Here is a 144,179-nt window from a genome sequence, read left to right as displayed (position 1 = left end):
GAAACAGCCTGTAGAAGCGCCTTGAGACATAGATGGGTGTGCAGAGTGGGGACTCGCTCGCTCGCTCTTCAGTTTACAGACAGACTATGCTACAGAATCTGCATTCCGAGGAGAGAATCTCGCTAGAATGCCCACTGGCTTCCCCACTGCATTCCCCCCAATGAAAATACAGGGTCTTTCAGAACGAATACACGGGTTTTAAGGCTTTGTAGCATTTATTACGTTCACCTTACAAATATAAATAATACATCAAATGCAAGATGTAATGGTCGCCTAGTCGTAGATATTGCTAATTGCTTTAATCGCACTATTTCACTCCCATTTACGGAGCTTGTTAGCACTTGATGTTAGGTTGGCACCATTAAAATGCATTGTATTGTGGTAATCGCTGCTACTTGCTGGATCGCTGCTGTGTCTCGATGCTGATGCTGGCTCTAAATTTGGTTGTCTAGGGTTAAAAACATGAGGTCCCGTGTTTTTTATGTGCTTTTGATGATAAAGAACGAGCGAAACCAACAAATATGTAAACTTCAAATATTTATTACTCTGGTGGCCATCTTAATTCCACTGTCCACCAAAGACCATGACACAACACAAAGTAGTACTTCTTTTACATGTTCTTTGCATTGTTTATCCACCTCAAACAATAACACCCAAACACACTTTACCAAAGTGACATTCCGACTGCGCCCCTGACCCTTTTTGCTGCTTGTATTTATAACGTTGTCAAAGAACTACTAAAAAGAGATATAGTTTATAAGTCACATGTACATCTGTTATCATAATTTGTGCAGAAAGGTTATTAATTTGCATCGAGTGACATAATTTAACATGTTATTAAAATGACAGACAGATTTGTTGACTTGACAGAATAATTCTTTGTTACAAAAAGGCCGTGTTTTAGAAGTTTGTCAATTGACTTCTCTAATTTGCATAAATAAGTAAATAACGTGAATTATTAAGAATTACATTGGTTTTCGTCTAAAATAGGATTGATTACATGAATACTGAGTGAAAACGCTCCTAGTGAACAAATAGGTTTCACTGGGTGATTTTTATTTAAGGAGATCCAAAATACCTAAGTTGGCCACTATTTTTCGTACTTCATATTAATTATTTAAGATGAACTTAGTGTTTTTACATGATGACATTTGCTGTATCAGTGATCAAGTGATATTAACTTTTGTGTGGTTCAGTTATTCAGTATAATTTAATGGGTTGACTGTTTATGGAGACATGTTATGCAATCATTGTTAACATACACAATAACTTTTTATAATCATAAATACTCGTTAAACTGGTTGCATTTGGAGGGTATCGCATACTTCGGTAAAGTAAACTCATTAATATGTTCCGTTACAAAGAGCAACACAAATAGTTTTGTCTGTATACTTGTACGCAAAGGGAAGAGGCGTGAACGACTAACCCTTTCAGACCCGATACGCACAATTGTGTTGGTGCGGTTTATTTGCGTTGCAGCATCATATTATTCCGCTATGCAGTTGAGTCCCAAGTCACACGAGTGTGCAGGAATCGCTGTTTCGTATACAACTCGATTTATATCTATATCTCGTTACAGACGCGAGATATCGTGTCTTAATCTTTCGTAATTTTCAAGATGGCGAGTCGGAAGCATGTCTGTTGAGGTAAATGTTTATTGTGCTTTATTTATTGCGTTTTGACATTTGGAAAAAATTGTTTGTGATGTGTTGGCAAATATGCCAACACCTTGTAGATAGAGGAGGCTGAAATGCACGCTATCTAACGCAGACGGGCGTGAAGTCTGGAACAGTATACGTTATGAATGCACTAAAGAAAAGTATGTAGCTTAGGTTATACTTAACTTTATTCCATCATTGTGGTACATCGCTCTTGGTTATACAAGTGAGACTCTCTCCAGATATTGTTAATGGCGCCTTGCTAGGTCGTAGTCATGGACTTAGCTGAAGGCTATTCTAACTGTCTCTCGGCAAATGAGAGAAAGGCTTCGTCAGTGTAGTCCAAAGACCTTGTAAAAAATAACTAGACTCACTGATGGCGCTGCAGTCGCGAGATAATTTGCACCTTCGGCTGGACGCCATTATAGTGGTTGTAGTCTGATGTGTTGTGTAGTATTGTTGTTTATGAAGACCCTGATTCAACGTTGTATATTTGTTGGGGCGTACATACAGTATTTGTTACTCGTAATTCTACTGTCTGTACGTTCCAATGAAAAGAAGCACAATGGTGAAGAGTTGTGCAGCGATTAATTGTACAAATAAATTCGAGAAAGGAACGAATATTACATTTCACAGGTATGTGGATATTTTAAGTTGTTTTGTATGTCGGTGCACTGGCTTAATAAATGTTTTTATAACACGGTATTAGCATAATGTCTGTGCATCTATTTGCAGGTTTCCTTTCTCAAAACCACAGCTGTTACAAAAATGGTTACACGCTGTCAGGAGGCAAGATTTCCGACCGACAGAATACCATTTTATATGTTATCATCATTTTGAAGAAAGTTGGCTGATCTGTAGTGTTTTCATGTTCTAGATTAGGTTGAAACTTGATAATTTGGTCGTGAGTTGCCAAAGCACTATGCGGTATATAACGCACTTCTCGTCATAAAATCTAAAGCAAGGTAGAGTCAGAAAATATCTATTAATATAGTGGGCAAATCTTCGAGTAATTTGATTCATTTTGCGTACATCTATCGTAAATGAACTACGAAAAATGCTAGGGGTCCAGTCCATAACTTTTAACTGCGGCAGATTCCATGTAGTACGTAAGATAAATTCATGAACAGGGACTAGTTGCTGTTTGTTCATAAATTAAAAAGTATATTGTAGTAACGTATTTAAATGAGGCATTATGTTTGTGACCTAACTCTAGGGAAGGCATTTTATAACCAAAAGCGATGTATAAACATTCGAACTCCGCGCGTCAGTTTACCACTCTAATGGCCGCCGCCGCCCAGTTATTCAATTTCTCCGCTCTTCACAGTCGACCACTCGTGCGGTTGTGGGGGCCTGGTGTAGTCGCTAGCAAAGTCGTCGTACAACTGGGGCGAGTGCTAGTACGTCTCTCTAGACCTGCCATGTGGTGGCGCTAGGTCTGCAATTACTGACAGTGGCGACGCGCGGGTCCGACATGTACTAATGGACCGCGGCCGATTTAAAGCTACCACCTAGCAAGTGTGGTGTCTGGCGGTGACACCACAGTTTGAGATTCCGAAAGGTGTACAGAAGTAAATAAAAATATGTCCGCCACAATTATTTGAATACTTTCATAGCTACAATGACTGTAACATCCACACGCACAATTGTGTGTGTTGGGACTATTTTACCGGCATATGGTCGTTTTCGGTCGATTCTAGCCATATTAGATGGCTCTGAAGTGGAAGTCTTCAGTAGTAATGACGAATTGATAGATACAGCTTGGACTCTTCCAACAATCAAACCTAGACTTGGAGAAACCTCTGAATCTTCTGACGAGGAGGAAAATTGTAACAATGCTTCTGCAACAATACCAGTTGCTCCAGAAGTTCAGGACAGTTTTCCCAGTCAACACAGTAGAAAGAATTCTAAAGAAACAGTGGAAACACATCGTCGTTTGTCCACTCAGCTTGCGTCAATTCCTGGTTACAATACAAAGTTGAATGCGAAGCCAATAAAGTACAAAAGAAAAACACTTTAGATCTTCTTGCATTCCGACAAGTGATTGGGGAAGCGCTAATTTCTTCTTCTTCAGGACAAGAACATGAAAGTGAATCCGATGAAGAGCCACCAAATAAAATGTACAAACGAGCAAACACACCATGTGATGAGAAGCGGCTAGACGGATATCATCACTGGACAACTGTTGATGATTTGCCTTCAGCTCGTCGCTGCAGGTAAAAAAATTGCAAGAAGTGGACGAGAACAAGATGTCTGAAGTATAATATTTATTTGTGTTTCTCAAAAGACAGTAATTGCTTTCGTGAATATCACTGCAAGAAATGACATAAATATGTAAGATAATCCCGACCCACGCAATCGTGTGGGTTCAAAATTTGTATCAAAATTAAAAAATAAAATTTTCTAAGCAACTGGTCCACGATTCTAATTTTTTTAGTTACAAAAATGCATTTATTTCAAAATTTTTATTTCAAGTTTGGGTGGGGGTCTGAAAGGGCTAAGAGTGACTGAAGAATGTACTGAACAAGTGAGAGACTTTCACGTGTATCACCAAGAAATCAGTTTGGGTGGCTGGTCGTGATTTAGCATTTCCAGTGATGTCTGTGTGGAGACCCTTAAGGAGACGCTTACAAGTATGTCATCATCTGCAGTTGTTACAAGCTGTAAAAAGCCTACAGCATATGGTTTATGTGTCAACTTTGCATGACGATGCAGATATTCTGGATCGTGTCGTCTTCGGTGATCACTTGACATTTCACATAACTGAACATTTGTCAGAAAAACTGTTTCAGTTGCTTTTTCATTTGATGTATTATTTATAACTCTAAGTTGAATGTAATAAATGCTATAAAGCCTTAGAGCCCATACATTCCTTTTTTAGACGCCCTGTACTTCGAATAAATCCCACACCGTAACGCACTACGACAAAACCCACACTTCTTACTCATAGTAAAATTTTAGAATTACTGAAAGAAACTAAATGTCTACATTACCTAAGTCCAATTACACCAGTAGAACTATTTATAGAACTAACAATACTGGTCTCAAAATTCTCTCTCTACTAAGAAAGCAACAACTTTTATTAATACTACCAAACAACAACTACTACCAAGACCAACAAAACTTCACGCAATTTGTTAACTACGACGCGTGTTTTTTAAGTAAGTACCGTTTTGCCCATGGAGGTAAGAATAGAGGGAGACGCCGTGACGTCACAGCTGTGAAGCCGAGGGTAGCCATCTCAATCCGACCTAAACATTGTTGCTGTAAGCTTGTGTGCATAGGCTTGTCGCTCGCTTTTGGAAGGATTTTGCGCTATTATGGTGACTTGTGTGGTGTTCGGATGTACGAATCGTTCTGATTGTGATGCGAAATCGAAGGGAATAACATTTCGTGTGTAAGTTGTCTCGTTAAGTGTGATTTTACAACTTCATTGTGAATGAACGTGCGCTACATCGGTACTTGTACTATAGCGTGTTTTTCTCCTGTATGATTTTAGATTTCCTGAAAATGAAAGTCGGAAAGCTCTGTGGGAGAATGCCGTGAGGAGGAAGAATTGGTGGGCGTCTAAATGGAGCACTATATGTTCTCAGCATTTCCGAGAAGAGGACGTAGACCGAACTTCCCTTTCAACAGTAACGCTCCGAGAAAATGCTGTACCATCAGTTTTCCCTACACACCCAAAACATTTGCAAAAGGTATGTTAATTCAAAGAATTAAATTCTTAGTTTTCAAGTTCACGTTTCAGTATAATACGTATGTATCGTCGATAATCGAAGTGTTGAGTAACTCACTTTGTCTTCATCATGTACCAAATTAAAAGCTAACACTACATTAACTGGCGTAAAGTATAGGCCTAAACAGGACACTGTCTAGATTTGCCATTCTATGTACCGTATTTCAGTAAATATTGGTGGTAATGAACAGTATTTCCCAGTAGTGTAATGTAACTGAAAAGTCCCTGTACGTATTACAAACAAGATGTATTTATGGGGCTTTGGAGGGAGGGTACAGCTAACTTAGTTTTCAGTTTCTATTATTTATTTTGTGATACACGTTTATTACTGAATTAATAAATTTGTATCGTTTACATTGAAGGCTAGCTATTCGTAATATTACATTAAAAACTATTTTTAATCAGAAGAAACGCGGAATTTCGCCTTTACGAGATTTTATTTTAAACAAAAACTTTGAAACAACCAATCTGATGACGTTACATGCGTATATGGTGCAATTAGCGACTGTAATACACGCAGCGCTATAGCACACTGGCAATGTTTTGGTCAGAGTGTCATGGCAGCGAGCCACGCCCCCATGGCTTCAAAACGTAGTACGGCTGGGATAAGTAGCGCCATCTCCCCTTATTCTTACCTCCATGGTTTTGCCACACCACGCCGCAGAGCTGCGTTCTGCGCATGCGCACTGCATACCTACATCTGTTGTCTACGCACTGACGCCATTGCAGTCTGATTCTTCCTTGTTTACGTTGTGTACTGAGATGCCTCCGATAATCGTGAGTCCCGCCGACTGTGAAGTACGGGCAGTTATAAGATTTCTTAGTGGTAAAGGCCTAAAAGCGATCTGTGCAGTTTACGGGGAAAACATTATAAGCGACGGAATGGTAAGAAAGTAGGTGAGAGCATTTAAAGATGGCCGTACAAATGTGCACGATGAACAACGGAGTGGGCGTCCATCGATCGTTAATGAAAATTTGGTGCAGGAAGCGGACAATAAGGCGAGAGAAAAGAGGCGCTTTACTATTTCCTCCTTGCAGGATGACTTTCCTTATGTTTCTCATAGTGTTTTGTTCGGCATTGTGACCGAGCACTTGAATTACCGAAAATTGTGCGCACGTTGGGTGCTGAAAATGTTGACGGATGTGCACAAGACCAAACGTTTAGAGAGCGCACTGACTGTCCTTGAGCGGTACCAGAACGACGGTGATGATTTCTTAAGCCGAATTGTTACGGGCGATGAAACGTGGGTGGCCTACACAAGAATAAGAGCAGCAGTCCGTGGAAGTTGAGCAAGGGCATCGTTTTGCTGCGAGACAATGCCCGTCCGCATGTGGCGAATCGGACCAAAGATCTCATCAAATGTTTTCGATGGGAAACTCTAGATCATCCTCCGTACAGCCCCGATCTTGCGCCCAGTGACTACCATCTGTTCCTGCACTCGAAGAAACACCTGGGCGGTCAGCGTCTTCGAGACGATGACGAAGTCCAAACAGTGGTGATGCAGTGGTTAACAAGTCAGGCGGCAGACTTCTATGAGGAGGGTATTCAAAAACTGGTACAACGTTATGAGAAGTGCATCAATATTGACGGAAATTATGTAGAAAAGTAGATTAAGGTACAGGCTTTCATGTAAAAATAAAATTATTGAGATATCTTAGCAAGTCTTTATTTAATATCAAAACGGTTCTTACTTAAAAAAAAAAAAACGCGCCTCGTAAAACCAAAAATTCAAGCGGCATTGGAGCCCTCAATGAAGTTAAAACAGTGAATGAAAATGTTACTGAAGTATTTCACTAGAAACAATAAGAAACGTCAGCTGAAAACTACCACACGAAATTTACTAAATTACTTCAATGCACAGAAAACTCTAAAAAAAAAACACAGTGAGCGAACGTTTCCAAAAGTTTATTAAACCGTTATTTCGCGACAAACAGCACGAGACACCGTTGAAAACTACTAAATTTAACAACTGTATAACAGTGCACAAACAACTTTGTCAGAACTTTAGAACCGCTACAGCTGCAACTCCACGCCGCGAAATGTAAAAACACACTACTAATGTGTACTCGCACTACTTAGCAGCGTTACGAATGTATATAACAGCAAATCACAACGACATATAAATGTGTCAGCCTATATAAAGTTGATATGGCTTAAAGCCGAAATTGCAATAGTGGAAATAAAACGTTTAACAGTCACTAGCGTAAACACGATGTCCTTCAAAAAATTTCACATGACTGTGAATCCCAGTTATGAAAAGTTAACACTGCTAATACTTGGATGAACGACTGAAAACTACTAAATTTAATATTCGAATACAGTGCACAAACAATTTTGACAGTACTTAGCTTTATAACCGCTACAGCGACAGCAGTTTTAGTAGATGTAAGTGTCTGTTTAGCTGCGTTATAGGCGGTTTTAGTGACATTCCATTCAGAAAATGATCGAGAAAAGACATGAACACTGAAAGACGGTAATACCTTACTACAGACTGTATAACATTCTTATGGGTTATTTTTACTCATCGTAGCTGGCAATCTGTCAGAGCAGAAGTCCTAGATTGTCGGTCACTGTACACAAAAAAATAACTATAAAGTTAATTTTTAAACAATTAATCCTGTTTTTTGTTTCCACTGAACATTTATTATAATCTCAAATTAATTAAAAGCATCTTGACAAATCTGAAAGAAGTTGTAACGTACTTACAGTAATGAAATAAAGCAACAAGCTACATGTTTTCTGTCCGACATCACACAAAGTACTGACCTACATTGCCTGTATGGCTGTAACTATTTATATTTTCTTAACGATCCCGAGCAATCATCGGTATTGTTTAGAAACATATTTTGATTAATTAGCAATTAAAATTCTCGTCCTAAAACAAATGATACATTTCAGTGGTTACCTTGACTCTTATACAGGGTGTTACAAAAAGGTATGGCCAAACTTTAAGGGAACATTCCTCACACACAAATAAAGAAAAGATGTTATGTGGACATGTGTCCGGAAACGCTTAATTTCCATGTTAGAGCTCATTTTAGTTTCGTCAGTATGTACTGTACCTCCTCTATTCACCGCCTGTTGGCCCAATTGAAGGAAGGTGATGTTGACTTCGGTGCTTGTGTTGACGTGCGACTCATTGCCCTACAGTACTAGCATCGAGCACATCAGTACGTAGCATCAACAGGTTAGTGTTCATCACGAACGTGTTTTTGCAGTCAGTGCAATGTTTACAAATGCGGAGTTGGCAGATGCCCATTTGATGTATGGATTAGCACGGGGCAATAGCCGTGGCGAGGTACGTTTGTATCGAGACAGATTTCCAGAATGAAGGTGTCCCAACAGGAAGACGTTCGAAGCAATTGATCGGCGTCTTAGGGAGCACGGAACATTCCAGCCTATGACTCGTGACTGGGGAAGACCTAGAACGACGAGGACACCTGCAATGGACGAGGAAATTCTTCGCGCAGTTGACGATAACCCTAATGTCAGCGACAGAGAAGTTGCTGCTGTACAAGGTAACGTTGACCATGTCACTGTATGGAGAGTGCTACTGGAGAACCAGTCGTTTCCGTACCGTGTACAGCGTGTGCAGGCACTATCAGCAGCTGATTGGCTTCCACGGGTACACTTCTGCGAATGGTTCATCCAACAATGTGTCAATCCGCATTTCAGTGCAAACGTTCTCTTTACGGATGAGGCTTCATTCCAACGTGATCAAATTGTAAATTTTCACAATCAACATGTGTGGGCTGACGAGAATCCGCACGCAATTGTGCAGTCACGTCACCTACACAGATTTTCTGTGAACGTTTGGGCAGGCATTGTTGGTGATGTCTCGATTGGGCCCCACGTTCTTCCACCTACGCTCAATGGAGCACGTTATCATGATTTCATACCGGATACTCTACCTGTGCTGCTAGAACACGTGCCTTTACAAGTACGACACAACATGTGGTTCGTGCACGATGGAGCTCCTGCACACTTCAGTCGAAGTGTTCGTACGCCTCTCAACGACAGATTCGGTGACCGATAAATTGGTAGAGGCGGATCAATTCCGTGGCCTCCACACTCTCCTGACCTCAACCCTCTTGACTTTCATTTATGGGGACATTTGAAAGGTCTCGTCTACGAAACCCCGGTACCAAATGTAGAGACTCTTCGTGCTCGTATTGTGGACGGCTGTGATACAATACGCCATTCTCCAGGGCTGCATCAGCGCATCAGGGATTCCTCGCTAATGGAGGACATTTTGAACATTTCCTGTAACAAAGTGTTTGAAGTCATGCTGGTACGTTCTGTTGCTGTGTGTTTCCATTCCATGATTAATGTGATTTGAAGAGAAGTAATAAAATGAGCTCTAACATGGAAAGTAAGCGTTTCTGGACACATGTCCACATAACATATTTTCTTTCTTTGTGTGTCAGGAATGTGTCCTGAAAGTTTGGCCGTACCTTTTTGTAACACCCTGTATATGGTGGACCATTTTAATCCGTAATGGAAAATAACTTGACATGGAGATGAGATACATGAAAATGTTTTAGATAAAAGTTGCAAAGAGGTTCACAGATTGCTACTACTGGAAGACATCCAGCATGCAGTAATGCCCATGTGCGCTACGGCTGTCATGGTGTCTGTGGTTAGTACCACAGGTGCCATGGAAGCTGATTTGAATGTCCACCATAGCGTAATACTGTACCCATCATTACATATCCTTGGTGTGGTGCCTGTTTTCAAGGTGAATTAGAGGTTCAAGTAATTTTTTTAAAGGTGGGAACCCTAATATTTGATTCAAGATTTGAAAACAGCGGCAAATTTCATATATAAAATGATACTTTATTCAAGGTCTTGGTTAGCTCAATGAAAGTCTTTAGTTCTAGAAGGCATTAACTTAGAATAGAGGATGGATACAGCAAAATATAATGTTAGATGTAAATTGGAAGGGCCATACTGAGGAATGAGAGGCGAGGTGACTCATTCAACAAATGTAAATCAATGATTTAGGTTTCATTTATCTTTGTTCTGTCTTGCAAATGCCACAAAAACATTTATATGCTGTGATGTATTTATTTTTGCTAATAAACACATTAATTTAAACTTAAAGTTCAAAACTCTGTCTGTTCTTTTCAAATCCGACGCCACAAATAGTGCTTTCCATGAAACAAAACCTGAACCTTCGAATCACCTTCGATAATTATCTTTAAAATCATGGTTATTGGTAGTGATACGTGACACCCCATACGGCCCTTCCAAACTGAAGCTAAATTGTATTTTGCTCTACCCCTCCTATATTCCAAGTTCCATTTGTTCCATTTTAGAACTAAAAACATATTTGCTTATTTGTCCTTGACAGAACTTTGCCATGACCTTGAATAATCTACCATTTATATGTAAATTTAGTCTCTCTTTTCAAATCTTGACTCAAATATTAGGGTTCCCACTCTAAAAAATCACATTAACCTCCATATCAAAATAACGTTCAAGGCTACCAACAGCTTTTATCTTAAACCTTTCCATGTATCTCATCTCCATTCCGATTTATTCCCCATTATCAATTAAAATCGTCCATTCTGTATAAATAAGGTAGACGCGCCTGTGTGTGTGTGTGTGTGTGTGTGTTTTGTCGCGGGCGGTTCGTCCGTGGCGCCGCTTTGTACAGTGAAGGGCAAGGTTGTTAGGAAATTGAAGGAGGTGGCGAGAAATCCGCTCAACACCTTGCCCCTTCCCTCTGTCGGTGTCTGTCCGTACTACGTGGGGTCGATAGCTTGCCAATGCCGGGAGCTACTGCGCTCTCGTGTCATTCCCGTACACTACGTGGAACCGGCCGACTATGGGATCTACGACATTATACCTCCTGCAGCTTCTGTATCCCTGGCTCCTCACGACAAAACGAGACGTAACAAACAGGCAAGCCCGGGGAGAAGCGCATTTTACGTGACCCCGTTTAAAATCCTGTAACCAATAAGCAAACTACCATATACCTTAATTATTTATAAAACACGTTTCCAGTCCGACAAGGCGATCTCGTTGATTTCGTGGAGATACGCAAATAACTAATATCAAGATTGAAAGCAGGCTAGTAGTTCCAATGCAGCTAGACTAATTTAACGTGGAAACAACAAGTAGGTAACACTGATAGGATGATTGCGATGGGCAGGGAAGAAAATAAATAGGCGTAAACTTTTCTGTAAGATCAGTAGTGTTTACAATAACAGTAAACAAACGCATAAACTCCCGATTTGTTCGAATTGGAAAGTTTGGAAACACAACGATTACCGGTTTTCACTTTTAGTATCGAGATAAGTCAGTGGACTTCGAAAGCGAGAACTGTGTTCGAAGGCTAACAATTAAACAAAATAAACATGTGACTGAAGCATCAGGGATACGTTTGTTACTGCTTTCATTTCTGTCCATTTTCCTGCGAAAATTGTAATTGTGAAGTGAAATTAACATGTAGTGTGCAGTCTACAAACGCACCGTTGCTTGGTTTCGCCGACAGATGGCAGGTCGACACGCTAACTTTGAGAGCATGGCCGTCCTTTACTTCTTTCATCTGTATTCTGCATTCTTTACAGCTGACTGCAGTCGTGACATGTGTAACCGCAATGCTAGTAAATGTTGATCGTTAAAAATGGGCTGTTGTTGTGATCCTCAGTCCTGAGACTGGTTTGATGCAGCTCTCCATGCTACTCTGTCCCGTGCAAGCCTCTTCATCTTCTGAATCTACTTAGTGTATTCATCTCTTGCTTTTTAGCCTCCACGCTTCCCTCCCATACTGAATTGGTGATCCCTTGACGACTCATAAAGTGTCCTACTAACCGATCCCTTCTTCTAGTCAAGTTGTGCTACGAATTCCTCTTCTCCCCAATTCTATTCAATACCTCCTCATTAGTTATGTGATCTACCGATCTAATCTTCAGCATTCTTCTGTAGCTCCACATTTTGAAAGATTCTATTCTCTTCTTATCTACACTGTTTATCGTGCATGTTTCACTTCTATACATGGCTACACCCCATAAAGATACTTTCAGAAAAGACTTCCTGACGCTTAAATCTATACTCGATGTTAACAAATTTCTCTTTTTCAGAAATGCTTTCCTTGCCATTGCCATTCTACATTTTATATCTTCTCTACTTCGACTATCATCAGTTATTTTGCTCCCCAAATTTTTTGCTCCCCAAATACAAAACTCCTTTACTACTTTAAGTGTCTCATTTCCTAATCTAATTCCATCGGCATCACCCGACTTAATTCAACCACATTCCATTATCCTCGTTTTGCTTTTGTTGATGTTCATCTTATACCCTCCTTTCAAGACACTGTCCATTCCATTCAACAGTTCTTCCAAGTCCTTTGCTGTCTCTGACAGAATTACAATGTCATCAGCGAACCTCAAAGTTTTTATTTCTTCTCCATGGATTTTAATTCCTACTCCAAATTTTTCTTTTGTTTCCTTTACTGCTTGCTCAACATACAGGTTGAATAACATCGGGGAGAGGCTAGAACCCTGTCTCATTCCATTCTCAACCACTGCTTCCCTTTGGCTGGTTTCTGTACAAATTGTGAACAGCCTTTCGCTTCCTATATTTTACCCCTGCCACCTTTAGAATTTGAAAGAGAGTATTCCAGTCAACATTGTCAAAAGCTTTCTCTAAGCCTATAAATGTTATAAACGTAGGTTGGCCTTTCCTTAATCTATCTTCTAAGATATGTCATAGGATCAGTATTACCTCAAGTGTTCCAACATTTCTACGGAACCCAAACTGATGTTCCCCTAGGAGCATCGTTTCCAGAGAGGATACGGGCAGTTTTGAAGAGTGTGGCGTGAGGGGCAGTACAGGACAGGACACGGGGAGTGCTGGACGTGACGGTGCGATGGATGCACAGTCGCGGGAAAGACTTGGAGTGGAGCAGTTTGCACCTGATAGCGAGAGATAGAAATACTTCAGAGTGCCGACTTGGTGTACTTGTGACATTTCCGTGGCTTCTGCAGTGAAGATGTAGTACGCATTTGGAAGTGAATATCTCGTGAGCAATGTTGTTGTTCATAACTAATTACGTGAAGTAGGAATCTATTGTTTCCCTGTTATTCAACTTATATTTAATTTGTAATTGCTGGACCATCGACACCAATAAGTGTTTTGCAGAAATATACCACATCCTCGAAAGTACTTCTACTATCGTACTCGTCATTTAGTTGTTAAGACAGTACCTGCACATTTTATTTAATTGCAATCTTTCATTTATAAATTTCTACGTTACATTCGCAATTGCCGAGTGATAGGAACCTTCGACCATTCGATTCATGTGTATATTCATGTTGTATACTGTAGACTCAGCAGTATTTGGCTTGTAATGCGGCAACTACGTAACCTAGCCCCTAGACAACGAAACCAGCCAAAACTTTTACTATTTCAACTCTGAGTCTGAGGGTACGTGGTTGAGGGCCATTCGTCACAGTTTTCTCTTTTGAAAGCTCACAGCTGGGAACTGTCACTAAACATTTTCTCTCATTTGAAGACTTGGAAACACCTAGTGTATTAAAACTAGGTGGTAATAGCTGTTTTCAAAGTAGCAGCTTTAAATAGTTTGTAACGGAACATATTAAAGGCTTTACTTTACTGAAGTATGCGATACCCTCCAAATTCAACCAGTTTAACGAGTATTTACGATTATAGAAAAGTTATTGTGTATGTTAACAATGATTGCATAACATGTCTCCATAAACAGTCAATCCATTAAATTATACTGAATAACTGACCCACACAAAAGTTAATATCACTTGATCACTGATACAGCAAATGTAATCATGTAAAAACACTAAGTTCATCTTAAATAATTAATATGAAGTACGAAAAATAGTGGCCAACTTAGGTATTTTGGATCTTCTTAAATAAAAATCACCCAGTGAAACCTATTTGTTCACTAGGAGCGTTTTCACTCAGTATTCACGTAATCAATCCTATTTTAGGCGAAAACCAATGAAATGCTTAATAATTCATGTTATTTACTTATTTATGCAAATTAGAGAAGTCAATTGACAAACTTCTAAAAAACGCCCTTTTTGTAACAAAGAATTATTCTGTCAAGTCAACAAATCTCTGTCATTTTAATAACATGTTAAATTATGTCACTCGATGCAAATTAATAACTTTTCTGCACAAATTATGATAACAGATGTACATGTGACTTGTAAACTATATCTCTTTTTAGTAGTTCTTTGACAATGTTATAAATACAAGCAGCAAGAAGGGTCGGGGGCGCAGTCGGAATGTCACTTTGGTAAAGTGTGTTTGTGTGTTATTGTTTGAAGTGGATAAACAATGCAAAGAACATGTAAAAGAAGTACTACTTTGTGTTGTGTCATGGTCTTTGGTGGACAGTGGAATTAAGATGGCCATCAGAGTAATAAATATTTGAAGTTTACATATTTGTTGGTTTCGCTCGTTCTTTATCATCAAAAGCACATAAAAAAAACACGGGACCTCATGTTTGTAACCCTAGACAACCAGATTTAGAGCCAGCATCAGTATCGAGACACAGCAGCGATCCAGCAAGCAGCAGCGATTACCACAATGCATTTTAATGGCACCAACCAAACATCCAGTGCTAACAAAGTCCATAAATGGGAGTGAAATAGTGCGATTACAGCATTTAGTAATATCTACGACTAGGCGACCATTAAAAGTTTATATTATGAAAAGGATAAATTGCTATTCACCATACGGCGAAGATGCCAAGTCACAGACAAGGACAACAAAAAGACTGCTAAACAAGCAGCTTTTGGCCAGGAGACATTCTTCTGAATTAGGCAAAACACACACACACATTCACGCAAATGTAACTCACACATGCGTGACTACTATTTCTGGCTGCTGAGGCCAGACAGTTAGCAACTGCACACAATGGGAGAAGCAATCTGGATTGTGGGATAAAGAAGAGTCGGGAGGGAAGGGGCGGAGGGGGGGGGGGGGGGGGGGGGGATAGCATACCAGGGTAGCAGGGTAGGTGTGGGGGACTGGAAATTGCTGCTCGTGGGAGAAAACAGGCGACGTGGAGAGAGGGTGGGGCAGCTAGGTGCTGTTGAGAGGTCAGACAGAGGGCGAGGACACCAAAAATGAAGTAAAGACAATGTGGAATAAAGGGCGTATAGTGCTGGAGTGAGAACAGGAAAGGGGATAGTTGGTTGAAGAACAATGACTTTTTGCTGTTCCTGTCTGCAGCTCAGCATCTCCACTGTATGGTGAGTAGCAATCTATACCTTTCATAATATTGTCAATATTCCATCCTGGATTTTCCATTGTTGGTATACAGATTAAGTTCATATATTTCATCCCATCTTATGTTAATGTATACTTTAATTTGTTGCACATCCCCGAAGGTTCTCCTTACCGATGGGATCTACGGAATGCAATGAATGAATGGTGGTGGTGGTGGTGGTGGTGGTGGTGGTGATGGTCACATGGCACTAATGACCAGGAGACCCAGTATGGTGTTGGTCGGGTACCTGGGGGCACGTTTTTCTATTTGACATCACTGCAGTGACTTACGTGCTGATGAAGACGACATGAAGTGATTAGGGCAACCCAACCAAAGAAAACCTCAGACCTGGCTAGGAATCCAACCTGGGATCCTGTAAACTAGAGGCAGTGGCGATAACCACTAGATCGTGGGCTGTGGACACTGAATGGAGGAATTTATTAATCACGTCACGTTTGCACAGTGAGTTACGTGTATAACAGGCTTTAAATTACTGACGTGTTACCCTTCTACCTGTGGGCGATGAGAACTTGTGCATTCGGTTCTTTCCATACAAATACACAGGCCACACTGTTACCACACCCGACGTAATTTCTGTTCTGTCTGCACATCAAAAGTCGCCATTTTCCCATCAAATACTTTTCTGTTGTTCTGGACCATTATGAGCTGCTACTTTCCCATCCAAAATATTGGGAGTCACCTCTTACACCTTCTCCAGTCTCTCTCGTGTACCTAGACATTTACCTTCTCACACCAGCAATGTCATAACCGTATTTCCAAGCTTGTGTACGGAACCTTGCTTCAAGATATAAATTTGTTCTGCTTTTACAATGCTGAAGATGATTTCTGCATATCCCACATAATTTATACTTAATGTTAATTCTAAATTAAATTTTTAGTTTTCTTGTCACATTCCTTTAATTCTATCCTCACAAGAATTCTTTCGCTTTCGCTAACACCCGTATCCCGCACTGTGTGCAGGGTCAGCAGGGCTAAGTATGGATTCGGCATGGTTAATTGTAATGGGTGGCCGGATGCCCTTCTTGCCGCCACCCCACACCTTCCGGGACGGAAATAGCGACCCCAGCTGTCTGCGTCGAGTGTAAATCGTGAAATAGTGTGAATGTGTTTCAAATGTCTGCGAGTCATGTAACTAAGGAGAGACATAGGGACCAGCCCGGTATTCACCTGGGAGGATGTGGAAAGCCGCCTAAAAACCACATCCAGGTTGGCCAGCACACCGGCCGTCATCGTTAAATCCTCACAACAATTCTAATCCATACATATTATAAGAATGTATGTATGTGTTCCAGATGTCGTCCTAAACCACTGGACTGATTTCAACCAAACTTAGTACACATATCCCTTACTGTCAAGCAACAGTTGCTGTGGGGAGAGGGGGGGCCGGGGGCTGTAAGAACCCCATAGTTATCATAGTTCAGGAGATATGACATCATAAACAACGGTCAGTTGTGCCTGTTGCGCACTCAGAAATCTCTCTCACTGTGTTGACATGCAGGCAGGATTGCTAGCGATCTTCACGTATTTCCCTTCAACTCTGTAGGCATGCTCTTCTGTGGCAGTGCAGCTAAGGCCAAAGAAAGTACACTACTGGCCATTAAAATTGCTACACCAAGAAGAAGTGCAGATGATAAACGGGTATTCATTGGACAAATATACTATACTAGAACTGACATGTGATTACATTCTCACACAATTTGAGTGCATAGATCCTGAGAAATCAGTACCCAGAACAACAACTCTGGCTGTAATAACGGCCTTGATACACCTGGGTATTGAGTCAAACGGAGCTCGGATGGCGTGTACAGGTACAGCTGCCCATGCAGTTTCAACACCATACCACAGTTCATCAAGAGTAGCGACTGGCATATTGTGACGAGCCAGTTGCTCGACCACCATTGAGCAGACGTTTTCAATTGGTGAGAGATCAGGAGAATGTGCTGGCCAGGGCAGCAGTTGAACATTTTCTGTTTCCAGAAAGGCCCATACAGGACCTGGAACATGCAGTCGTGCATTATCCTGCCGAAATGTAGGGTTTCGCAGGGATCGAATGAAGGGTAGAGCCACGGGTCGTAACACATCTGAAATGTAGCGTCCATTGTTCAAAGTACCGACAATGCGAACAAGAGGTGACCGAGATGTTACCAATGGCACCCCATACCATCACGCCGGGTGATACGCCAATATGACGATGACGAGTACACATTTCCAATGTGCATTCACCGCGATGTCGCCCAACACAGATGCGACCATTGTGATGCTGTAAACAGAACTTGGATTCATCCGAAAAAATTACGTTTTGCCATTCGTGCAGGCAGGTTCGCCGCTGAATACACCATCGCAGGTGCTCCTGTCTGTGATGCAGCGTCAAGGGTGACCGCAGCCACGGTCTCTGAGCTGCTGGAAACATCGTCAAACTGTTCGTGCAGATGGTTGTTGTCTTGCAAACGTCCCCATCTGTTGACTCAGGGATCGAAACATGGCTCCACAATCCGTTACAGCCGTGCAGGTAAGATCCCTGTCATCTCGACTGCTAGTGATAGGAGGCCGTTGGGATCCAGCACGGCGTTCCGTATTACCCTCCTGAACCCACCGATTCCATATTCTGCTAACAGCCCTTGGATCTCGACCAATGCGAGCAGCAATGTCGCGATACAATAAAGCGCAATCGCGATAGGCTACAATGCGACCTTTATCAAAGTCGGAAATGTGTTGGTACGCATTTCTCCTCCTTACACGAGGCAACACAACAACGTTTCACCAGACAATGCCGGTCAACTGATGTCTGTGTATGAGAAATCTGTTGGAAACTTCCCTCATGTCAGCACGTTGTAGGTGTCGCCACCGGCGCCAACCTTGTGTGAATGCTCTAAAAAGCTAATCATTTGCATATCACAGCATCTTCCTCCTGTCAGTTATATTTCGCATCTGTAGCACGTCATCTTCGTGGTGTAGTAATTTTAATGGCTAGTAGTATGTTTATTCCTCAGAAGGATTTAGCATGCACTAGGTGCATGCAGCTGTTGCAAGAAGAGGTAAGGAGGCGCACGCCATGGTGCAAAGTTTTGCACACCTCTGAATTGTGTGCACAGGGGGCACAGGGGTCTTCCTGTACAAGACGGGGGCTGACGTGCCTCCAGTTCCGTGCGGGGCAAGCACAGCTGCACTCCGACTAGCCGTCAGGCGACCAAGTGCACGTGGACCTTTACACCCACATGCCCATACATCTGTCCCCAATGGTACTTGGAGTAATGACAAGTTCAAATTTAGGATGAAGTGTGAAATTCAGAATCACAATAATAGCTTCAAACATGGACTGTGCATCGCTGTCTAGCAGTTAAGTTTCACATTCTTGTAAAATATTCATCTTGTGGTTGAAGTTCGTTGTCATCGGTATTTATCCAAACACTAACTGACAAACCCAGCGTTTCCCAGGTATTCATTTTGTCAAGTTTCTATTAAAAACAAAAACAAATACTGAACAGGGTGTGTGTGTGTGTGTGTGTGTGTGTGTGTGTGTGTGTGTGTGTGTGTGTGTGCTGCATATTTTCGTATTATGAAGGTATAAATTTGAATTCCACCACACAACACATGTCACTTTCCGAAGCATTGAAATTGAGATTGCAATGCACTTTTGTAAGCATCATAGCTCATTCATGTGATCTCGCCAGCTGATAACAGCAATAGGACACGTGATGCAGTCAGCCAATAGCAAGATTATTCTTAAGTAACACGAACACACAAATAAAATAAGTTAATGGCTTAAATTAATATACATAGCATTCACATATAATATTGGTCTCTAAGATTAATATGTTGGAAGAGAAGCTAAGCTTCCCCATATAATGATGATCTTTTTTGCGCATGTTACACTTTAAGATACATCACACAAATGTGCCAGTAAAATTTTTAAAAACGACGCAAATGTCTGATCTTCTGGGCTTGAAATTCTTCTAAATGTTCATCCTCAAAGAGTTGATTTTTAAATGAGAGTCAAACGCTTTGTGATTTAAGAAATTCATCGTACATTCTCGCACATAGTTCATCTTGTGTAAAAGTAAATCTGCTTTGAATGTAATGCTTTTCAAACCACCATTCGCAATATTTTCCTGTTAGAAATAGGTTCGTTTCAGCAGTTGCAAGAAAGTGTCACCGTGCTTGCGCAGCTACTATGACGCAGGAAGCCCATATGTTCGTACGTGTAAAACATTAAAAAATTTTACACTATGTCATAAAAGAAACAAGACATCACAGGATACTTTAAAGAGCGTTGGGATTTCCCGAACCTTACTAAAATGCATAATTCAGGTTAAAATGCACATCTGTATGTAAATTCTCTTGGAGTACCAGTACCCATGTTTGGTTCTTTATTATAGCATAATGCCATACGTGCACTTGAAATGCAGCGAACAGCTGGAACTAGCCAATAGTGTGAAATTAAACACTTCATTTCAAATAAATTGACTGCCTCAGTAGAAAGGATTAATAAAAGCCAAATCTCTTTAGCAAACCAGCAAATAACTTCATTGTTCTGTAAGGCGATTAATGCTTGACTGTCAGAAAGGTGGAAATAAAATCTGAAACTATTAACATATTTTAGCCTGCCGTAATTATGCGAACGTATTTTAATTCATTTGATAGCTCCCGGCCACAAAAATCCGTTTTGTTATCATTTAACGTGAGAGCAATAAACGAAGAGGAAACAACAAAATCACAGAACTCAAACACAGGTCACGTGGAGACTACCCACCTCCCCACAACAACTCTGAGTGCTCTGTGCATCAGCCCCGGATCTACGGTATTTCCGAACCCGGGCAATGTTAAGTAGTGGCGGCCAGCCACACTTCTGTAACCAAAAGCGGGAGAAGGTACTGCTCATATGCAACTCAACTGTGCATGCACAAGAGCCCGCCCGCAATTGCTCAAACGAATCTGATTTAAACAGTTGTCATGTCACGCTCATCGGAGGCAATTTCTTGTTATAAAGCATTGCATAGTGTTCCTAAAGCCTTTCACACACTTTACTGTTGGCAGACACTTGTATGAGCACTGTTTTTTTGTTGTATACGGCGCATTTCCTTTGCAACTTAAGTTTTATTTTCGTTTTTTTCCCTCTCGTTCATGTTTTGTTGCTGCAGTATTATTCTGCAGTAGCGGGACACAATAATATCTTTTGTTAGAGTTTGGTTCTTACCAGTCAAAATCACAAAAATTTAACTAAAACAATGAAAAATTCCTGGAATTCTAAACAATTCCCAGGTTTTTCCCGGTTTTCTCCCGGATGAAAACGTTCCCGGGTTTTTCCCGGATCTCCCTGGTTGTATACATCCTGTACTACCCCCAGGGTTTTATATTACTGCAATTATTTATGCTACAGTCTGCTATTGACAATGATATCTTGCATTAACCTAGCAAACAACAGTTAAAGGATAACTAACAGCTTTCAGAAACAATGTGAGACCACATTACTTGTGATGGGCATTGCAAATTAGGAGGTAGGGGAGAGGGGGTATTTATATGTAACTCTCGTAACAAAATCCATGCCATGATGTTTGGACGCTTGCATTCAGAACTGTGGTGGTTCAGTGCCATACTACCACATATGTTTTGTGGTCGTGTAGTGCAATAAATGATGGTCCTCCAAAGTTGAAAGCGTTATTATTTTGTATGTGTGGTACCATCTACCGGTGTGCCAAAAATTATCGCAATCTGTCTTGTTCTTATTGGTGTAGCTCTTTTTATGATGATCAGTGTACACACTAAAATCTTTGTTGGAAATACTAGGTGGAAACAGCAGCCGAGTAATTTAAGGGGAGCAATGACTTTTTTCTTTGTAAATGTTTTTCTCCAAATGTACATGGACACACAGTGACATAAAAATGCTTTCCCCAACTATCAGTGTGAGTAAATTAGCACTAGTGATACGCCAAAGTGATTATTTCTGCATGTTAAGATATAGCTAGGCTTGTTCCACAGCCGTGAATGCTTTCCTTCTTGAGTGGAGTTCTGGAAAGTGGTGTGTGAATGAACGGGGGATCAGTATTTTCTAAGCTACAGCGACAGGGTTTCAGTTCTGGCTGTACAAAATCATTTAAGTGATTATTTCAACAATATAAAAATCACTTAAAAGCTCTGCCTGTCTGTCCAATATAAGAAAGCTTTCTTTCATTCAGCAATTCACTGTACCGTGGTTACTCCCTTACCACCAGAAAAGCTGCAGAAAGAAATTAATGTAATTAAGACAATAGCATTTAATAACGGCTATGAACCCTCACTAGTGGAAAACATCCTTAAAGAAAAAACTAAAGAAAGAGTCACCACTTTAGGTACTGATCAAACTAATCATAATGATAAAAAGTACATCTCAATACCCTTTTTAGGTAACATATCGAATAGGATTCAGCGTCTGTTAACTAAAAAATACGGCTGCAAGGTTGCTTTCTCCACACATAATAATTTACAAAAAAATTAATTAATAATCTAAAAGCTTCAAATGAACCTTTACGTAGCTCAGGGGTACATAAAATTTCCTGTAATACATGTCCAGCATTTTATATTGGACAGACAGGCAGAGCTTTCAACGTAAGATACAAAGAACATCTTTTAGGCAAAAAAGGCACTAATGTGCACAATTCAACATTTGCAGAACATCTTTTCATAACAGGGCATAACCCTAAAGAATTAAACAAAATGACAATTCTGTATAGAGAATAGAAAGGGAGAAAACTTGATGTCTTGGAAGAACTTGAAATTTTCAAGCACACACCAAATAAAGATGACATGTTGAACGAACAAGTACAGTTGAAAAATAGAAATTTCTTTAACGCTTTTAAACCAGTGATCTCAGTTTTATGATACTTATAATCAAGGTTCTCTCCTCCTTTTCAGAAACATCATTTTACCTCTGTTAAGTTACGCTCATTACCAGATGACCTCTGTGCCCTAGTTATGCAAGCTTTCCTTTCAAATTTTGTGTCATATAATGAACCAATGTTCTTCATTATGTATGTAATTCCAGTCGTATTTAACTCTGGTTCTACCTGTGCTACTTAAAACGTAGCGAATTTTGCACTATTTTGTCCCGTTTGAAGCTCATTTATAAATCTTACTCCATAATTTGTAAAATTAATTTTTGTTAAAAGCTATATTGGCTATACGTATGATTTACTTCAGAAAATGTGTAATACACAAAATTGTTTTGCTCACGTTACTAGTGGCCCGCTTGTGACGCGCCCTACATTACGTTTACTTGGCAGCGTGACTAGTTGACACACAGTCAGTCTCCTCACACCACGTCGGTGTTACTTATGTTTTATATTTTAATGTATGACTTGAGCAACTCAGCTCTTAAATCACTGTACATCTTTGACGATATGTTCTTCATGTAAGTACTATTTGTTTTACACTTGTTTACATTAACGTAACTTTTATTAGATAAAAATTTAATCTGACATATTCATTTTAGGTAATTACCTTACCTTCTGATGAAGTCACCCTTAGAGGTGACAAAACCTGGTCAAGGTATATAGAAAACCTGTGCAACCGGTTGGCTGATTTTTACATATTTTTCAAATTTGTGTATATGGTTGCTGCAAACCTCAGCCATGTTTAAAGTTGTATAAAAATCACTGAAACTTTCCTTTCCACCATAGAAAATCTTTAAGTCATTGTTACTTCATTGTTTCATCTTGGCTTTTATAGAAAGCAAGGAGCACAATTGGTTTATATGCTGCCTACTCCACAAGACTAGTGTATGAGGGAGTCAAGCATCCTTTGGATCCCTTCCCAGCACTCCCTAAGTGAAGTGTCAAGTTCCACTGTGCGTGTGGAACATACGAGTAAGAGCTTAAGAGTTGTAGCTCTGCTGTCCTGCAGCTGAATACTAGTATCAATATGATTCTAAGAAAATTGTTGAGTGCAATAAAAACAATGGACAGAGGACAGGCAATGCGCACATGTACATAAATATGCGTGTGCTTCTTTGTGTGTATGTGCGCATGTGTGTATTTTGAATCACAAGCATTTTCAGTTACGACTGTTTGCACTGTGAAGCTCATATACAATACCATTTGACAGGATCACACTTTCTTGTACAAGTGCATTGCAGCCTAATATAGTCATTTCACACATTTCCTAAGCTTAAACACACTTTTTGTATTATAAATTGGGTTTCCACACTTTATTTACACCGTGTCTTACACTCTACAGGTTGCTTCATCACTTTCAAACCATATCTATTTAGTAACTTCCTTTTTTTTTTTTTCATTCATTTGTGGAAACAAGTATACTTCCTTTTTTTTTTTTTTTTTTTCATTCATTTGTGGAAACAAGTATACTATATCTTGAAACAAAGTGATATGGATGCAATATGTCTGACATCAACACAAGTGACGCATTGTTGTGGTTGTAATGTATGCAAAGAAAGTGAACTTAAGTAAACAAAATACTAGTGTCTCCCCCCCCCCCCCCCCCCCTCCATGGTCAACTTTCAATTTTGCCTCTCACTTGTTGCTTTGCATTGGATTTATTACAATGCAGTTGTGTTGGACTACATTACAGTTGCAGAGAAGGTGGCAGAGATTACACAAAAGTTGTAATGGAAGAAAGGTTAAAGGAGGGTAACTTCGAGGCCATCAGGGACTGAACACCGGTTTGGATCAGAAAAGGGTAGGTGAAGGTACAGGCAGTGAATTCAGAGAAGAAGGAATCCCAGCATTAGCCTGAAGTATCAACATACAAGACCTGACAACTATTTTGAGACAGTCCAGGTCGACTTTTATCTATTTTTGGTGACTCAGTTCAGTTGAACAATCTTCAGGCCAAAACGTCCGTGGTGAGGTGGCATCACTGATGAAGTTGTGGCTTCCCTAAGTGCCAGTCAACTGTGCAGAGTAAACAACTTGTTAGGGTGCAGTTGTAGCTATTCCCAGGGTATGATGGTTTTGAACTGTTCTCAGGTATTTAACTATATGCCATCACCTGGATAGTATATGTTACTTTGACAAGCTGACTTGTAGCCATCCTCATTCAATAATGATTACTATTGTCATTACTGCCCGAGGATGATATGCCGGCTCATTAAAATATTACACCAAATGAATGATCACATGCAACTAAATAACAGAGAAAAATTCAAGCAGTCCCGCAAGTAAACAAGCCCGTGAACAAACATTTAGTTCAATTTACAAAGCTGACAAGTACTTAGTACATGGTGCGGCACGTAAAACCGGCCTGTAGTACGCAACAGTAGTATTCCACTGTGTCTGTGCACGTCATCAATCGTGCAAAATGAAAAATGTTGTCCATAGAGTTGTGCACAAACTAAACATTTCCTCTGACATACCGACACTACACGAAAGTTTGCTGTTGTGTACGGCAGCTGCAGCCAGCGAAACTTGTTGAAACCAGTTGAGAAAAAAGCCTTGTTGTGTGAACCTGGGTAAGTGCGAGTGTGTGATAATGCCATATTCGTTATCCAAGTGTGTCGTCATTGTTGAAGCATGCATTCATACTGGATCTTTCGTGAAAACAAAGAATTTGTTTCAGGAGACATTTCCAGGGCATTTTGTGCCAGCAAAAAGATACACGAATTGATTGAAAAATGGTGGCATACAGGAGCGGTTCAAAATGCACCCAGGAACCGACCACCACCTGTCCCCACACCTTAATTAAAGAGGCAAGTACAACAGATAATGACAAGAAGTCCTCGTAAATCAACCAGGAGATCGAGTCAACGCATTCAGGCGAGTGAGAGAAGTCACAGATGTGTTTTAAGGGGACTGCAGTTAAAACCGTGTTGTGCAAGAACTGAAGGTGCCTGTCCTGCAGAAGAGAGTGCATTTCTGTTCATGGCTGTTGAGATATGTTGCCAGTGGTGTCTTGGACCTACTAAGGCTCATCACAAGTGATGAGGCACGGTCCCACCTGTCTGGCCACATAAATTCCCAAAACAACTGGTATTGGCTGACAAAAAATCCACACTCGATCTACTAGGTACCGTGGCATGATGAGAAGATTGGTGTTTGGTGTGCCATTTCCACCATGTGTGTTAGGGGGCCCATATTCTTTGTGCTGACAGTGAACTGTGATGTGTATGTGGAAATTCTGAGAGAGTGTTTTTCAAACTTGACAACTGGGAGTGTCAGTTACGTTACTTTCAGCAGGGGGGTGCAATGTGCCACACGTCAGCTGCATCATTGTGCACGAGATGTTTACACCAAAGAAGACAACCGGCAAAGGCTTGTGGGCTCCTCTGACACTAGACTTGTCCATTTGTGACTTTTCCTTGTGAGTACTGATAAAAGGAAGAGTATACAAAAGAAATCTGCACACAACTGAAGGATGCAAGACCAGGATCCTGCATATCACCAATAGCATCACAGCACACAAACTGACAAGGGTACATACGAACCCCTCAAGCACGCTCACGTGTGTCCAGAAGTGGGCGGAGGACACTTTCGGCACATACTGTGAACGTGAGTAATCGTATTCACTACATTACATTTTATTTTACGTTCATGTGTTGACTTTACAGGCCAATTCATGTGCCGCAAGGTGTATTAGATGCTACTACATCACTTTGGTCTGGAGACTGTTTAACTGAAGACAGCCAGCAAGAATAAATAAAAAACAAAATTCATTTCTAAGTAATCAGTTGCTGCAGTTCCACAGGTGCCTCAACTAAGCTCATCAATCGCATACGAGACAAAGCAGTACGTCCAGGTGTGGACTAGAATGCTCGCTCTTTCCGAGTGGGAGGAGTCGGTGGAAAATACGAGGATCGGAGGTGGTGTACAAACAGGAAAATCGATTAAAACAAATACAAGTGTTGCAGCACTTTTATGAATCGCACGAACACGGCACGCTACAGGAATTGCAATATAACAGCAGAAGGATCAGTTCTGAGAAACTACAGAAAATGCCCGCGCAGCAGCGGGACGGCAGGTACATCTGCGTGCCGATACACGTACTCGGACCACATACGTACACATATATCCACGTGGCAAGTGAAAAAAATTAATAACAATAACAACAGATACACAAGTGTCTTAACTCCGAATCGGAACGGGACGTCTTTCCTCAATACACTACAGCGTCGAGGCGATACGTCGGGAACGTGCCTCACAGACTACGTGCTCCATTCTGCATCCCACGGAGCCGGGCAGTGGCGTCCACGTACGTGACACTACAGCTGCCGTGCAGCGCTCCGGACGAGATCGCGCCCGTTCCTCGCTACGTCGGCGGCCGAGGGGCGTCTGCGAAGGTGGCGCCGACCTCCGGCGCGGCGGGTCGCGGCCGGTCGCCCAGGAGGATGCGCTCCACCTCCTGCGGGGTCAGCAGGCCGCGCAGGGGATCCTCTGCGGCAGGCGGTGCGGAGCCGGGGGCCGGGGGCGCCTGCACCGCCGGCCGGTACGAGCCCTTCTCCAGGTACATCAGCGACTTGTGCTCGCGCCGCTCTTGCTCGCTCTGCCACTGCACCTGTGGTAACACAACCATTTGAAAGTTGTATATTATGCACATTTTGTTTCAGTAATTAAGTACGGTGTAATTTTCTGGGGGACTGAGAAAACTGATCTACTCAAAGCTTCTGGACTACAGAAAAAGGGTCATCTGAGCCACAGTGGGAGCTAAAAAGAAACAACACAGCAAGTCTTTACTTGAAAAGCTCAATTCAATGTCCATTCCGAGTGTGTATACGAGGTGAACAGAGAGGTAAGCCCACCTTTCAAGAAAACATGTTATGTGGACATGAGTCTAGAAACACTATCTCCACATTAAACCTGTTTCTACGAGGGTCACTCCAAAAGAAATGCACACTTCTTTTTTAAAGTCCATCTTTTATTCTACGTGTTTGAAAGTTTTACATTGTGTAGATACATCCTTTACGAACAATATTTTCATTTCTCCACATAATTTCCATCCCAACTGCCATACGCCATCTTGGGACCAGCGCCTGTATACCCGCACGGTAAAATTCTGGACCGACCTGTCGGAGCCACTGTTTGGCAGCGTGCACAAGGGAGTCATCATCTTCAAACCTTGTTCCACGAAGAGAGTCTTTCAGTTTCCCAAAGAGATGATAGTCACATGGAGCCAGGTCAGGACTGTAAGGCGGGTGTTTCAGTGTTGTCCATCCGAGTTCTGCGATTGCTTCCACGGTTTTTTGACTGACATGTGGCCATGCAACAGCAAAACATCCTGCTTTTGCCGATGTGGTCGAACATGACTCAGTTGAGCTAGAACTTTCTTCAGTGTCGTCACATATGCATCAGAATTTTTGGTGGTTCTTCTTGGCATGATGTCCACAGGCAAGAGTCCTTCAGAATAGAAAAACACAGTAGCCATAACTTTTCCAGCAGAAGGTGTGGTTTCGAATTTTTTTTTCTTGGGTGAATTTGCACAATGCCATTCCATTGATTGCCTCTTTGTCTCTGGTGAAAAATGATGGAGCCATGTGTCCATCACCTGTCACAATTCTTCCAAGAAATTCATCTCCACCATTCTTGTACTGTTCCAAAAGTTCGCTGCATACAGTTTTTCTTGTTTCTTTGTGAGTCACTGTCAACATCCTGGGAACCCATCTGGCACAAACCTTTTTTAACGTCAACACTTTCAGTATTCTGCAAACACTTCCTTCCCCTATCCCAACGTAGCGTGACATTCGTTCACTGTGATGCGTCTGTCAGCAGTCACCAATGCGTTAATTCTCTGCACACTGTCTGGAGTGTGTGCAGTACGAGGCCTGCCGCTGCAAGGACAATCCTCAATATTGCCGTGCCCGCTTTCGTCACGTAACCTGCTCGCCCACCGACTAACTGTACTGCGATCGACAGCAGCATCTCCGTACACCTTTTTCAACCTATCGTGGATGTTTCCCACTGTCTCGTTTTCACTGCACAGGAATTCTATGACAGCACGTTGCTTCTGACAAACGTCAAGTATAGCAGTCATCTTGAAGACACGCTGTGAAGGCGCCACTCACGAGAACAGGTTGAACTAAGTTTGGAAACAAGCGGGAAGGATGTGTCTACACACTGTAAAACTTTCACACATGCAGAATGAAAACTGTATTTTTACAAAAATATTGTGCATTTCTTTTGGAGTGACCCTCATATAACTCTTCAACACACAGTGCGAAACACGCATGAAAAAAACTTCACAGCACAGTACCTCACACCTTCCTAAATGAAACGTTCAAAAATCCCTCCATTTGCGAGGAAGCGAGCATCAAACCTGACATGCTGATGTATGCCTGAAGAACTGTGCATTGTTTCACAGCCTTCCACAACAGGGCCACGAAGACAGTCTTACACCAGTATTCTGAACACCTGAGTGTGCAAATTCTGCCACACATAAAAGTCTAGTGGGTTGAGGCATGGAAAGTGTAGAACCAGTTTGTCTCTACCTATCCATCTGTCACAGTATTAGTTGTTTAGAGGCCTTCTAACACTAACATTGGAATGATGAGGAACACCACTGTACATGAAGTACAGGTTTTGTCTCTGGTTCTTGGGAGTGGTGAAAGGATTGGTGGATGTGAGAGGAAATGGCATACAAGATCTTTTTCCAGACTAGGACTGGGGGATAGTGTCTGTCTGTGAAGGCCTTGGTGAGATCCTCAGCATATTGGGCAAAGGAGCCCTTGCCACTACAGATACATGGCCAAACTATATGGAAGTAGCTTTTTGGTGTGGAAGGGATGACATGTTGAAATGCAGTTAATGTTGGTGGTTGGCGGGTTTAATGTGAAGAGAGGTGTGGATGGAGCCATCAGGGGTGAGGAGATCAACATCCAGGAAGGTGGCATGCTGAGTTGACGAGGACCAGGTGAAGAGGATAGGAGAGAAGGTGTTGAGGTTGTGAAGAACTGGACACATGGTGTCTTGGCCCTGAGTCCAGATCATTAAGATACTATCAATGAACCTGAATCATATTAGGGTTCTGACAGTTTGGGAGGCTAGAAAGGTCTACTCTAGATGGCCCATAAATAGGTTGGCACAGGAGGGTGGTTATGCCACAGATTTGTTCGTACACCTGCCCTTCAAAGGAGAAAAATTTTTGGGTTAGGTTACAGTCAGTAAGGTGTATGAGAAATGAGGTAGTGGGCTTGGAGTCTGAAGGAAACTGGGAGAGGTAGTTTTCAACAGCAGTTGATGAGGAATGTTGGTGTATAGGGAGGTGGCTTCAACAGTGATGAGTAGGGATCCAGGAGGTAAAAGGGTGCAGCTTGTGGGGAGTTGTTGAAGGAAGTGTTTGGCACCTTTGAAGCGGGCGGTTAGATTTCCAGCGATCAGCTGGAAGGTATTGGTCAATTAGGGCCAAAATTCTTTCAGTGGGGGCACAATACAGCGGGGTGTTCAAAATTGTTGGGTTCGTGAATTTTGGAGAAATGGATTCAGGGGAGAGGTTGTAAAAGGTCCTAAGGCTTTAAACATGGATTTGGAGGTTATGTTGAACTCTGGGATGAGCTCAGTCATGCAGAGTGTATAAGTGGAGGAGTCAGATAATTGGCAGAGACCTTCATCCAAGTAGTCACTGAGATTCATAACAACAATGACGGAACCTTTGTCTGCAGGTGGGACGATTACGTCAGGATTTGTTTTGTGGTTGTGTATGGCTGCCCTATGACGGAACCTTTGTCTGCAGGTGGGACGATTACGTCAGGATTTGTTTTGTGGTTGTGTATGGCTGCCCTTTCTTCTGCTGCAGGGTTCATGTTTTGAGGGAGGGACTAGGGAAGGGTGGTGAGTCTAAGATGGAGGTAAGGAATTCCTGGAAGATGACCAGTGGGTAGTTAGGTGGAGGGGGATCACGGTAGGATGGTGGTACGAAATGGTAGAGTGAGTATTCAATGTTGGTATTAGGTTGGCTTTAGTTGGAGGATTGGTGGCAAGTAAGCATTTCCCCTGTAAGGATCAGGAGGACACTAGGTCACTGACTAGTCCAGCATGGGGAGTAGGGCTAACGGTAAGGCCTTTGGATGGAACTGAAACTTCAGTGGGCTAAGGGTTTTGGTGGAAAGGTTAACAACAGTATTACAGGAATTTCTAGGCTCTGGACTTGATGGATTTTGTTGGTAGGGCTGTTGGGGGTTGTGGCAAGTTAATAAGGTCAGCTAGGTAGGGTCTGTGTGCTATGGGGGGGTTGACGAGAAGAAACACTGTAGGTAGGGTAGGGGTTGGGCAGTGGCGCCCCAAGGCGGCAGTAGAATGTCAGCAGGTTGGATTCGTATGGAGGTGCTGTCTGGTATGCTCCTCCAGGTGCTGCAGTGCAACGGATTCAATTTCAGGGATGTGATGTATGTGGCAGGGACTGCACAGAAATATTATCTTGCAGAGGGATCAGAGGTGGTTCTATGGCTTGGAGATACGTTTTTGCAATAAGGTTTCTGAGGGCCAGAGACTGGTGGAATCTGAAAAGGGGAAAGTTATTGTGAAAGGAAGGGTGGGATCCAGAGATAGGAATCTTTTTTTGGGAGGGGGGGGGGAAGGTGATCCACAGTTCAGGTAACATTTAAGAAACAGAATGTGGGGCTGTTTTAGCCAAGGAAAGGTATACTTTTCTATACTGGTGCAGAAAGATGGAGCATGGGTCCATAGAGGTAGGAATGGCGTACGCGAAACGGGACCAATGTGGAAATGGGCAAATGAAGATGTTAGATGATTGTGAGGGGAACTCACACACACGTGACTTCTATCTCTGGCTTCTCGGGCCAGACAAACTAAAAAGTGTCAAACGAGAGCAATAATATGTAGTGGAGGAGAGATGGGGGAGGGGAGAAAAAGCAGGGTAGAGGTGTGGAAGAGAAAACATGCTGCCTGGTGGAACATGCGGGGACTAGTCGTGGCAGGGGAGGCTACGTGGCGCACAGTCAGGCTTACAACCCACCCTCACAACGTCACTTCTGGCAGTACCTCACCTCCTACCTTCGTCAACAGACGGAACGGCTGCAGATGCAGAAAGCATTTTCAGTGTATGCACAGATTTTCAGAAATCCAAATCCATGATCTTTTCACAACTTTTTTGTGGAAGCTTAAAGCATAAGCTTGCGTTGCCTGCACTGCACACTTAAAGTACATGGAAGCTGAGCAAGTTTGTTCCCCCACCCAACAACACTCAACCTCTTCCTGCAGGAAACACACTGCATTCTCCCCGCTCCCTCCATTCTACAGATGGCAAGTTATGATGCAGAAAAAATTTTTGGGCTGTGAAAAACGAATTTCACTCTGATTGGCGTTGTTGTTGTTGTTGTTGTTGTTGTTGTTGTTGTGGTCTTCAGTCCTGAGACTGGTTTGATGCAGCTCTCCATGCTACTCTATCCTGTGCAAGCTCCTTCATCTCCCAGTACCTACTGCAGCCTACATCCTTCTGCATCTGCTTTGTGTATTCATCTCTTGGTGTCCCTCTATGATTTTTACACTCCACGCTGCCCTCCAATACTAAATTGGTGATCCCTTGATGCCTCAGAACATGTTCTACCAACCAATCCCTTCTTCTAGTCAAGTTGTGTCACAAATTTCTCTTCTCCTCAGTTCTATTCAGTACCTCCTCATTATTTACATGATCTACCCATCTAATATTCTGCATTCTTCTGTAGCACCACATTTTGAAAGCTTCTATTCTCTTCTTGTCTAAACTATTTATCGTCCACATTTCACTTCCATACATAGCTACACTCCATACAAATACTTTCAGAAAAAGACTTCCTGGCACTTAAATCTACACTCGATGTTAACAAATTTCTCTTCTTCAGAAACGCTTTCCTTGCCATTGCCAGCCTACATTTTATATCCTCTCTACTTCGAACATCATCAGTTATTCTGCTCCCCAAATAGCAAAACTCCTTTACTACTTTAAGTGTCTCACTTCCTAATCTAATTCCCTTAGCATCACCCGAGTTAACTCAACTACATTCCATTATCCTCGTTTTGCTATTGTTGATGTTCATCTTATATCCTCCTTTCAAGACACTGTCCATTCCGGTCAACTGCTCTTCCAAGTCCTGTGCTGTCTCTGACAGAATTACAATGTCGTCGGCAAACCTCAAAGTTTTTATTTCTTCTCCATGGATTTTAATACCTACTCCGAATTTTTCTTTTGTTTCCTTCACTGCTTGCTCACTGATTGACCTTAACACCTTTAAAACAAGATTAAAATTAAAATAGTTTTATATTAATTATTAAAAACCTTTGGTATACGTATTAAAGAGATTTAAACAGAAGTGGGCACGATTAGACACACAGCTGTTCTAGCTGATACTCCTCCAGCAACCCATGAGCGAGTGGCACAGTCATGGGCAGAGCTACAATTTATACGTCACCTCCACTGGGTGTATACACCGTATATAGCTCAATGAAGCTATGCCTCCAAATTTTTCCATTCGCACCCGGCCCTCGAGGTTGCAAGTCATAGTAGCAGACGCTTTGCTAACATGGCTTGCACAGACGGACACACAAGTCCCCCTACAGATAAGAATAACTTGTAAGAATTCTGGTGAATATTGTATGTCTAATTTTATCAAATGGACTGCTGGGTATCACATTTTTTGGGGTAGCGCTAACTTGCTACTCCGTTCTAGAACCACACCTGACACACAAAAACTGATTCTGGCATTGTGTTAGTAGTAGTAGTAGTAGTAGTAGTATTAGAAGAAGAAGAAGAAGAAGAAGAAGAAGAGGCTGGATTAGCAAATGGTTTAAAATGAGAGAGGTATATACATATGAAAACCTCTTAAAGGAAATGTCGCACACAGAACCTGACGATTACATCAACTTACTCTGAATTGGCAGTGAAACTTTTGATAAATTTTTTCGATTTACTTCATTCTCACATAGAAAAATCAGCAAGTACTTGAAAGTTTATTTGCCTCTCCTCTGTGCCCAAATGACAGTTCATCAAAATGCCACAAAGAGGGAATATAAAGCCTACATCATCTGTGGAAGAACTGAGAACTTCAATTTTTTTTTATTTTATAGCATTCCTGCTTCCATGTTGTGTGTAGAATATTTATTTGCTATTTCCTGTGTGATATATGGATGGGAAATATGTGACATTTTTACCATTTTGATAACTGCCAGTGCTAGTTTGCTTTTATTCTGGATCATAGTTTTCACAATTGTTGAAACCCACAATAAAATGAGACAGATTGTAACAAAACTCTTCTACACTAAACATATGTGGCAAAACTGACACAAGCAATGTCATTCATGTTGTAAAATTTTCCATCAATCAAAATTTCTGTCACACATGCTCTGTGTTTGACAACCATGTCAAATACACTGACAGAAAAAGAAATCTCAACACCAAGAAGCAGTTGTGTGACAAACAAAAGATGGTAGACATTTTTCTACATCTGAAAAATGATACCACCAGTTGCATAAGAGTAGCAACATTGTGGGCCACACTAATTACAGCCACATACAATGTGCAATACATTTCTGGGCCACAACTGTTTAAACAGTCTTATTATGGCCACAAAATGGACCAAAGCAAGCTATAGTGCAAGTGAGTGTGGCTCCCCCACATTTACATGCCACAAACAAAAATGTTAGTAGGTAAAAGAGATATACGGCTTCACGGTTGTACTCTTATATAAGTAGTCAAACTACGTTTGAAACTTATGAACTGATGCCAGATACATACTTCTCCAGGATCTTGAAACACTATTTTGAATATATCATAAAATTAATTGGCCAACAACTGGTAAGACCAATATCAATATAAACCACTGTATACCAGTTGCAACCAGATTGGGGATCACCTTTTTTTTTTGGTTACTGGTGATCCACACGGAAGTTTGACGGATCTCTTTTAAGTTCACTTCTCACCAATATTCCTCTTGATACAAATTTCTTCCAGCTTGGTCCTACAGGTATTTTATCTTTTCAAGTGTTGCTTTGTTTTCCGAAGCTTGAAGTCAAAGACTTCTCACATTTATCTTAGTTGGTATGGTACTAGCTAATACACAAATCCTTTCAGTATTGAGAACACAATCCACTGGTGAAAGATGACTTCACAGTTCTTATTGGACTGGCATTGTGTCTACTGAACATTCTTCTCTCGCTAGGAACCGAATTGGCTCTTTAGAGGGTGGGCGACACCAAACAAGTGTGCATTAGTGACCTCAGCTCTGAAGTGACGTGTCATGTCCGACTGTGACGCCTGCTCATCAGTGTTGTTATTGGACTAATGTGTACTTCACATTTTTGGTTAGAATGCTTTCTAATCAGCACATGCTGGACATGCACCTGATGTGTGGACTTAAAAACAGCAATGCTTCTGCAGCTGGACATTTGTATACTGAACAATATCCTAGATATTTACAGAAAAATAAAGACCTTTCAAAAGAATACATATACATCTTATGGAGACAGGCCCTTTTGAGAGGAGATTCTTTCATCGTGGAAGATCAAATAGTGACAGAACACTTGCTTTACGAGACTGAGTACTTCATGATATTGAAGACAATAACTGCTGTATTACGGGAGAAATAGTAGAAAATGAGAATATGAGTCACTGAAACAGATTGTAAATCCATGAAAGCTTGGTCACTGGGGACGTGTACGGTGCCACACATTCTGTCTACCATACTACTCACTGACAAAGCACACTTTACCAGGAATGGAGTGCAGCACAGAATTTTCACAACACTTGTGTATGGACAAACTCAATAGCTGACAGTTGATAGTTGGAGGGCTGACACATTATCTGCGAATCCAGTAATGCTGGCAACTGATGGGTTATGCGTGGGAAACATATCAACCTGTACCGCATCAAAACAGCCTGAAGATGACGCAATGAAGTGTCGAAACTGGTAGTGACAAAATAAAATAAAATCATAAGGACAGCCGTAGGTTCTTTTATTTTTTGTCATGATTGGCAAAAGATTCCGGAATAGTCCCCCATTCAGATCTCTGGGAGGGGACTGACATGGCGGCGGTGACCATGAGAAAAAGATTGAATAATCAACAAAAGGATAATGTTCTACGAATCAGGATGCGGAATTTCAGAAGCTTGAACATAGTAGGGAGACTAGAAAATCTGAAAATGGAAATGCAAAGGCTCAATCTAGATATAGTAGTGGTCAATGAAGTGAAATGGAAAGAAGAAAAGGATTTCTGGTCAAATGAGTATAGGGTAATACCAACAGCAGCAGAAAACAGTAAAATGGGAGTAGGATTCATTACGAATAGGACGGTAATGCAGAGAGTGTGTTACTGTGAGCTGTTTACTGATAGTGTTGTTCTTATCAGAATCGACAGCAAACCAACACCGACAATGATAATTCAGCTATATATGCAGATGTCGCAAGTTGAAGATGGAGAGAGAGAGAGAGAGAGAGAGAGAGAGAGAGAGAGAGAGAGAGAGAGAAAGTACATGAGGATATTGAAAGGGTAATACAGTATGTAAAGGGAGATGAAAATCTAACAGTCGTTGGAGACTGGAATGGAGTTGTAGGAGAAAGAGTAGAAGAAAAGGTTACAGGAGAATATGGGTTTGGAACATGGAATGAGAGAGGACAAAAACTAATTGACTTGTGTAACAAGTTTCAGCTAGTAATAGCGAATTCTCTGTTTAAGAATCACAAGAGGAGGAGGTATACTTGGAAAAGGCCGCATGATACGGGAAGATTTCAGTTAGATTACATTGTCGTCAGATAGGGATTCCGAAATCAGATACTGGATTGTAAGGCATACCCAGGAGCAAATATAAACTCAGATCACAATATGGTGGACATGAAGAGTAGGCTGAATTTTAAGACATTAGTCAGGAAGAATCAATACGCAAAGAAGTGGGATACAGAAGTACCAAAGAATGACAAGATTCGCTTGGAGTTCTCTAAGGCTATAGATATAGCAATAAGGGATAGCTCAGTAGGCAGTACAGTTAAAGAGCAATGGACATCTCTAAAAAGGGCCATCACAGAATCTGGAAAGAAAAACATAGGTACAAATAAGATAACTGTGAAGAAACCACGGGTAAAAGAAGAAATACTTCATTTGATCAATAAAAGGAAGAAGTACAAAAATGTTCTGGGAAACTCAGGAATACAAAAATACAAGTCGCTGAATGAAATAAAAAGGAAATGCAGGGAAGGTAAGATGAAATGGCTGCATAAAAAATGTGAAGAAATCGAAAAAGAAATGATTGTCGGAAGGGCAGACTCAGCATACAGGAAAGTCAAAATCTTCAGTGACATTAAAAGCAAGTGTGGTAACATTAAGAGTGCAACGGGAATTCCAATGCTAAATGGAGAAGAGAGAGCGGAAAGGTGGAAAGAATACACTGAAAGTCTATGAGGGGGAAGATTTGCATGATGTGATAGAAGAAGAAACAGGAGTCGATTTAGAAGAGATAGGGGACCCAGTATTACAATCAGAATTTAAAAGAGCTTTGAAGGATTTTAGGTCGAATAAGGCAGAAGGGATAGATAACATTCCAACATCATTGGGGGAAGTGGCAAGAAACTGACTATTCACATTGGTGTGCAGAATGTATGAGTCTGGCGACATACCATCTGACTTTCGGAAAAATATCATCCACACAATTCTGAAGACTGCAAGAGCTGACAAGTGTGAGAATTATCACACAATCAGCTTAACAGTCCATGCATCCAAGCTGCTGGTAAGAATAATTACAGAAGAATCGAAAAGAAAATTGAAGATGTGCTAGATGACAATCAGTTTGGGTTTAGAAAAGGTAAAGGCGTGAGAGAGAGGCAATTCTGATTTTGTGGTTGATAATGAAAGCAAGACTAAAGAAAAATCAAGACACGTTCATAGGATTTGTCGACCTGGAAAAAGCCTTCGACAATGTAAAATGGTGCAAGGTGTTCAAAATTCTGAGAAAAATAGGGGTAAGCTATTGGGAGAGATGGGTAATATACAATATATACAATATGTACAATAGCCAAGAGGGAAAATAAGAGTGGATGACCAAGAACAAAGTGCTCAGATCAAACAGGGATGTAGTCTTTCCACCCTACTGTTCAATCCATATATCGAAGACGCAATGATGGAAATAAAAGAAAGGTTCAGGAGTGGAATTAAAATTCAAGGTGAAAGGATATTAATGACACGATTCGCCGATGACATAGCTATCCTGCGTGAAAGTGAAGGAGAATTACATGATCTGCTGAAAGGAATGAGCCATGTTATGAATACAGAATATAGACTGACAGTAAATCAAAGAAAGACGAAAGTAATGAGATGCAACAGAAGTGAGAACAGTGAGAAACTTAACATCAGGATTGATGGTCACGAGTAGATGAAGTTAAGGAATTCTGCTATCTCGGCAGTAAAATAACCAGTGATGGATGTAGCAAGGACGACATGAAAAGCAGACTAGTAATGGCAAAAACTACATTCCTGGCTAAGAGAAGTCTACTAGTATCAAACATAGGCTTTAATTTGAGGAAGAAATTTCTAAGAACATACATCTGCAGTACAGCATGGTATGGTAGTGAAACATGGAAACAGGAGAGAATGGAAGCATTTGAGATGCGGCGCTACAGACGGTGTTGAAAATTAGGTGGACTGATAAGGTAAGGAGTAAGGAAGTTCTGTGCAGAATGTGAGAGGAAACAAATATGTGAAAAGCACTGACAAGGTGAAGGGATAGTATGATAGGACATCTGTTAGGACATCAGGGAATGACTTCCATGGTATTAGAGGGAATGGTAGAGGGCAAAAACTGTAGAGGAAGGCAGAGATTGGAATACCCCTAGCGGGATGTGGAAAACCACCTAAAAACCACATCCAGGCTGGCCGGCATAGCGGCCCTCGTCGTTAATCCGCCGGGCGGATTCGATCCGTGGCCGGCACACCTACCCGATTCCAGGAAGCAGCACGTTAGCACTCTCGGCTACCGTGGCGGGTGGTTGCAAATATGTAAACGTGAAGAATAAATTTACTTTTCAGCACGCCTTCATACGCGAAACAGAAGCTGTAGTTGAGAAGGGAGAGAGATGGAGTTGTAGCCTCTCTGAAGTGTTATTCAACCTGTACATTGAGCAGACAGTAAAAGAAATTAAGGACAAAATAAAAAAGAATTAACTGATTGATTGAGGGGGATAGGGACTAAACAGCGAGATCATCAGTCCTGTGGCTCCAAAGTTACACACTGAAGAGAGAGGGTCCATTAAAAGTGGGGAGAGAGGAGTCAAACTATAAAACGAGGAAGTTAAAACACAAATAGTAGAAGGTATAAAACGGTAGTCCAAATCTAAAAACAGGGAGCACAGAGAGATAAAAGGGTGGTCTTTGCAAGTGGGAGGGGTCATGGGTCCCAGACTGAGAAAGCATGAAGACAGACCCCAACCACAGCCAACCAGCCAGCTCCTGATACAGGAGCAAAGCAAAACCTTATCTCTGAAAATAAAAACCACTTTCACAGAGGAAACTGAGGACCGATTCGACAATGTGTGAATCATCCGCCAATATTAAATTTAAGGAATCTGGAAAACTATACTTAGTACAAAGGGTCAAAAGAAGGGGACATTCCAACAATATATGGAATACTGTCAGTCTGGCTCCACAACCACATCTCAGGATGATTCGTTACGCAAGAGGGAACAGTGAGTGAGTCTGGTATGACCAACACACAGACAGCATAAGATAGTGGACTCCTTCCATCAGGAGTGGAAGGGAGAGTGCGAAACTGCAGTGGACTCCTTGATTGTGTGACATTTATTACTTTTGGGCAAAGAGAGATTTCACGTAGATTCGCATATCCGTAGCTGAAATCGAGAAAAAGGAATGGGGGGGGGTTAAGTATCTGCTTTTCTAGCCAAATGGTCAGCCAGTTCATTTCCTGGGATGCCCACAAGATTTGGGACCCAGAGAAAGACAACTGAGCAGATGGCACTGCTAATGGCAGTCACGGATAGCAGAGACTAAAGGGTGACAAGAGTAGCATCGGTCGATAGCCTGCTCAAATGAAAACACTGTGGAGGAAGGCCTGGGAAACAAAATGGAGGGCTCTGTGAATGTCTAGGAGCTCCAATGTGAACACACTACATGATCCCAGCAATAAATGGTGTTTGAAACCAGTGGGAGACGTGAAAGCATATCCCACCTTATCTATCATCTTAGAACCATCAGTGTAGAAGATGATGGCACCCTGGAACTCTGCAAGTATGGCACGTACAAGACGCCAGAAAACCATAGCGGCGACAGATTTGAGGACCCTGGAATAGGTCACTTCTAATCCATGGTCTAGGCATCCAAGGGGGTAGGGGAAGGAGAAAATACACGGGGCGCATTCCAGTGAGTGGAGATGGAGATCCTGACGGGGGGAAATGAGACGCATTCCAACTGGAAATCTCACCCTTGGGCAGTTATCATGAGGGAGACATCCCTCATTTGCAAACATAACATTGCATAAGAAACCAAGAGTTGACTTCATTGTATTTGTGGAGGGGGAATCTCCACTTCTGCAAGAAAACTGCCTACGAGACAAGTGTGAAAGGCACCAATAGCCAGACATTCTACACAACAGTGAACAGGGTCAAATATTTGCAGAGTGGAAGGAGCCATTGAGCCATAAACCTGACAATCATAATCTAGTCTGGACAAAATCACAGCACGGTAAAGATGGAGAAGAGTGGTATGGTCTACACCCCAAAAAGTGTGGGCCAGGAGGTCGAGAGCATTAAGCTTCCGCACGCACATAGTCTTTAGGTGTCAAATGTGCGGCAGCCGTGTCAGCTCGTTATAAAAAATAAGGTCCAAGAAACGTGACCATGCTACAACATCGAGGAGCTGGACGCCTAAATACAGTTCTGGATCGGGATGCACTGCGAGTCGATGACAAAAATGCATAGCACGCATTTTGGAGGGAGAAAACTGGAAGTCTTAAGATATGGCCCATGCAGAGGCCTGTCAGATGGCGCCTCGGAGCCTGCGCTCAGCAGGTGGTACCGAGTGGGAGCTGCGCTAGATGCAAAATTGTCGACGTACAGCACTGTGCTGACTGTAGTGGACTGACCCGACAGCCAATCCACTAGGACGGGTAGCCGAAAGGCACGCATTTAGCTCACGCAGACTGGCGTGAGGTCTGGAACAATTAAAGGAATTGAGTCTAATAAATAAAGTACGTAGTTGATGTAATACTTAACTTTAATCCATAATTGGTGTACATCGGTCTGATGGTTCATGCTTCATTAGATACATAGCAAAGGATAAATGGCGCCTTGCTAGGTCGTAGCAAATGACATAGCTGAAGGCTATGCTATCGTCTCAGCAAATGAGAGCATATTTGTCAGTGTAGCATCGCTAGCAAAGTCGTCTGTACAACTGGGGCGAGTGCTAGGACGTCTCTCTAGACCTGCCGTGTGGCGGCGCTCGGTCTGCAATCACTGACAGTGGCGACACGTGGGTCCGACATATACTAATGGACCGCGGCCGATTTAAAGGCTACCACCTAGCAAGTGTGGTGTCTGGCGGTGACACCACACTGACCACAGGCCAGACAGAAATTATAAGTCCATTGATGGGTACGAGGAAGAGTGACACACCTAACAGAACCCTTTGGGATACTGTTCTCCTGAATCTGAGGGGCCCAGAGTGAAGTGCCAGCTCGAACCTAGAAGAGCCGGTGAGATAAAAACTCACGGATAAAAATTGAGAAGGGGCCACGGAAGCCCCAGTCACGGAGTGATGGCACCAAGCAGTGTCGTATGCCTATCTACGTCAAAAAAGGACAGGTATACACTCACACACACACACACACACACACACATATCCATCCGCATATACACAGACACAAGCAGACATTTGCTTGTGTCTGTGTATATGCGGATGGATATGTGTGTGTGTGTGTGTGTGTGTGTGTGTGTGTGTGTGTGTGTGTGTGTGTATACCTGTCCTCCTTTGACGTAGATAGGCATACGACGCTGCTTGGTGCTGGCAATTAGTGAAAGCCTGTCAGGGTGCTATTCGAGTAAATGGTCAGTCGGAGACCATCCTTCGTGGAAGCCACACTGATACAAGGAGAAATGGCCCCGAGATTCGAGTACCCAACATAACCTGAACCTACCATCCTCTCAAGCAGTTTACAAAGTACATTCATCAGGCTAATCATTCGTCCGGCTAATTGGGCGGTAGCTGTTGAGACACACATCGGGTTCTTCCCGGGCTTAAGGATGGGGATAACTATACTGTCTCACTATTGCGATGGGAAAGCATCTGTGACCCAAATGTGGTTGAAGACCCTGAGGAAATGTTGCACCTGGGTAACGTCAAAATGTTGGATCATCTTGTTGTGGATGGAATCAGGGCCCGGGGCCGTGTCACGCGAAGAGGTGAGAGCCTGCAAGAATTCCCATTCAGTGAAGGGTTCATTGCAGGTTTCAGGGCGGTGTGGGTCAGAATAGAGGGGGTCTGTGCAACTCGGTGTTGCTGCCGGAGAAAGGTAGCGGGATAGGAAGAGGACGCTGATGCCGTCGCAAAGTGTGTCGCGAGGTGTTCTCCGAGGACCGATGGATCAGTGTCCAGAGGACTTTGGAGGTTCAGACCCTGGACAGTTGACCATCACAGGCAACCCAGATGGCTACAGAGCTCAGACCAAACTAGCAGTTATGTGGCATACACCCCCAGAGAGGAAACGCACCACTTCCCGCATTCCTTTTTACTCTGCTTAATAAGGTAACAGGCGTTAGCACAGAGACACTTGAAAGTGAGGAGGTTGGTCTGTGAAGGGTGTTTGTTGTTTAAACTGATGCTGTGCCTGTCAGCAGCCCTGGACAGCAACTGCTACATCCACCACGGTACCGGTCGACGGCAAGAGATACCTGTGGGTTGGGAGCCAGCAGCATGAAGAATAGTGACAAAGACACCTTGCACGACTGCATCAATGTAATTTGAGAGGGAGGTGTCAAAGAGCACAGCAGATAATATATATATATATATATATATATATGAATATAATAGAGGGAAACATTCCACGTGGGAAAAATATATTTAAAAAGAAAGATGATGAGACTTACCCAACAAAAGCGCTGGCAGGTCGATAGACACACAAATAAACACAAACATACACACAAAAATCTAGCTTTCGCAACCAACGGTTGCCTCGTCAGGAAAGAGGGAAGGAGAAGGAAAGACAAAAGGATTGGGTTTTAAGGGAGAGGGTAAGGAGTCATTCCAATCCCGGGAGCGGAAAGACTTACCTTAGGGGGAAAAAGGGACAGGTTTACACTCGCACACACACACATATCCATCCACACATACACAGACACAAGCAGACATTTGTAAAGGCAAAGAGTTTTTGCCTTTACAAATGTCTGCTTGTGTCTGTGTATGTGTGGATGGATATGTGTGTGTGTGCGACCCTCTCCCTTAAAACCCAATCCTTTTGTCTTTCCTTCTCCTTCCCTCTTTCCTGACGAGGCAACCGTTGGTTGCGAAAGCTAGAGTTTTGTGTGTATGTTTGTGTTTATTTGTGTGTCTATCGACCTGCCAGCGCTTTTGTTGGGTAAGTCTCATCATCTTTCTTTTTATATATATATATATATATATATATATATAAAAAAAGAAAGATGATGAGACTTACCAAACAAAAGCGCTGGCAGGTCGATAGACACACAAACATACACACAAAATTCTAGCTTTCGCAACCAACGGTTGCCTCGTCAGGAAAGAGGGAAGGAGAAGGAAAGACAAAAGGATATGGGTTTTAAGGGAGAGGGTAAGGAGTCATTCCAATCCCGGGAGCGGAAAGACTTACCTTAGGGGGAAAAAAGGACAGGTATACACTCGCGCACACACACACATATCCATCCACACATACACAGACACAAGCAGACATTTGTAAAGGCCAAATGTCTGCTTGTGTCTGTGTATGTGTGGATGGATATGTGTGTGTGTGCGAGTGTATACCTGTCCTTTTTTCCCCCTAAGGTAAGTCTTTCTGCTCCCGGGATTGGAATGACTCCTTACCCTCTCCCTTAAAACCCATATCCTTTTGTCTTTCCTTCTCCTTCCCTCTTTCCTGACGAAGCAACCGTTTGTTGCGAAAGCTTGAATTTTGTGTGTACGTTTGTGTTTGTTTGTGTGTGTATCGACCTGCCAGCGCTTTTGTTTGATAAGTCTCATCATCTTTCTTTTTAGATGTATTTTTTCCACGTGGAATGTTTCCCTCTATTATATATAAAAAAGGCCAATTGGCTCTGCGAAATGCCCAACGTGGGCGCCTGTCTGCCTGGTGGCAGCAGGGAAAGACAGAATCACCGCAAAGTGGTCACTGTCACAAAGATCATCATGAGATGACCAACATAGGGAAGCTGCAAGAGCAGGGGAGGAGATTGTGAGATCGATAGCAGTAAAGGTGCCACGAGCAGTACTGAAGTTGGTAGGGGAACTGCCATCGAGGGGACACAAATTGAAGTCTGTAGTAAGCTGATTAATTGTAAGACCCCTACCTTTTGAAGTGGCACTTCCCCACAGTGGGTGGTGGGCACTGAAGTCTCCAAGGAGGAGAAATGGGGTGTGGGAGTTGCTGTATTAAAGTAGACAGTTCAACATAAGGAAGAGGCCTACATATGGAAGGAGGCAGACATTGCAAATACTAACTGCCGGCGTCATTTGCACTCTAACCACTATTGCTACCAGGTTTGTACAAAGTCACTAATGACAATGGAGCAAACCGAAGTGCAGACCACCAGATGCTACCCTGAGGCCAGCACGATTCCAACAGAACGCCCAATAACTACGAAATGTTGGAGAGTGGTCATCACGGGAGTGCGTTTCTGGAAAAGCAAGACGGAACACAAAATACGAGGGATCAGGGCATTGCATTTCCGGTACGTAATAACAGTATCTGTTGCAATTCCACTGGATGATTGTGTGGTGAGAGGAGGTAATGTTAGGCGGTCAGTGGTCATCACAGACAAGGATGGGGTGACATACATAAATAAGGTGTCAGACTCAGGTTGCAGGGTGGAGGGGGCAGCTCTGGGGGCACCAGGGCAGGGGGACTTTTGTCGAGACTTGTGTTTCTTCTCCTTCTCTTTCACAGGTGGAGGAGGGCAGGGTGCAGAAGGAGTACAAGTGTCTGCAAGATCCGGAACGAAAAGAGAGAGGGCGACTTGGGGCGCAAAGGTGGTGCATCTCATGGCCATGTTGTGGTGGTAGGCTTCCGGCCTGAGAGATACCGGGGAGAGGGGTCCTGGGGAGGGGGATGGAGGGGGAGGGAAGGGAGCCCCATCACCAGCAGGTGCCGAAGACGGTGGGCACTTCAGCCAGGGAGGGGAAGTGACTCCCGCAGAAGAGGCCACGGGATCTGCAGGGAGGGGTAGTGGGGGAGGGGGGGGAACTGAGGTAAGAAAGAAGTAAGAGATGGAAAGGATGTAACAGGGGCAAAAGTTAAAGAAAGTGACACTGGATGGAGTGTCTCATTTTTGGTGAGCCTCAGCATAAGACAGGTGATCGAGTGATTTGTACTCTCGGATCTTCTTTTCTCTCTCATAAGCTGGGCAATCTGGCATGGGAGGGGAGTGGCTGTCATGTCATTTGACACGTACAGGTGGTGGAACACACGGGCTTCCCTCACGGAGCGGGTGTTCACAGTCACAACACAGATTGTCTGACGCACAGTGGGGAGACATATGCCCAAAATGCAAGCACCAAAAGCACCCTTATGGGTGTAAGGACGTACGGCTTCATGTCACACCTGTAGCACATAACCTTGACATTCTCCATGAGGGTACCCTCTCAAAAGCCAAAATGAAGGCTCCTGTATCGGAGCAGTTGTCTTTGTGACCCTTCTGCACACCTCAAACAAAATGGACGCCACGTGGCTCTAGATTGGCCCAGAGTTCCTCATCAGTTTGCAGGATGAGGTCCCTATGAAACATCACTTCCTGGACCATATTCAGAGTCTGGTGAGGGACAATAGACACTGGGACATTGCCGAGACGATCACAAGAACGAAGAGCTGCATATTGGGCAGCAGAAAAAGCTTTGATCAACAGGGAGCCTGACCGCATCTTACAGGGAGACTCCACATCACCAAACTTGTCCTTGATGTTCTCCACAAAAACAATGGGTTTGTGGCAGTGAACGTGTCCCCACCCGTCCTAGTACATACGAGGTAGCGGGGAAAGTGTTTCATCCTAAGACTGGCCCTCCTCCCACAGTGTAGCCAGGGAAGGAAATGCTGCTGCATCATACGAAGCAGCATTCAATGATCCTTCTCTACTCGAAGAGGTGGCCGTTTCAGAACGGCCAAATTTTTGCAGCTCGATATGCTTATGTGCCACGCGCCAGTCCTGATATCGCCCATTCCGATCACGGGCTCTCTCCTCGGGTGCCACCCAGCCACAGCAAGGGCCACCTGGCACGGTGGCCATTGCTGGGAGTTCTGATGCTCCAGGAAGACGAGCAACCATTCCTTGGCATATATGGGGAGGACATCGAAAAAGTGCAAAGAAGGGCAGCTCGTTTCGTGTTATCGCGCAATAGGGATGAGAGTGTCACTGATACGATATGCGAGTTGGGGTGACAGTCACTGAAACAAAGGCAGTTTTCTTTGGGCGAGATCTATTTACGAAATTTCAATCACCAACTTTCTCTTCCGAAGGCGTAAATATTTTGTTGACACCCACCTACTTACGGAGAAATGATCATCATAATAAAATAAGAGAAATCAGAGCTCGAACGGAAAGATTTAGGTGTTCCTTTTTCCCCACACACCATTCGAGAGTGGAATGGTAGAGACTGTAATGGATCTGGGAGACGTTATTTTTTTTACCGTATTTGTTGATACCGAATTTAAATGTTTTCTTATATTTTTTGTCAGGATTTATTATAATTTGTCTTATTATATGTTAATTCACTTCTGTTTTTGAGAGTAAAAGCATATTGATTACTATTAGAAAATGTATCGAAGAACAGCAAAGAGACTGATTACAACTGGAAGATTGTGTGTGGTGTAAAACATCTTTGACGTTGGAGTCATCTTTGACTATAGTATGTCGGCAGCTAACTCTTGGTGTGTGTTGACCATGGTGTTGTCGGAAGAACAATTTGAAGTATGTTTCTATTATTTTTTGTATTAACTAAAAGGAAGAAATTACATTTGAAGAAACTGTATTTGAAACACCAAAATGAAACACGTTGAACCACGTCAATTCTGCAACCAACAAAGATGCATTGTGGAATCATTTTCAGACAACTGAAGCCAAGACTATATCGCCGTATAAACGTCTAATGGAAAAGGTACTGTCACGAAATATGGCAAATTTAAGTAAATAAGAAAAAAAATAGTGACCATATTTTCAATTTGTGACTTTGCCGCATTTCAACTGGGGGCTCAGCAGCCGGGATATCGTGTTCACGAGATTTTCAACAGTGCTACGAGGAAGAAAATTTTTGTGTGTTAATACCAGTTTCTTCAGAATGTGTGTTACAGTGTTTGTGTTCATCGGGAAGTAAAAGTTTTGGAGAAGAAATGTTTCGGCGAAAAATATAATTTTCGACAGAAGAAAATATTTCAAGAATTTTGGTCAACAATCACATGGATGGAAAACGTGGTTTTGCAACAGTAGAAGAGTGTTCCAGATAAGTCACGAAACCATCGTATTTTGTTAAAACAATATTTTTATCTTGTTCTGTATTGTTGTGTATAAATTTTTGTTCTTCACAATGACTTATGATATTTTCGAGAGTATTGTACCTAAAGTAGAAAGTAGTAATTTAATAGACTTCGAAAATCAGGACATGTCAAATGAAACAGAAAGAACCGATAAATTTGATTTAAAAAGTTTTCTTGTAAATTTTACGAAAGAAATTAAACAAACACTTGACGACAATAAGACTTACTGGGATGAAAAAATTGATAACATTTTGTTGCAAGTGCAAGCAGCCAATACCCAAGTGGGTGATCTTTCGAACAGAGTTGACAATGCTGAGGAAAAAATTGGATCTGTGGAAGCAAAAGTAAATGTAATTGATGCTAAATTGAGCGGTGAAATTAATACTGTAAAAAATGAGTTACTGGCAGATAGGGAAATAAATTTAATTGATTTTAATGACATTAAAGGGGAAATTAAAAATTTGGATGAGAATACAAAAGTTTTAGTAAAAAATGTAGAACAAAAAACTGACAATCGTTTGGTTACTTTAGAAGAAAAAGTAGAATGCAATGATTTAGAAAACAAAAAATCTGTCAAAGAACTTAGCGAAAAAATTGAAAGTTTTAACATTGAATTTCAAAGCAAAAATTACAATTTCAACACATGTAATCTTGTATCTAATATTCCAGTGAAGCACTTTTCGGTAGATGGACCCTTACATCCCGTTGATTTTATGCAGTATTGTAAAGATTGTTTTTTACCTCACTCACCAGATGAAATAAAAATTAAATTTGTGAAAAAATTCTTGGAAGGGGAAGCTTTGACTTGGGCAAACCAGATTGTAACTATGGGGATGACATTTTCAGAATTTGAATCAAAATTTCTGGAAAATTTTTGGGATGATCTTAAACAAACTAGAATCAAAAGTGAATTTTTGAATGGGCGAAACTATAGAGAATCAGATGGGAGCATGAAACAATTTTGCAAAAGTGAACTTCAAAAACTTATTCATTTAACAAAACCTTTGGATGACTTGATCAAAATTGATACCTTAAAGAGAAGATTGCCATCAGCAATGCAGTTGAATTTAGTTCAATGTCCTGATAGTAATGTAGAGCAGTTTCTCAATTATATTGAAAAGTTGGATAGGGTAACAACAACAACACACAGTGGGTTTACTCAGAAAGGTAACGGTCAAAATTGGGGAAATGATAACTTTCAAAAAAAGGAACAAAACAATTATCATGGCGTCAGTCAAAATTTAGGGGGCTATAACAATTTTGAAAAGAAGGACCATAATTTTTATCCAAAACAGGAACAACATTTTTGCAGAAATAATAGTCAAAATTCAGGGAGATATAACAATTTTGAAAAGAAGGACCATAATTTTTATCCAAAACAAGAACATGATTTTCGCGGTAATAATCAACAAAGTAGAGAACACTTTAGGGATCAAAATCACAGAAATTTTGATAGAGATCAGTACGATAGAAACTACCGACAATCAGGTAATGTTTGGCATAGGAATGGGAACAGAAATGTTGATCAGAGACGTTGGCAGAATCACAATCAGCAGTTCAAACAGGAACAAGTTGTAATTCAGGAAACAAAAAACGAGTAGACGCCCCCTTGAAGGTCCGCAAGGTTGAGGCAGAAGGTGAGCATGATGAAAGGACCAATGGATGTGACTATCATAAACCCAAACATGACAGTTGCAAACCTAAGCAATCACATGAGGTCATTAGTTGTTACTTATTGAAAAAATTTCAAGAGGAAAATAATATTGATAAAAATAAAATTTTCAGTACACAAGAACATACAGTAGATAAAAGTAATTGTGATCCATTTAATTTAACAGAGTTTTACACTTGGGCAGAAAAGAACAACACTTTGTCAGATGATGTAATTTGTAGTAGTTCAGAGATGTGTGTGAATGAAAGAGAGAATGCATGCTGTGAGAATGAAAATATTGGTGAAAGGGATCTGGTACCTTTAGAAAGGGGAAATAATATTTTGGGGGATAATTTGAATGTGTATGACTTGAATATGTATAATGATAATGATGTTGTTGATAAAGTTGATAATGATGGTAATGGTATTGATGATGATGTTGTGGAAAGGTATTTCATTAGTTTAAATAGGGAGTTGGGTATACACATGGTTGAAAATGGATTAAATAGTGAGAATATTATAGAAATTCCCAGGGATGTTACCAGGATGAATAAAGCTCACAAGATGGATGTATGTGAAAGTGTGAATTTTGATGTTGTTGGTAAAGAATCTGACTACACAAATAACGGTGCCACATGTATAACTTGTAGCCTAAGTGAAACTTTTACAGATACTAATGACACACACACATTTCTTATGAATATATGGCTGAACAGTGAAACTATTTCTTTTGACAAGAATTTTAGAAAGATGCTTATTAATGTATGTGAAACTGTATGTCCTGAGTGGTGGAAAAAGATGAGATATTTTATTTTTGAAAAGCTGAAGGATAAGTACTTCAATAGCAAACAATGTGATTTGGATGAAAATTCTTGGCTATTTGAGATAATAGAGAGTACTAATGATAATTTTGTGTCTTGTGCAAATTTTATAACTGTGACAAATAATACATGTAATGATATACCATATGATTCTGATAAGTATAGGTTTGGGGAAATTGAAAGTGATTTGTTACATGAGGATACAGGTTCTGAGAAAAGTGATCAATTTTGCAGTCCTTATATAAAAGTTCAAATTGGGTCATGGATTGGTAAATGTTTAATTGATACAGGAAGTGAGATCTCAGGAATATCTGAAAGGTTAAGCAAGAAATTGAAAGTGGGGAAGGATTATGTTGAAATGCCAGTTGTTGGGGTAAAGATAAAAGGTGCTACTGGGAAGAGCAGTAAATTGGTAAAAAGCCAGGCTTTAGTGACATTTTTAATTGAAGGCAAGTTGTTCACACATGGATGTTTTGTAATTCAGGAATTTAATGAGGATTTTCTTTTGGGTATGAATTGGATAGTAAAAGTAAATACAGCATTTGATTGGGTTGGAAGAAAACTTTTGATAGAAACTAGTGAAAGGGAATACATTCAGACAAATTTTGTGAACACACTTGATGATCAGAGTAATGGAAATTTTGACAGTATCAATTTACTAAAAGAAAATAGATTGGAGAATATTGAAACTCATAGATTTGATACTGATGAAGTTGAATTTGGGAATTTAGTAAATTTGAAAATTTCAGTAACACAAAATTTATCTGGGGAGCAAAAACAACAGTTAGAAAATCTGCTGTGGGAATACAGTGATGTTTTCAGTGACATACCTGGTAGGGTAAAGGGTTATCAGTGTGAGCTTCAGGTAAAATCTCATGAACCATTTTTCATAAAACCATACAGTATTGCAATATCAAAAAGACCTGCTGTTGTGAAAGTGCATCTAAAACAAAAGTCCTCCACTGGAATATGCTTGTTAAAATAAAACTATCTGTAAAACCACGTATGTATATTTGCATGTATAAAGTAATAATTTGAAGTCACATGTTAATTGAAACTGATGAAAAAACACTGTTGTAACAAAAAAAAAATGAGAGAAAGATTTATTTTTACTTTTTTTACAAAAAAAAAAGTCTCCATAGTGAGCATTTCTGAATTTTTCTAATTTTTGGAAGCCAAGTCTTCCCTGTGGGTGAAGGCATGCATGTGAGGACATGCATGCAAAGGTATAAGTTTCAAAACCAATTTTAGATAAAGCCTCATGATATATGAGCAGTTTATTGTTGTTTATACTGATGTTGTGGGGAGCAAAAGTACTCTTCACAAGAATGTGATTTGTAGTAATATTGTAGTAGAGAGGCAAGTGTACATAAATGATGGCAAAAAAAAAAAAAAAAAAAAAAAAAAAAAAAAAAAAAAAAAAAAAAAAAAAAAAAAATAGATAGTACTGATGTATCTTTAGCTGTACTAAAAGAAGAAAATCATATAAAAAAAAAAATAAATACAAAAAAAACATGAGAAAAAAAATTAAAAAGAAAATCATAAGCAAAAAAAAATATACAAAAACAAAAAAACCATGACTAATAAAAAAAATAAAAAAAATAAAAAAAAATCAGAAGTTAAAAAAAAATATATATATATATATATATAAAAGGCAAATATAGAGAAAAACACATTACACTATATATGTCCAGTATCGTTTTTACTGTACAATATGTAAGAATAATGAAACTAACATTAATATTTATAAAAAAAAAAAATTTTTAATCTTATTCTGGGAAATGAGTTTTGCCTTTCTATTATTTTCAATCTGTATGCTGTATGTTAGAATATTTCTCATGTATGTTTTATACCATGTATATTTGTCATGTCAAATAATTTCTTTACTTGAATTTTTGTGTATGAGATTGATGGGGAAGTATCATTGCAACAACAGCCAGTAACAAGTCCACAGATTCAAAGAGTCTAAATTTGGTAGAGGTTGTCAGACTGCATCATTAATGTACTAATTGTGTAATACAGATCCATTACTGAGTGTGGTCGGGATTTTGTTGTATATGTCCATAACAACAAAAGCCCTGGGGAGCAGTTGTAATGGATCTGGGAGACGTTATTTTTTTTACCGTATTTGTTGATACCGAATTTAAATGTTTTCTTATATTTTTTGTCAGGATTTATTATAATTTGTCTTATTATATGTTAATTCACTTCTGTTTTTGAGAGTAAAAGCATATTGATTACTATTAGAAAATGTATCGAAGAACAGCAAAGAGACTGATTACAACTGGAAGATTGTGTGTGGTGTAAAACATCTTTGACGTTGGAGTCATCTTTGACTATAGTATGTCGGCAGCTAACTCTTGGTGTGTGTTGACCATGGTGTTGTCGGAAGAACAATTTGAAGTATGTTTCTATTATTTTTTGTATTAACTAAAAGGAAGAAATTACATTTGAAGAAACTGTATTTGAAACACCAAAATGAAACACGTTGAACCACGTCAATTCTGCAACCAACAAAGATGCATTGTGGAATCATTTTCAGACAACTGAAGCCAAGACTATATCGCCGTATAAACGTCTAATGGAAAAGGTACTGTCACGAAATATGGCAAATTTAAGTAAATAAGAAAAAAAATAGTGACCATATTTTCAATTTGTGACTTTGCCGCATTTCAAGACGTAATATAAAAACGGTTCGATGAACCCTCTGCCAGGAATTAAGTGTGAATTGCAGAGTAACAATGTAGATGTAGATGTAGAAACAGCTCGGGTATCAGTAGTGTGATCACTGTATTGTCAGGGGGCTCAGCCAGATGGGTACATAACAGCCCCACCACACAGACTGGCTACACATGCTGGTGACCTAGCAGGGTGGAAGGGGGCTACAGTGGGATAGAGAGAGAGGGAAAGGAAGGAGGGAGAGGAATCCACACCTTAGACACTAGCAAGAGAGTTCTTTCCCAAATGGCTCACACTAAAAACAGGAAATTTTGAAGTAGAGGTCAACTCTCAAGCAAAGACCTAAATGTCAAAAAGGGTGAAAGTGAACAGGCAGAAGGAACAAAATTGCAAGCAATACAGGGAACCAGTTGGATAGCCAGGTTCATGTAAATCAGAACACCAGGAGAGGGAAAGGAGGGGGGAACGGGGAACGAGCGAGAACTGGGAGGGAAGGGCAGGGTAAAGGAAATGGAGCAAGGGAAGAAAGAACAGACTGCTATAGCTCGGGGCTCCGAACTCACAGAAAGAACCGTGAGCCCCCTTGGGGGAATAAAGTATTAAAGTTCATGGAGAAAAAATAGAAACTGAGATATGGAGATGACATTGTAATTTTCTCAGAGACAGCAGTTCAGTTTTGCTGAATAGATAGTGTGTTGAAAAGAGGTTACAGGACGAGCATCAACTAGAGTAAGTCAACGGTAATGGAATGTAGTCAAATTAAATCAGGCAATGCTGAGAAAATTAGACACGGAAATGAGACACAAAAATAGTAGATGAGGTTTAACATTTGGACAATATAATAACTGATGATGGCAGAACTAGAGAGGATATAAAATGCAGACAGACAACTGCGAGCAAAGCATTTCTGAAAAAGAGGAATTTGTTAACATCTAACATCAAGATACGTGTTAAGAAGTCTGTTCTGGGTGTATTTGTCTGGACTGCAGCCTTGTAGAGAAATGAAACATAGGCAATATACAGTTCACACAAGAAGAGAGTAGAAACTTTCGAAATGTGACGCTGCGGAAGAATGGTGAACATTCGATCGGTAGATCGAATAACTAATAGGGAGGTTGTGAAACGATGGAGAACAAAATGTACAGCCCAACTTGATTAAAAGAAGGGGTCATATCATAGGACACATTGTAGGGTATCAAGGAATCGCCAGTTTGGTAAAAATGTGTGGGTACGAGATTGTAAAGGGACAGCAAGACCAGACTACAATAAGTAGGTTGAAGTGGGTGTTGGCTGCATCAGTTATGCAGAGGTGAAGAGATCTGCATAGGACATACTAGTGGGGAGAGCTGCTTCAAACCAATATTTGGACTGAAGACCACAACAGTAACATTCTTCTTTTTAAGTGGCCTATTTACACCACAGTACACAAAACGCAAGGTGAGCCTGGTACAGGAACAGGAACGGGAGACAGCGAGACGCGGGAGCCACGCGTTCCGCAGCCACTCACCTTCTGGCGGTGCTGGTGCACGGCGTCGATGACACGGGCGACCACCATGTCGCGCGTCAGGACGCCGTCTTCCGAGGCGTACGCCGCCGCCTGCCACGCCACGCCCAGCTTGGCGATCTCGCGGCCAGACATGCCCTCCGTGACGCGCGCGATCTCCGAGCACAGCTTGCCGTAGTCGAACTGCGCCACCTTCAGCCGCCTGTGGGGAAAAAGACAGTTCACAGTCTTTAATGCTCGTGACACTTGTTCTGAAGCTCTCAATTTTCACCGAGGTTCCAGCTACAGACAATGGAGTACTGTGTGAAAAAAATCTGCAGAAATTTCCACTCTGATCTTGATAAGATTTTGAACTCGTGAAAAGACTGAATACTCCTTTTAAGTGAACAGAAATGTAAAATTACACTCTTCACAAAATTACGTGTGTAATATCGTGTAATTACAATAAGTCACAACTGGAATTGCTCAATTCGTAAAATACTTGCATGTACGGATTTTGTAGGGATACGAGATGGCTCCATCACATAGGATCAGCTGTAGGTAAGGCAGGTAGCAGACTTCATTCTGTCGGTAGTGTAATAAATCGAGCAGTGTCAGAATTTCTCCCCCAATTGAAATCTAGAATGTCACCTGGTTATTTTGTCAGTGTTTCTATTTATAAAGTATTTAATTTATGATTTTGGACGTTCTAGTCCTATTCCAGTCCTAAGCCTAAACTTCGCCACATACATATTTTTCCGTTTATACACTATGTGATCGAGAGTATCTGGACACCTGGCTGAAAATGAATTACTAGTTTGTGGTACCCTCCATCCATAATTCTGGAATTCAATACAGTGTTGGCCCATCCTTGGCCTTGATGACAGCTTCAGGTGCTTTCAATCAGGTGCTGGAAGGTTTCTTGGGGAATGGCAGCCCATTCTTCACGGATTGCTGCACTGAGGAGAGGTATCGATGTCAGTCGGTGAGGCCCGGCACGAAGTCGGCGTTCCAAAACATCCGAAAGGTGCTCTGTAGGATTCAGGTCAGGACTCTGTGTAGGCCAGTCCATTACAGGGAAGTTATTGTCGTGCAACCACTCCAACACAGACTGTATATCATGAACAGGTGCTCGATCATGTTGAAAGATGCAATCACCATCCCCGAATTCCTCTTCAACAGTGGGAAGCAAGAAGGTGCTTAAAACGTCATTGTAGGCCTGTGCTGTGATAGTGCCATGCAAAACAACAAGTGGTGCAAGCCCCTCCATGAAAAACACAACCGCACCGTAATACTACCGGCTCCAAATTTTATTGCTGGCACTACACACACTGGCAGATGACGTTCACCGGGCATTCGCCATACCCACACCCTGCCATCGGATCGCAACATTGTGTACTGTGATTCATCACTCCACAACGTTTTTTCACCGTTCACTCATGCAATGTTTACGCTCCTTACACCAAGCGGTGTGTCATTTGGCATTTACCAGCATGATGTGTGGCTTATGAGCAGCCGCTCGACCATGAAATCAAAGTTTTCTCACCTCTCGCCTAACTGGGATAGTACTTGCAGTGGATCCTGATGCAGTTTGGAATTCCTGTGCGATGGTCTGGACAGATGTCTGCCTATTACACATTACGACCCTCTTCAACTGTCAGCGGCCTCTGTCAGTCAACAGACGAGGTCGGCCTGTATGCTTTTGTGCTGTACGTGTCCCTTCACATTTCCACTTCACTAAACATTGGAAACAGTGGACCTAGGAATGTTTAGGACTGTGGAAATCTCGAGTACATGACAAGTGACATTGAGTCACCTGACCACGATCAAAGTCCGTGAATTCTGCGGAGAGCACCATTCTGCTCTCTCGCGATGTCTAATGACTACTGAGGTCGCTTATATAGAGTACTTAGCAGTAGGTGGCAGCACAATGCACCTAATATGAAAAACTTTCGTTTTTTCGAGGTGTCCAGGTACTTTTGATCACATAGTGTGTACTGATAATTACTTATGCTACAATATTACACCACCAAAATTTGTTTTCCCTTGAATAAGAGTAAAATCAGGTAAAATAAAATATTATCACATATTCTTATTTTGCAAAGTTGTTTTGATGTTGTTCAAGTAACTCATTACTGTTATATTTTATCGATTTAACAATCGACATCAGACCAAATATGTAATGAAACATAAAGTTACTAACTTTAGAAATATTCACCTTATTTGGAAATCCTCGTCAATGTTTGTCATTATCACAGTTACATAAAATATTTACATTTGTGAATTATAGCCATTAATTTGAAACTACATTAATAACTGAAAGCAGAACTTACATAGGTAGTAATTTGGCCTATAGTACTTTCTGGAAACTTCCAGAACAGTTCAGAAATCATAAATACTATCCATCTTGGCACAAAATTCACCACATTCAGCCTGAGACTAGTTCTGCTTCTGAGAGAATGAACACATTGTGAATGCTTTTGATTTATGTGGTTAGGAAGACAACGGATCACTTCTTATCTTTCATGTGTATTCAGAGTAATTTTCTTTCTGATTTTGAGCAGTGTTCGTGACTGTGGAATAATGAATTCTGCAAATAAGTAGTAATGCTTTAGGCTTGTCATTTATGAATCCCAGGACCTACTGAAATACATTTATACTCAGCAGTTATGGAGACCCCTGGATAATGAATATGCAAGTTGAGTAAATAATTAAAAATATTTGTGAAGATTCCTCTCTTGAACTATTATTACCCATCCCTCAGATGCAATAACATTAGTTTTTAATAATTTCACTATAAATAATAAAGTGAGACTCTTTACAATAGGAAGATGCTGTCAGTGTCCAACAGAGATAGCTTACAAAACTCCCTTGTGACCCACCATAGAATGTTGCTCAAGTGTATGGGAGTCTTACTAAACAAAACTAACAGCTGATATCAAACGTGTACAAAAAATTGTCACAGGTTTGCCTCAATCGTGGGAACACATCACAGTGATGCCAGTAAAAGTGACTGACAGACACTGAAGATAGAAACTGAAAGGATAGAAACTAGAAAGGATTCAGTATCCTACCTTCAAAGTATGAGTATTGAGTAAGGAATCCAGAACAGCTGTGTACATACCTCACAATCTGTGTACCTCACAGATTGGTAGGCCAAATTAGAGGTGCTCCTAATGAGGTCTTGATAAAGTTGTTTTATACTTTTACTTAGGTTCGTTGGTGTGAATGGTATACCTTGTGGTGTGGCTGTTATGATCCACTTTCTATCACACACTTCAGATATTGGTTACGTCACAGTTGTCATATAATCGGAGTTGCTTACCTAAAGTAAAGCTAAAATCAATGTGATCTGGACTGATACTTTCTATCTGCACCACATTAAAACTTGGTCTAGAAAAAATACATGCTGATTTTTGGAGTTCCCTCACTTATCTATGAAGTCTGATGCGCTAACAGGCAAAGTCTTCATACGCTAGTTAACAAAAGTAATAGTAAGCAATAACTATAAGCAAAGCTAAATAAAGGGTAAAGCCAAACTCCACCAACAAACTTTCAGAGGTTGCTCAGGGATACCTTCTGAGTATTTTGGTAGGAGGGACCCACAGTCTATGGCGGCTCCTTACATAGCTGTTGAATTTCGCTTGCTTTTTTGCCCCAGTTAGCTTTGTATCTGCATCACACTGAAAATATTGCACAACAGCCCAAATGTCAACAGTATGTGCAGTGTGTACTGTTTCCACTCACTCACAATATCTGCTGTTGACAACAATAATGCCCTCTTTACCTCGCTGCCTGCACATCTGCAATCAGTACTGCTCGGTCCTGTCTAGGGTTTTGTTTTCCAGCAGTGTTAGTCATGCGTTAACAGTGATACGAAGGAGGACTACGAACAGGTTTACTGATAAATAGTTTACCAATACGATCCTCATGTGCGGGTTCACTGAATGCAGTAAAAGTGCTACACGACGAAGTTATTCTGAGTTGTTCCTGCACAGACGGCAACCAAACCACTGCCTATGAGAAACGGGATCCCTCTGTGAAGTATGTCTCTTTTTAAAAGAAAATTAAAAAGACATCTGATCAATATTCGCACTTACAGTGTTAAAGAATATCTTGAAATAAAAAATTAAATAGTGTGTCAGTATACATTGTAAAGGGAAATTGCAACAAATGTAAAAGAGTGTATAGAATCACTTCAAGCACGCCAGACAAATGCACGAGCTCTGAATGCAAGCCTGTGATGAAGCAAACTGGGATATTTTTACTTCCCCTTTTGTTTTGCCATCTGCCTCCTTAAATTCGTTTTTTCATATTTAACTAATTACCATTAACATATGTGAGTATAATCTGCATTTCCATAAAAGAGAAAGGTTGGCCCACAGTTTTAAAGAATATAAGACTAGATCTAATTTTGTGCTTAGTTGTATGTAATTTATTTTCTAATTTATTTAGACTATTCCTAGTTAGTATCTTTCAGTATAGGGCAAGATCAGTAATTGTTTCTTAACTTAAATGCTATTGTTGATGTATAAACAAATATAAATTCTGTACTAATTATAAACATTTGGAGAAACAACTAATTATTTTCTTAAAGGATCTATTTGGCTCTATTGGATAATATGTTAGCAAAGCCAGCCCATCATTAATTCCAAAGTAATTACCAGTTTTGTCAAAAGTATTGTTTGTGTAACTATATTTGTTAATTTCATCATTTAAACAAATAATTCGGCTTATCCCTCATAGTAGAAGAAGAAACTGTTAACAACAACCAATTTTTCGGTGTTTTCAGTTAATTTAATGAGTTAAGTTTTAATTGTAATTTCTGTAAATTTAACTTTGAACAATGTGTAGTTTCAGTACCTATTACTGTGAGAATATATAAGGGCCCGATTTTTGGTCCCAAGACAGTCAGTCCATGGCCGAGTTTCAGATGAGAAAGCTGTGTTGGTTAGATCAACAACAACAATGCTTCAACTTAACTGTGAAATAAGTGTTACACAATTAGGCCGTGTGCAAAAACAATGACAGTGTCTGCTCCATACGTACCTTTCTATTCTTCAAGAACTGTGAACTTTGTGGTTATGTTTTTACTGCTCGTCGATGTTCAATAGTAAACTATTGTACAGGATGTGGAGGTTTGCCTGCAAACTATTAATGAGGCTTATGGAAAGTTAAAACAATAGCGCACTGGCCACATATAACTGTGTATTATTGGGGGGTTGTGAACAGTGAAAGTAAACTACTGTGAAACGCAACTGTGCATCTGTCGGCTACATTATTTAAAGAAGTTAGTGTTGTACTTCCACAACCCATTTTCCAGCCAGCATCACAATGCAGTGCATCGACACCGAGGACAACAAACGAAGAAATAAAGAAGGCAAACCGTCACAAGCTGATCAACTGTTCTGAAAGTCTTACACGAACAATCGCTGACAGAAGGTGCAATCACTGCAACCGGCAGATTTCCCTTGTCGAGTGGTGCTTGCAAATTGCTTCCTACAGCACTGTACAGAAAGACCCCAATTCTACTGCTTTCATGTTGTTTACAGATGAGGCCTCATTTATTAGAAAGAGCATATTCTGAAGTAGGAATAGCCTCATATGGAATAACGAAAATCCAAAAGCACTGACTGGTGTGTCAATCCTATTGACAGGCATCTGCTGTGAATGTATGGGCTGGTAGTATCAACGGTTTTGTGACTGGACCTTACATGTTTCCTGCACAATGAACAGAGTTGTGCGCAAAACATTGCTTCAAAACACCTTGCCACATTTCCTAGGAGATGTGTCACTAAGGCTTTGTCAGCTTATGTGGTTTCAATATGACAGGGCAGTTGGCAGACTTCGCTTTCAAGGTTAGGAACCACACTGAAGTACAGGATGGACAAAAGTGGATTGTTCGCTTCTGTTCTCTTCTGTGGCCAACTCTGTCACCAGACACGACACCAATGGACTACTACTTCCGGTGGCATGTGGAGCACCTAGTTTACGAGACTCCGCTCAATAATCGCACGGACCCGGTCACTACAATTATCGCAACCATGGAAGTAATACAACAAACTCCTTTCTCGAGTGTGTGAGACAGTGGACAGTCGGCCACTGTACACTCTTGTGCAATCATAGTGCTCAAAATTTTGAAACGTATTCATAAGGGAACAGTTCTGCATTTGTTACGTGCAGTACTGTAGACTGACAGAAAGTATTGTGATAAAAGTGTACGTGTTTTGTCTGAGTATTACTGTGTGTCGTAAATTTTGTTTACTGGGTATTATCGGCTTCGTCACTCTTGCGAAGATATTTTCACAGGCACAGGTTGATTGCTGTAACACACTGAATAAATCATAATTACATTATTTCCCTGTAATGAGTTGCCAGAGAGCAAGGGTCTCTTATGCCAAAATACTCAGATGGTAAAATTTTGTCAGTGAAATTCTGATTCACTCTGTAGAGGGCCCAATGAATTCCCCCCCCCCCCTCCCCCACCGTCACCTTTGATCTATGTTTTCCTTCATCCTCACTACATATGGTTTCTCTCACCCTGGGAGGGAATGTGAGACAGCAACAAATGAGTTCCCTGCTTATGCATGTCACTAGACTCGTTCCGAGTGCCAAATCGTGTATAAAATGTTTCAAACATTCATTAATAGACGAGTTAAAAGTGACATGCGTCCAAGCTTTTGTTCTGCAAGATTTACACATGACTGTGGAGTCAGTTAAGCTATGAACCCGTTCCATGTAATTCCAACATGTACAACTGACTTCTTTTATGTTAAAGATGTTACCGAAACATTGTTGTCGATGCAAGCATATCAGGTCTCTAAATGCAGTAACATCAAAGTGTTTCATTCTCATCCATCTTATATAGCTATTAAAAATTCTTTGTCTAAAAGAGATGAAAGAAAAAATATCGATGTATTCATCATAGCTCATGTATGCCATGCTGTACATCTGAAAGACCAGCCAATGTTTATCAGTTGCAGAACAGAAGGACTTGTTGATGATGCCATTTCTTTCTCAAGAGCACAGGGAGTTCTATGGTAAACTATGTAACATCTTATCCCAAACAGAAGTGGAAATCAGTACTGATCTTTTCTTGACATTAATTTTGTTATTGTCTCGTAAAAAAAAAAAAAAAGGAAGATATGACAAATGGTTTTTGTTGACTGTATTTCCACTAGTTACAACATTACTGCTGCATTTCTGTAATTGTATTACCACAAATAAAATACAGTACCTCCATATTAAAAGCACTGGAAACAGAAAATTCTTATTGCCACTTGAATAACTCAGTTCCTTGGTAAAGTATCAACAAATTCTTAATAAAGTATTTATTTTCAAATCTGGCTCGATAAGCCGTATTATTCCACAGTATCAGAATACCCTCTCACTTTCTTTTGCATAACACAGTACTTGAATCAGTCAATAACACCCAAAATCACTGCATATTTACTTCACACAAATGTCATCACACAGGTAAAACGGGGGGCAACTGTCTGATCACGATATTTCCCCGAGATCTCCAGGACTTTCTAGGTTGAAATTCGAAATTTCTGTGCACGAATTGTTGTATCTGGCAGTAAGCTTTGCTTTACTTGTTTTTCTGGTCAAAAATGAAGTTTTTTGAGTTTCCATATTAGATATTACTGATTATTCATAGTTCAGCTAGGATTTACAGTTTTATCTTCAATTCTTTTTCATAAGATCTTACTGCCCCTAGCAACTCCTTTGTTACTGTTTTCCATTACCGCACTATGGCCTCGTACACTAACCTCAAGTACATTATGAGAAATTCTCTCAGAAAGCTACTTTGAACCATTGTCACTGGGGTGCCCCAATAGACTTCAATGACAAGATCACATCACTTTTAAAACTGGATGTACTTTGCACTGAAACTAGTAAGAATGAACCAAAGCCAGAATACTCAGTTCTGATCTACAAAACATGTTGTTTAAATATGTTTCCAAATTTATATATTTCTTATATTTGAAAAAAGCCTTTACTTCTGTGTGAAATGACAAATTAACAGTTACATGACAAATCCCCTCCCCCCATTCTGTCGTGCTGATAATCGCAACCTGGACCTGGACCCCAATCCCCCACTGCAATAACAGACATTTCCCAGGATAACAAAAAAGAGCACCTGAGGTAGCAACAAAGGCTACAACAGTTCAAATCAGTACCTGAAATTTCCTTATGAGACACCACAAATGACAATTTCTCGCATAGACTCTTAATATGATTTGTAACAAAATGACTCTGAACATTTCTTTCAATTGATGAACAGATCAATCTTCGAGTTTATCAGAATTCTCTGAAGCTTCCTCAACTCAGTACACTCAATTTCTCAGAGAACTCCCAACTTTGCACATTTTCCAGACACGTCACCACCGTGTAAAAGACTAACACATCCCAGCTCAACCACAACGAGAGATGTGGCACGCATACACACACGATCCCCCCTGCCCCCCCCCCCCCCCCGCTCTAAACACACACACACACACACACACACACACACACACACACACACACACAGAGAGAGAGAGAGAGAGAGAGAGATTCATTTAGTGCGATGCTCACCTCTTGCCCTCAGCGGCCGGCTGCAGGACGAACTTGTCGAAGTAGAGCCGGACGAGTCGCTCGCGCTCCTCGGGTCCCGGTAGCGAGAACTCCACCATCTCGTCCAGCCGATCATTCACCGCCCAGTCGAACTGCTCAGGCGTGTTGGAAGCTAGCACCAGCATGAACCTAACAGGGATACGTGTATGGTCACACACAACAAAACAAAACAGTAGTGATGCTGATACACAGTATTTCCTGCCAAACAAGACTTTAGACCTGGCCAAAGTGGGAACTAACTCACAAGGACACCACCTGGCAAATGGAATTTTGTAATTTTTTTTATATTTATGGTATGAGAAGTTTACAACTCAAATCTATTATCTCATAAAACAGTTCAACACAACTTTCAAACCACGGCTGCACCCAACAGCTGGGAGAGCACTGCATTGACTTTGCACTGTTCCTCTAAATGATGCCCTAAGGTAGAGGAATGATACAGTGGCCGTAGGAACTGACCAGTCATTCTGGCTTGTAATTTTAGAGTTTTCCCAACAGAACATTCCTTTCAATACAATAGACTAGGGCATGATAGTTACAGGCTACAGTGTGACTTACATTAGCTGACGCCTGGTATTTAAAGACGGAAATTTAGACACTGTCTCTTCACAGCAATTTAAAATTGCTTTAACATCCTTGTCTTCTACAAAAAGTATAGATAAAAAATCTGACAGTGCTGTACAGACTGGATCTCTGTAGTGTATGTAGCACGTCAAAAACCAGTTATCAACTATAATGATCAGCAGAACTATGGTAATTTTTTTTTTTTAATAGGTGAAACTTTCCCTGCTTGGGAAACTATTTCAGACTTATCACACCGTATCCGAAAACCTTCTGAACTCAATGAAATAGTTTCCATGTCTTTGATTATAAAACTATTTTGCACAGTAATAAATCTTTCTAAAATTGTGTATCACACTTTGTTTGATATACGATTCAGAAGATGGCCTTTTTTTACCAATATTTAACTAGGTTCTACCGAACAATGTTGAACATTAGGTGGATCAGTAAGATAAAGAATGGGAGAGTATTTGCAGAATCAGCAAGTAAAGTGCAATATGCAGAACACAAACAAGAACAAGGGACCTAAGACAATACAGAATAGCTCACACGGTGTGCTGTGCTAAGCGGCACGGCCATTCTTGTGGCAGCAGCACGTGGCGTTAGTGCTGCCAAAGTGAGGCTACTATGGGACAAGGGAATGCCGCGAGTACCACTGTCATGTGTTTTGAAGAGTGTACAGACGGTGATAGGGTCAGTTTCTGGAGAGACACAAATGACACTGGGCTGTGAGGAACCGAGGCAAACAGGTCTCACGGAGTTGCTGTGGAGCAATACCGGACAAAGGGTCAGCACAGATAGTGCTGTCATGTGGATCAAAAACTGATCGAGTGGGTGCTGTTTCCTCTCATTATTTGTACCACACTGCAGTGGAGGCTAAGGACAGCTTCAGCAGATCACAAGGAGCACAACTGGAGTTCTTTTGAAATAAATGTTGGTATCCTGATGACATCAGGCTCAAGACACGGTACAGAGTTATGTACAATTACATAACGGTGTATTAAGCACTGCAAACTGTAAATCACTCGGTACTGAAATTAGTAAGTGATCTGTAATGGCTCATTTCTGGATTGCACTTATGGTGTGCGACAGTGGACATTATGTCAGAAAGCGAGACTGTTAAGTCAGTGTATGCTACATGTGCGATTGTACTGATTAAATTATAATTTAAATTGTTTCCACTGCAACAGTGGTTCTGTTCTGTAATCGGTGACTACAAATTATGCTACGACTTCATTGACTTATCGTGTGTTTAACTGAATTACTGATCATTTAGATATTAAGAGGGGTAGTGTTGTCGGTAGTTGACGCTTTCATGACAGGGTGCAATACCTAGCAACAGAGCGAGGAGCAGTCAGTGGCAATTTTTTTTCTATCATACATACGTTGGGTATTTTCTGTTACAAGGTTTTGCTAGGAATCCCACTCATGATAGAAATATATTGAATCTAATGGCAACAACTAGACTTGAGCTCTTTCAAGATGTCCACATCGATACTGGTATCAGTGACTGTGATGTGATGTGATTGTTGCAACAATGGTTACCAAAGCACAAAGAACAACTAAAACAAACAGGAAGATACATACATTCAATAAACTAGATAAAAAAAAAAAACAGTAATGTCATGTCTCAATGAGAAACTCAAAACTTTCAGCACAGGACAGGAGCATGTAGAGAAACTCCAGCTCAAGTTTAAAAGAATGGTTGATCATGCACTGGATATATTTGTATCCAGTAGGGCAGTTCATAATAGGGGGGGAACCTCCATGGTATAAAGTCACTGTAAAGAAACTTCTAAAGAAACAGTTATTACAGCATAATAGGTGTAGAACAAAGCCTAGGGTAACCGATAGAAAGACGCTGAATGAAACACGTTTGGCTGTCAAGAGAGCGTGGCGTGATGCCTTCAATGACTACCATAGCAGAATATTGTGAAATGACATTTCACAAAATCCAAAGAAATTCTGGTCATATGTAAAGGCTGTTATGGCACCAAAATTAGTGTTCAGTCCCTAATGAATGAGACAGGAACTGAAATTGAGGGTAGGAAATCAAAATCTGAAATGCTTAACTCTATTTTCAAATGCTCCTTTGCAAAGGAAAATCTGGGACAATTGCCCCAGTTTAATCCTCGTACCACTGAAAAGATGAACGAAGTAAGTGTTAGTGTCTGTGGTGTCGAGAAACAGCTGGAATCAAAGTTGAACAAAGCTCCAGGCCCCGATGGAATCCCTGTCACATTCTATACTGAATTTGCGGCTGACAGCCCCTCTTCTAACTATAATCTATCGTAGATCCATCAAACAAAAAACCCGAACCGAGTCCTTGAAAAAAGGCACAGGTCACACTCATCTAGGGTAGTTGAAGTGATCCACATAACTACCATCCAATATACTTGGTATCAATTTGTTGTAGAATCTTAGAACATATTCTAAGCCCAAACATAATGAGGTACCTTGAACAGAATGACCTCTTCAATGTCAACCAGCACGGATTTCAAAAACATAGATCATGTGAAACCCAACACGCACTTTTCTCACATGACATACTGAAAGCTTTGGATCAAGGCAACCACGTAGATGCAGTATTTCTTGATTTCCGAAAAGCATTTGACTCAGTACCGCACCTAAGCTTATTGTCAAAAGTACTATCCAATGGGGTATCAAGTGAAATTTGTGACTGGACTGAGGACTTTTTGGTGGGGAGGACACAGCATGTTACCTCCGATGGAGAGTCATCGTCAGATGTAGAAGTAACTTCAGGAGTGTCCCAGGCGTGTGTGTTAGGACCCTTGCTGTTCATGTTGTAGACAATGTAAACAGTAAATTCAGACTTTTTGCAGGTGACGCAATTTATCTATAATGAAGTACTATCTGAGAGAAGCTGCATAAATATTCAGTCAGATCTTGGTAAGATTTCAACATGCTGCAGAGATTGGCAACTTGCTCTGAATGTTCAGAAATGTAAAATTTTACACTTCACAAGATTAAAAAATGTACTATAATATCAATGAGTCACTGTTGGAATTGGTCACCTCATACAAATAGCCGGGTGTAACACTTTGTACGGATATGAAATGGAGTGACCAAATAGGTTCAGCCGTGGGTAAAGCACGTAGTAGACTTTGGTTTATTGGTAGAATACTGGTGAATTGCAATCAGTCTACAAAAGAGATCGCTTACAAATCACTCGTGCGGCCCATTCTAGAATACTGCTCAAGTGTGTGGCACCTGTACCACATAGGACAAAAGGGGGAAATTTAACATATACAGAGAAGGGCTGCATGAATGGTCACAGGTTTGGTTAATCCATGGGAGAGTGTCACAGGAATACTGAAGAAACAGAAATGGGAGACTCTTGAAGGCAGACATAAACTATCCCGAGAAAGTCTATAAACAAAGTTTCAAGAACCAGCTTTAAATGATTGCTCTAGAGATACGAGAGTGGTCCCGTAAGTACCCAGCCCGATCGAGAGATGGCAGTCATTGTTGAAAAATATCTCTAGAAAGTATACAATCTATGAAGCATATGTTTCATGTTTCAAGATGTCACATTGTTTAGTATTTGTTTGGCAGCCACCAATAGTGAATGTTGTCAGTGAAATTGTGAAAATGGAGAAAATTGGTCATCGTTATGTGATACAATATTTTTTTTTTTTCTCTGAAAGGCCTCAGTGCAACAAATATTAAAGCTGAGCTAGATTCTACTTTGGGAAAGTCTGCTCCTTCGTTGACAACAGTAAAATATTAAGCAGCCGAGTTTAAACGAGGCCGTACGGGCTTCCAAGATGAGCATCGTAGTGGTCGACCAAATGAGGTGACGACACCAGAAACGGTGACCAAAATCGATAAAGCGCTAGAGGACGATCGTCAACTGAAAGTGCGTGAGCTAGCAGACATAGTAGGCATTTCAAGAAGTGTGGTATATTGTATATTATCTGAAAATTTGGACATGAGAAAAGTGTGTGCTAGGTTTGTGCCACGTCTGCCCACACTTGAGCAAAACCAGTGTCGTGAAGATGTTTCCCTCGAGCAAAAGCAGTGTCACGAAGATGTTTCAATTGCAGGTTTAGTGAACTTTCGAGCAACAAAGTTGATTTTTTGCATCATTTCATAATCGTGGATGAAACGTGGGTCCACCACTTCACACTCGAGACAAAAAAAACAATCGAAACAATGTACACAAACTGAAGAACTGACTCCAAAGACCATTTCATCTGCAGGGAAGGTCATGGCGTCGATTTTTTGGGATCCACATGGGATTTTCATTAACTACCTCGAAAAAGGAAAAACTATCAGTGGCAAACTTATTGCACCATTTGGGTGAAGAAATCAAGCAAAAACAGCCGCATTTGGCCAAGAAGGAAGTGTTGTTTCTTCAGGACAATGCACTAGCTCCAAAGTCCAGTATTGCAATGGCCAAAATTAATGAATTAAAATACAAATTGCTACCCCATGCACCCTTATCACCAGATTTAGCCCCCTCAGATTATTTTCTGTTGTCAAACTTGAAAAAATGGCTTGGTGGTCGAAGATTTTCAACAAATGAAGACGCAATGTCGGTAGTTAATGTCTATCTTGAGGAGTTAGACAGTTCTCATTATAAAAAGGGTATCAAACTTATTGAACATCACTGTACAGAGCTGAAAGATTACATTGAAAAATAAATACATTTTTTTCCAAAATTTTTGGGTGTTCTTTGTTGAGTCGGGTACTTATGGGACCACCCTCAAATACACTACTGGCCATTAAAATTGCTACACCACGAAGATGACGTGCTACAGACGCGAAATTTAACCAACAAGAAGAAGACGCTGTGATATGCAAATGATTAGCTTTTCAGAGCATTCACACAAGGTTGGCGCCGGTGGTGACACCTACAACGTGCTGACATGAGGAAAGTTTCCAACCGATTTCTCATACACAAACAGCAGCTGACCGGCACTGCCTGGTGAAATGTTGTTGTGATGCCTTATACGAGGAGAAATGCGTACCATCACGTTTCCGACTTTGATAAAGGTCGGATTGTAGCCTATCGCGATTGCAGTTTATCGTATCGCGACATTGCTGCTCGCGTCGGTCAAGATCCAATGACTGTTAGCAGAATAAGGAATCGGTGGGTTCAGGAGGGTAATACGGAATGCCGTGCTGGATCCCAACAGCCTCGTATCACTAGCAGTTGAGATGACAGGCATCTTATCCACACAGCTGTAACGGATCGTGCAGCCACATCTCGATCCCTGAGTCAACAGATGGGGCGTTTGCAAGACAACAACCATCTGCATGAACAGTTCGACGACGTTTGCAGCAGCACGGACTATCAGCTCTGAGACAGTGGCTGCGGTTACCCTTGACGCTGCATCACAGACAGGAGCGCCTGCGATAGTTTACTCGACAACGACCTGAGAGCATGAATGGCAAAACGTCATTTTTTTGGATGAATCCAGGTTCTGTTTACAGCATCATGATGGTCACAACCGTGTCTGGCGACATCGCGATGATCACACATTGGACGCGTGTATTCGTCATTGCCATACTGACGTATCACCCGGCATGACGGTATGGGGTGCCATCGGTTACACGTCTCGGTCACCTCTTGGTCACATTGACGGGACTTTGAACAGTGAATGTTACATTTCAGATGTGTTACGACCCGTAGCTCTACCCTTCATTCGATCCCTGCGAAACCCTACATTTCAGCAGGATAATGCACGACCGCATGTTGCAGGTCCTGTACGGGCCTTTCTGGATACAGAAAATGTTCGACTGCTGACCTGGCCAGCACATTCTCCAGATCTCTCACACATTGAAAACGTCTGGTCAATGTTGGCCGAGCAATGCAACTGGCTCGTCACAATACGCCAGTCATTACTCTTGATGAACTGTAGTATCGTGTTGAAGCTGCATGGGCAGCTGTACCTGTACACGCCATCCGAGTTCTGTTTGACTCAATGCCCAGGCGTATCAAGAAAGTTATTACGGCCAGAGGTGGTTGTTCTGGGTACTGATTTCTCAGGATCTATGCACCCAAATTGCGTGAAAATGTAATGACATGTCAGTTCTAGTATAATATATTTGTCCAATGAATACCTGTTTATCATCTGCATGGCCAGTAGCGTATTACAACACACTTTGTATAGCTCACAGAAGGATCATGAGGATAACATTAGAATAATTACTGCGTGGACAGAGACATTCAAACAATCATTCTCCCCTGCTCCATACATGAATGGAACAGCAAGAAACCCTAATAACTGGTACAATGGGAAGTACCCTATGCCATGCACCTCACTGTGGTTTGCAGAGTATGGATGTAGATGCTAGAGTCACTACTACTGAGGCCTGAGCACCATATGCTGTTCCTTGTTATGTTGCAATTGGTTGCCCACAGTAGGGACAATTCATTAGTTCTATTTTGTATGTTGATGCTTTGCATGTTAAATAAATTGTTATTACTATAGAGCCCTGATCTGCTTAATATAAATTCCACAACCACACAATCCCCAGGTGAAACTCCACTCCACATAAATCCCATGCACCAGTTGCACTTGAGGATGCCGTATTAGGTAAAAATTGTAGGCAGAGAGAGACTGGAATACGTTATACAAATAACTGAGGATGCAGGGTGCAAATGCTACTCTGTGATGGAGAGGTTAGCAGAAGAGAGGAATTTGTTTTGGCACACATCTTCTGACTAGAAGACTGATGACTAAATAAAAAAGTAACAACCTACGGAAGTTGTGAGACCATTCTGGAACCTATATGACGCGTAGTACCTCTACCGTATCCTCACTACACACTTATTTGACTACTTTCATCAGATTCTGTACAGCACGTGAAACAAACCATCAACCAATCCACTACCAGAATGACACTCCGAGAAATATCAGGCACAGTGCTTTGCGCGGCGAAAGTGGTGACACGTCAGAGCTGACGACGCCAGCTGTCTACAGCTGACATTACAATACTACTGATGGTAGCAGTACAGTCAGCTCACTGTCAAATGACAACTACAAGGGTCAATCCAGAAGTATGGTTCCCTTAATTTTTATAAACAAACAACATTATTTATTCACATAGAAATTTAAGTTTTCAGAAAAAAACTTAGCTCTAGCTCTATGTTTCCATATAATTGTCATCTTTTTCTACACATTTTTGTAGACGGTGCTCCAATTTCTGTATGCCCATGCTGTAGAACTCTGCCACCAACCCATTACGGAAGTGTTTCACCTCTTCTCTGACTTCGTCACTCCGGAAGTGTAGCCATCCAAGTGTTCCTTTAACTTGGAGTACAAGTGATAACCACTAGGCACGAGGTCTGGACTGTATGGTGCATTGGGCAAGATAGTCCAACCGTAGTTTGTTCCCGGGTTCGGCGGTAGATGTGAGGTCGGGCGTTATCGTGAAGGAGTCGTCCTCTCCTGCAGTTCTGGATAGCTTGCCCAAATTTTTGTAGTGTTTCACAATAACTGTCCAAGTTTACTGTTGTCCAATGATCCACAAAATTGATCACCAGTATCCCGTTACAATCCGAAAACACAATGGCCGTGACTTTGACAGCAGAAGGAGTTTGAATTCCTTTGCGACTGGTGACCCCGGATGACACCACTGTTTGGATTTTTCTTTTGTTTCTGGAGTGAAATGAAACACCCACATTTTGTCACCCGTAACAATGGAGTCCAACAATCCCTCCTTATCTTCGTGACACTTCTGAAGAAACTGGCAAACATAGTAAAGGTTTTTCACCTTGTGTTCTGCTGTCAGCATACGCAGTAACCATCCAGTGCAACACTTGTGATGCCCCAATTTTTCTGTCAAAGCTCTTTCAACTGCATCACAAGAAGTCCCAGGAATCTGAGCAACAAGTTCACCGACGGTGATCGTCCCATTTTGAAGCACTTCTCGGTGTACCATCTCAATAACCGAAGGTCTTCCATCTGTTCTTCATTGTGGGCCTCCTCCTGGGTAGCATTAAACTCCCTTCACCATTTTTGGGCATGTCGAACAGACACACAATTGTCACCACACACTCGTGTAAACTGACGATAAAAAGCCACGTGTGGAGTCCCTTTCGTGAGCAAAATCCATATTACGGAACGAATCTCACGCTTGGTGCAATAAACATGGAGTCCCTTTCGTGAGCAAAATCCATATTACGGAACGAATCTCACGCTTGGTGCAATAAACAATGGGCACCTCCACCTCCACTACGGACAGCTGCTGAGCCAATACTGAGCGCCACAGCAAAGCGCGGCCAGGCAGAATTGAGAGTGGGGAAACATCCGTGCATAGCGGTGTTGACAGACTTTACCTGTCACCTTCCCACGTGGCTGGAGCTGTTTGGGAACTGTAGCGGGACTTTGAATTTTGCCGTGCTACACTCGTTCACTCAGATATAAATTATACCGTCGCAGCTGTATGAGCACTAGACGGCAGAGAAAATATATAATAAAATGAAGGTACAAAAATTGTAACTTTTTTTGTTTTCTTCCCGATCTTGGCTCTTGAGAGCGGAAGCTTAACTTAACTTATTCGCTAGTCTTAGTATGATTCAGACGTAAAAACTTATTCGCTAGCCTTGGTCTGATTAAAATGAAAGAAACTTATTGATGTGCAGACATATAGTATTGTGGAAGCTTATATGAAATTTGGAGGATAGAAGCAGCAACATAAAATACATTGCATTCAATATCAAGATGGTTTTAATTTGTAGACATTATTAATTCCTGGACGATGAAATTTACTGCAAGATTTCGGAGCAGCTACGACTTTTCATGCAGAAATGAAGTAGGAGATTTTTGGAGAACAAGACCTGGACGCCGCACGAGAGAAGACATGTTAACATGGTAAAGAATGAACTCGGATCTACGCCATTTCCCCTTGTTAATCACATTTTGTTATTCTCTGTTCTCTTTCAAATAATTTTTGCAGTGGAAATTGGTTTGACTTTTGCTCAGAAACGCCATAAGGACCACCCCAACAATAGTTTTTCCGAATCACGAAATCTGACAGCTTTTCTGTAATACGAAGTCCAATTTGCATTTCATTCTTTCCCTTTTTCACGGACATTAACGATTTTAAAACCCCTTTTTATTCATTATGTCTTCCCACATTTTCAACCTTTTCTTTTCTTCTCTTTTTTTTTTTCTTTTTCTATTACCCACTACAGAACCTTACTTCTGGATCAACCCTCGCATAAATACAGGACTGCAATAACACGAAAAATACGTTACTCGACAATTTTCCTCAGGTTGTGAAGCACAGTGCCAAGCAGTTACTGAAGGAACGTTTGCTGAGCGGCAGGTCTGCCTGCGGTCTAAGCTGCGAGTCTCACTTGTTGGACTGCTCGCCCGTGCGGTAGAGGAAGGCGTTGAGCGTGGCGCGCAGGTCCTCGCTGATGGTCTCCGACGAGCGCTTGCGCAGGAACGCGTCCGCCTCGTCCACAAACAGCAGCAGGCCCCGGCGTGTAGAGCGCTGCGACCAGTCGAAAACCTTGTGCACCGCCGTCACACCCTCGCGGCCCATCGGCGCCACGTCACCACCCGTCATTATGGCGTAGTCCATGCCCGAGTGGGCCGCCAACCTCTGCCGGACAAAAGTGGTTCCACCTTCAGATTGTGGCACACTCAGTGAAGTTGTGAAACGGTCTCATCCTATATGCTTTAATGGTAAAAATAGGGCCCAATTCACTGTACAAGTCTTCACAGGATTTATGAGACGTTGGAGCAGAAACAAAAGAGTTGAAATAGAAGCTAAGTCTGCCAAGTGCCTCCCCCCCCCTCCCCCCCCCCCTGTGTGTGTGTGTGTGTGTGTGTGTGTGTGTGTGTGTGTGTGTGTGTGTGTGAACTGTCTCACTGAAAGGTTTTACGAAGACTGCCAGGGATGTTCCAAAACCTTATCAAAAACTGCCCAACATTAAAAGTATGGTAAGTTATGATGTCACAGCTATTAAAACTTTCAAGGCCACCGATACTCTCAACACCTCCAGAGTGAGCAATAGCCATGGTAAGCCATCCAGTACCATGACTAAATTTATCATCCTTTATAAGCGAAAAATTCAGAATACCATGTGCAAAAACAAAAGGACCATCAAGGACAGCATGAAAAGCAATGCCTTTCGCCTTTCTCCTTGGCCCCAGTACTGATTTCAGTATTATCAATGGCCTTTTAAACAGTAGCACTGTGCAAATATAGATAGTAGCAGTGGTCTTGAAAGTTTTAATAAATGTGACATCGCAACTTGCTGTACTTCTAGTGTTTAGTGACATTTTTAATAAGGGCATTGGTACACCTTATTTTTACTGTATGATGTCCTTTGTACTCAGGAGTTGTGGACAACATAAACTGCATCAAGATGAAGCTATTTATGTATGGTGTAAAAGATCTGGTGTTTGTAAAACTTGTCAGCAATTTGACTGTATATTATTATGAATAAAGAACACCGATTCTCCCCACCACCACAAAAAAAGCTACACATTGATCTAGCCAAAAGCTGAATAACAATTCTTGGCATTGAAGCTCCCAGAGGCAGTCTGGGATGCTCTCCGTGTCAGGCATCGCTCAGGATCTCAAAGTCGCCGCCCATAACATGCGCAACACTGGGCCATATACTAGTGTAGTTTGTGTACTCGTGGTCTTCGAAATTTTAATTGAACCAGTTTTTGTCATTTTCATGGCTGCAAACGAAGTTTTTTAAATTCAGAACTCAACAAGCTACAATTAACAGTTTTTGCAATAATTCTGTATGGTCTACAAGACTACATGAATGACAAAAATGTTACCCGTATTTAGATTGCATCAACAAGTCTCTTACGTGCATCCTCATTAGCTAATCTGTTATTCACATCACAAGATGTTAAAATTTTGTAAACCATTTTAATCTAGTTTGGTACACCAAACTTCCAATAGCAGGCCTGTCCCTTGTGATTTGTAAAAAAAAAAATGATTCAGGTCACCAGAACATTTCTTGCCATCAACAAACCGTTCAGCTCATCCTAGAGTTCCGAAAGTCTTTCATAATTCTCCTCAGATTTCCACAACTCTTCTATAAATTTCATTTCCCCAATTTTTGGGTACAATAATATTTAAAATAAACTGGATAATATATTGGGACATTAGTATCTGTTTCAAAAATTGCTCCAGACAATTTTTTTTCTTTTTTGTTGAAACGTGAAAGTATTCAGTCTGGACATTCTCCAATCAAACGTTGCTCCCCGTATGACCACTTCTTTCCCTCACTAAAGAAATGTCATGTGTCAAGGGCCTCCCGTTGGGTAGATTGGTCACCTGGTGCAAGTCTTTTTAGGTGACGCCACTTCGGCGACTTGCGTGTCAATGGGGATGAGATGATGGTGAAGACAATACAACACCCAGTCCCTGATTGGAGAAAATCTCTGACCCAGCCGGGAATCGATCCTGGGCCACTTTGCATGGCATTCTACTGCACTGACCACTCAGCTATCGAGGCGGACCGCTAGCTAATAATCGTATTTTTGTTGCAAACAAATCACAACTACTATCATCAGACAATGCAAGGCATATCTTTTCACTTCGCACGAATACAATACAATATTGCACTCAGCTAGCAACGTGAACATGCAAGCGGCGATGTGCATTGAGGCTGCAGCATAAATGTACCCCTATGGAATTAGTCAGTTTGTTTACCAAGTTAAATATATTTTTAATGACATCACTGAGAGCCTAATAAAAAACACACAGGCATCACATTAAGTATTTTATTCGCAGACCTTGTGACTCTCGTCCTGTAAAATAAGCAAAACAGCTCGAACATCAATAACCACAAAACACAGCTGTGTAAGCATCATCCAATATTCTGACCGAGATAGTATACAGGGTGAACCAGAACTCCAACAACAAACTTTCAGAGGTTGTTGAGGGATATCCTCAACACGAAAACGATAATGTGAAATTAATGAGTGTTTCATAAATAATGCAGAATTGGCATATTTAAAAATTTGTAATTTTTCTGTATAAAAATGTTACAAATCTGAGCATAATAGTTACTACTATTCGGTGTGGGGTGGCAGTGGGGTGAGTGGACTGCTGTAGCCTGTTGTGGGGTTGTGAACCACTGAGGGCTATGGCAGGGACAAAGCCTCTCCGTTGTTTCTAGGTACCTATTTCAGTTCATACATACAATACATACATACTGCCAAGTTCTGTCTAGTGTTTTGTTTTCCAGCCAAGTTTACTGATGAAGAGTTGGCTGATATGCACTTCATGTATGGGTTCACTGAATTCGATGGAAGAGCAGCAAAATGACACAATGTTCAGTTGTCACCACAGCGACACCAACCATGTCATCCGTACAGCCATCCATGAAAAAGCCAGTGCTATTTTGTTTTGTTTTGTTTTGTGCACAGTGAAGATTTCATATTACAGGCTTCTTCACTTCTGTGAAGATATTTTCTCAGATACAAAGGTGACTAAGGTAACAAACTGAATTTATCACAATTACATTGTTACTCTAACAAGCTGTCAGAGACCGTGAGTCCCTTACGCCAAAATACTCGGAAGGTACTCCTTAACAACCTCTGAAAATGTATCAGTGGAGTTCAGGCTCACCGTATATTGAGCAATGGAATTTCAGAATGAATTTTCATTCTGATGATTCAAAACTTCCTAGCAGATTAAAACTGGACAAAGCTCTTATTAACTTAGAGCAGTAACGACGTGAGGGTGGGTCGTGAGTCGTGCCCGGGTAGTTCACTCACTGTGAGCGCTGCCTGTGAAATGCAGAGGTCCCTGGTTTGAACCCCAGTCCAGCTCAGAGTTTTGATCTGCAGGAAGCTTCAAATCAACATACATGTACCACTGTAGTGTGAACATTCCATACAAGATTTAAATGTCAACCACCCCAGTTTCATTGCCACCTCGGATCGTTAACTCTTTCAAACAGTATTCTACTACCCAACAAAGGAGAAAGCTGCCACCACTCACCTTTGCGAACATCGTCTTGCCGGTTCCCGGAGGACCGTGCATCAAGATGTTGCGGTACATACCCTGGTTACGCCGCGTGTTCTTTGTCGCGATGGCGATGTCCCTGTAACAAGGATTGAAAATCAGAGAGGTGTAAACTGTTACTAAGGATGTAGCTGTAGCCGTACTAATATTTATGAAAGTTCCCGATAAAGGTTACTTATTGTAATATGCACCACACATGACTGAATATACACTAGACTCTCGCTAATTCAGCCATTCCTGGCACATACGGGTGATGGATTAGCCCAAGTGTCGAATTATTGAGTGCCTGAAATTTATTTTATTCATTTATTTTGTTTTTCATTTATTTTGAAAATGTAGAGGATATAGTGTACTGTATTTTATTAAACCCAAGGATATGCGATGGTGGCATGCTGTATCATGCAACCACTTTAAAAGCATTACATCGGTACTGCACGAGTCTGGTTGTTGCATAATGTACTCCAGGTAGACCTTGGCAGCTTCAGCATCAGCAGTGTGAGAAATCTTCATGCTCTCTCCTCATGTGTCCTCTCCTTCATCACTTTCATCATTACTTTCTCGCATGCTTTTGATTATTTCTTCATCTGGTAAACATTTGTTTGCATCACAGTTTTCCTCATTCAGCCACTTAGTAACATCTTCATCATCAATTTCTTCTCCTCCTGGAAGGTTGTGGAACATGTCAGTGTACAAAGTAATCGATAATTCCGAATTGACTAGCTCATCGATGTCACTCACTACTGGATCCAACTCGGCACCTGTGGATGGCCACAATTTTCTCCAGCTCTTTATTATGGTGGCACTCTCCACTTTATCCCGTGCTTTGGCTGCTTGGAAAACAACATCACATATATTGCTTTCCAAGCCTTCAGCATAGTCTCGATAGACTGCCAAAACAAGTACCATCACTAGGCAACTTCAGGCAAAACTGTAGACTCATTTCGTAATGCACGTACATCCAATTGAAAAGAAAAGTAATGTCACAAAAGGCATGTTATGTCTCACTCAAGACAAGAAAGAAATGAAAGTGCATGCCAGTGTAAAAAAAGTGTGGTGTTGCTCTACATTTAGAAGATTGTTTTGAGGTCCATCAAACCCAACCATCACAGTAGCTTCTGTGTATTAAATATGATTTAACAGTGATCAGGAGAGCATTTAAATTGTCATTCGATTAAAAAAATTGAAGCAGCAATCGATCAAATACCAGATATTATCAATAACTGACAGTTTGTTTCTAATAAAATAAAAGTACTTTTCACCTCATTTGAGTAACGTGTTCCCTAAGACAGGTCGTTTTCTGTGTAATGAAATGAAGATTTTGTCAACACACTAAATCCACTTGTAAAACTGTAAGCTGATGAATAACCAGCCAAGAAATGCACCATGCTAACGAAGGACTACAATAAATAATTTCCAAAAATTAGAAGCATGTGTCTTAGTTTGTACACAAGATTCCCCAATAAGATTACATGGTAAAAAATCAGACTTCCTCAAAGAATAAGAATGCTTAACAAAAAATTTGATTTTTTTGTCATATTTGACTCACAAATGCTGTACACAGTAGATTCATACATAGAACTATTGATGTTAATACAGCAATTTTAATAATCAAGTTGAGAGCTGGTTAATCAGGTACTGCTAAACAATATTTTTTTCAGATTTTTATGAATTTTAATCCCCTCCCCAGGTTCATGTAGAAGTGGAGGGATATCCCTTCCATTTTCCTACTGAGTTACAGTACAGACACACACTTTTTTTGCGCAATGGAAAAAATCTTGGAAAGGTAAGCCAAACGAAAAACTCAAACTTGAAAAATAAGAGCCTTTGTATGGTATACATTTTCTGGAAGAAATAAATGTTGATGTTTGGCTGACTCTTTTCCTATTCTTTCAGTTTTTAGTAGTGCAGAGAATTTAACATTCAACTTTTGATATACTATATGACATACGTGAAGAAAGTAAGTTCTTGCTTTTATTACTTTCCACAGCGGTGCTACAATCGCAGTTCACTGCATGCACAGTAGTTGCTTTGAGTCAAGGCGAAGGAGGTGACTTCTCTGTGTACTGTTTATGCTGTACAGTACTTGTTTTGAATGGCAATGTGTGATTAGGTCTGTCATTTGTTTTATAAATTAAAAAACACTAAACCAGACAACATTCTATGATAGATTTGTGAGCTGTATGGGGAAAATGTGGCTAGTGGCTCAATGGCAAGGAGGCTGGTATAACTGTTCAATAACGTTGGGATGAAGTGCATGATGACAACCAAAGTGTATGTCCATGTTACAATTAATGAAGAAATGGTTTGTGCAGTTGAAGAACTCATACAGTATGTTTACAGTATTCGCTCTAAGAACTTTCCACAAATTTTGAGGCCATTTCTTCATTCAATGTTTCTGATAAAAATTGTGTTTTGAAAACGTTGTGCTCATTGATACCAAAAACATTTACAGAGCAACAAAGAAAACAGTGTATTGGCAGTGCACGTCACTTCTGGACACATTACAACAAAGATGGTGCCAAAATTTTATTTTTGATTTTTTCCAGTTTCGTCACAGTTGCATTCAAAAATCAAAATGACTGAGGTAAAGCGTGTTACCAGTAAGGACTAAAGTGAAGTCAATCTCAAAACCTCAAAAAGTCATCTGCACAGTCTAGTGGGATGTATGTGACATTCTACTGGTGCATTTTCTTACCATGAGGTGAAACAATCAGTGCAAATGTGTACTGTATGCTGTAAGATGCACCAAACACAAACTGGCCAGTGACAACATTTTTCACTGCAAACTTTAGTGTTTTAAGCAATGTTGTGTTACAAGTTTTATGCACCATTATTATTATTATTCACGTATGGGCCCAGTAGGACCACACGAGGTACAACCCAGCAATGTCACATTTGATGGTTGGCCTTTCTTTGTGCCCAAATTTGTTTCATCCTTTCAGAATGAAGTCTCTCTTTCTTTCATCAGACCATGGTGTTCCAGTCTGTTTTCTAATTTCCCTCTGGCCAACTTTCCAATCAAATATCTTTTGTCTGATGTTTTCCTGTTTGTAAGGTCTGCCTGAGTTATACCGGCTGCTTTAAGATCCTCCTTAATCGCAGCAATCCATTTCATTGGCTCAGTTTTGGTATTACTTCTGTTTTTGTAGAGTTTTACTATTTGTTTTGTCAACCTAGTGGTGCCATTCTTTTAATGTGTCCTAAAAATTTAAGTCTTCATTTTCTCATGTCACCATGTATGTCTGTGTATTCTTCCATTTCCTCAGCCTATAAGCCTATTTTATAATGAATATCAATAATAAGTCTTAATGCTGGCAGGAAAGCTGTACCTCTTTCTAGTCTCACCTAAACACATAATATATTTTGGGTTTTGGCCATGAGGAAACACTTTTGCTTCTTAGTTTCACATTCTTTATAAATAGGCAAAATTTAAATGGTTTTAATTTCATATTTTGAACAATATAAAGAGAATGACAGTAAGAGTAATTTATTCATTTTTGCTTATTGCGCTTCGTATCTTTTGTGGTATTTTACATTTCCCTGCATTTTATACTTTTTTGGGACAGTCCACTAGAAAGAGTAAAAATGGGGTATTACTGTATGCCGTAAGATGCACCAAACATAAACTGGCCAGTGACCACATTTTTCACTGCAAACTTTTCAAAATATGCACTCTGCGTGCTTTACTTTGAGTGTCACAACTACTGGCAACAGCGAAAAGGAAATCAGTTCATTGTGAAAGTGTGGGTATAAATGGCGGAAAAATAATTTTTTTTTTTTGGTAAGTAGTTTCCACAAAACCCACTGAGAAAGACTGCATACCAGAGGACAAGCACAAAACCAAAAACTGTGCTTTTTCTTATTTTCTTTATGTGAAAATGAAAGCTTTACTGAGAAACTAACTAAGGCAATGAACGTAGATTTGCTTCATCTACCTCCCCCCCTCCACCAAGCAAATCACACAACTTGAAATTTCACTCCCCATATCGTACAATACGAGTTTCTTGGAGCCATCAGCAGCTCGTGTTGTGTTGAGCGATATGATGGATGTATGTATTGGAGTAGTACCACTTTCATCCCAGTGTACCAGTTGGGTCACTTCCATTACGTTTCTATGCACTCTGCCAATGCGAGTTACTTCTGCATCGTATCGCCTCAGTGTGAACTGCACCTGCACACACACACACACACACACACACACACACACACACACACACACACTACTCACCTGAGCCGCTCCTCCAGCTTGGGCTCCAGTACCACCCCCGTCAGCGCATCCTCCTTGCGCAGCACCATCTTCTCACACACACACACACACACACACACACACACACACTACTCACCTGAGCCGCTCCTCCAGCTTGGGCTCCAGTACCACCCCCGTCAGCGCATCCTCCTTGCGCAGCACCATCTTCTCACACACACACACACACACACACACACACACACACACTACTCACCTGAGCCGCTCCTCCAGCTTGGGCTCCAGTACCACCCCCGTCAGCGCATCCTCCTTGCGCAGCACCATCTTCTCACACACACACACACACACACACACACACACACACACACACACACACACACAACCTACTCACCTGAGCCGCTCCTCCAGCTTGGGCTCCAGTACCACCCCCGTCAGCGCATCCTCCTTGCGCAGCACCATCTTCTCACACACACACACACACACACACTACTCACCTGAGCCGCTCCTCCAGCTTGGGCTCCAGTACCACCCCCGTCAGCGCATCCTCCTTGCGCAGCACCATCTTCTCACACACACACACACACACACACACACACACTACTCACCTGAGCCGCTCCTCCAGCTTGGGCTCCAGTACCACCCCCGTCAGCGCATCCTCCTTGCGCAGCACCATCTTCTCACACACACACACACACACACACACACACACTACTCACCTGAGCCGCTCCTCCATCTTGGGCTCCAGTACCACCCCCGTCAGCGCATCCTCCTTGCGCAGCACCATCTTCTCACACACACACACACACACACACACACACACACACACACACACACACAACCTACTCACCTGAGCCGCTCCTCCAGCTTGGGCTCCAGTACCACCCCCGTCAGCGCATCCTCCTTGCGCAGCACCATCTTCTCACACACACACACACACACACACTACTCACCTGAGCCGCTCCTCCAGCTTGGGCTCCAGTACCACCCCCGTCAGCGCATCCTCCTTGCGCAGCACCATCTTCTCACACACACACACACACACACACACACACACTACTCACCTGAGCCGCTCCTCCAGCTTGGGCTCCAGTACCACCCCCGTCAGCGCATCCTCCTTGCGCAGCACCATCTTCTCACACACACACACACACACACACACACACACACACTACTCACCTGAGCCCCTGAGCCGCTCCTCCAGCTTGGGCTCCAGTACCACCCCCGTCAGCGCATCCTCCTTGCGCAGCACCATCTTCTCACACACACACACACACACACACACACACACACACACACACACACACACACTACTCACCTGAGCCGCTCCTCCAGCTTGGGCTCCAGTACCACCCCCGTCAGCGCATCCTCCTTGCGCAGCACCATCTTCTCACACACACACACACACACACACACACACACACACACTACTCACCTGAGCCGCTCCTCCAGCTTGGGCTCCAGTACCACCCCCGTCAGCGCATCCTCCTTGCGCAGCACCATCTTCTCACACACACACACACACACACACACACACACACACACACTACTCACCTGAGCCGCTCCTCCAGCTTGGGCTCCAGTACCACCCCCGTCAGCGCATCCTCCTTGCGCAGCACCATCTTCTCACACACACACACACACACACACACACACACACACACTACTCACCTGAGCCGCTCCTCCAGCTTGAGCTCCAGTACCACCCCCGTCAGCGCATCCTCCTTGCGCAGCACCATCTTCTCACACACACACACACACACACACACACACACACACACACACACTACTCACCTGAGCCGCTCCTCCAGCTTGGGCTCCAGTACCACCCCCGTCAGCGCATCCTCCTTGCGCAGCACCATCTTCTCACACACACACACACACACACACACACACTACTCACCTGAGCCGCTCCTCCAGCTTGGGCTCCAGTACCACCCCCGTCAGCGCATCCTCCTTGCGCAGCACCATCTTCTCACACACACACACACACACACACACACACACACACTACTCACCTGAGCCGCTCCTCCAGCTTGGGCTCCAGTACCACCCCCGTCAGCGCATCCTCCTTGCGCAGCACCATCTTCTCACACACACACACACACACACACACACACACACACACTACTCACCTGAGCCGCTCCTCCAGCTTGGGCTCCAGTACCACCCCCGTCAGCGCATCCTCCTTGCGCAGCACCATCTTCTCACACACACACACACACACACACACACACACACACACACACACTACTCACCTGAGCCGCTCCTCCAGCTTGGGCTCCAGTACCACCCCCGTCAGCGCATCCTCCTTGCGCAGCACCATCTTCTCACACACACACACACACACACACACACACACACTACTCACCTGAGCCGCTCCTCCAGCTTGGGCTCCAGTACCACCCCCGTCAGCGCATCCTCCTTGCGCAGCACCATCTTCTCACACACACACACACACACACACACACACACACACACACACTACTCACCTGAGCCGCTCCTCCAGCTTGGGCTCCAGTACCACCCCCGTCAGCGCATCCTCCTTGCGCAGCACCATCTTCTCACACACACACACACACACACACACACACACACACTACTCACCTGCGCCGCTCCTCCAGCTTGGGCTCCAGTACCACCCCCGTCAGCGCATCCTCCTTGCGCAGCACCATCTTCTCACACACACACACACACACACACACACACACACACACACACACACACACACACTACTCACCTGAGCCGCTCCTCCAGCTTGGGCTCCAGTACCACCCCCGTCAGCGCATCCTCCTTGCGCAGCACCATCTTCTCACACACACACACACACACACACACACACTACTCACCTGAGCCGCTCCTCCAGCTTGGGCTCCAGTACCACCCCCGTCAGCGCATCCTCCTTGCGCAGCACCATCTTCTCACACACACACACACACACACACACACACACTACTCACCTGCGCCGCTCCTCCAGCTTGGGCTCCAGTACCACCCCCGTCAGCGCATCCTCCTTGCGCAGCACCATCTTCTCACACACACACACACACACACACACACACACACACACACACTACTCACCTGAGCCGCTCCTCCAGCTTGGGCTCCAGTACCACCCCCGTCAGCGCATCCTCCTTGCGCAGCACCATCTTCTCACACACACACACACACACACTACTCACCTGAGCCGCTCCTCCAGCTTGGGCTCCAGTACCACCCCCGTCAGCGCATCCTCCTTGCGCAGCACCATCTTCTCACACACACACACACACACACACACACACACACACACTACTCACCTGAGCCGCTCCTCCAGCTTGGGCTCCAGTACCACCCCCGTCAGCGCATCCTCCTTGCGCAGCACCATCTTCTCACACACACACACACACACACACACACACACACACACACACTACTCACCTGAGCCGCTCCTCCAGCTTGGGCTCCAGTACCACCCCCGTCAGCGCATCCTCCTTGCGCAGCACCATCTTCTCACACACACACACACACACACACACACACACACACACACTACTCACCTGAGCCGCTCCTCCAGCTTGGGCTCCAGTACCACCCCCGTCAGCGCATCCTCCTTGCGCAGCACCATCTTCTCACACACACACACACACACACACACACACACACACACTACTCACCTGAGCCGCTCCTCCAGCTTGGGCTCCAGTACCACCCCCGTCAGCGCATCCTCCTTGCGCAGCACCATCTTCTCACACACACACACACACACACACACACACACACACACTACTCACCTGAGCCGCTCCTCCAGCTTGGGCTCCAGTACCACCCCCGTCAGCGCATCCTCCTTGCGCAGCACCATCTTCTCACACACACACACACACACACACACACACACACACACTACTCACCTGAGCCGCTCCTCCAGCTTGGGCTCCAGTACCACCCCCGTCAGCGCATCCTCCTTGCGCAGCACCATCTTCTCACACACACACACACACACACACACACACACACTAATCACCTGAGCCGCTCCTCCAGCTTGGGCTCCAGTACCACCCCCGTCAGCGCATCCTCCTTGCGCAGCACCATCTTCTCACACACACACACACACACACACACACACACACACACACACACTACTCACCTGAGCCGCTCCTCCAGCTTGGGCTCCAGTACCACCCCCGTCAGCGCATCCTCCTTGCGCAGCACCATCTTCTCACACACACACACACACTACTCACCTGAGCCGCTCCTCCAGCTTGGGCTCCAGTACCACCCCCGTCAGCGCATCCTCCTTGCGCAGCACCATCTTCTCACACACACACACACACACACACACACACACTACTCACCTGAGCCGCTCCTCCAGCTTGGGCTCCAGTACCACCCCCGTCAGCGCATCCTCCTTGCGCAGCACCATCTTCTCACACACACACACACACACACACACACACACACACACACTACTCACCTGAGCCGCTCCTCCAGCTTGGGCTCCAGTACCACCCCCGTCAGCGCATCCTCCTTGCGCAGCACCATCTTCTTCTTGACGCTCTCCACGGGGTGTCGAATCGTGTCCAGCAGGGAGAACCGCGACGTCTCCCGCACCAGTGACGGCTTTCCTGGAGAATGGAGTAAAATACAGCCGATTCTAATGTCGAGCAGTTCCCGACAGGAAACATTCCAAAATTCGATAATTCTCAGATAATATCCCTCTCTCAGATTACAATACTATAGAGGAAGAACAAGCTCTATACTATACTTTGTTCATCGTACCCTCTCGGACGAATGGAGTCCTCTTCAATGACTGACTGTCATGCTCAGTCCATGGTATACAAGCGGACAAGAAACAAAAAAATATATTCCTGGACTTTTCCCAGACACCCCAGTTAAAAATACACTTTCACGGGTGGAAAAAAAAAAAAAAAAAGAAAAAGAAAAAGAAAAAGAAAAAAAAACCTACTTCCTGCATGAAAGTACATTTTCCTGTGCTAAGTTATAATACACTTTCTCTCGAAGCTGTAAAATTTTTCAATCCTTTGAATGGTGAAGGATTTACATACCGGCATAGAACTTACTAGCACTTTAGGAAATGCAACACATAAAAAAACAAAGCATTTTGGAAAGATCATTGATGCGTGGCAACATGTACACCGCATATTTTATTTTTACGAAAGTATAAACACGTATTCCACCAATTATACCACGATAGTTTCCAAAGCACTGAAATAGCCAATCATAGCTCATGCCAAGTGAGCTCGTCAGCTAATGACAGCAGATATTCAGAGCATAGGAAACTTGATGCAGTCAGCCAACAGAACATCATTTTTTGCTGTTTTTCTGAGGGTGTGGTTAGGCAGGATCCCAAGGGTACCAGTTTAATTGCAGCAGCTGAATACTTCTGACAAGCACAGTTATAAATTTCACTGGTGTGCCCCAGACATTTCGTGGGTTCCCTGGCTGAATATGTGTTCCGTCGAGCATCTCAACTTTCTCATAGTAAAGCCAGTTATGTGTGAAATTGCTCAAGAACTCACTTTGCACTTTTTTAAGATAACTATACTTTTTGCCATTGTTGTTGCATAATTTGTAATCTTTAAAAGAACTAAAACAAATGTGAAAAACTAGCCTTGAAACTTTATCTTTTTTAGCATGTGTTACCTTTTAAGACACATCAAATGAATGTGACAGTAAAATATTAAGTAACGGCATAAATGGCTGGTGTTCTGGGCCCAAAATTTTGTCTAAGTGGCTGGTCCTCAGTGTTAAGCTTTGGATGAGAGTTTAACGCTCAACGATTTAAGAAATTCATTGCACATTCTCAAATGTACCACAATTCATCTCACGTAAAAGGAAATTTACTTCGAAAGTAATGCTTCCGAAATGACCATTCACGATATTTTCCCATGAACTATTAGAAATGTAAACTATTGCGACATCATGCTCATCAAAACAAGGCCCAGGGGAAAGATACATCAAAGGCAATATGTTGTTGCGAAGTATTGTGTAGCCTTTGACACATTTTGCTGTCGGCAGACACTTGTTTGTACACTGTATCAGGTGCTACTAACCAAAATTACAAAAATTTAACTGAAAACTAAAATAATGAAAAATTCCCGAAATTCTAAAAAATTCCCAGTCTTTTCCCGGATTACTCCCAGGTGTAAAAATTCCCAGGTGTTTCCCACATTTCCCAGGACACATGCACCTTGTCAGTCAACACACAATTTTGTCCATGTTGTGACTTAAGGGATGATGATCTTCCACTTTCTGTACACAGGGTATAAACCTTCAATACGATGCCTCTCGACACATCAAACATATTGGCTCCTTCAGTTACGGAAGCACCACCATTCGAGCACCAACAACTTGCTCACATTTAAATTCATTTACAAGGAGAAGTCCCTAGTGGTGGGATTGACTTTTTAAAATCACTTATAAGGTGTATCTCACCTTCACCATCAGCCACCCACCCTGGTGGGCCCTCATTTGCGAATCATTGACAAAAACAAATTTTGGAATTTTGCATGACATTCAATAGCATTAAATATGTTATTTTGTATGACTGGTTGCATCGTGTATTGGATAGGATAAGGGTTTTATGTGCACAAAGTTGTGCGTTCAAGTCTCATCAGGCACTTCAGCTTTTTATTTTTAAATTTTTGTTCAGTTTATTGATTTAATTGTAATTTTTAATTTTTATTCCTTTGTCATCAGTTTAATAACATTGACTTCTTCATTTGCTCTCATTTTGCTTACTATCATTCTTTTTCTGATTGAAATATTTGTTCATATTATTTTAGTTAATTTCATGTATTAATTTCAATTCAATTTCTTTCATTTTATCATCCTATTTTTTTGACCGAATTATTCCATTCAATATTTCTATTCCTAATTTCGGTTGAATTTCATTTTACTTATTATCTATTCTTTAGTTTAAATCTTCATCTGCATTATTTTGCACGTAGTGCAATAGCAATTTAGGCTATGTTTTGAAAAGTCCACATGACAATTACCATCCAAAAAAATGCAAGTCTTGCGACAAAAAATAAATTTTTGCCACCATTGCACAGTCAATATACATAGATTATTTTGCCCTTTGCTTTTTTATCCAATACAGTGGCATTTTCAAAGGTTTAAATATTACGACAGATAGATACAAATAATTAAACTCACATGGAGATATTATGATAGATAAACATAATTAAATTCACATTCGCAAAAATTTCGAGCGGAACAAGAATGATATATAGAAAATACGAGAACGAATGAAAAAGTTCATATGACGATTAAAATGTTGTGCGACAAAGGTATATAAATAGAAATTATGTTCAAACAATTAACTGAATAAAAATAATGGCCAAAGTCATTTTGATGCAGATTTAAAAATAAAAAATTTTAAAGTACCTGATAGGATTTGTACCCATTACCTTCGGCATGTTGAGGCCTTACCCTATCCATCACACCACATCAGTCTACAAACTAATGGTTTTTTAATGTTAGTGAGCATTATGTAAAATTCTGAATTTGTTTTTTCATCAATTACTTGCAAGCAAGGGCCCACCAGGATAATGGCTTCAAGACACGATACCTGGTATCTTAAACTATGTCACTGTATAGGTGGTTTCAAAAAGACTGTCCCACTGCTTGAGACCTCTCCTCGTTAGTTGCAATGCAATGCATTCGTAACTACACAGAACAATGTTTTGACCACAACTGACACTTGAGACATATTGAGGACTTGCATAGATGCTGTTCACGGTCAAGTGTGACAGCAAAACCTGCAGGCTCGGTTAGCATCTGCATATGTGTTTAACAATGTCTTTAAATATAATAGAAAGAAACATTCCATGTGGGGAAAATATATATAAAAAACAAAGATGCTGTGACTCACCAAACGAGAAAGCGCTGGTAGATAAGACACAATAAAAAACACACAAACACACACACAAAATTTCAAGCTTTCCCAACCAACGGTTAATTCGTCCCTCTCCTTCCCTCTTTCCTGACGAAGCAACAGTTGGTTGCGAAAGGTTGAAATTTTGTGTGTTTGTTTGTGTGTTTTTTATTGTGTCTATCTACCAGCACTTTCTCATTTGGTGCGTCGCAGCATCTTTGTTTTTAATATATATTTTCCCCACGTGGAAAATATATATAACCATATCATTAATTTGAACCCAACAATTACGTTTGTTATTGTCGCCTTTGCATTTCGAAATCTTTCCTGTCGTCTTATTTCTCTTTTTTCTCTTTATTTTCTCTTTCTGTTTTTACCAGTAGTTTCACTTTGTATTCACCTTCCCCCTTTTACCTTACCCGTCCTTTTTTCCCCATAAGGTAAGTCTTTCCGCTCCCGGGACTGGAATGACTCCTTACCCTCTCCCTTAAAACCCACATCCTTTCGTCTTTCCCTCTCCTTCCCTCTTTCCAGATGAGGCAACAGTTTGTTGCGAAAGCTTGAATTTTGTGTGTATGTTTGTGTTCGTTTGTGTGTCTGTCGACCTGCCAGCACTTTCATTTGGTAAGTCACATCATCTTTGTTTTTAGGTATATATATATATATATAGTTATAATAGAAGGAAACATTCCACGAGGGAAAAATATACCTAAAAACAAAGATGATGTGACTTACCAAATGAAAGTGCTGGCAGGTCGACAGACACACATACGAACACAAACATACACACAAAATTCAAGCTTTCGCAACAAACTGTTGCCTCATCAGGAAAGAGGGAAGGAGAGGGAAAGACGAAAGGATGTGGGTTTTAAGGGAGAGGGTAAGGAGTCATTCCAGTCCCGGGAGTGGAAAGACTTACCTTAGGGGGAAAAAAGGACGGGTATACACTCGCGCGCGCGCACACACACACACACACACACACACACACACACACATATCCATCCACACATATACAGACACAAGCAGACATATTTAAATGTTTGTGTTCGTATGTGTGTCTGTCGACCTACCAGCACTTTCATTTGGTAAGTCACATCATCTTTGTCTTTATATGATGTGACTTACCAAACAAAAGCGCTGGCAGGTCGATAGACACACAAACAAACACAAACATACACACAAAATTCTGCTTTCGCAACCAACGGTTGCCTCGTCAGGAAAGAGGGAAGGAGAAGGAAAGACAAAAGGATATGGGTTTTAAGGGAGAGGGTAAGGAGTCATTCCAATCCCGGGAGCGGAAAGACTTACCTTAGGGGGAAAAAAGGACAGGTATACACTCGCACACACACACATATCCATCCACACATACACAGACACAAGCAGACATTTGTAAAGGCAAAGAGTTTGGGCAGAGATGTCAGTCGGGACGGAAGTACAGAGGCAAAGATGATGTTGAAAGACAGGTGAGGTATGAGCGGCGGCAGATTGAAATTAGAAATTAGCGGAGATTGAGGCCTGGCGGATAGCGAGAAGGGAGGATATGCTGAAGGGCAAGTTCCCATCTCCGGAGTTCTGACAGGTTGGTGTTAGTGGGAAGTATCCAGATAACCCGGACGGTGTAACACTGTGCCAAAATGTGCTGGCCGTGCACCAAGGCATGTTTAGCCACAGGGTGATCCTCATTACCAACAAACACTGTCTGCCTGTGTCCATTCATGCGAATGGACAGTTTGTTGCTGGTCATTCCCACATACAACGCTTCACAGTGTAGGCAGGTCAGTTGGTAAATCACGTGGGTGCTTTCACACGTGGCTCTGCCTTTGATCGTGTACACCTTCCGGGTTACAGGACTGGAATAGGTGGTGGTGGGAGGGTGCATGGGACAGGTTTTACAGCGGGGGCGGTTACAGGGGTGTGTATGTTTGTGTTTGTTTGTGTGTCTATCGACCGGCCAGCGCTTTTGTTTGGTAAGTCTCATCATCTTTCTTTTTAAATATATTTTTCCCACGTGGAATGTTTCCCTCTATTATATATATATATTTTTTGTCTTTAAATATGTCTGCTTGTGTCTGTATATGTGTGGATGGATATGTGTGTGTGTGCGAGTGTATACCCGTCCTTTTTTCCCCATAAGGTAAGTCATTCCGCTCCCGGGACTGGAATGACTCCTTACCCTCTCCCTTAAAACCCACATCCTTTCGTCTTTCCCTCTCCTTCCCTCTTTCCTGTTGAGGCAACAGTTTGTTGCGAAAGCTTGAATTTTGTGTGTATGTTTGTGTTCGTTTGTGTGTCTGTCGACCTGCCAGCACTTTCATTTGGTAAGTCACATCATCTTTGTTTTTAGGTATATTTTTGCTTCATGGAATGTTTCCTTCTATTATAACCATATATATATATATATATATATATATATATATATATATATATATATATATATATATATAAAAACAAAGATGATGTGACTTACCAAATGAAAGTGCTGGCAGGTCGACAGACACACAAACGAACACAAACATACACACAAAATTCAAGCTTTCGCAACAAACTGTTGCCTCATCAGGAAAGAGGGAAGGAGAGGGAAAGACGAAAGGATGTGGGTTTTAAGGGAGAGGGTAAGGAGTCATTCCAGTCCTGGGAGCGGAAAGACTTACCTTAGGGGGAAAAAAAGGACGGGTATACACTCGCACACACACACATATCCATCCACACATATACAGACACAAGCAGACATATTTAAAGACCAGACAAAGAGTTATAGGACAGGTATACACTCACACACACACACACACACACACACACACACACACACACACACACACACATCCATCCGCATATACACAGACACAAGCAGACATTTTTAAAGGCAAAGCCTTTGCCTTTACAAATGTCTGCTTGTGTCTGTGTATATGCGGATGGATATGTGTGTGTGTGTGTGTGTGTGTGTGTGTGTGTGTGAGTGTATACCTGTCCTTTCTTCCCCCTAAGGTAAGTCTTTCCGCTCCTGGGATTGGAATGACTCCTTACCCTCTCCCTTAAAACCCAAATCCTTTCGTCTTTCCCTCTTTCCTGATGAGGCAACCGTTTGTTGCGAAAGCTTGAATTTTGTGTGTATGTTTGTGTGTCTATCGACCTGCCAGCGCTTTTGTTTGGTAAGTCACATCATCTTTGTTTTTAGGTATATTTTTCCTTCATGGAATGTTTCCTTCTATTATAACCATATATATATATCCATCCGCACATATACAGACACCTAGTGTCTGTATATGTGCAGATGGATGTGTGGGTGTGTGGGGGTGGGGGTGGGCGTGGGGGGGGGGGGGGCGGTGGCACGCACGAGTGTATACCTGTCCTTTTTCCCCCTAAGGTAAGTCTCTCCACTCCTGGGATTGGAAGGACTCCTTACCCTCTCCCTTAAAACCCAAATCCTTTCGTCTTTCACTCTCCTTCCCTCTTTCCTGATGAAGCAACCTTATATTGCAAAAGCTTGAAATTTGTGTGTGTGTTTGTGTGTTTTTTATTGTGTCTCTCTACCAGCACTTTCTCGTTTGGTAAGTCACGCAATCTTTGTTTTTTATATATAACAATGTCGTTGCCATGATGTTTCCATATTTTTGTCCAGTCCGTGTGTGTGTGTGTGAGAGAGAGAGAGAGAGAGAGAGAGAGAGAGAGAGAGAGAGAGAGAGAGAGAGAGAGACACTACACAATATTTAATTACCTATGTGGACCCTGCCACATGCAGCAGCGCTTCCTGCACAGTTTTATTCAGACATACGCACCGAGGCGGGACTCGACGTAGCGGGCGGCGACACCTGTGGCACCCTTGGCGGAGTAGACGCCGAGCGCGAGCAGTGACAGCCCGCCAGCCGCAGCCAGCACCTTGTCCCAGTCCTCCAGCAGCGCGTGCACGCCGCTCCCGATCACAGCTCCGGCCGTCCTGGAAACAGATGTCACCCCGTACACCACCTGCCGTCTCGTCCCACCGTGTCAATAAAACTGCAGCTGACGCAATATTACTCGACGACACGTACCGTATAAGAGGTCACTCGGCAAAGTATCTGACCTCATTCCTTTTTTGCAAACACCTCACGGATTCAAATTTAGTGTGCTCGCACGAGCCGATCTCGAACCTTTGTACGTTTGCACCAATTTTCTCCTGCCTGTTGGTAGCCTCAGTTGCCTGTGAGCAGCAGTCGAGTGAGATAGCATGTAGTGCTCGTGTCGATTTTTCACTGTGAGGGAAATGACGGAATGACTGGCGCAGTGCTACTACATCAAATTTTGCCACCGGGCTAGAGCCAGGTGGAAACCAATCGGGAGATTTGGACGGCTCAGACTTCAAGAAGAATATAATAATTCCAATCCCAAAGAAAGCAGGTGTTGACAGATGTGAAAATTACCGAACTATCAGTTTAATAAGTCACAGCTGCAAAATACTAACGCAAATTCTTTACAGACGAATGGAAAAACTGGTAGAAGTCGACATCGGAGAAGATCAGTTTGGATTCCATAGAGATGTTGGACCACGTGAGGCAATACTGACCCTACAACTTATCTTAGAAAATAGATTAAGGAAAGGCAAACCTAAGTATCTAGCATTTGTGGACTTAGAGAAAGCTTTTGACAATGTTGACTGGAATACTCTCTTTCAAATTCTGAAGGTGGCAGGGGTAAAATACAGGGAGCGAAATGCTATTTTCAATTCGTACAGAAACCAGATGGCAATTATAAGGGTCGAGGGACATGAAAGGGAAGCAGTGGTTGGGAAGGGAGTAAGACAGGGTTGTAGCCTCTCCCCGATGTTATTCAATCTGTATATTGAGCAAGCAGTAAAGGAAACAAAAGAAAAATTCGGAGTAGGTATTAAAATCCATGGAGAAGAAATAAAAACTTTGAGGTTCGCCGATGACATTGTAATTCTGTCAGAGACAGCAAAGGACTTGGAAGAGCAGCTGAACGGAATGGACAGTGTTTTGAAAGGCAAATATAAGATGAACATCAACAAAACAAAACGAGGATAATGGAATGTAGTCGAATTAAGTCGGGTGATGCTGAGGGAATTAGATTAGGAAATGAGACACTTAAAGTAGTAAAGGAGTTTTGCTATTTGGGGAGCAAAATAACTGATGATGGTTGAAGTAGAGAGGATATAAAATGTAGACTGGCAATGGCAAGGAAAGCATTTCTGAAGAGGAAAAATTTGTTAATATCGAGTATAGATTTAAATGTCAGGAAGTCGTTTCTGAAAGTATTTGTATGGAGTGTAGCCACGTATGGAAGTGAAACGTGGACTATAAATAGATTGGACAAGAAGCGATTAGAAGCTTTCTAAATGTGGTGCTACAGAAGAATGCTGAAGATTAGATGGGTAGATCACATAACTAATGAGGAGGTATTGAATAGAATTGGGGGGGGGGGGGGGAAGAGGAGTTTGTCGCACAACTTGACAAGAAGAAGGGACCGGTTGGTAGGACATGTTCTGAGGCATCGAGGGATCACAAATTTAGCACTGGACGGCAGTGTGGAGGGTAAAAATCGTAGAAGGAGACCAAGAGATGAATACACTAAGCAGATTCAGAGGAATGTAGGTTGCAGTAGGTACTGGGAGATGAAGAAGCTTGCACAGGATAGAGTAGCATGGAGAGCTGCATCAAACCAGTCTCAGGACTGAAGACCACAACAACATCATTGGGCATCGCACAGATTAAAGAGTAGTACAATCTCACCAGTGGAGAGCGAGCCACACTCCGGTCGGCTTTCGACTTGCCGAAATGATCACCTCGTTCCCGAGGTAAACACCTTGACGATGTGGGACCATCATGTGACTGTCAGAGAAATTGCACAAGAGGTGGGCATCAGCACTTTTTCATCAGATTCTACTGTGATCTAAGATTTGGCCCCGAAGAGAGTGTCAACGAAGTTTGTGCCAAAGCTGCTGACAGCGGAGCAAAAGCGACTTTGATTTGAAGTCTCACAGGACATGCTGGACTCCACAAACAGTGACCACAACTTTGTGAACACTGGTGACGAGTCCTGGGTGTACAGGTAGGACCCAGAAACCTAACTCCAGTCGTCACAGTGGAAACATTCCTCATCACTGACAGCAAAGAATGTCCACCAAGTGTGCAGCAAAGTCAAAGTGATGCCAACTGCTTTCTTTGATTCCCACAGTGTGGTGCACCACAAGTATGTACAACAGGGTCAAACTGTCACCAAATAGTACTACAGGGATATTCATCATTGCCTATATGATGCTGTGTGGCATAAGAGACTGGACATGCAGTCAAGGTGAAATTGGCACCTCCATTGCGACAATATTATAACGCGTTCCTCCCCCTTGACTCAGAGTTATTTTCACAGAAAAAACAATGATTCTGTGCTTCAAAAGACTCCTCTCTCTCCTGGTATGGCCCCTGTGACTTCTGGCTGTTCCCAAAACTCAAGAGGTCACTGATCGGAACAAGATTTCAGACAAGAGAGGACATTATGACAGCAACGACAGCTGATTTAAACTCTATTCAGAAAGAGGCTTTTTCGGCATGCTTCCAACAGTGGCAGCACAACTGGGATAAGTGTGTGGAGTCCCACGGGAAATACTTTGATCACGATTAGTGTCCAATGCTCTACGTAAGCCAGTTTTTATTTCCCGGAAAAGAAAATTCTTTTCTAATAGACCTCATACCCGGCTGTACCAGGAACTCTGTCAGCTGCGTGACTAGATATGGTCACGTTCCAGATTACAGTAGAGCACACAGTGTAGCGTGACAAAATTTTGAATCCCACTGCAATCCTTACAGCCTCAGCAAAGTAAGGTAAATATTACTCCACAAAACACATTTAAGGAATATTTACCTAGCATACTTTTGGAAATACTGCAAACACCTGACAATCTGGGTCTGGATTACTGTCGGCTGACCATCTTCAAAAAATAAATACAAGTAAAATAAAATCAATACAACCTGGGAGTATATTTTTGTAATTAAATGAGTATTTTTGTATAGGATATAAATTTTTGGTTGTGAAGACATACATAGGGAAAACATTTGAGAACATTTAAACATTTACATCAGGATCTAAACTTGTAAGTGATGCATGTATAGTAAAAAAAGTGTATTGGATAGAGAAAGAGAGTGAAGACAAGGTGACCGAGAGATCCTTTATCATGCACATTAAGACACTGAAGTGCATCCATCTGTTGTTATAGTGAACAGGACAAAATTTGCTCGACTTTGCCTACGTTTTGCCTCTCGGGAAAATGAACTGTCATCAGGAAAAATCTCAATGAAAAGCAGAATCAGAAGCAGAAGAATCTGGAAGATTATTTCCCACAAACAAACTGAAAGCAAGTCATACAAACTCCAGCGTGATTTTTTAAATGAGTTGTCAGTTTCCAGTAAGTAACACAGTGGGATTTCAAATGCTGTGTGAAGCAAGTTTCGTAAATACACTAAATAGCAGATTCCGGAAAAAAGTTTATTTCAGATTACCTGTCGTTTTCAGTCATCCATGCAGCTTCACATTGCTGTCAGCCTCGAATACTGTGTGCTTGCTGTAATTTCAGAAATTTTGTGGGTAACCCAAAATGATAAGCCCCCACCCAAAGAACTGAGGATGCAGAGCAAACTATTCGTGCACCTATCGGTGACACTGCTCCGATCAGTGCGTACACCTCCCTGGGTCGATCAGTCTGATTTCAGAAGCTGCCGGGAGCTCCTGTCAGATGCCACCAGCATGTGCATGACACTATTTGGTTTTTGTATGCAAAAGCTGTTGAACTAATTGAAATTCATCACCAATTGACGGAAGTGTATGCGCTGACATCAAAAACATTCACAAATGGCATAGAGATTTCCAACCTGTGATAATGAAACTCACCACAAACAAGGTACCGAGGGACCAATAATTTACAACAAGACAGTCACAAACGTTGCATGAACCGTGCTTGGAGGTTGGTGGATTACTCTGGTTGATCTCTCCACTTTGGTTCCTGAGGTTTGCCAAGCACCAAAGTTGCAAAATTTGAAAGTGTGCACGAGGTGGGCACTGCAAATGCTGGCTGGGGACCACAAAGAGCAATGAGAAAGTTTCACCCACAGATTTCTTCACCACTAAGCAGACGAACAGGACAACACTTTGGACTCTAATGTCACAGATGACAAAACCTGGTCAATTTACGAGGGCTGTTCAATAAAGAATGATCATAATTTTTTTGACAGCATACCTTTACTCATCCTCATAATTTTGATGGTCCTTCTCAAAGTAGTCTCCCATGAATGTGACGCACTTGTCCCAGAATTTCTGCCAGTCTTCAAATACATGCGGGAAATTATTTTTTGAGAGGTCCTTCAAAATCGCCTCCGCAGTCTTCACCACTGCTTCTGATGATTGATAATGCCTCACACGCATTTCTTCATGTTAGAGAATAGAAAAAAGCCACACAGGGCTAAATCCGGATTATAGGGAGGGTGAGGGATGCACTTCACGTTGATTTTTGCAAGATATTCAGTAACAACATTGGCAATATGCGACCGCGCATTATCGGGGTGCAGCATCCAGCCTGCTTCACGGAAATGTGGTCGTTTGCACCTGATATGGACTTGCAATGTTTTCAGGACATCCCTGTAGCATTGTCCAGTTACTGATGTATGTGCAGGTACAACATGCTGATAAACCATTCCACGAATATCAAAGAATGAGATGACCACAACTTTCCCAGCAGAAACAACCACTTTTGCTTTTTTGGGGATTGGTGATGAAGGATATTTCCACACTGAGCTTTGCTGTTTGCTCTCAGGATCAAAATGATGTAGCCAAGTTTCATCAGCAGTGATTACATCTGAAAGAAACTCTGGATCTTCCTCTAACATCAACTTTAACTGCGTGCAGACCTGCTCGCGAATGTCCTTTTGTTCGGGAATAGACAGTCTCGGAACCCATCACGCATAAACACGTGTCACGTGTAATTTTTCTGTCACCAACATGTGGGTGGCACCCAGTGAAATGTTCAGTATTTCAGAAAGTGATCTTAAGGTAATTTGTCGATCCTCTGTCACAATGACAGCAGCAGTGTTGATGTTTTCTTCTGTAAGAGCAATAACTGGAGCGCCGGGTCCACCTTCCTTTGAAATTGATTGTCTCCCTTCTTTAAACACTTTAAACCATCTTCAAGCTGTACTGTAGGGAAGAACAGACTCTCCATAGGCCTGTAACATTGTATTGGCCTCATCTGAAGATATGCTGAGGCAAAAGCAGAATTTCAAAGCCGCACAATGTTCCTCGCATGTTACCTCCATAACAGCAGTAGGTTATACTGGACATTTCTGACCTTTCCTGCCTCTCAAAGGCGGGAACCAGGAGTCCCAACAACAAAACTACTATGGCGTGCTTGTTGCACATTAAGCTAACAGAATATCATAAGATTAAATTTTAGCACGAGAAATTATGACCATAAAAAATTATTATCATTTACTGATCAGCCCTCATACTTTACACCTGCAACCAAATGACAGTCACGTGAGTGTTGATGTTCCTCTTTGTCCAAGCCACTAAATTGAAAACACACAATGCCAGTAAAGTCGTCGCAACCGTGTTTTGGGATTGAAGTGGGGTCCGGTCAGTCAACTCGATGATCGCAATAAATGCTGTGAAACGCTGAAAAATCTGACAATGGGCAATTAGGAGCTGGTGAAAAGGAAAGTCTCGCAAAGGCGTAAGCATTCTCTGTGACAACACTTGCCCACAAACCACCACTCTCCTGGAAAAGTCTGAACTGAACATCATTACCCACTCACCCTATAGTCCAGACAGCACTAAGTGAACCACCTGTTCCCTCAGTTCAAAGAACAGTAGCCTCTCAGCTTATATTAAATATCCATCTAGTAACACTTGCATCCTGCAATCGTCTGTGCATTTGGATATCTGATGATGGAAACAAATCCAACACGTGTCAAGTGAGCCATTTTTCACCAGCTGTATGGCTATCTTTGAAGCAACCTATTCAGCACCAATACAATACTACATTTTAATTTTGTAGAATGTCTTGAACACTAATTTAGACACATTATGCTTATTGCCACAATGCAATTTGTAACAATGGTGCATTATGGCTGCACATCAACTACTTAAAACTGTCTGTTCAGATCTGACTGCTCAGATGCACATCTGTTGTTTGCAGTTGTTAATTGAAGCTGCTACAATAATTACTGCATTGAGTTGCTTATGCACCAGAAATAAAAGCAGCCTGGAAACTTTTTGAACTGACGATGTATGTAAAGTATAAGAGGCGTTCAAAACTAAACGAGCCGGACTTTGGAATGCACAAACAGGTGACAGGAGGATAATATCGTGGCGTTTGTAACGAGGTGTGGTTCCGCTCAGAATGTGGAAGTTCACAGCCCGTCGCTAGAGGGCACGTGTGCATGTCATGTGACTATACACAGCTAGCAGCAGCACACACCAATCGTCCAACACTGTCAATCGCATTGCAAACAGCGACACGGAATGCGTCAACAGGAAAGCAAAGAGGTGGTGTTCGTTTTCCGACAGCGGAAAGAGTAGGAGGAATGGACATTCATCAACGAATGTCACAAGTGTACGGTGAACACTGCGTGTCCCTTGCAAGGGTCAAGACATGGCACAAGCACTTCAGGGAAGGACAGATGTCATTAGCCGATGATGCACTGTTTGGAGCACCACACTGCACTACCGATGACATCGTCCAACTGGTGGATGCACTCATTACCTTGGACCGCCGAGTGACAGTGACTCAATAGCCACCGTGGTCGGATTGCGAGTCTGAAGTGTTCACACCATCGTGAAGGAACGACTGCACATGCGCAACGAGTGTGCCCAATGGGTGCCCACGGTCTTCAACTACACCAGGAATTATGTCGAATGGCCCTCTGTCTTCCTCATCTGCAGCACTACGCTCGGGAAGGGAATGCGTCCCTGGCACGAGTGGTGGCTGGAGATGAGTAACGGTGTCATCACTTCGAACCAGAATCAAAACAACAAAGCCTCCAGTGGAAGCATCTAGGGTCACTACCACCAAAAATGGCCAAGGCCATCCACACGAGTGCAGGAAAGGTGATGCTGACATTCTTCTTTGACTGAGATGCCCCAATTCTGATTCACTTCCTGCAGCACAGGACAACAGTGAATGCCCAGCATTACCTGCAAACCTTGACCACTCTTTGCCAAGCGATCAAATCAAAACGACCAGGCAATCTCACCCGTGGAGTCATTTTGCTCCACGACAATGCAAAGCCTCATACTGCCAACACAGTCGCGGCACTCCTGCAGAAATTCAAATGGGAGGTTCTCGGCCACCCTCCATACAGTCCGCACCTCTCTCCCTGTGATTACACCATTTTTGGTCCCCTTAAAAAGGCTCTGAGGGGCAAACGATTCACCTCGGACGACGACGTCCAGCTGTATGTGGGGAACTGGTTAACGTCGCAGCCCTGGGACTTTTATGAGACAGCCATTCACTGACATGTGTCAAAGTGGGACAAGTGTCTCAACAGCCAGGGTCAATACTTGTAACACAGAGGTACTGGTTTCTATAATTATGCCTCTGGCTAGTTTCTATTTGAATGCCCCTTATATTTAATTGTGATGAACTTTACACAATTACAAAGTTACAATCCAATTGTTATGAAAACATAAATGTGTATGTGGCTGGCGCCATGAAAGACTTTTCACAAGGAGACTTATTTGACAGACAGAATGTGCACTTTCAATGTCTTCATCACTGTTTGCAATGGTGTCACGAAGACACAGAGGTTCCTCTATGTTTGTATTGACTATTTATGCAATATACATGACTGATTTCAGAAAACACCATCCATTATCAGGTGTATGTGGGAAACCAAATTCATCTATTTCAGTTCAATAAGATAAGAAAACTCAGAGATAACCAATAGCCACCGGCATTCTGCCATACCATATTATTACCAGCTAGATGAAATCATGAAGTTATGTGACTTTATATTAAATATTTGTTTATTTATTAGCACACTTACAAAATCCAAACTGACTGCGGAGTGTAATAATCAAAAGTCAGTGGTATGGCCAATGTAGTTATCTGATATTCATCCACAACCACATTGAATCGAAAAATGATGTGACTGGTTTCCCACACACCCCTAATGATGGAATGTGCGTTCTGAAACGAATCACGTATTCAGGATATATTAGGTAATGATAAATTTGCCTTTTGGAAATGTAAGGGGAGCAGAGAGGCAGTTCTGATGTGATTGATAATGAAAGCAAAATTGAAGAAAAATCCAAGATACATTCATAGAATTTAACAACCTTGAAAAAGCATTCAACAATCCAAAATGGTGCAAAAAATTCAAACTTACAAGAAAAAATAGGAATAAGTAACTGGGAAAGATCTATAGTATAAAATATGTACAAAAACCAATAGAGAGTATTAAGAATGGATGACCATGAATGACGTGCTCATATTAAAAAGGTTGTAAGACAGGGGTGTCGTCTAATGGGATTAAAATACATGGTGAAAGGATCAATAATAAGATCCACAGATGACACTGCTATCCTCAATGAAACTGAAGATGAATTACAGAAAGTGTTGAATGGAATTAACAATCTGAGTACAGAATATGAACTGAGGGTAAACCAAAGGGAGACTAAAGTAATGAGGAGCAGGAATGAGATTAACAATAATCTTAACATCAAAACTGGAGGTCCACAAAAAAGACAAAGTGAAGGAAGAAATTTGACCCATTTTTTCTCCACAAACATTTTTTCATAAAGCATAAACTGCGGAAAAATGTTGATGCAAAAATGGGTGTGAATTAACATTGTGGACACAGGAAATTTGATGGGAGCAATAAAAAATGTCATAAAATAGCAGGAAAGTGTTAATTCTGGGGTTGTAAAAGCAGGGTTATGCCGTAGGAGGCTCCATCTCACTTAAGGGAAAACCTTTATCTCTCTTAATAATTTCATTGCATAACCTTATTTCGATGGTTTCCTTAAAGTACACAATCCCAATAATGGAAAGTCAGAGTAATAGTTTGTCTCTCTTTAAATGACATATTATGCCCTTCACTGAGACAATGTTAAGTGAAAGTAGATTTTTCACGCTGGAGCAAACGTGTGGCATTGATGTTCCATACACCAGTCATGAACTGTGCAAATAAACTGTCCAAAATAAGCCTTTCTGCAATGACAGGGAATTTTATATCTCTTGCTTCTATAGTTCCAAATCATCTTTAACAGATCCAAGAAGGGCTCTAGTCTTGGCCAAAGGCAAAAGGACACTTTTTTTCAATTATTATTTGAGGATTCTTGAATTCCCTGCAGTAGGTAAAAAGCAACTGATTTCAAGGTCCTGTTGTTGGTCCCCATGGTGATCCAAAGTAAACAGCACAAACAATTCGATGATCAGTATATCCATTCTGTCTGAAAACAACCTTAAAGTAATCCATTTCATGTGTCAAATTATCAAAGTCCTAAATAGCATAAGCTCTCTTAAGCAGTGCACGCAAAACTCCCATGCGTCAATGTGGTGGATGACAACTAGTACCATGGAGATAGTGGTCAGTATGTGTAGGTTTCCACCATGTGCTATGTTTTAATGTCCTACTTTCTGTTTTATGTACTAAAACAACCAAAAAAGGTGATTTGCCATCTTTTTCCATTCCCATCCCAAGTTTGATGTATGAAAAGCTTCCATTCCATGTGTCCAAATGATAAAAACATCATCCACGTATTTCAAAAATATATGTGGGTTTAAGAGCTGTTCTGAGTGCAGTATCATCAAAATCTTCCTTGAAAGGATTGGCAACAATACGGAAAAGAGGACTTCCCACTGTCATACAGTCAGTTTGTTAAAAAAAATGGATCATTAAATAAAAAATATGTTTATGTCAATACATTGTGACACAGCTGAGCCGTTTTATCATACAAAAACCAATTAGCAACAAAGACTACTCCAAAGGTACCAGAGCAAAAAGTGAAACAACACCAAAACTAACTAAAAGGTCAGATGTTCCAAGGCACAGTGGCTTCAAGTGTTGACTAAAATTGATCAAGTTGGATATATTATCCCATTTCACATTTCCCCACATGAGAGATAAGGACCGAAGCAAGATATGTGGCTGAATTATAAGTAGGACCACCGAAACATTGCGATGTCAGCATGATGAAATCCAGCCACATACCCATGAACAGCATCAAGTCTAAAAGGGTTATTTGAAATAAAAAAATTATAATAAAATCACAAAATCCAATGTGCACTCCATGTTCATACTGACTGGAGTCATTCCTGACATGGAACGGGGTCCTTCCAGCTGCCATGAGAAGCACAGGGTGCAGCCATCTGCAGGTGGTGGCTCACGTTGGTACCAATGATGTGTGTCACTTTGGATCTGAAGAGATTTTCTCTGGTTTCGAGCAGCTAATAGAAGTGGTAAAGACTGCCAGTCTTGCTTGCGAGATGAAAGCAGAGCTGACCATTTGCAGCGTAGTCGACAGGACCGACTGCGGATCTCTGGTACAGAGCCGAATGGAGAGTCTGAATCAGAGACTCTGACGGTTCTGGGACCGTGTAGGCTGCAGATTCCTCAGCTTGCACCATAGGGTGGTTGGGGTTCCACTGAATAGGACAAGTATCCACTATACGCAAGAGGTGGCTACATGTGCAGGAGCTGTGTGGTATGGATTGGGCGGTTTTTTTATGTAAGAGGGCGTCGGGAAAACACAAGAAGGGCTTCAGTCACAAAAGGTGCAGGCCGAACACAGGAAGAACGTAGATACAGGAACCATCGGTATAACAGTTGTACATTGTTGTAGCTGTGTTGGGAAAGTACCAGAGCTCCAAGCGCTAGTAGAGAGCACTGATGTTCAAATCATTATAGGCACCAAAAACTGGCTAAAGCCGGAGATAAGCTCAGCCGAAATTTTTGCAAAGAGCCTAATGATGTTCCGAAAGCATAGGCTAAACACAGTTGGCAGTGCCGTATTTGCTGCTGTTAGAAGTAGTTTACCTCGTCGTGAAATTGAAGTAGATAGTTCCAGTCAGTATGGGCAGAGGTCATTCTTGGCAACTGGAATAAAATAATAATTGGATCCTTTTACCGATCTCTCAATTCGGATGATACAATTGCTGAAAGGTTCAAAGAACAATTGAGTTTGATTTCAGACACATACCCAACTCAAAGTTGGTGGTGACTTTAATTTACCCTCAATATTTTGGTGAAAATACATGTTTAATTCCGGAGGTACACATACAACATCACCCGAAATTGTGCTAAACGCATTCTCTAAAAATTATTTCGAGCAGTTAGTTCATGAGCCCACAAGAATAGTAAATGGTTGTGAAAGCATACTTGACCTCTTAGCAACAAATAGTCCTGAGCTAATAACGAGCATCAAAATGGGTACAGGGATTAGTGAACGCAGGGCTGTCGTAGCAAGCTTGAATATTGCAAACCTCAAATCCTCCAAAAATAAATGAAGAATATACCTATTCAAAAAAGCAGATAAAAATTCACTTGACACCTTCCTGAAAGACAACCTCCACTCCTTCCAAATTAACAATGTAAGTGTAGACCAGATGTGGCTTGAACTCAAAAAAATAGTATTGGCAGCAACTGAGAGATTTTTACCAAACAAATTAACAAATGACCGATCTGATCCTCCTTGGTACACAGAACAGGTCAGAACACTATTGCAGAAACAACGAAAAAAACATGCCAAATTTAAATGGATGTAAAATCTCTGAGATTGGCGATCTTTTACAGAAGCTCAAAATTTAGCGCGGACTTCACTGGGAGATGCTTACAATAGTCTGCACAATGAAACTTTGTCTCGGAACCTGACAGAAAATCCAAAGAGATTCTGGTCATATGCGAAGTATACTAGAGGCAGGACACAGTTAATGCCTTCTCTGCATGATAGCAATGGAGATACTATCAAAGACAGTGCTGCTGAAGCTGAGTTATTAAACACAGCCTTCAGAAATTCCTTCATCAAAGAAGACAAAGTAAATATTACAGAATTCAAATCAAGAACAGCTGCCGACAGGAGCAACTTAGAAGTAGATATCCTCTGAGTAGTGAAGCAACTTAAATCACTTAATAAAAATAAGTCTTCTGGTCCAGATTGTATACCAATTAGGTTCCTTCCAGAGTATGCTGATGAAATAGCTCCATGGTTAACAACCATGTAGAGCCATTGGCTCGACAAATGATCCGTACCCAAAGACTGGAAAGTTGCACAGATCACACTAATATTCAAGAAAGGTACTAGGAGTAATCCACTACATTACAGGCCCATATCATTAAGGTCAATATGCAGCAGGGTTTTGGAACATATATTGTGTTCGAACATTATCAATTACCTCAAAGAAAATGGTCTATTGACACATGGTCAACACAGATTTAGGAAACATCGTTCTTGTGAAACACAACCACCTCTTTACTCGCACGAAGTGTTGAGTGCTACCGACATCGGATTTCAAATTGATTCTGTATGTCTGGATTTTCGGAATGCTTGTAGTGAAATTGTGTGCTTATGGAATATTGTCTCATTTGTGTGACTGGACTCATGATTTTCTATCAGAAAGAACACAATTCATAGTAATTGACAGAAAGTCATCAAGATAAAAACAATGATTTCTGGCATTCCTCAAGGTAGTGTTATATGCCCTCTGCTGTTCATTATCTATATAAAAGATTTGGGAGACAATCTGAGCAGCCGTCTTACGTTGTTTTCAGATGATACTGTCGTTTATCGACTAGTGAAGTCCTCAGAAGATCAAAACAAATTACAAACCGATTTAGAAAAGATGTTTGTATGGTGCAAAAATTGCCACTTTCCAGCTGACCCTAAATAAAGAAAAGTGTGAGGTCATTCAAATGTGTGCTAAAAGAAATTCGTTAAACTTCCGTTACACGATAAATCAGTCAAATCTAAATGCCATAAATTCAACTAAATACCTACGAATTACAATTGTGAGCAACTTAAATTGGAAGGGATACACAGAAAATGTTGCGTGGAAGGTTAACAAAAGACTGCGTTTTAATGGCAGGGCACATAGAAAATGTAACAGATCTACTAAGGAGACTGCCTACACTACACTTGTCCGTCCTCTTTTGGAATACTGCTGCGCCATGTGGAATCCTTACCAGATAGAACTGATGGATCATTACCAGATAGGACTGATGTCGAAAAAGTTCAAAGAAGGGCAGCATATTTTTATAATATAGTGAAATAGGGGAAATAATGTCACTGAAATGATACTGGATTTGGGAATGACATCATTAAAACAAAGGCGTTTTTCGTTGCAGCGAAATCTTCTCACAAAATTTCAATCTCCAACTTTCTCCTCCGAATGCAAAAATATTTTTTTGACATGAACCTACATACCGAGAAATGGTAACCAAAACAAAATAAGGCAAATCAGAGCTCGCACAGAAAGATAAAAGTGTTTGTTCTTTCCGTGTGCTATATGAGATTGGAATAATAGAGAACTGTGAAGGTGGTTCAATGACACATCTGCCAGGCAGTTGAATGTGAATTGCAGAGTAGCCATGTAGATGTAGAAATCCCACATGTTTATTGCACAGATTTAAAATATATTACTTTTCATGTACTATAAGGTAAGGAAATGTTGAATGACCCGGTGCACGGGCTCCCGGGCAGGCTTTTTCAACTCACTTGATGGACTCCAGGACGGTGGTGCGATTCTCAGCGGCCTTGAGGCGGATCTGCTCGAGGGCGATGTCGCGGTTCTCGCGCTCCGCCTTGGCGCGAGCGGCTGCCTCCGCCTCGGCGCGCTTCGCCTCCAGCTGTGAGCGCATCTCCAGCTCACGGTCCAGTGTGGCGCGCCGCATCGCCTCCTGCCGCTCCACGCTCGCCTCCTGCTTTCGCAGGTTCTCCTCGTTCACCTGCTGCTGTTGCTGGAGCTGGTCCTCGTACCTGCCGGACACACGCATCTCACTGTATTCACGTACCGACAACATCCGGAGATACTAGAACAAACCAATATACCTGACCTCTCAAACAAATGGCAATTTTGTTAATGTGGCTGCAAAATACATAGTGTCATGATGAAATCTTCAACCATTTCCAAATGTAATTAAAAAATTATGAGACATAGATACTTGCAGTTTGTGGCCCTGTATACACCAACACAGAAAATGTTATGTAGATTTTTTTTCTTAACAATTTCTTCTATTTTCAGGTGCCAAATTATTGTCAAAAAAGTTTACACCTCAAGAGCGAGCCCAATGCATGGCGTGGTATGTGAAATCGGAACACCCACTGCTTTCCAAGAAACTTCTGACCTGAATTTCAACGGCAGGCACCAAACATGATGATTAACGCTCAGTATGACAAGTTCCTTGTCACTAGGAGTGTAAACAGACAGTTGTTCTGGCAGAAAACGCACACTGGTGAAATGGTAGAGGAGATCAGAGAGACCTTCTCAAGAAGTCCATCAGAATCAGTTCTTCAGGCATTGAGATGTGTCCACTCGCTCCACAGTTCACAAGGTCCAAGACAGGAGGAAGGCCAGCATCAGTCGTGAATTTTTTAATCTGTTTATTTGATCAATTTCAGCTACTGTGTAGCTATCTTCGGTGCTACATGAATAACAAACGTAATGAGAATCAGGCAGTACAAACCAAAAAATTACACATTAATTTCATTCAAGTTGTGATGACTCAGCTAAAGCTTCCATTCAGTCACACACTAACCAGTCTAGTGTGGCAGCTGAAGATTGCAAAGTGAAAGCTGAAAATTTGAATTCCGCATTTAAAAAAATCATTCATGCTGGAGAGCTGTACAAAGATTCTGATTTTTTATCATTACATACAGTCCCAAATGGATGACATAGTAATAAGCATCCCTGGCTTAGAGAAACAACATAAGGAGTTGAAAGCAACTAAGTCACCAGGCACGCATGGAACGCCAATATGGTTTTAAAAAGAGTACTCTACAATGCTAGCTCCTTACTTAGCCTGCATTTATTGCAAATCTCTTGCCCAGGGCAAAGTCTAAAGAGACAGGAAAAAGGCACTCACAACTCCTTTATACAACAAGGGTAAAAAGATGGACCCACAAAATTACAGACCAATATCCTTCACATCAGTTTGCTGTAGAATTCTAGAATATATTCTGACTACAAATATAATGCCTAGAGACCAAAAAGTTTAAGTCCACAAATCATCACGGTTTTAGAAAGCATTGCTTAGGCGAAACACAGCTTACCCTTTTCTCATACGATGTACTGCGAACTTTGGATGAAGGGCAACAGAGCCACATTCCTAGATTTCCTAAAAGCATTTAACAAGGTACCCACTGCAGACTGTTAATGAAGATACGAGGATACGGAATAAGTTCACAGATACTGGAGTGGCTCAAAGACTTCTTAAATAAAAGAACCCCTTGTGTTGTCTTTGACGAGTGTTCATCAGAGACAAGGGTATTGTCAGGAGTGACCCAGGGAAGTGTCATTTGACCGCTATTATATTCTACACAAGTAAAGGACCTGGCGGAGAGGGTGAGCAACAACCTGCAGCTATTTGGTGGTAATGCTGCAGTGTATGGTAAGGTATCATCAGAGAGTGACTGTAGGGGGATACAAGATGACTTAAACAAAATTTCTAGTTGCTGTCACAAATGGCAGCTGGCACTAAATGTAGAAAAATGTAAGCTAATGTGGATGAGTAGGAGAAACAATCCCGTAATGTTCAGATACAGCACTTGCAGTGTCCTGCTTGGCACAGTCACGACGTTTAAATATCTGGGCATAACACTGCAAAGCGATATCAAATGGCAATTTTGGTAAACATTTTTTTGGAAACAGTAATCAATGGAGTATTATATTTTAACTAAAGTTCAAAGGCGAATGGTCGACTTCAGTTTATTGGAAATATTTTAGGAAAGTGTGGTTCATCTGTAATGGAGACTACATGTAGAACACTAGTGTGACCTATTCTTGAGTACTGTTCGAGTGTTTGGGATCTGTACCAGATCGGACTGAAGTAAGACATTGAAGCAATTCAGACGTGGGCTATAGATTTGTTACCGGTGTCTTCAAAGAACAATGCAAGTGTTATGGAGATGCTTGAGGAACTCAAATGGGAATCCCTGCAGGGAAGGCAACATTCTTTTCGAGGAACACAATTGAGAAAATTTAGAGCACCAGCATTTGAAGCTGATTGCAGAATAATTCTACTGCTGCCAACATACATTTCACATAAGAACCATGAAGACACGATACGAGAAATTAGGTCTTGTGCGGTGGCATATAGACAGTCATTTTTCTCTCGCTCTATCTATGATCAGAGCATGAAAGGAATTGACCAGTAGTGGCTCAGGGCACTCTTTGCCATACGTGTACAGTGGCTTTTGAAGTATGTGGGTAAATATAGGTTTAGGTGTAAGTAGCATCGCATATGGTATGACACTGACGTTACAGATAACAGACATTTAAACTGAGCTTTCTGCTGACATTTCCATTCATCTAAACTTGGTATGCGACGTCAATAGTAATAAGTACCACATTCATTACACTACTTCTGATTTTAACATAATTACTGAACATATTTTAGTATTTAAAGGTGCCATTGTAATGTTACGTAAAGCTACAAAAATTTAGCACACAAACTGCAATAATAAGCAGGGTGTTAGTTATTGTTGACATCACATCCCCAGGGTAGCTGCATGGACATGTAAGTAGCAAGCTACTTTAACTCTTTGCTATCTGTAAGGTCTATGTGGTACCATGTGCGATTTTATTTACGATGGTTCATCATGACAATGATGTAATTGGTATGTATATTTATTGTTTGCAAGCTGAAGTGTTTGTGATCTGGTTTGAATTTATATTTTAATGTCCAATTCCAATTAAGTTCTTTTATTCATGCAACACTGAAGGTAACAATACCAGAGAAGGAACGTTGCCACTCGCCATATAGCGGAGATGCTGAGTCACCATAGGCACAACAAAAAGATTCACACAATTATAGCTTTCTTGCTCAATATACAGATCGAATAACACCGGGGAGAGGCTACAACCCTGTCTCACTCCTTTCCCAACCACTGCTTCCCCTTCATGTCCCTCGACTCTTATAACTGCCATCTGGTTTCTGTACAAATTGTAAATAGCCTTTCGCTCCCTGTATTTTACCCCTGCCACCTTCAGAATTTGAAAGAGAGTATTCCAGTCAACATTGTCAAAAGCTTTCTCTAAGTCTACAAATGCTAGAAACGTAGGTTTGCCTTTCCTTAATCTATTTTCTAAGATAAGTTGTAGGATCAGTATTGCCTCATGTGTTCCAACATTTCTACGGAATCCAAACTGATCTACCCCGAGATCGGCTTCTACCAGTTTTTCCATTCGTCTGTAAAGAATTTGTTTTAGTATTTTGTAGCTGTGACTTATTAAACTGATAGTTCGATAATTTTCACATCTGTCAACACCTGCTTTCTTTGGGATTGGAATTATTATATTCTTCTTGAAGTCTGAGGGTGTTTTGCCTGTCTCATGCATCTTGCTCACCAGATGGTAGAGTTTTGTCAGGACTGGCTCTCCCAAGGCCGTCAGTAGTTCTAATGGAATGTTGTCTACTCCCAGGCCCTTGTTTCGACTCAGGTGTTTCAGTGCTCTGTCAAGCTCTTCACGCACTGTCGTATCTCCCATTTCATCTTCATCTACATCCTCTTACATTTACATAATATTGTCCTGAAGAACATCGCCCTTGTATAGATCCTCTATATACTCCTTCCATCTTTCTGCTTTCCCTTCCTTGCTTAGAACTGGGTTTCCATCAGAGCTCTTGATATTCATACAAGTGATTCTCTTTTCTCCAAAGGTCTCTCTAATTTTCCTGTAGGCAGTATCTATCTTACCCCTAGTGAGATAAGCCTCTACATCCTTACATTTTTCAACATAATCTCCATAATGTCACCTTACTGGGAGGGCCTGAATGCCTGCACAGTACCACTTCACTGGTCAACATCAGAGCCAATGTGTCGCTAGCATCAATGACCTCCCCATCATACACATACTGCTTCCAGAGGAGTACATTCCGCACAAATGTTCCTTCATTGTTCTTTAGTGTTTTCTGTTATGTGGCAAGAAACCCAGTGGACACACGCCTTTGAGTACCCCAAATGGTGGACAAGTGTGTCAGCACAACAATGTCCAATTGTGCAGCGAGGTGTCTGATCACTTTGAATCAGAGTGTTCGCATGTTACAAAGAGCGTTCAAAACATTTTGCACAGTCTCCAATTTTTTTATTTTTTGCTGGAGGAGAATGAAATTTTTTGTGAACATACTTGACTGGAATACTCTCTTTCAAATTCTGAGGGTGGCAGGGGTAAAATACAGGGAGCGAAAGGCTATTTGCAATTTGTACAGAAACCAGATGGCAGTTATAAGAGTTGAGGGGCATGAAAGGGAAACAGTGGTTGGGAAGGGAGTGAGAGAGGGTTGTAGCCTCTCCCCGTTGCTATTCAATCTGTATATTGAGCAAGCAGTAAAGGAAACAAAAGAAAACTTTGGAGTAGGTATTAAAATCCGTGGAGAAGAAATAAAAACATTGTAATTCTGTCAGAGACAGCAAAGGACTTGGAAGAGCAATTGAACGGAATGGACAGTGTCTTGAAAGGAGGATATAAGATGATCAACAACAAAAGCAAAACGAGGATAATGGAATGTAGTTGAATTAAGTCGGGTGATGCTGAGGGAATTAGATTAGGAAATGAGACACTTAAAGTAGTAAAGGAGTTTTGCTATTTGGGGAGCAAAATAACTGATGATGGTCGAAGCAGAGAGGATATAAAATGTAGACTGGCAATGGCAAGGAAAGCGTTTCTGAAGAAGAGAAATTTGTTAACATAGAGTATGGATTTAAGTGTCAGGAAGTCGTTTCTGAAAGTATTTGTATGGAGTGTAGCCATGTGTGGAAGTGACACGTGGACGATAAATAGTTTGGACAAGAAGAGAATAGAAGCTTTCGAAATGTGATGCTACAGAAGAATGCTGAAGATTAGATGGGTAGATCACATAACTAATGAGGAAGTATTGAATAGGATTGGGGAGAAGAGAAGTTTGTGGCACAACTTGACTAGAAGAAGGGATCGGTTGGTAGGACATGTTCTGAGCATCAAGGGGTCACCAATTTAGTATTGGAGGGCAGCGTGGAGGACAAAAATCGTAGAGGGAGACCAAGAGATGAATACACTAAGCAGATTCAAAGGATGTAGGTTGCAGTAACTACTGGGAGATGAAGAAGCTTGCTCAGGATAGAGTAGCATGGAGAGCTGCATCAAACCAGTCTCAGGACTGAAGACCACAACAACTTGGAACATTTAGTTACAAGTTGGTGTATAAAAGTGAGCCATAACAGACCATGAAGTAGATGTCAGTTTGCGACAATGGTCGGTGATGGAGTTCCTCTTCAAGACCGGAGAGGACTCTGCCACCTCGATTCACAGGAAGTTGCTCCCTGTTTATGGGGAGGACACAGTGGATCGCAGCAGTATCCAGTGTTGGTTGCAGAGGTTTAAAGAAGGAGATTTCTCTCTACTGGACAATCCACGATGCGGCAGACCATCGACAGCAGTGAGTGATGAGAATAAGGAGACCATTGATCAAATCATCCAAAATGACAGGTGTTTGATGACATGAAGCTTTCTGAAATGATTCGTTTGTCAAACGGTTCAAATGGCTCTGAGCACTATGGTACTTAACATCTGAGGTCATCAGTCCCCTAGAACTTAGAACTACTTAAACCTAACTAACCTAAGGACATCACACACATCCATGCCCGAGGCAGGATTCCGAACTGCAGCGCCTAGAACCGCGTGGCCACTGCGGTCGGCTGACTCGTTTGTCAATGGGTAGGGTGGTATCACTGGTACAGTCATTAGGGTACAGAAAAATCTGTGCATGATGGGTGCCTGGATTACTGACAAGGAAAATGAAAACGATGAGGAGGAATGTGTGTGAGGGTCTCACGAAGACCTTTACTGAAGAGTGGAAACAGGGTTTTGATGGTGTCATTACCCAGGATCAAACACGGTTGATTTGTCCGAACCTGAGAGCAAAACCCAATCCATAGAGTGGCACCATCCAGGTTCCCCTCAGAGGAAGAAACCACAACTTTCACGAACAGCAGGCCAAAAGGTGATGGCCTCCTTCTTCTGGGATCAGTGTGGTGTCAATTTCATTGACTTTTTGGAACCTGGCTCCACAATTAACCGGGACCGTTACTGTTTGTCACTGAACAAACTGTGACATGCCATCAAGGCCCACAGACCACAGCTTCATGGTCAGCTCATCAGACTACACGATGACAAATGCCAAACCACATACAGCTCATATGACGCATGAGAAAATCAGGAAAATGGGTTGGAAAATTGTTCCTCATCCTCCCTACTGTCCGGACTTGGCTATGTCTGATTTTTACCTCTTTGGTCATCTGAAGGCCCAGCTGCACACTGAAACATTTGATAGTGACAAAGACCTTATTTACCGTGTCAAGCGATGGTGTAAAAGTCAATCCCCAGAATTTTACCAAAGTGCATTTACAGCATTGAAAGAATGTTGGGCCAGCTGTGTCACAGCTGATGGGGGCTACATTGAGTAGGCTTAATGTAAAGCTAAATGTTCCAAGTATGTTCACAAAAAATTTCATCCTCCTTATGCAAAACGTAAAAAAATTAGAGACGACTGTGCAAAATGTTTTGAACAACCTCTGTACAACACTGCAGGAGCAGCAGTTGTGTGCAGCTGGCTGGCACAAGAGAGATCAGACAGGTTTGCATGACCAGCTGCTACGATGACAGGTGCCTTGCGAAACAGATCACTGTGCTTTTGTTCACTGCCAGGTCTCTGTGGACATTCTGCCTATGAATATCTGTGACGTCCTGGTCTTCTGTCGAAGAAACTAAATGACAGCTCTCTGCTTGGAACACACCTGTCACAGATGCCATCTTGAATGCTACCTACAGCACTGCCACCTATTGGAACGTCATCAAACTACAGGGGCTGAAGTGGGAATATCCCACGATGTCCCACAACAAATTTCTCATTATTTCAACCAAAACAGGCTGAGGAAAAAAATGTTGCTTTGCTAATTGAATGCCTGGTAAATGAAAGCAAAGAGAAAATTGTAAACAGAATTAAATTTCAAGGAGGGGGGTGGGGGGGGGGGATGAAAACTTTGAGGCTTGCCAATGACCTTGTGATTCAGTTCGAGATGGCAAGGAACTTGGAATAGTAGCTGAATGGAATCGATGATGACCTGAAAGGAGGTTTTAAGATAAACATCAACAAAAGTAATAATAGACGTAGTCATACTAAATTACTAGAGGCTGACAAAATTAGATTTGCAAATGAGACACAGAAAGTAGTAGATGTGTGTTGCTAATAAGTGACCATGGCCACTTAAAGAGGATATAAAATGGAGAATGGCAATACTAAGGAATACATTTCTGGAAGCAAAATTTGTCAACATAAGTTATAAATTTAAGTCACATACAGGGTGCCCCATTTATCTTGACCACCCTAAATAACTGTTTGTCCAGATGCAAATTAAAAATGTTTCAAGCAAATGTTCTTTACGATATGAACAGTGGTATGACATTTTTAAATGGCAACCTGTATTTTTTATTTGGTAATTCATTTCCTCTACTAAAGACCTATTCAAAAATGTATCACAGTGTGCCATTCACTGAAACACAACATTATTAATTACATAACACAACATTGACATTGATGTTCCCACTGCTTAGTGCAGGTACTCGGGGTAATGGGCCACATCCCCATGCTGACGCTAACAAGGACAAATGTAAACATAAGTAGAATGCACACCCGTCATTCCATCAACCATTGTCAGTTGAAAAGTTGCATGAGTAAAATGTACACCAGCGAAGAGATGGTTTAAATGCTACTCACCTATGGGGAATGCAAGGTAGAAGAACAGTAACTGCAATACTGTTTTCTTATGTACGGGTACATTTAGTACAGTACTTTAGTCCTTTTAAATACTGTTGTGTAGAGTAGGCATGGAGTAAAGGCTGTCCTTCCTACAAACTGCATCGACATAACGTTTCTTTTATTGTTGTTGTTGTTGTTGTAGGTAGGGGAAATGCTATGCAGGCAGCGGAACTGTACAGATACCGATATCCTGACAAGAACCCACCTTCCCTACGGATGTTTTCTCATCTTGCTGCGACGCTTCAGGAAACGAGAAGTTCCAACCAACGACAACGCAATCGTCGTAGCACTTGCACAGACGAAGCTGCCGAAGTTACTGTTCTCGCTGCTGTTGCTATGAATCCACATGTGAGCACACGACAGCTTGAACACGGGACTGGCATTCCTAAAACCAGTGTACATCCTATTCTTGCGCATCACCGGTTCCATCCTTACCACGTACACCCTACATCAAGAATTGCATGGGAATGATTTCCAGAATCGTGTACAGTTCTGTCAGTGGGCACAGCAGCAAATCCTCACCAACCCAAACTTCTTCTCCGATGTTCTATTTACCGATGAATGTTCCTTCTCAAACAAAGGACAGGTAAATACAAGGAACACGGATTATTGGTCCAGAGCTAACATCTGGTGTGAGATGCTTGGTACTACAATTATTGGCCCTTATTTCATCAATGGTAGTCTAAACGTCACAGAGTATGCCAACTTCCTCAGATGAATTCTTCCTCCTCTTCATGGATGAAGTGCTGCTAAGAACCAGAATGCTTACGTGGTGTCAACACGATGGATGTCCAGCACGTAATGCCTTGCGTGCACGTCGTGTTCTGAACCTAAGGTATCCTGCGAGATGGATCAGTCGAGGAGGAACAGTTACTTGGCCTGTTACGTCTCCTGATTTAAATCCTCTGGACTTTTTTCTTTGGGGATGCATTAAAGACGTTGTCTATCGCGATATTCCAACAACTCCAGAGGAATTGCAGGAACGTATCGTGCTTGCTTGTAATTCTCTTCAGCAGGCAACACTGGGAGCAGTAAATAATTCTTTCATTCAACGAGTGCACCAGTGTATCGGTGTCCAGGGTCACCACTCTGAGCACCTTTGAATGTTCTACTCCTGGGCAATGGTACAAGGGAGTCAAAGTCAATTTTGTGTTATGTTTTTACTTGGTTTTCATTTGTTTTCTGACAACTCCAGCAAGTGGATGAGTTTGTGATCCCAGGCTCAAAGTCAATGTTGTGTTATGTAATTAATATCGTTGTGTTTCAGTGAGTGGTACACTGTGATACATTGTTGAATGGGTCTTTAGGAGAGGAAATGAATTACGGAATAAAAATACAAGGTGCCATTTAAAAAAGTCATACTGCCGTTCACATCTTTGTAAAAAACGAAGCTACAATGTCGGCAATCACGCTGACTGATGTCCCCCTATTGGCTAAAGAACATTTGCTTGAAACAATTTGTAATTTTCATCTGGAGAAACAGTTATTTAGGGTGGTCTAGATAAATGGGACACCCTGTACAGTTGACGTTCCCGAGACATACTGAGTCTCACTTTTATTACAATAATGATGTAGGCTGAAGTGACGAATTAAAGTTTGTACCACCCTCGTGATTCGAACTTGGGTCTCGTGCTTACTAGACAGCTGCACTACCCGCTGCGTCACGCTGGCACTATGGCTATCACCATTGCGTGGTTTACACTAGTACGTCTACATCTCAGGTTCGAATCCTAGCACTGGTATACACCTTAATTCATTACTTCAGCCTACATCATTATCATAGGCAAATTTCAGCATTACAAAGTCTTTTCTGAATGTATCTGTCTGAAGTGTAGCCTTGTAAAGATCTGAAACTTGAATGATAAACAATTCAGGAAAGAAGAGAAAAGAAACCATTGAAATGTGGATGTGGAGAGAAGGAATTTATGGCACAACTTTACTAAAAATGGGGTTTGATTGATAAGACACTTCCTGATGCACAAAGAAACTGCCAGTTTTGTAACGCCAGTAAGTGTGGTTGGTAAAAATAGTAGGGGCAGGTCTAGGCATGAATACGGTGGTGAGATTCAGTCTCTTAAGTTCTGCTGTGGTGGCATGTGAAGTGTGTAGTTTGGCATTGTCATGCTGCGGGAAAACATTTCCCTTTTCCTTTCAGACACTCGTTAGTCGTCATTTCAGAGATCGCAGCATTGTGATGTAGCACTCTGAATTTATTGATGAGCCATGATCAAGGAAATCAACATGGATAACACCATCTGCGTCCCAAACATTCTGGCCATGATTTTTCCAGCTGAGGGCTGCATCTTAAATTTCTTTTTCTGGAGCAAGTCTTTGTGGCGATATTCCATAGACTGACGTTTCGTCTCCGGATCATAAAGGTGTACCCACATTTCGTCTTCTGTCACACTTGAATGGGAAAAGTAATCACCTACATTCTCGTAATGCGAGAGGAGTTCCTGCCAAGTTTCAAGTCTGTGCGCTTTCATTTCAGGCGTCAGCATCCGGGGTACCCGTCGTGCACAGATCTTCCGATAGCCAAGCAAAGCAATAATGTGACCCACACGTTCTTGTGAAATGCTGATTGTGCTTTCAGTTTCTCTTCGAGTGATATGACAGTCATCCTGGATCAATCTGTCAACATTTTGCTTGTGAAACTCAATCGTTGCTGTCACAGGACGTCCAACTCTTTGTCTGTCACACTGGTCAGATGTTCCCACGTCAACATCTTTAAACTTACTCACCCAACGACGCACAGTACTCAAATCGATCACCATAAACTGCTTTCATTCTCTGATGAATCTCCTTTTGGGTGACACACTCTGCTGCCAAGAATTCAATAACTGCACATTGCTTAAATTGCATTGACTGACTGTCTGCGCAGGGTTTCAAACTTTACACAATAATAACACAACCGTTCAGTGCAAAGGCTTCCTGCCAACTGGAGCTGTAGAAAAGAGGCTATGGAATAAGCCAGTACCTGCCACATATAAATACTGCCAACTGTTGAAGAATTACAAAGGTGGAGGTATAACTTTTCAGTCAACCCTCTTACTTAAGTCTCAGGCATACATATCAGAAGAAAATATTAGAAGGGTTCAACTGTAGGAATCGATAATATCCCACAAACTGTCACTACTGACGTTGAACAGTATGTTTGTAATAAAATAAAAATATTTGTAACAGAGTTCACATGTGTGTACAGTTCCTTCTGGCAGGTCCTTCGGGGTAGAATGAAAACAAAGATTTCATCAATATTCTACATTTAGTTAGTAAAGTGAAAGTTGTGAATGATCCAGCTGAGAAAAGCGGCGAGCTTGTGAATGTCTACAACAAATGGGTCTCAAGATGGTCATCATAGACCGAAGTTCATAACCAGATGTACAATATTGTTGTCAGTAAGTACAAAAAATCTTTTCCTTAATCACTGTGGATTTTTCTATGACTGTGTTGCAACTTGTGAGCTATCTCTGCATATAAAAGTCAATGTCCCAACTGACTGACTGACTTACTCACCATCACCCAGCCTATACCACTAACGATAAAAATTTGAAATTTGCAGATGATGTTGATCTTATGCTGTAGGCATCATTCAAGAAGGGATTTTTCAGTATTCCATCCCTTCTGGGTGTGAAGTCGGGAATGAAGTCAGGAATGGCAGGTCTTTTGTCATTATTAAGCAAATGTGAAGCTAGACCTATAAAACTTGGTATTTGGTTTCTTGGACAGAAATAAAGAAACATTGTGTTTCAGCATTTTTGGAAATTTCGCTCCCATGGGAGTAAAATAGTGTGTGAAAGATTTTTTCAAAACAATAAATCGTTATTAAAAAACTACTAAAGTATTTTTAAAGCTACATCTATGGAATCCAGTATTTGACTTCTCGGTTACCAATAAAAGGAGTGTGTGAGGCGAAATAGGGGATGAAATGTTTTTTTGAAAATATTTCATTATGAAAGTGTTGTTAAGCCTAAAGCTATGAAAATTTGAATATGGTTTCTCGGATAGAAATCAAAACAATGTGTGTGTCACTTATTTTGGAAATTCTACCCCTATGGGGTTGAAATGGGAAGTGAAAATTTTTACTGAAATATTTCATCATGCAAGCATTTTTGAAGCTAAATCAATGAAAAGTTGTAGTCGGCTTCTCTTTCAGTAATAAAAGACTACATCTAACATTGTATTTGGAAAGTTGGCCCCTTAGTGGTTAAATTCTGTACGAAAATATTTCACTGGAAAGCATTTTTTGAAGATAACTCTTTGAAAACTGGTATTTGGCTTCTCGGTTGGAAATGACTTATCATCAAAAGTACGTTCATATGGGGTATCAAGAGAAACTGAGACTGGATTGAGGACTTCTTGGTAGGGCGGACACAGAAGAGCTTCTGTGAAGTTTGGAAGGTAGGAGACGAGGTACTGGCAGAATTGAAGCTGTGAAGACAGGTCTTGAGTCGTGCTTGGGTAGCTCAGATGGTAGAGCACTTGCCCGCGAAAGGCAAAGGTCCTGAGTTCGAGTCTTGGTCCGGCACACAGTTTTAATCTGTCATGAAGTTTCATATCATCGCACACTCCGCTGCAAGGCGAAAATCTCATTCTGGAAACAACATGTTATCTTGGACAGAGAGTCATCATCAGATGTAGAAGTAACTTTGGGTGTGCCCCAGGAGATGTGTTGGGATACTTGCTGTTCATGTTGTATATTAATGACCTTGCGGACAATATTAATAATGAAATCAGGTCTTTACCAGATAATGCAGTTATCTACAATCAAGTAATGTTGCAAAGAAGCTGTATATATTTTCAATCTAATCCTGATAAGAATTCACAGTGGTGCAAAGATCGGGAACTTGCTTTAAATGTTCAGAAAAGTGAAATTTTACACTTCACACACAAAAAAAAAAAAATAATTAATTAAAAAAAATGACTAAAATATCAGTCAGTCACTGTTGGAATCAGCCAACTCATACAAATACCAGGATGAAACACTTCGTTTGGATATGAAATGAAATGATCACAGTGATTCAGTTGTCGGTACAGGAGACTTCTTATAAATCACTCATGCGACTGGTTCTATAATATTGCTCAGATGTGTGGGACCCTTACCAGATAGGACTGACAGGAGATATTGATAGCATACAGATTAGGGCAGCACAAATTGTCACAGGTTTGTTTAAGCTGTGGGAGACTTCAACAAAGATACTGAAAGAACTGCTGCACTCCACCTGTGAATGGATCAGGAAGAAACCCTAATAACTGGTATAATGGGATGTACCATCTGCCATGCACCTCATGATGGTTTGCAGAGTATAGACGTAGATGTAGAATGGAAAGAGGTATTTCCAGATCATTGTCGCAGCCCCGAATACCTGGACATGCAGTAGATAGGTCCCTTAATAAACAAATAGCACCGCTTTAACATCAAACCAGAAGTTAGCTGAGGACAAAGTATCATTCGCAAGCTGATACGCTCTACGGGGGGAGTCAAATCCAGGGACCTCAAAAACCTCAGCACTCACCCTCTGTGGCTCTGCTGGTGAGTACACGCGCCCGCATCGGTACAGATCGTGCAAAGCAAGTTTAAATTGCCTTCCAAGAGAGAAGCAGAATCGTCACTGGATGTCTGAAACCCACACCTCTGGACAAGATCCAGCCATCCGTAGAGAAGCAGCAGCATTTAAGCAACTATTTACCGTTTTTACTCAAATCTAAGCTGCACTTTTTTTCCGGTTTTTGTAATCCAAAAAACCGCCTTCGGCTTAAAATCGAGTGCAAAGTAAGCGGAAGTTCTGAAAAATGTTGATAGGAGCCGCCACAACTAACTTCTGCCGTCGAATATATGTAGCGCTACACAGGCATGCTTTGCAGGCACAAAGATAAATATTGGTGCCAAAACCTCTGCGTCAGTAAAAAAAAAAAATAAAAGTGGAAGACAAGCATTTTTCTCCGCCCCGAGTTTCAACCACTGCATATTCGTACATTATCCAATGAAGGAAATACAAATTTCGTATTATTCATCTTCGAATGTAGCATTTCAATGTACTACGAAAATCTGACTGGCAAGACTCTTTAGGATGTTTGTCAATATGGGAAACTCTTTTCTGAATGTTTTCCTACCTGTGAGAGGAGATGGTTGCTAATAGGAACTTTTATGAATTGTGAATCACATACAGTATTCTCTTCACCATAATAATAATACAAATACAAACATTTTGTCATGTATTCTTTCGTGTTTGCAGCTATCTCATTTAAATCCTGTCTGACTAATAAACTAGAGTGAGACAACAGCAAATGCGGAAGAATACACATATCACGTCATGTTTATATTCGCATTATTCTTGTGCCTAATAGTGATACACTCAGAAATGAAGCACGGCAATTGACTAGATTTTTAAATCTAAGATGACTCTAATTTCGGTGCAGAATGTAATGTACTAAAAGAGGCGTCTGCAAAGATTTTCAAACAGAGAAAAATTTTCGCTGAACTCTCGTTCAGGACATCTTCTATCATACGCAGTCTATTATTTGGTTTTTGTCGATCATTATCAAAGAAAGCAGCAGTGTAAGTAACAACAAATAGCAGTCTCTTGCCATTGTTTCGCTAATGAGAAGATTCCTCTCTCTCTCTCTCTCTCTCTCTCTCTCTCTTTTAACTGGAAGTGGCAGTAGAGCGCACAAAAGCAAGCCATGCAGCGAGCTAGCGGTGACATGCCTTAAACAGTAATTATCAGAAAGCGACAAACAATGCATGGCACAATACAGTAATGCATTTTCAGCTTAGAGTGCCCTAAACACCTATAACAAAGAGAACGGCACTTATCAGATCAAAGAAAAAAAAGCAATCAATTCAAACCAGACGGAGCACGTGAAAAAGGAAGGGTACCCGTATAAATACGGACGGAGCGCCTGACGCATAGCAATGGCTACCTGGTAAAGCTTAACTGCTAAGCTTACGACTCAAACCAAACTACTGTAGCTGTATCGTCATTCATTCAACCTAAATTTTGTCTCATATTATAATGGACCAACTTTGTTTCGATTTGGAGGTGCGGCCTAAAACTTTTCTCTCACTTTCAATTTCGAGTCTCAAATTTCAGGTGCGGCTTAGATTCGGGAAATTTTTTTTCCTTGATTTCGAGTCTCATTTTTCAGGTGCGGCTTAGATTCGAATGCGGCTTAGATTCGAGTAAATACAGTTAAGTCAGCTTAGTCACAATACCAGTTGCTTTACGGTCTGAGGACTTGTCTGGTATATCAGTAATTTTGCTTATGGATCAGTGAATTTGGGTAACAATTAGAGGTATCTGAAACACACCACTTAACAGTGTGAGTCAGACATAAGAGGCGCCATGGCCGCTCATTTGTCGGCAGAGCAATTGCTGGCCTACACTGTGTACTGTACTCGCCTATAAGAGCCAATCATCGCTGCGCCCTGCTCCGTCTACTGCTAGTGGCATGGTAGCTCCCAGCTCCCATCATAATCTAAATATGATCAAACAAATCCCCTATAAAGTTACGTTGTGCAAGACGCGACAGTTGGCTGCGACTGCGACTCTGCCCCCTCCTCTTTTTCCACCCTGGCAGACGGCGACACGGCCGCAACACGACTGGAGTCGTCCCTGTTTCCCAAGCTCCGATCGGCGGCGGTGGATTCAAATACATAAGAAAAATAAGAATTCCGATTTTCTTGCTGTAAAAAATACTGTATGTTAATGCAACAAAGTTACATCGGCTCCCAGAGTTAGTTTTTCGATACAGATTCTCCTTTTACTTTAAAAAATTGAAAAGTATCTCTTCCGGTTTTGCGTGTTTTTTTCGCTGTATATTACTTCTCTATCAATTGTGAGGAAAGTAAAAGGCACAAAAAATTGATGTTTGCGTAACTTACAGTTTCACATCACAGCTTGATAATGAGGTGTCTATTTTTCCGATATTCGTCACTGTTATTCCGATACTTAATTTACAAGTAACCTACTGCATAAAATTTGAATTGTGTACAGTGAAAAATGTGGTCGCTGGCTACTTTACGTATGGTTCACGTTAGGTCATACATCGTTGGCGATGAAAAGAAGCTACATATCGAATTTATTTTTAAAGTTGAGATCAGAATGATATCGATCTCCGTTTCTGGGATTTGGACTCATATATCTCCGGGAGCGTCGCGACTAGCCGGCAGTTCTGTTGACGTGCAACGAGAATCGTGTGGTCATCACACGATAGAGAATGCATTTGTTTTGTTTCGCTGACACATTTGGACCTAATGAAACCATTTTATGTCATATATTTTTCCGGTATGAGTTACTAATATTTCTCCATATGCTCTTGACAATTTCATTTAAAATGCCACGAAATGTAGGTTTCTTAAAGCCAAGTGATCAAGCAGAACCCATTTTCTTGGTTTTGCTGAGGCATCTGAACCTGTTCCAAGCTTTCTTTCTCGTTTATTTCTCTGATACGAGTCCCGAATATTCCTCCATCTGTTTTTGCACATTTCACCTAAAATTTCAATGAAAGATAAGTTTATTAACAATAAGCGCACGCTAGCGTCATTGCATTGTTTCAAGTTCTTGACAAGAAGATAGGGTTACACCTTAAACATCTCTAGAATTTTCATTCTGAACATCTACAGTATACACTGGCAGAAATGTGGAAGAAATAATGTCCGTGCTTGTTCACAAAATTTCTCCAAATTATACTTGTCAGTTTCTCCCATGCAGAAACTTTTGGAACAAGCTAAGGCAGCTTTCATAGCCGACTGACTCTTTATTCCCATCCAAATGAACTTCCATATTCTTATATTCTGACAGTATACATCGTTATGGATGACATGAACATTTAATCTTGCCAAGCTGCACTCAAAAGATGACTCCAGGATTTACAAAAGACGAATTTCAATTGTGAACTGTGTCAGACCAGAAGGGCCTTGTAAAATAGTAGTGCACTTTTGGCACAAGTTTTCTGAGCACCATCTTCTACCAATGAATTGAAGTGAATGTGACAAATTACTTACTGCAGCATACTGTTTGCGCAATCTGTTGAGAAACGCCTTCCTCACAAACATCTATTAATTACAGAAAGCTGTACAACAATCTGGTGGTGGTTTTTCACAACTAGAAGGTATCATCAAGACACCAATCTACCGTTTACTTTCAAAATGAAGGTATTGTAAAATGTAACTTTCTCGTTGTACTTTATAGAGTGTTCATTTTATAATGTACTTGCCCTTTTCAATTTTTATCGTCACAAAAAGAAGTAATGCGAAAATTGACCTTCAAGTTCATTTTCATCATTCTAATTCTACATCTGCATGGATTATACTGATTTTCATAACAGGCCTGAAAAATTTGCATTAATGGGAAAATATTATATATTTCACTCACCTGCCAGTTTCAACTGTGCACCAATTTCTTCCCAAATTCTGTCTCTGAACATAGTGTCTCTATATTTAGGGTTCTTCAAATCGTAAAGGCAAGGATGTTGCGAGACCAGCTCACAGAGCATCACATCCTGTGAGTGGCTCATTTCAGTTTTCCTTGACTGGCTCGACATCTTTCTGGCAGCCGTACGTCTTTGTGTCGTCCGACTTCCGTCGCAACACTGCTCACTGGTGCAGTGCTGCGGCAGCTGCCGCAACAGTCGCGCGTCGCATCCCAAACTCGAACTGCGCATGCGCCAGCAAGCAACTTCTGACGTCACGTAGCGACCCATCGCAGTCGCTAGTGTGCGTCGAGTCTTGGACAACGTACCTTAAAACTGCAGGAGGCAAGACCTGTCAGCTCCCCAAGTTCTTCCGCTAAGGCATTTCAAAATAATCAATGACTGGAAGCCAAGTTAATTTCGAGTCAAATAATAAACCCAAAAAGCACACAGTTTCTTGAAAACATAAAATATTGTGCCCCACTGTGGGCACTGGTTGGTTAAAACTTCAACATGCACAGTTAAAATTGACACATGTAGTTTTCTAGGGCAAGAGCCGAAAACCAGTCGTCCTGGCCCAGGTTTCCAGCCTCCTAAGGGTCAGCTGTAGCTGCTTCGTCATCGTTATAAGATCAGATGAAGAGTAGCAGATTGCAAAGTCAACAACAAACAAAGACCATTTGCCAGGGCTCCTGACTGCAGGGGAAATGCCACTGATAGCAATGGCAAACAATATGACACTAACAAGGGAACCTCCCCATTGCACCCCCCTCAGATTTAGTTATAAGTTGGCACAGTGGATAGGCCTTGAAAAACTGAACACATATCAATCAAGAAAACAGGAAGAAGTTGTGTGGAACTATGAAAAAATAAGCAAAATATACAAACTGAGTAGTCCATGAGCAAGATAGGCAACATCAAGGATTCTGTAAGCTCAGGAGCAACATGGTCCCGTGGTTAGTGTGAGCAGCTGCAGAATGAGAGGTCCTTGGTTCAAATCTTCCCTTGAGTGAAAAGTTTAATTTTTTATTTTCAGACAATTATCAAAGTTCTGGCACTCACACATAATCAACTTCGCTCTCCAAAATGCTAGGACATGTTCAGATTTGCTTGGACATATGCAGGATTTGACGGTCTACACACGGAAAAATTTGAAAACATTAAAAACATATGTTTTGACAGAGCACAGGGAAAACTGTGCAGCTGTGAAACTATTGCATTCATTTGTTGCAGTTCATGTGACAAACTCTTATGTTTTCATCACTTCTTTGGGAGTGATTATTACATCCACAAGAAAACCTAAATCGGGCAAGGTAGAAAAATCTTTTTACCCATTCGCCAAGTGTACTAGTTAGGTTGGTAGACAACATATTCCTGTCATGTGACGCACATGCCGTCACCAGTGTCATATAGAATATATCAGACATGTTTTCCTGTGGAGGAATCGGTTGACCTATGACCTTGCGATCAAATGTTTTTGGTTCCCATTGCAGAGGCACGTGCTCTTGTCTACTAATCGCACAGTTTTGCGGTGCGGTCGCAAAACACAGACACTAAACTTATTACAGTGAACAGAGACGTCAAAGAACGAACGCACAGATCATAACTTTGCGAGAATAAACTTTTCACTCGAGGGAAGACTTGAACCAAGGACCTCTCGTTCCGTAGCTGCTCACGCTAACCACGAGACCACGGCGCTCCTGAGCTCACACTATCCTTGATGTTGCTTATCTTGCGCATGGACTACTCAGTTTGTATATTTTGCTTATTTTTTTCATAGTTCCACACAACTTCTTCCTGTTTTCTTGATTGATCTGTGTTCAATTTTTCAAGGTCTATGCACTGTGCCAACTTATAACTAAATCTGAGGGGGGTGCGATGGGGACGTTCCCTTGTAAGAACACTGTCTTAGGTGACCCCATTCTCTTGAATATAGGAGTCAGAGACAGCATCTCCAATGTGATATTGAAAACACTGATCGTCAAAAAAGGATTGGATAAGAAGTGTCAGGTGTCCACATAGTCCCCATTATGAAGTTAGTGAAGGATGTTGTACCTCCAAGTAGTGTCATATGCTCTTTTGAAGTCAAAAAACACACAAACCAAATGGTTTCAGTGTAAGGACGACTCCTTTATCGCCACCTCCAGTAGAATTAAGTTGTCAAGGGTGGAATGGTACTGCCTGAAACTGCACTGGGAATGGCTTAGGTAACCTTGGGATCGAGCAGCCAGACAAGGCGGCAGTTAACAATGCATTCAAGAGTCTTACCCATACGACTGGTAAGGACTGCGCTCCAGCAACTGTTAAGAGTGCTACAGCCCTTGCCTGGCTTCCAGAATGGAATTAATATTGCCTCCTTCCAAGTTGTGGGGTACAGTCCATCATATCAGGTCTGATTGAAACAAGAGGGAAGCTGTCCTTTCACTTTAGGGCACAGGTGATAGAGCATGGGATCTCATCAGGTCCTGAAGCAGTGACTCTGGCTGCACACAAAGTTGATTCCAGTTCCCACATGGAGAATGGAAGGTTGTAGACTTCCTCATTATGCGAGAAGAAACTGAGCTTCATCACCTCTGCAGTCCCACAGAACACCTAAAAAGCAGGAGCCTGCCTAGATAACGTGTAACAGTAAAGAAGTGTTCAGCTAAAACCTGAGCCATTTCTTCTGGCGTGTCCACCAAGACCTCATTACTTGACAATGCCGTAAGGGGATGTGTACTGCCCTTGCCTGAAATCCGTCTTCTTGATTCCCAAACTTGCGCAGTGATGCGGACCAACTGATGGCAGTCGCGGACTGCCTCCAGGGAGACCTCTTCCATTCTTTTATCACTCACAGATCTGAAGACCTTGCTTGTTGTCAAATTTCACAATTCTATGTCAACAGGAAGTACCCTATAGGCTTTAATGAATGTCATTGCGAATATCAAAATATGTAACAGAAATAGCCATACCTTTTGATTGCTCCGACTTAGAAGCTTAACTTTTTTACATTGCCACAGCACTACAGACCTTAGTGTGTGACAAATTTCCTCTTGATATGTCTATCCATTCCTGAGGTGGATGGGCACAGAGGCAGTTGGATAACAAATGACTTTTTTGTGTGGTATAATTACAAATTAACAATTTCAGATTTTTCCCCTTTACTTATACTGTGAAGTGTTTCTTCTTCCAAAATTTCATGATCCTACACCAATGGGAAGTACCGTACCAGTTTTAATGAGTGAGTTTGCGACTACCAAAATATGTGACATAAATGGGCATATCTTTTGATTGCACTGATTTACGGGCATAACATTTTTTACAACACCAAGGGACCATAGATACATACATATACCAGTTCCTGAGAAAAAAGATTTTTTACAGTTGGACGGACAGGTACACAGACAACAGAGCAATCCTATAAGGGCTCCTTTTTTAATGATTTAGATTCAGATGAGGTTTATTCCCTCAACATTCGTGATGTTGAGCAGCTTAAGGATCAATCCAATCAGAATGTGTCCTGCTAGATTTGCGTCAAAATTTGTACACGATTGCTTAGAACAGCATGGAGAGCACTTTGAGCAATTTTTGTAGGGTCACTGAACTCTCTGTGTACTTTGTGCTAATGATCAGTTTTAATTCTCATTTGCTTAGTGCCATTGCACCAATGCATTTCTGAAGACTGACTTACCACCAACAATGTCCTAAATTTAGAAAGGTTAGATAACAGTGGTGAAATAACACCACCTTGTCTCACACCCTTTTGATATGGAATTCCTCGGACAGCTCCACTTGGTATTTGACTTTGGCTATTGTCTCTGCTGTACACACCGTGGCCATATTTATTAACCTCATTGGTATACCAAGCTCTCTCAGGATGTTGTACATACTTGATCTGTGGATAGTGCCATAAGCCATTGAGAAGTCCACGAACGTCACCAGAAACCGATGGTCGAATTCCCAGTACTTTTCTCAGATTTGCCTCACAGTGAAAATTTGATCGACGGTTGATCGTCCTTCCTGGAAACCTGCCTGGTACTCTCCTACAATATCTTTTGCAAATGGTTTAAGTTCTTCAAGTATTATCAAAGACAAACTTTACAAGGTACACTTAGGAGAGAAATGCCTCTGTAGTCATTAAAATTCCCATTACTGTTCTTTTTATGCTGTGGAATAATGATGGCTGACTTCCACTCTTCTGGGATTTCCTTTTTTCCCCCATATTTCTTTTATGAGATTGTATAGCTCTTTCTGAAGTGTTTCTCCTCCGGTCTTCAACATCTCTTCCGTCATCCTATCTTCTCCTAGTACCTTATTATTCTTTAGTTTCCACATTGCTCTTTCTACATCTTGTTGAGTCACGTGAATGTTTGTGGCTTCTCCTTCACCCTCTGTATTATTCTCATGTGGAAAGACACTCTTTGGATCTTCAGAATTTAATAGCTCTTCAAAATATTCCCTCCACCTACTCAGAATTTTTTCCTTGTCTGTTAGCATATTTCCATATGACATCCCATTACAGGTAAGAATATGAAATAATGATTTATTTCAAGTTTCTGCTACCAGCCACTTTTTATTTTAGGCTTAATCTAACATAATACAACGCGCTTCGAACATGTTTTGTTCATCTTCAGGCGTTTGTACATACATACATACATACATAGAGAAATGTTACTTAAAAATAAACAGTCTTAAACTAGATTAATCTAGAACACTTTGTCCATTGTTTTTTACTGCAGCTGCTGGTGTGGCATTTGGGTGGAAGGAGGGGGCAGTGTGATTTCTAGCCATACACTGCCCCCCTCCTTCCACCCAAATGCCACACCAGCAGCTGCAGTAAAAAACAATGGACAAAGTGTTCTAGATTAATCTAGTTTAAGACCGTTTATTTTTAAGTAACATTTCTCTATGTATGTATGAACAAATGCCTGAAGATGAACAAAACATGTTCGAAATGCGTTGCATTATGTTGGATTAAGCATAAAATAAAAAGTGGCTGGTAGCAGAAACTTGAAATAAATAATTATCCCACACAGTCACGGTTCACAAACATAGCCATTATGGCTGAAAATAATAAGGATATGGAAATTTGCTAAAGTGGAAAATTTTAAATACCTCGGTACATGGTTCAACAGGCAAAATAATTTAAAACAGGAAATAAACCAATACATTGTAAACAGGTCTAAAACTAATTTCAGTCTAAAGCAGATAATTCCATCCAAGAATCTGTCAATTAAGAGCAAACTTAAAGTATACAATGCCATGATAGTGCCAGTATTGCTGTATGGGACAGAAACCCTAGGCACAACAAAGAAGGATGAAGGAAACTTGTCGGTCTTCGAAGGAAAAACTATGAGAAGGATCTTTGGACCTGTCCAGGAAGGGAGCTCGTGGAGACACAGAAAGAAACCAAGAATTATACGAGCTGACGAGGCAATCGAACCTCGTTCAAAAACTAAAAGTGCAGAGAATAAGCTTGGCAGGCCACATTGCCAGTAGACCAAACACCTCTCAGGCAAAAGCTGTACTTGCGGGAAGACCTGATGGTACCTGTCCAATCGGAGGACCCAGAAAGCAATGGGAGGATGAGCTACAGAAAGACCTTAGCCAGCTAGGAGTCCGTGACAACTGGATACAAAGTGCACAAGATCGCCACCTATGGAGGAGCATTGTGAGGCCAGTGCATGATGATGATGATGATGATGATGATGATGATGATGATGATGGTTGCTGTTGTTGTTGTTGTTAGTGTTATTACATTCTATAATGATAGAAGTTGAAGAAATGAATGTCATGGCCACGACTTGAACCAAGGTCTTCTGCTTACAAACAGGATTTCCTTATTACATACAGCGATGGAGTGCTATTCCAATACCGGAAAGCCTCAGCAATACCGACGATTTAAGAAGGGGAAAATGGGCTGAAGGCATGAACTGAAGTTTGTGTTAGGGAGGGACTGGACTAGGTAGTCCGTGCAGTTGTGTTAGCCATACTACTATGGTGGTGTAACGGTTAGTACACCTGCCTAGTAGACAAGAGACCTGGATATTCAAGTTCCAGCCATGACAGAAATTTTAATTTACTCCTTCAGCTTCTATCATTATTGAGGATAAAGTTGAGACTCATATGTCTTAAGGGAAATGTGCTATAATTATTACCATAAATAACAATTATTCCAGATTTCTATAAAGCAACAGAACTGTTGAGCAGCAGCCGCAATCACCCACCTCTTGCGTGCCAGCTGGTCCTGGTATTGCGCGCGTGCCTGGTGCTGCTTGGTCTCTTCCTGTAGTGTCTTGCGACGCTCCTCCGCCGCCACCCGCTGCTGCTCCACCTTCATCTGCTCGATGTGTGCCTCGTACTCCTTCAGCTTCGAAGCGTACTCCTGCTGCCGCGTCGTCTCCTGCAGCTTCGATAGTTCTAGGGCCTCTTTTGCATGTCCTGTATGGAATCATAACAAGTGCCCATTAGAGTGGCTGCCGCACAGGTACGTGGGCTAAGGTGTATTAAGGGGACATTGTACGTGAAATTCGTTGACATTTGACATTTTTTGTTTTCTACTCCATAATGTACTTTGGGCTTACCTGAACTTTTGGTACGTAATACATTAAAGTCAGACAATTGTGAGACCTTCAAATAATATTTTGAATGTTGATGTGTGACTGTCAAATTTCGCGGCTACGTGTATACTGCCACAGTTGAGCAGTCATATCTTGAGAACTACATAGTCTAGAAGGCTGTGAATTGCTTTGTTTTGTACATACTGCTATGCCTCAGAAGTTGGCATTATGAATAAACAAATCAGTCCTTCATTTCTGACACTAGTTTCTGCTGAAAGCAGTGTGACTATCAGCTATTTCTGTAGTAAGCTAACTTCTACTGCTTTTTATACATAAATAAAATGACTAAGTGTAAAAGTAACTTCAAGAAATGCAAATTCGCGGGTAACAGATATGTGAGACCTGCATTTTCTTCTGAAGTACTTGAAAACAAGTGTGCTAGCAGTGAAGGAAACCATGATAATGTTTCTGAAGTTACCATGCCCCCTAGCGCATTGAAAAGGAAAGTAACTTTAGAAACGGGTGACAATGGTAAAAGTAATGATATGGCAATCAAACCTATTTACAGAGATTTGGAAAATCCTGAGCTACTAAAGAAGTGTTTACATGGGAAGACCCAGAATGTGAATGAGTACTTCAATAATGTTGTGTGGTGCCGTGTGCCTAAAAATGTATTTGTTGGCGTTATGACTCTAAATTTAGCACTGTCTGTTGCTGTAATAATTTTTAATGGTGGGAACTATGAAAGACTTAAGCTTCTGGAGAAGTAAGGGGTAAGATTTGAACAGAACACAGCTAAAGGACTGCGGGAACTGGATGAGCTTCATGTACATGAAACAGAGTTAGCTGTTCAGCAAATGACAAAACAACCAAGAAAGAAAAGCAGGAGGCAAGCACTGGGCTGCTGTGATACTGAAGAAGACACAGACTATGGGCCAGGGCAATCCTAGTGCATAAAATATGCAGAAATGTAAGTCTGTACAAGAATTTGTAATAAAGTTTTAAACCTCAATATCTCTGAACTACATTTTTTGCAATAAATGACCTGTTTTCTAAAAAAGTACTGATGGTAGAGACATGAAATTTTCAAAGCATGCCAAGTGTGAGATTCAACACATATGGAACTAGAATAATTAAAATATCCTTAGTTCTTTTGTTTGTATGCTCATTTATTTACAAAATTCTGTTAAAAATTTGAGTGTTTGAAAAAAGAAAAAGGAATAACTTGCCTCACAATACAATTTTAAATAATTCTAGTTCTGTGTATCTAGAAAGGTGCAGTCAATAATTATGGAAAATTGTAAGTTGGTGTCTTAAAAAGTTTCCAAGATAATGGGTCACGAAATACGATAATTTAACACTGGTGTCAGAGAGCACACAATGTCCCTTTAACAGTGTTCCATGGCTCTCCCAGGGCATGCTCCTGTTGGAAATTTGTTATCACTGCTCACAGCCAGTCACGTCATAGTTGCCAATGAGAATCACCGAAAGTAAGGGTTCCTTTTGGTAGAAGATACAACTTTATAATATCTGTTTTCAATATGGAGAGTGCCAGAACAACATTTACTGATCTGGTTGTTATGAATTTTAAGGTTGCTTACTGATTTTCATATTTCTTCGTTGACTGGAAGAAACAGAGTGCTGTCAGAATGATCTGTAATGTACCCCAAGGCCTAAGCTACTTTGGAGTGTGATAATTTGTTCATGACCAGGTGAAGCCAATGAATATCGACATGATACAATTATCATAATAAGTTAATGTGTACTGTAGTCTCAGATATATATTTGTCATTGCAATAACCTACCTCCCCAAGGTAATGTTATAGGCCCTTTGCTGTTCCTTATCTACATAAATGATTCGGGAGATGATCTGAGCACCCATCTTAGGTTGTTTGCAGATAACATGTGTCGTTTATCGACTAATAAAGTCATCAGAAGATCAAAACAAATTGCAAAAAGATTTAGAAAAGATATCTGAATGGAGCGAAAATAGGCAGTTGACCCCAAATAACAAAAAGTGTGAGGTCATCCACATGAGTGCTAAAACAAATCCATTAAACTTCGGTTACACAATAAATCAAGCAAACTGAAAGGCCGTAATTTCAACTAAATACCTAGGAATTACGATTATGGACAACTTAAACTGGAAGGAACACACAGAAAATGTTGTGGGGAAGGCTAACCAAAGACTGTGTTTTATTGGCATGACACTTAGAAAATGTAACAGATCTACTAAGGAGAGTGCCTAAACTACGCTTGTCCATCCTTTTTTGAAAACTGCTGTGTGGTGTGGGATCCTTACCAGATAGGACTGACGGAGTACATAAAAAAAGTTCAAAGAAGGGCGGCACATTTTGTATCATCATAAAATATGGGAGAGAGTGTCACTGAAATGATACAGAATTTGGGATGACATCATTAAAAGAAAGGCGTTTTTCATTGCGACGGAATCTTCTCACAAAATTCCAATCACCAACTTTCTCCTCCAAATGCAAAAATATTTTGTTGATACTGACCTACATAGGGAGAAATGATCACCACGATAAAATATGGGAAATCAGAGCTCGTAAAGAAAGATACAGGAGTTCGTTCTTTCCATGCGCTATATGAGATTGGAATAATACAGAATTGTGAAGGTGGTCCGATGAACCCTCTGCCAGGCATTTAAATGTGATCTGCAGAGTATCCAAGTAGATGTAAATGTTGAGCACCTTACTACAAATTTTGCCAAAAATTCCAATAATGGAATAGTAAAGAATACCAGCTAATTTTATTTACAAACCATGGGAAAATACAAATGAGCATCACATTGGCTACCTGCATCTAACAAATGATTTCATGCATCGAATACCCATGATTCGTCACACAAACCATTACTAAAAGCAGCACACAACAGAAAAGCCGTGGTATGTCATACACCCACTTTTGTTGATAAACGCGCTTATTTCCACAGAGTCAAGTTACAAAGCAACCGAGAATGGTTGTATCTGAAAGCTGCCAAGGGCTGCTGATAAAATAATCAAACTCAGAAGTTTTCAGAAATTTGCTATGCAGAAAACATAGCGTTAGTGAGCAAGAGCAAGTGAAATCTCAGAGATGTACAAAAGGAACACTACAGAGGCAAGTAAAGCAGAACTACACATTATTAAACAAAAGCCACAACATATGCAAAAAATTGAAAACTTCGTGGCACATTAAAACTGTGTGCCGGACCAAGACTCGAACTCGGGACCTTTGCCTTTCACGGGCAAGTGCTCAACCATCTGAGCTACCGAAGCAAGACTCACACACCATCCTCACAGCTTTACTTCTGCCAGTACGTTGTCTCCTACTTTCCAAACTTCACAGAAGCTCTCCTGCGAACCTACAGAACTAGCACTCCCGGAAGAAAGGATATTACAGACAAATGGGTTAGCCACAGCCTGGGGGATGTTTGCAAAATGAGATTTTCACTCTGCAGTGGAGTGTGCACTGATATGAAACTTCCTGGCAGATTAAAACTGTGTGCCGGACCGAGACTCGAACTCAGAACCTTTGCCTTTTGCGAGCAAGTGCTCTACCAACTGAGCTGCCTAAGCACGGCTCACGCCCCATCCTCACAGCTTTATTTCCACCAGTAGTGGCAATTCATTTCTGTGTGTCGAAGCCAACGTGAATCGCTGAATCTAATGACTTCTTTCGGCAAAAGATGCAGATTGATAACTTTTGTTTTTGACACGAATAACACAAGATATACAATTATTGATCTGGTTATTATTGACTATAATATTGCTTAATGATTTTCATACACAGGGTCAACAGAAACCTCCGATCTTACTCGTCGGCTTTGACCCGTGACGTAAGCGTGTTGTGGTGTGTGACGTCATTAAGGCGCGGAGTTTGGTTTGTGATTGTGGCGTGTTTGTAGATGTCGTGTGAGTGTTTGTCGTGCCCTCTGGTGGTGTGTTCATGGTTTTCGTTTGTTTGGTGTGTTGGGGTCAGTTTGCTGTTGCTCAGTGGTGAGTGCTGTGTTTGTGGTTTTGAAGCGGAATTTGTATTAGTGAGTTAACAGTTTTGTGTGATGGTTGATGTAATGGTAATTGCTGTACATCGGGTGAGTTTGTTATTGAGTGTATTCAGTTGTGGTTTTTTGTTCAGGAATGGATATGAAAGACCGCATGAATAGTTAATCTAGTGTGTGGGGCTGGAACTTTTTTGTGGTAAGTTCCATTTTTTTTCTGTTTTTGGTGTATGCGTTGTGTATTGGGTATAGGGAAGTGTTTCATTGAGATTTGTGGCTGTGAAGGTTGGTATTGGTATTCGTATTGGAAGATGTGTTTGTGATCATAGGTCATAGGTAGTGGTCGATATGGGATTGGTAACTGGTGTTGAGCTATATAGCTGGAGGGAAGTGTTAATCTCAATGTTTGGTGGAGTATGTCGATTTTTGGAATTGGAGATGGGATCGGGAGTTGCTGTTGAGCTATATAGGTCAAGGGAAGTGTTCGATCCTAATTTATGAGATCGGGAGCTGCTGTAGATGTATGTATGGTCAGGGAAGTGTTTGTTCGTTATGGTTTGTGGTGTTTTTTGATTTTTGTATTGGGTGTTGGGATCGGGAGATTCTGTTGAGCTATATAGGTCAAGGGAAGTGTTCGATCCTAATTTATGGGATTGGGAGCTGTTGTAGATGTATGTAGGTTTAAGGGAACTGTTTTTCGAGTTTTGTATTGGGGGATGTGATCGGTAGGTTCTGTTGAGCTATATAGGTCAAGGGAAGTGTTTGATCCTAATTTATGGGATCGGGAGTTACTGTAGATTTATGTAGGTCAAGGGAAGTGTCTGATTCCGGAGAAGAATGTGTTTTTTGGTATTTGGTCAGTTTCGTGATGTTGATTTTTTTCGTCGTGTTGCGTGGTTTTGTATGGCGGTCGGTGGCTACATTTGTGTATATTTAGTTTCTCCCCACCCAAAAACCCCCAATTTCCCACGATTGTCCCGTTAGAGTCATTAGGCTTTTTGTGAAACCTGTGTATTTCAGTGTTTATGATACGTATGCGATGTTTTTATATCCGCCATATTGGAATTGTCGTTTATGGTTGTTTCCGCCATATTTGTGATGTCATGGGTCAAAGCCGACGGGTAAGATCGGACGCTTCTGTATTTCCTCATACATATTTCTTGTATAACTGTTTGTTGGAATATGACAGGATTTGAAACTTCCTGGCAGATTAAAACTGTGTGCCGGACCGAGACTCGAACTCGGGACCTTTGCCTTTCGCGGGCAAATGCTCTACCAACTGAGCTACCCAAGCACGACACACACCCCGTCCTCACAGCTGTACTTCTGCCAGTACCTCGTCTCCTACCTTCCAAACTTTACAGAAGCTCTCCTGCGACGGGGCATGAGTCATGCTTGGGTAGCTCAGATGGTAGAGCACTTGCCCGCGAAAGGCAAAAGTCCTGAGTTCGAGTCTCGGTCGGGCACACAGTTTTAATCTGCCAGGAAGTTTCATATCAGCACACACTCCGCTCTAGGCCTAGAGTGAAAATTTCATTCTATGACAGGATTTCTTTGGTACAGTTTCATATTCCATTCTTACAGTTTGATTACGAGTAGGAAAAGGCAATGAATGTGACTCAAGGAAAACGTGGTGGCGGACTAATCTGTAGCTTAGCTCAATTACCATTCTGAAAACTTTCTGCAGTATTTTCAAAATGTCTCAATTTCGAACATTGTGGTTACACAGAAAGCAAAATGTACAGATCAAATTTTACAGAATATTCTGTTTCATATGGCAAAATTTTACACAGTATATTCCACTATGACACCACAAAATATTAAACATTACACATTATGACGATGTTTACTGGACACTATTTCCTCACTTGTTCCACCATCTTTTCTTTTCATCTGACTGATGATTCAACATATCCATTTCCTGTCATTCACGGGGCAAATAGTTATCAACTGCAGAGCACAATGCAAACACCATTTATACACTGTAAGCACACTTTTACCCAAGCACATAAGGAATAACATGAACACACAGCAGGCTGGTTCACCGATATCCTTTGTCAAATGTGAGGCTCTAGGACAGGTCAGGAACTCCTGAGAAAATTGTGTTTATGGAAGAATGGTTAACAATTCCTTGTCCAAACATAAAATGTACGTGGAAGTTGATGCTTGTAAAAAGCTGGTGCGTCTTCAGATATGCTAAATAGGACTTGAGTGTGACATTGCCCACCCCTGCTCTCAAAAAACCTTCATAGCAGTGACTGACGGATTTGCAATGGTGACGGAGGTCTTGCTAGCCAGGTAGTTTGACAAGACTTATGTAGAACCACTCCTGCATTTTTTAACTGATGTAGGACACACACAATATGAATCACACTGCTCATAACAGACTCTGTCTATTACGTAATAGGATCTTTCTCAATTTTGCAGATTTAGTTGTAGGCCTACTGAAAACAGGGTTAATTATAGAGATAACCTAGATCTTGGGCAACTCTGGACAACCCTTTGTTACCAAAACATTTATTTAGTATTCAACTTCTTTGGCTTTGCCAAATACAATTTACTGTCACTTCCCAACCTACCTAGAACGCAGGCTATATTACAGATCACTCTAGTAAGACCAAAATTTCAAGGTAGCATGGTCATCATCACCTCGAACTGATACTCTGATTGTCAGTTACCAAAGCCAATGAACGTGAATACAAAATAAGACAGTAGTGACAGACTGATCTAGAAGTCAGCCTAATGTATACATTTGTGGTTGGCAACATATCCTCCATATTTAATACATGTCGCTACGATAGTGAACCAGTATTAGTGATTTTATCTGAGCCAACTTTCATTAATAATTCAACACACTCCCCTCTATAAATAAACTATTGAGGATATTGGTAAATCATGTATAGCACACTCACAATAGAGAAGCTTCAAAGAATAGTTTGGTACAAATAATGTATGTACACTATACATTAACTACAAAAAATGCAAATGACAGGGTTGAAGGGGAGGGAAGCCTTAACGCTCGCTGCTAGGTAGGAACTGACTGGAAGTTAACGAGGTTAATTTGCATTTGAATTAGGTTCTTGAAAATGATTACTGTACAGACCTTGGCCTACACAGAGCACAGAAAATCTTACAGCCCATTCTATTTACAACTATGCATTAAATAAGAGTGGTAACTAGCTGTCACTTAATGTACCTGGGTTGTATGAAAATGGTTCAAATGGCTCTGAGCACTATGTGACTCAACATCTGAGGTCATCATTCCCCCAGAACTTAAACCTAACTAACCTAAGGACATCACACACATCCATGCCCAAGACAGGAAGCGCCTAGAGCCGCTCGGCCACAGCGGCCGGCACCTGGGTTGTAGCAACTTAATTCAAAGCAGCAGTTTTCCTTAAGTTTACATTTAATGGAACAAGCAAAAACAGTATATGGCTGCCTCATAATTACTGTTTAACACTCGTAACAAAACGTCATATGACAGTTGTTTGTCTTTGTTACTGTATAGGCCTACTATGAATGCATTAATGGGACCGAAATCTGTAATAAAGTCTGTTGGATCAAAATTAATGGAATGAGAATGACGTATGTCAGAACTTATTCTGATATCGTCATAAAAGCAACTGTCTAAAGCAAATCACTGATGCAATATCTGTGTCAACAATGTACTTCGGAATTCTGCAATAGAATGTACATTAACAAATTTAAGTCACCCTAACATTAGTAGCACACTAATAAGGAGCCTTAAAAACTTCTAAAACAATCCGTAAAGAGGCATAACGTCCTGCTGATATTAACTTGCAAGTAAGGAGGTTATGTAATCAGAAACACATATCGGTCAGAATTTACATACGGGATTTTTCGAGTTCCCTTGCAGCCTGTGCGGCTCTTTCCAGAGCTGAGGAATCAAACCGGTACGCCTCCATCTGAGATTTTCTGGCTTTGTCATCACCATCACCCCCAGATGAGATGCCGGGTGGCGGCTGCGGCGGCTCCATCGGCGGGGGCGGTTGCTGCCCTCGAGATCCGAATAGCCACGACATTTTTCTGCTCCGCTGTGCGTTATCTTCCCGTGTCACCTCAAAATTTCGACGTATTCACAAAAAACTTCAACGCCGCTCTCACGGTATTCCGACCTTATCCGCAACACGAGGTTCACACTTCAAAGATCTCGATGTAATCATAGCGAAGACATTCGCTTTCTGATGTAACAATTTGCACTTTGCTTTCTTAAAACATAACAGAAAGAAATCTCAGATACGTTGCCATTTTAACATAGCCAAGTTTAAGCGAAATTTTTTCCTTAATTTTCTTACGCAGAAATGATCATTAAATTTTAGGGCAAACATCTTCACTTAAAGTAGGGAACTGGGGATAATATCTGACTGCTACAGGCGGCCTGCACTTGGGCATAATGTGCGATGATCAGTAGCTCCTGATGCCGTAAATAGGAAGAAATATGCAAAATTCATAAATGTAAAAGATCAGAGCTATTTAAAAGAGGCGGAACTATGCTTTAATATTGCAAATAATAGTGTCGTAAGTTACGTAGTGGCGCGTGGAACATATCGTAGGTTATGTATGTTATACTGTATGTGTATGATATACGGTAATATACTCGTTGGGGACATATATTGTGAATTTGCTTTGCAGTTTTATTTTTTGTTAACTAGGAAACTACATTTACACTGGACTCGCATTGGGGAGGACGACGGCTCAAACCCGCATGTGGCCATCAATGATTTAGGTTTTCCTTGATTTCCCTAAATCGCCTCGGGCAAACGCCGGGAGCGTTCCTTTGAAAGGGCACGGCCGATTTCCCTCCCCGACCGTCCCTAATCCGATGGGACTGATGAGCTCGCTGTTTGGTCCCCTTCCCCCAAATCAACCAACCAAAACTGCATTTAATATGGTGCGAACGTTGACAGTCTACTCAATAGATTAATCTTTCACCGCACTCTTTATTTAGTATTCATGTTTACTGGAAACACCACTCAGTACCTACTCATGCAAAATGTCGCCTACAAATCAGCCTGCCACCCTAACCAAGACTTTCATTGCAGTAAAGCCCTATCACATTTTAGTCAATATGGTTTAAGTAACTATCAAATTGTTTTGAAACTCGGCGCTGATTTTAAAGAGTAATATGCCTGCATATTGTGTATAATCTCATTCCTTGTTTCTTAAGAGAGAGTCGAGCTGCTCAGACAATGCATATGGTACAGTGTGCTATTTGCAGGGGGGGGATTGTATATGTTACTAGCTTGGACCGTGGCGTTACGCATGGTTAAACAGCTATTTATAAATAGATGTTAATGCCGAAACTAACTATTGACGCGTATGCACTATCAGAAAAGCCATCCCTTGTTATATCCCCCCCCCCCCCCCCCCCCCCAGCATCAGACCATCCCCTCCTCTGGTTTTAGTTTATGCATCCCAACCTGGGATGTTTATTTCCCACGCACTGGAGTGAAAGTTTACATATAATTTAAATTTGTGGAGCCGAACACTGAAAGCTTTTAATAAGTCTTACTATTAATACTATTAATATGTTTCAGTTTTCTATCATCAGAATAAGTACAACTTTTCACAAATGTGCCTCTACTTTTTGAATTCCCTTCGTATATCTGTACCTTGTATGTAGATGATTTTGTAAATAAGCTTTACCTATAATGTATTTTTAAAGATATAACAAGGGATGGCTTTTCTGATAGTGCATACGCGTCAATAGTTAGTTTCGGCATTAACATCTATTTATAAATAGCTGTTTAACCATGCGTAACGCCACGGTCCAAGCTAGTAACATATACAATTCTACTAACCCCCTAAGACATCCCCCCCACTGGTAAAAGCACAAATCGCACCCTGATATGGTATGTCTACTTTCAGAGTGCTTCAGCTAAATTGTATGTTATGGAAAAAATATGCTTGTGTCTACATCAACGTCAATCATCAATGGGATCAAAAATGTATCCAAGCAAGCTTAAAGAAAAAATTAGAAAACATAAGCAAATATAACTTTTTGTCATCTTGGTTTATCAGGAGTTTAAATGGGATAGACATGTAAGTAATTTGCCAAAGACACTCACGTCAGTGTGCTGCTGGTCGTGGATATTAAAAGCTGCAGCAAGTAAAGAAACAGTGGTACAGGAATAAGATGCACTGCTTTCCTATTGAGCCATTTTGTGGAGAAATGCAATTCAAAGCATAAATTGCAGAGGAAGAGCATTCGGGGTAATACACGAGCATGAGAAACTATAATATTGTAAACTTCATTTTACTAAATTGGTGTTATAAATGTCCCATGTTTGTTGTTCCTGAAACACCGTTCATTCATCATCTCATGAAAACTGGCTAGCTAGTACAGGACAAGCAGGTGCACGGTTATGGTACCAGATGACAATCAAATATTTTCCAGAACATCATTTTCTCAGAAAAGTATACCTAGTCCACAGTGTCCAGAACATCAGATTAGATTAGATTAGATTAATACTTGTTCCATAGATCATGAATACGACACTTCATAATGATGTGGAACGTGTCATGTTAATAAAAGATGTCTGTACAAGATATTACATTACACAAAATATTGAATGACACTAATGTTTAAGTTGTGTTTTTTTTCCCCCTTAATTTATATCTAAAAATTCAGCCAATGAGTAGAAGGAGTTGTCATCTAGAAATTCTTTTAATTTATTTTTAAATGTTAGTTGGCTATCTGTCAGGCTTTTGATGCTGTTTGGTAGGTGACCAAATACTTTTGTGGCAGCATAATTTACCCCTTCTGTGCCAAAGTCGGATTTAACCCTGCATAGTGAAGATCATCCTTTCTCCTGGTGTTATAGCTATGCACACTGCTATTACTTTTGAACTGGTTTGGATTATTAACGACAAATTTCATAAGTGAATATATATACTGTGAGGTTACTGTGAGGATCCCTAGATCCTTAAACAGATGTCTGCAGGATGACCGTGGGTGGGCTCCAACAATTATTCTGATTACACATTTTTGAGCAATGTATACTTTTCTACTCAACGATGAAGTACCTCAGAATATGATGCCATACGAAAGCAGTGAATGAAAGTAGGCATAGTAAGCTAATTTACTGAGATTCTTATCACCAAAATTTGCAATAACCCTAATAGCATACGTAGCTGAACTCAGACGTTTCAGCAGACCATCAATGTGTTACTTCCAGTTTAACCTCTCATCAATGGGCACACAGATAGCCCCCCAGTTTGAGGAATCAGCTGTTGTTTTAACATTACATGAACCACTTATTTCAACTTTCTGCATTCTTCCAGTTAAGTATGAATTAAACCATTTGTGCACTGCCTCCCTCAAACCATAATGATTCTATCAGAAAAGTGTACCTAGTCCACTGTGCCATAATATTACACAGTAACACATTAGAATAAGTAAAGATTGCTCCAGCACTTAAAAACATACAAGAAGCATTTCTTAGAAAGCACCATTTTTATTCTATAAAATAATTTATAAATATGTAACCTGAGTAATTTTTCTTCAGATATATACTGTTCAACTGAATGTAGAGTATAGGAAAGTTCATATATTTTCCTTTTTTGTTTTTACTGTATGTTATGTTATTCTGACCTGTGCAGTAGAATTTGTACAGTAGATGCTGTGCACTAGAGCAGGATCAAAAAACATACAATACAAAACAGAAATAGTAATTTAGGAAAATATGAGGCAAAAGATAATTTCTCAGATAGTAAATTCTGTAAACACAGACATTTCTAAGGACCTTCAAATTCTCACTCTTACAGACTAGTGCAGCATTTATTTCCTAATATTAATGACTAACAACAAAGACCAGATTCAAAGAACAGGTTGCCCAGAGCCATACAATAAGTCATTCCTTCCAAACTCTATTAATGTACGGAATAGGTAGGAACATTAACACAGATTATAGTGAGAAGTACCTCCTGATAAAAGATGTTAGAGGAAATGTTATACCTCCATAGATATAGCCAAATATGCGTTAGAAATTTCTGCAGGGACAGAATTGCTCAATCACATTAGGTAGGTTAACTGTATTAAAAAACTACTTCATATAAGAACAAGTAAGTATGCTGTAAGTATAAGGAATTACTTCGTAAAATGCTGCACAGACATTCAGTCAGATCTTGATAAGATGTGAATGTGGAGCAATAATTGACAGCTTGCTTTAAATGTTAAAAAATGTAGAACTGCGTGCTTCACAAAATGCAAAAATATAATATCCTATAAATACAGTATGAGCAAAGTACAATTGGAATAGGTCAACTCATACAAATTCCTGGGTTTATAATTTGTAGGGATGTGAAATGGAACGATCATAGTCTCTGCTGTGGGTATAGCAGGTAGTAGACCATGGTGCATTGGCAGGATACTGGGAAAGTGCAGTCAATCTACAAAGGAGACTGCCCATGAAAAACTTATCTGACCTATCTTAGAATACTGCTGTAGTGTCTGGGACACATACCAAAAAGGAGTAACAGAAGTTATTGATTGCATAGAAAGAAGGGCAGCACACATGATTACAGGTTTGTCTGATGCATGGAAATGCGGAGAAACCAGAACAGGCAGTTGCTTCAAGACATATGCCAACTATCCCCCAAAATCCCACCTACAAAGTTTAAAAAACTGGCTGTAAGTAAAACTGCTATGTATTACTCCGCTACGCACCACGAAGATAAAATTAGGCTAATTACAGTGAACACAAGTGTGTTCTTCCCACTCACAATATGAGGAGAAGCCTTAATAAATGGTACAATGGGAAGTACCCTCTGCCATTTACCTTATATTGTTTTGCTGAGTAGGGATGTAGATGTAGAGTATCTTTAGTCCGTACTTATATCTGCATTTACATTACAGAATCGTCCTATTTCACTACTGACGTGCATATGGCGAAATATCCATGTACACTATCCCCATTCAAACACTACACAGCCTTCTTTTCAAAACCTCACTATGCTTCTTTTTTCCCATCTTGCTTCAAAAAGTGTGCCTTCCTTTCATAAAGATGGGGTGCTGAAGACCTTGCTGTTGTCATCATCATAAACAACAACTTTCACGAAGTTGCTATATACATAGATGTGTTTGGAACAGGAAAAGCAGAGAAACACACCCACCCACACAAAATACCGGGTGATCAAAAACTCAGTATAAATTTGAAAACTGAATAAATCACGGAATAATGTAGATAGAGAGGTGCAAATTGACACACATGCTTGTAATGACATGTGGTCTTATTAGAACCAAAAAAATACAAAAGTTCAAAAAATGTCCGACAGATGGCTCTTCATCTGATCAGAATACCAATAATTATCATAACAAAGTAAGACAAAGCAAAGATGATGTTCTTTACAGGACATGCTCAATATGTCCACCATCATTCCTCAACAATAGCTGTAGTCGAGGAATAATGTTGTGAACAGCACTGTAAAGCATGTCTGGAGTTACGGTGAGGCATTGGCGTCAGATGTTGTCTTTCAGCTTCCCTAGAGATGTCGGTCGATCACGATACACTTGCGATTTCAGGTAACCCCAAAGCCAATAATCGCATGGACTGAGGTCTGGGGACCTGGGAGGCCAAGCATGACGAAAGTGGTGGCTGAGCACACAATCATCACCAAACGACGCGCGCAAGAGATCTTTCACACGTCTAGCAATATTGGGTGGAACGTCATCCTGCATAAACATTGTACATTCCAGCAGGTGTTTATCAGCCAGGCTGGGGATGATGCGATTCTGTAACATATCTGCGTACCTCTCACCCGTCACGGTAGCAGTTACTGACTTTTGGCTGTCCAGCGCCACCTGTCGGGCATTTTGTGAACTATGTTGTTGTTGTTGGTTTTTTTTTTTTTTTTTAATTAAGTTTTCAAATTTATACTGATTTTTTGATCACCTTCTATATTTATCACTCTCTCTCTTTCTCTGTCTCTCTCTCTCTCTCTCTCTCTCTCTCTCTCTCTCTCTCTTTCTTTCTATCTGCCAGATCATATTCCTTACAGTCTTGCTGCTTGGATGACCAGAGAGCCAGTTACTTGATAGCTTTTAATTTTTCCTCACATCACAATAACTCAG

General features: G+C 41.4%; 1 protein-coding gene and 1 non-coding gene across 2 annotated transcripts; both read right to left on the bottom strand.

Moving 5' to 3' along the window:
* Positions 1 to 26,348: 26,348 nt before the first annotated feature.
* Positions 26,349 to 138,283, bottom strand: LOC126108713 (ATPase family AAA domain-containing protein 3). Its single transcript, XM_049914030.1, has 10 exons — positions 137,940 to 138,283; positions 129,751 to 129,964; positions 105,837 to 106,097; positions 91,925 to 92,082; positions 84,723 to 84,873; positions 76,045 to 76,147; positions 72,419 to 72,669; positions 62,485 to 62,652; positions 53,929 to 54,127; positions 26,349 to 27,155 (listed from the first exon to the last, which is right to left on the bottom strand). Exons 1-10 carry the CDS (start codon positions 138,127 to 138,129, stop codon positions 26,910 to 26,912), a joined length of 1,941 nt encoding a protein of 646 aa, XP_049769987.1. The 5' UTR covers positions 138,130 to 138,283; the 3' UTR covers positions 26,349 to 26,909.
* Positions 135,304 to 135,378, bottom strand: Trnas-cga (transfer RNA serine (anticodon CGA)). Its single transcript has one exon. It is a non-coding gene; the product is annotated as a tRNA-Ser (tRNA).
* Positions 138,284 to 144,179: the final 5,896 nt, after the last annotated feature.

Source organism: Schistocerca cancellata, chromosome 11, assembly GCF_023864275.1.
Source record: "Schistocerca cancellata isolate TAMUIC-IGC-003103 chromosome 11, iqSchCanc2.1, whole genome shotgun sequence".
NCBI classification, from domain to species: domain Eukaryota; kingdom Metazoa; phylum Arthropoda; class Insecta; order Orthoptera; family Acrididae; genus Schistocerca; species Schistocerca cancellata.
The sequence above is the reverse complement of the archived record's forward strand: the minus strand, read 5'-3'. Positions and strand labels throughout refer to the sequence as shown.

Coding starts and splice junctions, on each gene's coding strand:
- LOC126108713 (XM_049914030.1), bottom strand. CDS start 138,129: ATGTCGTGGCTATTCGGATCTCGAGGGCAGCAACCGCCCCCGCCGATG. Junction 84,874..91,924: donor CTACGTCGAGTCCCGCCTCG/GTGCGTATGTCT, acceptor TCCATTCTCCAG/GAAAGCCGTCACTGGTGCGG. Junction 76,148..84,722: donor AAGCTGGAGGAGCGGCTCAG/GTGAGTAGTGTG, acceptor TCCTTGTTACAG/GGACATCGCCATCGCGACAA.